This window comes from Numenius arquata, chromosome 6 (genome assembly GCF_964106895.1).
Source record: "Numenius arquata chromosome 6, bNumArq3.hap1.1, whole genome shotgun sequence".
Classification (NCBI taxonomy): Eukaryota; Metazoa; Chordata; class Aves; order Charadriiformes; family Scolopacidae; genus Numenius; species Numenius arquata.
The window spans coordinates 3519188-3663366 of record NC_133581.1 but is presented as its reverse complement, the minus strand read 5'-3'; the positions used below and the strand labels follow the sequence as shown (position 1 = coordinate 3663366).

The window sequence follows — 144179 nt, the reverse complement described above, 5'->3', positions numbered from 1 at the left end:
TGAAAACTAAATCAAGGCTTAAAATTATCACTGAATAGCTTTCCATTGAAAGATAAAAGTACTTTCATAATGAGGACAAAATTAGTAATAACTAGTAATGTGACAAAGTGTCACATTACTCGGAATGTATTAACTCAGAGGCATTAAGAGCCCAAATCTCTCACTGCTGCACACAATTATGACGGAGTTTTTAATAAAAAGACTCTTTTCTGTTTGGATTTAGATCAGTACTTTGTTCAGTGATTCTTGGTATTTCGTGCACCATAATATCTCTGGAAAGAAGGAAGATCCTTGTCTCTCTGAGAGCTCAAAGCAAGTGACTGAAATAAGAAAACAGTTGTAATATCTCAATACAGCATTGTTATTATGGCAATTTATTTCAAAACATGACTTCAAGAACCACAAAGGCCTCATCATGTTCTCTAACTGTGCCCCTTGCCTGGCTGTCTGCCTCACCTTCATCTGCATCAAATAATGTGTGATATTTTACCAGAAGATATTTAGAAAAATGAATTAACACACCCACAGAACAGAAACAAAATCTTTCCCATATATTCTGAGAAGTTTTTGCACACTGGCAATCAGTTAAGAAGTCTTTTTCTAGTTTTAACTGCTAACAGCAATTTGGAATCTAGGACTGGTTACTGGATGGTAGATGTGTATTTATACCTACCACTGGCAAGTTGAACAGAAACAAAGGTCATAACTTTATTGGCACATTGGCATATAACAAAGTTTATAAGGTTTTCCTCCTCTTGAACACTTTATAATGCAACCCAATCAATTATGTGTGCCAATACCCTTCAGAAATCTGCTGTGAAGATGATCATTCAGAACATCAGAACACTAGGGCTACTGCAGTGCTTCCCCAAACTAGTGAGTTTTGACTCATGAAATTAGGTATCTTCCAGTAATTCAGAAAATAGTATGAGTGTAGGGAAGAACTGTAAAACTGGATTTGCTGTGAATTTAACTTAGTTTTGAGCCTAGATCAGATTACAGCCAATGACACCAGACGAATACATGAAGATCGTATTAGAGATTTGGCTGAGGTTACAATATAATGGTTTTGCTACTTAAAAGACACCAACATTAAACTTCTAACTAGAAAACACTCTTCCTTGGATGAGTACTCATCTCATGGGTTTGAATGCTCAAAAAGAGGGAGAGAGAATGAGTGTCTTTAGGTCTTCTTTAGGTTATGTCTAGTAAAACTAGTTGCAAAGAAAATAAACAGGGAAAACAGTTTTAACCAGAATTAGGGGGTTGGGGGCACATTTCTTACAAATATTTAGACTCTGCTTATTTTCCCCACAGGGTTAAAGAGAAAAAATATTTTCGGTTATTCCCAACAAAGAAAAAAATCCACAGCTCGCTTTGCAAAAATGAACTCAGGATGCACATTGACATTAAATCTTTGTTATATATGAAGAAGGCCATGAAAACAAAATCCCCCTGTTGGTATTTCCCTCTACCCCCTTCTTAAAATAAAGAGCATAAACTTGATCAGTCGGTACAGAGAGAAACAGGGGGGTGAGGAGAGCTGCCTGTTTTCTCTTTTCCTGCAAATATTCAGTGTAGTTTAGACTCAGCAGAGTAAAAGACAGGAAGCAACCCAGAGGAAGGTGTTTCTGCCAACCTGAAAGCCAACGTAAGAAGTGATACAGCCATATGCCTCAGCAGTAGCACAAAGCCTCATGGTTGAGCGGCATCTTTCAGGGGAACTTGCATAAAATGCGCAAAGCTCGTTAAAGCAGAGCGCAGGGAGGTCTGGTTCTTACGTGGCACTGGTTGTTACAACAGCTGGCTAAATTCAACTGCAATTGTAGTGGACAGCAGCAGTTGGGGGCCTTGCTTGTTGTCTGGCCACAAGGGACCACTACTATAACCTGTCATCACTCATCTAATGAGCTTGAAACAAGAGCAAAGACTCCTTGGCTGTACTTTGCTATCTTTAGAAGTGGTGGCATGAACCCACAACTGCTGTGTGTGGCAGGCCCAGTTGGAGCTGAGCTCTGGGTACCGATGACAGAGGGTCGGGATCAATCCGCACGCTTAATCCTAGGCTCAAGTGGGCAGGCTCAGTCGATTCCCAGTGTACAAGCACACATGTGCTTCTTCTAGTTTAAGCTTTAAAAGAACTTGTAAGCCTCTGAAGCCCTGGTATTCAAACCAGAGAAAAACATCCAGCATTTTGATTTTGGAAGCCTTTGTGTGGCCAGTTTTCTTCTTTTATTTATTAATTGCTCACTTTTATGGTGGGATAAAGCCCAAGACTAAACAAGGCATTTTTATAAACGCCATGGGTTGACCTCAGTTATGCATGGATCAACCGAGAATAAACATGTTCCAGTATCAACAACTGCATAATGATTTAAGAATATAAAGTCCTGAGCAATAAAAAACACTAAACAACATCCATAACTTCATCTCCAGTCATAGGCTTCTAAGATATCAGCTCGATTTTCGTTGCTACATTCTTTTCATCACATAATGATTGCAGTTTGGCAGTTTTGTTCAATGTCTGACTTGCTGTTTGTTCCTTTGCTGGGGTGCCTGGGTGATAAGACAGGTTTCAGGGTTACCTGAGGATTTCATAAACAGACTTCAGAATACCACTAGGGTGTTAGCTAGAAACATGGAGCCAAAGGATTTTAAGAATTTTTTTGCAGAGGAAGAGGGCAGTAATTTAAAGCAATTCCCCTGGTGAACACTCTGGGCTATGTACATTCCTGATTTTTGGATCTGACAAAACACGGGGAAAAACCTTTGAAAACCTTTTTCCCTCCCTATGATTTCAGCAGGAAGAGTTCTGCCTTTTCCTCAGTTGGCTTATACACAGAGCTGGTTTCCACGCCAACTAATGAGCCCTTTTCATTAATTGTGGACAGCTGGCTGCAAACTCCAATTAGGGCCCCATCCTTGCAACTGTGTGTGCATGTGTATTACTTTAAGCACATGAATGTGCTATGCACACACTTACAGTTAGCTGTGAGTGTACATCCTTAAAGGATGTACACTCCCTTCTGGACACAGCAGCACCTTCAGGTGCTGTGCAGGCTCCGATGGGGACCTTCACTGCCATGAAGGCCTTTCTGGCCAGGGCATGGTGTGATCTGACCTCAGGCTTGCAGAGATGGGCAGTGCGGAGGCAGGGAAAGTACTTTCCTTGGCAGAAGACAATGTTGTTGGCTTCACAAGTTCTGTGTTCACTTACCCATTTCAAACAAGCCAAGGGATGTGGCTGTAAAAACAGTAGGGTAAAAACAGCAGGGGGAAAATAACTGTGTATCATTCATATCTAAGCATATTTAGCTTCAGGCTCTCACTGAACCTTAGCATGAGTTATTACCCGCTGAATCAAGCCTTAGGCTAGTTTAATTATAGGAACATCTTATTAAAAGGGAAGGAAATGAGAAAGAAAATTAAGACAATATTCCTGGAGTACCATCTGTGTGAGTATCTGGAGCTCATTACAGGTTTCAGATCTTACAATTGGCTATCACAAATGCATCACCCCTAAGTATCTAGGAATAATCTCTAGCTCAGAAGATGTTAATTCAGATATATTCTCCAGAACTGGGGTCCAAGTACTGCAAGAGTTGATTTGGTATCTTTAAAGTAAAACTGAGTTGCAGTTGAAATTGATTTGTGCATGAATTTCAGGACTAGAAAAACTTTGCTTGGCTACATGAAGGTCTTCAGGATGAGAAGTTTTAAAACAGAGATCCTGCAGGTACATCCTGGGTGTTCATGAGCTGAAGGTGTTTTAACAAAGGCGACTGCTTAGTGAGGGCTTTACTAGTATTTCTCACCTTACACTTTTGTGCAACATGGCATTCTCTGTGAGCTTCTGTCTTCTAATCCAAAGGCAAGGGGGCTTGGGGTGGGGGAAATCTCCTCCTGGAAATATCTGATAACAGTAAATGAAAGATGGCTCAAGCACCAAATTCAGACCATGGTTTATGGTGCCAGAAAACACCAAAGTTTAAGTATACTCCTGACAAGGGAGTCAAATCCTGACAAGGATTTGGCCCGGTGTTATGAAACTAGCTCCAAAATTTGGATTCAGATTCTTGATTCTCCTAGAAAGTTCATAGATATTTGAGTCCCTAATTTCATTTCAGACCTACCTTTCTTTTTTCAGAAGTGACATGGCTGTGGTGGTGCGGTAGTAGAGAATGGTAACTGCTGCTATATCTAATGTTTTCTTTACTTCGATTCAAAGTCAGGATAAATTCTCCAACAGTTTAACCCATGGATTAAACTGAATTTTTAAGCAAATAATTTTTTAATTTTTTTCACTGACTACAAGAATGCTAATGAATACCCAGCTCTTTTGTAGAACAAGCCATTAAGTAAACGCTTAACAGTATTTCGTTTTGGATATATTGGCATTTTCATCTAAAACCGGGGAAAACTTGGGCAGAAGACAGCTAAGAATGCAGTCTCATAGTTTTTGTATATCTGAGTATTATTTACTTATGATGCTTTAGTCATGTTGCAGCGTACATATATTAAACTCCATGACTACGTGGCACTCAATGGCCATCCTTGGTGCAGCCCTCAGTTGCCCCCCCCAGTGCCTCAAAGGCAGCCGTGGGAGGGCTGTTGCCCCCTGCTATGCTTCCTCTGCTCCCGGGGCGGCTGCTCACATTCCCAAAATGAAAAGTTGAGCTGTTCCAGCCCCAGGGTGACCTCAGCTCTGGCGCAGTATTCACTAATCATCTTTGTCCATGCTGCTTGGAAGAAAATCTTGACTCATGTATGATTTTTTTTTTTTTTATTTCCAACTGTTCCCTTTTCTCCACAGCAGGATTTGTTTGGTTTTTTTCTTTTTTTTTTTTCTTATCCTTTATTTACTAGATAGGTTATAACAACACCTGCAGAGTGAAATCTTTCTTATTTCTGAGCACATCATGCGTTTCCTTTCACTGAACTGTCACTCCTCAGCTCTGAATCACCAACAAACTCTCTGATTTCCCAGTGTCATTTTGTAGCTTATGTACATCTTAATAGGAAGGTCGATGCCCTGTGGCTGCTTTTCCCTCATCAAATGCCAGGCAACAGAGAACAATACCATCAGGTAAAGGGAATTTGGGCTACTGCTTTTGGGCAGGAGAGGCAGAGGGGAGGGCAGGAAAATGCAGCTCAGCGTGCAGCGCAGTCATGCTCCAACAACATGGTTCCTTTGCGCCCACGGGCACGCACAGCTGCAACCACAGCACACAAACTTCTCTGCGTATCAGTACAGACAAAAGGCCATAGAGTAAGCTCTTCAGCATTTATCTAATAATGTCTTCATTCTTGGCCTTCACTTAGACCAGAGAAACACACTGAATCACCCCGGTTTATGACTTAGCCATCAGTGCTTTTAGAGACGAAGTAGAGATGTGAGTTTAAAGCATTGCAGATGGCACAACAAATTGAATTGGGGTTCAGCTAGAAATGACTGCAGACCACTGCAGTCCTCCTCCATTGAGATGGAGGTACAGTCAGAAAGGGTGTGGAGAGCAAAGAAATCACCTTGAAAGGAAAACGTTCACGAAGGCCAACATCAACTCTACAAAAGAAACCCACATTTCGCTGAAATATGTCGAGGCTGCCATCTGGTGACAGCAGGAAGAATCTGGGTACCAAGAATAATGCTATTGCTAATGACTGAATTCATAGTGACGACGTTTTCTGCAGACAGTAATTTTTGTGTGGGCAGTAATGATTGTACTTACATCCATCTGCTGTGAACAGAAAACAAAAGAGTTTATGGAGAAGCATTTTGACAGACTCTTACTAAAGTTTAAATAAACTAAAACAGGTATTGCAGCGGCTGGAAAGATTGTTACCACAATAACTGTTTTCTAACAAGTTTCCAGTTTTCAAATCATTAGAAAGTGAGTCTATTCCTTTATCATCTCTTTTTCTACATTTTTATGAATGTCTCTTAGAGAAAGATAATATTTATCTCATAAAAATGCCATCCGTTCAAAACTGACTTAATCTTTAGCTAGAACTGAAATGAGAAAGCTTTCTTATCTGAAATGAAGAAACAATTTACTTGAATGTTTTCGTCTGTTGTTCAAACCAACACTTCAACATAAACGTTCATTTCCTAAATTGGCCAAAAAAAAGTAAAAAAATGACACAAAAAAGGATGCAACTCAGGACTTCTTTTTTTCATCCACCACTGATTAATAAGAAATTGGGGCTGGACAGGCACAGAAAATACACTGGAATTTTCAGAGGACTGAAGCTGGAAGGGCTCACAGAATTTAAACATGAAGTGCGATAGGAATGACTTTATGTTCGTGTTGTCTTTGGCCTAGGTTTTAAATCCTGCATGCATCTGTGTGCAAACACAGTAATATATGCATCCAATTAGTGTTATAGATTAGCAAGTTAATTTTCTATGAGTACACAAAGGACATTTTGCAGATAAGAGTGACACGATTTTGCATTCACGTTAGAAATAATGAAATGTTTCTGCAGTTCATTGTATTATCTACTACAACATACACGTGTCACTTCACATTGTAATTGTAGGGGGGGTGTAAAATGTCAGTTCTGTGCTGAGAACAGAAAATCAATGGGATACAATCCCGGATTACCAATATGTGCCTTACTAACAATCACGACTATAACAGGGCTACACAGTAGGGCTCCAGGGAACAGCTGGTCAAGGTTTGACCAGCTACAGAATATTTGTGTTTGGAGCTCTGAGTCAGCTCAGAATAATGTGCCCTGCAAAACCATATTCTGATACTTGCACTTGAATGTGCATGAAAACAATCCTGTTTCTCATTCTTTGAAAGATTTTGCAGCTTCATGATAAGATTTGGGTTTGCCCTAGAATGAAACCAGATCCCAAAGAAATATTTTTAAGGTATCAACAAAGAAAGAAACCCGGAACAACTCAAGCCCAGCATCCAGTGCACTTGCTTCTCCAAATTAGGCCAAGTAGGGAACTGAAATTGAATGCTACAAATACAAACCTACCACCAGTATTCTGACCAAATAGGCTCCTGTCTTTTTAATCAGAAATTTCATCTTAGTCCTGAGAAATTTATCCTAGAGAAAGTTTCTGGTGAAAATCAAGTTTCTGCTTCACTCACAGCTGTTTTCCAAAAAGTTAACCTACAAGTTTATTTTGTTTTGCTGCCTTACTTTCTTCAGAATTATTAATTTCTTTGTATAGCATCATTCATAACCTGACTGCCCTTTAGGTTAAAGTATTTTATAAATATGATTGTGACTATGGTCATGATACTATAGAGACTAGAATGAGAAATCTGTCATAATAAGGGCAATAAAAGCACAGACTAAAAAGGTGGCCCATTCATCTCAGCATTCAGCCTATGCCTGTCCGTGGCAACCAGGAGGAAGACAGTCCAAGAAGGAGGAAAACAAAGAAATAAAGCTGTTTGGAGTAGGAGGCAGTGGAGTCAAAGAGGAAGAATCCAGTTTTTTTGTAAGCATCCCTCATTTCAAGAGAAAGATTAGAAGAAGGAGAATGAAGTAGCTTTGTAAGAGTTTTAAGGACACCACGGGAGGAAGCAAGACAGACTAAATTTTGAAAATGTAGCAAGTTTGCAGCGGGAGCTGATATCGTGGGTTCATTAGAAGTCAGAGGTGATTAGAGCTGATGCTTTGGAACAGTTTCAGCCAAATGCATTTCCATCAAAGTATGTTTTCTTAACTGGAGTCAAACATTTCATATCAGAATTAAAAAAAAAATCTAGTGAAATTTCCCAGGGAAAGTTTGGTCAGAGAGTGCGAAAAAGATGAAGAGTGAGAATGCACAGACATATTCTACTTCATTCTGGTTCAGAAGAAAAGGAGATTTGAGTCTCAAAATGTCCATGATGTTGCCTCGTGTTTCAAAAGGGAACAGGGATCAGAAAGGTGGGATTCCGAAAGGGTTTCAAGTTGAAGACAACAAGTCTTTTTTGTTTGGTATAGAAAAGACATGGAATAGTTCGAAGAGAGGAGAGCTAGGTTGAAGCAGTAGGACGGAGAGAGCTTTGTAGCACTGCTCAGGATGGTGATGGGAAGGGAAAGATGTTAGGGCAAAAGAGAAAACTGTTGAGGCAACTGCAGAGTAGAAGTTATGCACATTGAAATAGACCCAGCAGAACACTCTGTTGATTTAAAATATGCATCACCAACTAGTTCAGCAACGTGTATGGTAAAATATACATGAAAACCTCTCTGTAGTATACCCTGTTATGTGTTACTGTTTTAAGTAAAGCTGTTAAAATCCTAGTTTTTCAAGCAAAAGAAGGACAACGGGAACAAACAGATACCGAATTAAGAAGAATAAAGTGTTTTGACTATTCTTGCATTTTTCTCTCATCACCCTGTACTTATTTTGATGAGCTGTCAGGGTTCATCAAAATATTCTTGAAGCCCATATGCAGGCTTGATGCCCACTTGTGCAGATGGGAGTTGTGACAGCACAGTACTGCGATTCTGTACTACTCTGCTGCGCTTTGAGTGGCAGGAGAGGAGTGAGTTTTCCCCAGTTATATGTCATCTTCCACTTCAGAAATAATGAGAAGTTGCCCCAAGTCTTCTGGAGGCAGAGGGTCTGCTTCCTTATCAGATGACTTTAGGCCCAGATTCTCCAAATATTTTTGCCTCTATCTCATCCAGATCGCTCTGAAGAAAAATGTCTGCTCGTGACAAGTTGGCAAGACAAAATAAAGAGCATAAATTTGTTTGGATACTAACACACTCTTGCTCCCCATATTTGACTTATGAGCTCTCTTCTTAAGTTACCAGTGCCTGAGGCTGCTCCAGGAAATACTAAAGGAGAATTTTGGTCTTAGCAAAGACAAATTATGTGATTGGAATTATCAATATTTCCCAGTGAGCACTCTGAGAAAAATGACTGGAATACTGTTTCAATATTATGAAACTACCGAAATATGTTCCTTTTATTTAGTTTATTTCACATTCTGGCTATTTAAGGATCTCAGTATTAAACTAAAGAGTCCCAGTTGGTAAGTTCCATTTTCTTGAATGAGATTACCTCCATATCTACAGCTGAATACGTGCTTACTTGTCTTCCAGGGTGATTAAGGCAGTCAGAGGCTGCAACAGGTAAACCTTTCATACATATGAAAACCTTGATATATCTAAAAGAGAAACCTGAAGTGTGAATTAAAGACCTGGGAAAGGAAAAATGTGTAGCTTGAGACAGACATTTTATTTTAAGTCATTGTATTTCCCACTTGACTTGCAGGAGAGGTTTCCCTCTTTCATGGTCTCTAATAACAACAGCTTACTCTGTTGGCTAAATGTAGATATCCAGAATTTGATTTCTGTAGAAATCCATTTCACTTATTTACTCCATCCTTTCATCGTGCTCTTTCAAGATCTGGAGTCAGGAGATAAGGCAACTCAGTTAAAAGTTAGGTTTTATTCTAAGTTAGTTATTAATCTGCTGACAAAAAAGAGTCTTATTCCAGGGTGGAGTCCCTTCTTGCAGTAATCTCAGAGTATTGACTTCAGGGCTGCTTTGTATAGGTAGGAACATCATTTAGGATGGAGTTCTTCATAGAAACAAGACTACCAATATTAAATTTTGGTGAACATTTGTTTTTACCACATTATTTTAATCCTGCCCGAAACACCATTAGTGTAGGGATAGTATTGTCTATGTGTGCTATGTAAATAAAGAAAAAAAAAAGACAAGATGAAACAAAAGAGAAAATGTCAATGAGCAGACTGGGGAATACATCTGTCAAATAACAAAGTTATGTAAAAAGCCTAATCACAGTTCAAGTTTTGTCTTAAATGTTTTATGGCCTAGGATGGTCCTGGAGGGGGGGATATCTGTAGAAATCTCCTCTGAAGAGTAAGGAACAGTTGTGTAAAAATGGAAAGGAAAAAATGAACGGAACAATTCCACTTATGACATTCAAGGACATCTCTGGAAAACACAGCTCCAAAGCTAGTCTGAGAAAAGTTGGAAAGTTGGTAGGCTCAGCAACAAGCTCCAGTGTCACTTCAAAGACAGAGATTTTGAGCTAGACTGAATGAGGAGGAAAAGTAAGGATATAAAGGGAGTGACATGAGCAAGTCCAGGCTTATGACTTTGCCAAGGATTTTGGAACAGATAAAGGGTGATAGGATAGCATCTGCCAAGAGCAGAGCTGGCCAAAATAGGTTTAATCATTACTGAGTTGTTGTTGAAATAAGTGTCTAAAACAAAAGATAAACAGAAATATAACAAAAAAAAAAATAATCTGATTATGTTTTCAAAGTATTTTCAGTCAGTAGTTTTATTAATTTTCCCATTGACAGTGTTATAAAGCTACTAATAAAGTTTGCCTTTATGGGAAACACATCCTTCAGCACTGAAACAGGCTGACAATTATTTTGACCATTGTTTTGACTGCTAATATTTTATTACTTTAAAAAAACCAAAGTAAAGCCATTTTCAAATCTGAAAACTTCAGCAAAGGATTGACATTTGAAATGACTGTGAGATTTCAAAAGACACATAGATGATTCATCGCACTTCAGAAAGGTGTCAAAGCGAAGAATCTGCCCTGGGAAGTTCAGCTACCAAGGACCTAGCTTGCCCTCTGGACGTAACTTTTTGGGCTGGTTAGACTGGGACTTTAAGGTGAAGAGGTTCCAGATATAACTTTCTCAGTTAAAGGTTTTTGGTTTCTGAGCTGCATCAGTACGGGGCTTTTAGAGACCATGAAAAGGTCAAAGACAAAAATAATGCTCAGAGTGTTGTCCTCAGTGACAGAAATGACATTGCTGTTGTTCCTAAGATTGCGATAAGAAAATAGGGAAGATATTGTGGATGACCCCATGCTTTGGAATGGGATTCCCCGGAGAATAAAGCTGGTTGAAAAACAGCGGATGCATTACTTGTAGTCACCAGCATTTTTCAGGGGTGATGACTTAGATGTTTTTCTAATAACTACACATATTTAGATACATAAATATAGAGAGGGGAAAGATGGGTCAAGAGTTGATCTTTGTGAGATTCCCCTTGATTCTTGCATCAGGAAGGAGGAAACTTTTAACAAGGAGGGAGACCAGCCAGGAGAGGGCAGAATCATAAAAGCTAAGGGGGAGAAGATTGGAGGATGAAGATGATGGTCAACAGTGCAAACCCCAGGAAAATGGGGAAGGGATTTGGATTTCCAGCTTCGTGCTCGATGAGATTCACAAAGTGCTCTAACAGAAAGGGAACAAGGCAGCATCTAGGACAGATGAGCAGGGAGGAAGTCCCAGTAGCAACTGGAGCTTGCACATCCACTCAGCTGACACATGATGCAGATTAACGGGACTTTGTCGACCTACTTTTTTAATCTTGGTAAATGTAAGACTTCAGCATAGCAGCTTTTTTTGAAACAGGATGCAATTTAAGGCAAGAATGTTCCCTCAAATGTAAATAAACATGAAACGGATGGGATGTTATGTTCTATTAACACTAATCATGGCCTTTTCTGATTGTTGAATTTTCTGAGCACCAGATTCCTGGCAGGGCTGTTCCTGCTCTCTCCCTCTTTTTCTTTTTTTAGCTCAATGAGATTGAAAACCTATGATATTTATTGTACATTGTTCAGGGAGAAATATGCTTCTTCAAGCCTTGTATATCTTCAGTGTCTTGAAGGTAATTTGAATTTTCATGACACCTATTACATGAGCCTTGCTTTTCTTTTTCAGTTGACTGATTTTATTTTATCATAAATACACATGATTGAAATGATGCCCATTCAGTCAGTGTGACTTTAGCCTGATGTATATAGTGTTATCTTTAATTTATCAGAAGTCCCACCTGACTTGAAAAACACAGGTACAAGTAGCCTGTGCCTTTCTTCAAAATGATCATTGCATTTATTTCCAGTGCCTGAGATTTTATATTTGAAAGCAGGCAGAGTGTATATGAAAAGGCAGACAGAACTCATGCATTTCAGACAACAAATTCCAGTGGAAAACAAATTTCCTTTGTCTGCTTGGACAAAGCATGAGACTGTCTCTATTTATGCAGGCAACATTTCCTCAGCTGCTGCTGTTGTGCCCTGCTCCCTCATGTTCTGACAGTTAAAAGGAGATGTCCTCTCCCTATTTAGTTGTTTAGGAAAGCATTTGCAGGTTTACGTACATTTTGGCCCTCCCTCGATACCGTTGATACCACTAAAGTGTGTTTTCAATGACTGAATTCAGTATGAACTAGGCAGGTCAAAGCCATGTGGAAATCTGTCTTTGTGATTTGAGTACCACAAGAAACAGATCGCTGGAATATTTTCTGGTTTATCTGTACGGGAATTGTTATTTATGCCCAGCCTAACACCTCATGCAGGAGTTATGAAAGTCTTTTCTCCTATGCTCACATATCTCAGCAAATGACATACAACAGTTTGAAAACACAGCTAATATTTAAATAATATGGATTAACATATAGCACAATGGAACTGGACTGAAATTCTACAACGACAATGAACCTCTTTGCTTTATGTAGCTAGACCCAAAACTCAGCATGCTGAGGTACAAGTTCTTTTTAATAGCCAGTAGATGGAGCTTGACACCTCTTGGCAAGGTTCGCACACTTCAGTATGACATGTGAATTCTTATTTGAAACAGCTAAATAACCTTCATTTCATTTCCTTTTGGCTTAATTTGTTGTTGTGAATAAGATTTGCGATGAAAAAATAATGTCAAGACATTACTTACCTGTTGAAAGGCAGATTCAGATACTAGGACTGTGTAGAAAGACAGTGGGGAAGCTTATCAATGCTATTTTAAAAGTATCTTTCCTCTGAATTGCTCTGGACTATGTATACTTTGGCATAACTTTTCAAAAAGAGTCAACAAAAGTGTTATGCCTGTGTGAAGCTGAGGGCAGTCGGACTTAGTGTGGGGCTAAAGAAGGCATGCTCTGAAAAGCTTTGGTGCTTAAGGATAGAGTTAAGCAAGGTTTTACATGCTTTAATGAATCTTGGCCTTGGTTCAACTTAATTTCTTACTGACAAACAGTAAATGCCACATCAATGTTTCTGTCTTGTGAACATAAGAAATGCAGTTCTTAGTCGCCGGATTTTAAATAAATCCTAATCAGGAAGGTTGTCTGTCCAAGGGCTGCCTGTCTCATTATCCTGTCCTCAGGGAGACTTTACAAAATTTGTATCTGCAAACTCAAACTACACTCACTCCCCTTCCAGTATTAGTAAGATATCACGTAGGGTCTTCCACCTTGATGTTACAAGTCTGGCAAACTCTTTATTTTCAGCACTATGGGTATTTTTTCCCTATTGAATAGATACTTCTTGCTGTTCTCTAGGTACATAATACTAACTTAGAAGTGTTTAGTCCTCTGGACAGCAAGAGACCAATTCACACTGGTGCGACTGGGCACTTGGGATGTCTCTTGCTCCTGAGGCTTTGCTACAACCTTCTCATGCAGGTGGCTTTTCCCACTGAGGAATTTGCAAGCAGCCTCGCTGGAAGCATCAGTTCTCCCCACACAGGCCACGGCTAAATAACCTGTAAGTTCTTTGATATGGAGATAAGCAGCTTGTGCCAAATAAATCTTTAGTAAATCAGTCTGTAAGTTATGCTGCGGGAGAAAAACGACTAGCGAAGAATGATCAAACACCTGAGAAAAACTCACAACACTAAACATTTAGAAATTGCAAATTATTAAGTAGCCTCCTTTCAGGACCTGTTTTTGAACATTCTCAGACGAAAACAACAATACCACAGGTTATCCTTTTTTCAGTTATCAAACCACAGACATTCATCTTGAATAGCATTGGCAGAGGACTTACTGCCAGACCTAGAAATCCTCAAGAAAACATACATAGGAAATTATGAGAACTGAAGGTTACTGTGGGAAGCTGTATTTCATCTTTAACTACAGCAAATGCCATTGCAATTACAGTAATAGCAACAGAAACAGAGCTGAACCAGAAAAATGACAGATGATCGGCAGTAGGAGGGGGTGTCCGCATTCAGCATGAGTCACCGTGAGTTTGCAGATAAAATGCAGTAAAATAGTTTGGCCAGGACAGTGTGAACAGACACTAGGAGAGATAAAGTCAAGTGATTCTTTGAAGGTGGTCTGATCTTTAAATATGTTGCAGATTAGAGAGGTTGTGAGAGGACTGAGGCCTTGCTGAGTAGGGGCTGGATCGTTATTCCCAACCTTTTCTCAGCATGAGGAAATGAAGGAGTCGTGTTCCTACGGATAAAGCAGCAGCGCTGCCCTGGCCCTTCTGCCAAGGCTATGCAGTCTTGCCCGCTGTCAATCATCTACAGAGATAGCACAGCGTTACGCAGGAACAATTCCGACCTCAAACAATCTGACTGCAGGAGGACACAGTCTGTCGAACTGAAAAGATTTTAAAAAATTAAATCAAGTAAACTTCTGTGAATAAGGAGAAAACAATATGAAGAAATCCCAGATACTATTAAAGCTCATTCTAGTGATCTTGCACAGGGTACTCAGCAAGTGGCATCAACGAGTGTCCTTGACACAGTTCTTTGCTTCATTTGTAAGCAACTCCACTCTTCCTCATGCCATCCTTCTCATTTGGAAAATTCATTTTGGACTAAGCTACCTCCTTTTCTCCTTTATCACTTTCCAAACTCTTCAGAGAGTTATTGCCTTCCTTGGTAAGCACACAAGAAATAATGTTAATGGTCCAGGCAAATATTCAGAAGTACGTGTTTTTTGAATAAACCAGTAAGAAATTAACGTGACTAATTGCTCATCCAGACAGCTTCAGTGACATTGGATCATGGCCTTGCTCAGAAAACACATTATCCCATTGCTGGTTTTGTTATCTTTTAATGTTTAACCATTCTCTCTATTTTCTGTTGCTCACCTACTCTGTGCTAATACATATCCTTTAATCTGGGGATGGCAAATTATATGTTCTCTGGCAATGGGATTGTTATTTCTTTTCTGAAGCAGTTAGATGTCTCCAGGCTCTGGAGCAAAAGTAAATGCTGACTACTTCTTTTGATACAGAGGAATGTTACAACATAGTCCATTACCAGTTGATTAGAGGAGCAGAAATAAACCTTGAGCATGAAGCTGTAGTTCGCTGCTCAAATGACACTAAACCTATTTATAGATACAGAGTAGGCAGAAAGTAGACGACGAACCAAAACACTAAGGAAATAATTTTCTCAGTCACTACCAGGCAATGACAGAATTATCTTACTAGTATTTAGCTTTTGATATTAGAGAGCAGAAAGTGTGTGAAGGGCTCTGGGACATCCACATCAGCCTCCCTGCGCTCCAGAGTAGGAGCACCACATTGCTCGGGGGTAAGGGAAGCAACTGTGGAAAAGCTGAATGGTCTGAGGTGGACAAACGTCTGAACAGAATGTGCGGTGTCTGCATTTCCAGGGAAGTGACTGAAATTAATGACATCCTTCATGATATTTTTAGACATTCTCTAACCCCTTACTCTGGAGGACCAAATTATGAGTATAGTAGAAATGACCATGATGGGAGAGCGCCAACAATCAAAGCTGGCAGACGCTAAAATTGGAAACATTGACACGTTGATGGGTGGTGCAAGATTCTAAAAGATTTGAAATTTTTGGATGAATGTATTGGAAGTCTGACACACTGAAGTGATAGCAAATTATTTTATTTACTGGCTCCATTCAAATGATACAATTGCATAAAATATTATCCTTGAAGCAGACAAGAGGCCCAATTCTCCTACAGTCACAGACTTGTAGTATAGAAATGATACAAAAATGGATGGGTTTATACCAAAAATGAATTTAAACAGATAATATTTTGCACAAAAAATTACATTTAAGCCTCAGACTGACTGGGATTTGCAGTGAATTGTTATCAAATGCTTTATCAGGAGAGGTCATGAGACAAAGAAGAGGTTATGGTATCACACAACTCTGAGCCAGTTTTCTGGGAATATTAAAGAAGGATTAAACAGCAAGAAAATCTGTCATTTGAATACCGACATGTTTAAGGTCACCTGACATAAACTTCTGTTTTCCATGAAGTAAAGCACATCTGGCCAGGAAGGCCAACGGAATCCTGGGCTGCATAGGGAAGAGTGTGGCTAGTAGGTCGAGGGAAGTCATTCTCCCCCTCTACTCTGCACTGGTGAGGCCACGACTGGAGTATTGCACCCAGTTCTGGGCTCCCCAATTCAAGAGGGATAGGGAACTACTGGAAAGAGTCCAGCGAAGGGCAACAAAGATGATTAAGGGATTGGAGCATCTCCCTTATGAAGAAAGGCTAAGAGAGCTGGGACTCTTTAGTCTGGAGAAGAGAAGGCTGAGGGGATACCTTATTAATGCCTAAAAGTATCTCAAGGGTGGGTTGAAGGAGGAGGGAGCCAGACTCTTTTCAGTGGTTGCCAGTGACAGGACGAGGGGCAACGGGCACAAGTTGGAACATAAGAGGTTCCACTCAAATATGAGAAAGAATTTCTTCACGGTGAGGGTGACAGAGCCCTGGAACAGGCTGCCCAGGGAGGTTGTGGAGTCCCCTTCTTTGGAGATTTTCAAGACCCGCCTGGATGCAGTCCTGAGTAGCATTCTCTAAGCAATCCTGCTTCAGCAGGGGAGTTGGACTAGATGATCTATATGGTCCCTTCCAACTCTAAAAAAAATTCAGTGAAATTCAGTGAAATTATTACATATTGCCAGAGCCTTGGTGGAGGCTGCCAGGACATCCCACAGGCTGTAAATGCTGCATATAACTAAGAGATCTTTAATTATGAAGATAAAACTGACTGACTGTGCTCTAGCTCTGTAGGCTACATGCTGCTTCACACCCTGAGTGTTGATCATTGAAAAGGGGAGAAAAAATTCAACCATTCCCTGTTGTCTTACTCTCTGACCAGTGATAAGTTGTCCAGCTTAAACAAAGATCTTTCTTTGGAGACTCTGACTCCAGGACTTCAACGCTGTGTGGTCCTGCATTGATTTGAGGAACTCTTCACTTCAGCCAGGCTAAGGTCCTTGAAGAAGAGAAAAACGAGGCAATCACCTGCAGCTGAGGGATCATTCCCAAGCTGACATCTGCAGACGGTAACTGTCCTCCTTGCTGCTGGAAAACATACGGCTCCTTTCTACAATGCAGTTTTTCTGGGTTTTTGCTAAGGAGAGAGTTTTGCGTGTCAGCTAAGACAACATCGCAGGCCGAATGGGGTTTCCTAGTTGTTGAAAGTGTTACAATAAGAGCTTCAGTGAGACTACTCAAGAAATTGGCTTCTTTTCCTCTGAAATCACATAAAACTCACTTTTTGAAAGGTATAATGTGAGATAGGTAATTTACAATCTTTGACTCTTCAGGGTTTATGTAGACTTAAATGACAACATCATGCAGCCTGGCCACAGCATCAATTTTGCACAGCTAAATTAAAGGCTAGGAGTCAGCCTTTCTCAGGAATTCTTAGTTGCTACAAGGCATCAAAAACCTTTTGAAACATCAGCCAGGGTCTACTGGGGGAAAAGTGAAGAGAGAAGGGGGAAGGGATCAGATTATTTATTTGAAGAAAACAAATTACTTAATTGAAAGAAAGAGGTTTAGTTCTGGAAGGACTGAAAATGTGTTAAGGACCATTATAAAACTGAACAGGAAACTCAAGTGAGAAGAGCACAAGCAGAATGAAGGCAGAAAATTAAGGCCAGACTGGGAATTCAAACTCTGAGATTTCACCGAGGTAGTAAACACAGGAGTAATTTGCCAAGTAAGGTCATTAAAGAAAAAAGACTTTGAAGACTTGTGGAGAAGACAGAGGTTCTTTAATTGAGGGAGTGGATTTAAGGATTTAGTGGCACAGCAGGAACACGGAGAGGAGATAAACGTAAAAGGTTTGTTGGACTCAGCACGCTTTTCCTGTTCAGCAGTGCGTGCGTCTCTTTAACTCCTGTCGCTGATTTGTTGTTCTAAACATAGACAAGTAAAGGCCAGGGGAGGACAATTCAGTCAGGTATGGGAACCGCAGCCAAATGAGCTGAAATTTAGAGAAAAGAACGAGTTGCATCAGAGAGGAATTTGAACTGATTTGTCATTTTGCTGGAGTTGGATAGCGCTCTCTCCAGATTAAGCGATAAGCGTATAAAAAAATGCCAATGGTTACAACCTGTCCCAGTCTGGTGAGTTTCTTTCTAAGACTGGGGGACAGGGAAGGAGGTCTATTTTCTCCTTCCTTTGGCAGTTCCTAAAAATGTTTATGCAGCTTTTATTGAGTGATTCAAATGGGTTACAGACAGGGTGAGAGATACTCAGGCAGATAATTGCATTCTTCATAAACTCGTTATTTGAAAGTTAGGGGGAGGTGGAAGGCAGATAACAGCAATGGCTGTCCCATAACAGACAGGAGAGGAAAAGGGCAGTGAGTATGTGGTGGAATTTGTCAGAATAAACCCTGTAAGCCCGTTCTACAGGAACATGCTGAGTAGTTATTTAGCATCAAGAACAAAGCATTGAAGACCATCCCAGCACCTGTTTGTCCCGCAAGGGAAGGCAAAGAGTCCAAGAGGTGTAAATCCTGTGGGGCAGCCAAGAGCGGCACAAAAAGTGGAGGGGGAGCTGCTGAACCAGTCAGTCGGGACTTGCTGGGATTTTAGAAGTATCACAAGCTTTGAACTCTGCAGATTCCTAAAGGTGGCAAACTCAAAAGGATCATGCCATGGTGATCATGTTGAACTATGACACACTGTGGAAACAGAGATGTAAGTAAAGGGGAAAAGAGAGAAAGGTAACTGAGGACGTTTCTTCTTTTTTTTTTTTTTAAGGAAAACACTTGTATGCAGTGGTTTCCTAGTGAAAGGGAAACTTGGAGGGTCTAGACTTTACCCACACTACCTAAGAAGGCAATCAATGTTGTCTCAAAACTATAAATTCAACCTGTTTCAGTTATTATCAGTCACTTCACAGTGACTGCTGCACTAGAGAACAATAATCTCTAAGCAAGCCATGAAGAGTCAGCCATTTCCATACAGCTTGTGGCGATGAATAACTTTTGTTCAAATTGTTTTCCACTTCACAGAATTTTTTTTTTTTCCCCACAGAGAAAACAATCATATCATATCATCATATCATATCATATCATATCATATCATATCATATCATATCTTTCCCCACAGAGAAAATAATAATCATAGGGAGATCAATCATGGTATCCCTACAAGTCTTATTTCTTTTGCTTTCTTGCCTGGACCCCAGACCAGTGCCAATTTTTCAGTTTCTACTTTTTCTATTTCATTCTTTTTGAGAAGTAGCTACAACTTGCAGTGCTGGTCACCTTGAGCCATATCTGAGTGTTTCCCTATGACCTCTTTTGCACTGGTCCTGTTATCTGTTCTTCAGCCATCTAATTGTTTTGTGTAGATGAAGCTGTAAAAGTGCAAATATTCCGCAAGATACCAAATTGCAAACCCTCGTGGATTGGAAACTCAGGACAGCAGGCCGGGAGTTGCATTAGGCTGCTCCTTTTCCATGTTAAAACTGTACTATCAAGACTTAGTAAATAAGACTGGAAGCTCTCTCCTCTCCCCTCCAGTTTATTGGTGAGATCTGCCATGTGGAGCTGCCTTTTCCCAGATCTCCTTCCCATCTACTTTCTCACCCATCCCTAATACTATGGTAAGAGTTATCAAAATTTCTTGCTGTTCTCAGTGTCTTATTCATATTCCTACTTGGATTTCTCAGCCCTCACAAATCAATTTTAAATCTCTGTCTCTGCCTCAACGGACCAATAAATCTACTATTTCATGCATTCTGGCTCTCATTTCTTCTCATGAGCTTTCTTGCTATTTTCACTCCATTTTATACTTCCCATCAAACCTGTTCCCACTCTGTTCTCCTTTTTGTCAACGTGCCTTTTTCCCCGTTTTCCCTCTGTATTGTCTGCTCATTAAAAAAATATAAATTCCTCCTTATAAGACACTTCTTCCAATAAAGCTTTCAATGATAATCCCACCCAAATGCCTTAGTCAAAGCCCATTGAAGACTGTGGGAAGACTTTGGTGGACTTTGCATCAGGCACTACACGTGGTAGTCCCTGTGGCTGCCTTGCATTGTACTCTGCAGGATAGACTTCAAGAAGATTTAGTGAATCCAACTTAGTTTGCTTCCTGGAAACTAAATTTTTGGTATGTTTAAAGTACACCAGCTATTTTATTCAATGTAACTGGATGTATTTGTAAATTTAATCTGAAAAGGAATAAATCTTGGATAATCTTCAAACCCAGAGATTGTCTAAATAAGGAAAGGATTGAAAAGAAAGGAAAACACCAGGAAAGTAATGGATTGAGAGCTTCCTGGAGACAAGAAGCAGGTATAGCCAAATGCTGGAGTCGAGGATTATTTAAAATTCCTTTGACCAGTGTACTTCTTTGTGAAATGGATCAAATACTGTTTCTATTAGATGACAGGGGTTCATTTCCTTTCCTTAGATAAACACTTTAAGGTGCCAGACTCCTCTGTGAGATGATAAATGACTTCCTAGACGTCATCATAAAGGAAGTTGTTCCTTATAACTGTTCTAAATCTGTTACATATCAAATTTCCTGTGCATGGCTGCCACTCTGCAATGCTTTCCAAACTGTATTTCACAAATTCTCAGTGTGTCTTGTAACATCAAGACACTCACTTTCCAGCTCCATCTTTGGCATTGTTCTCAAAACACAGGAGGTCATGGATTGGATTTGTAAGTTAGTATTACACATCCTGCCTTACCTTGAATTACAAAAAATACACAATTTGGATGAGCGATATATGAATTTATAATTACAGATGGGACTGTTCTGTTTCAGTTCAGCTTGGTGAAGCTGAGAACAGCTGAAATCTGCTTATTTCAGTGATAGGAAATTCAAGAAGAGGGTTACTGCCCTCTGTGTTTTGGAAAATTTGGATTGTGGTTTGTATGTCATACTGGAAATAACAATAGAATCTGAGATTCTGCTTGTACTCATGTACTTTCAGATCGCCTGATAGGGCAGTAAATATCATGCCAGGCCTTTTGGGTCTTCACCCATTTCCTTTGCAAATAAATTGTTAAAATAAGGCACTCTCTCTTTTTATGGCACTTGACATTTGAGAAATGTTCATTGTCAGAGCGTTTGTTGCAGTCTAATTAGTCTACATGTTATCAAATTCATTTCTTCATTAGCTTAATAGAAAGTTGCAGAGTCATAGAAAAGTGGAGAAATTTTTGCAGGGTCACAGACTTCTTCCTTGGGTGGTAATTGCATAAACAGAAGGCAAAATACCTGATGTCTTTCTCTGTGGTTTTTCATCACCAGCTATTTTTCAGGTCGAGAGGCATGTGTCTCTGAGAAAAGCTATTTTTAATTAAGTATTTTTTATGAATTCCCAGTCTTGAGATACATGAGGGACATTTGCTTCCTTTGAGCTCCAGCCTGGTTTTTGCTGGCACTGAAGCTGTATGCCTGACAATGCTCTTCGGTGTTCCGTGGGATGAGTTGCAGGTGGGCTTCAGGAGTCTTTAATTCCCTTCACCAAAAACTACTTTAAGAACACTTTCGTCAAGCATTTCCATGTGACCTTCTCTTTCATCTAGCAAATTATGCCAGTTTTCATACAGTTCTGCCCTTGGTCTGATTCTGTAATACCATCATTAATCAACACACATTTTTAGAACAGCTTTCTGGATTGATGTGTTCACATACAGTTAATTCAAACCACTGAGAGATAAGCGTGTAGTAACCTGAGGCACAGGAGCAATCCCATCAAAGGCAGAAACTGTAATTACTTGATTTGCGTACATGTTGGGAGAACGCTGCAGAGAAGCATGGCTGGAACAGAAAAAAATGTGTGTGGGATGGATAAAGGACTGGTGAAAAAACACGAGTCCTTGACATACATATTTGTATTATTACTTTTGTTTCAGATTTAAAGCTTTTTGGGAATGGCCACTGTACTGCTTTGCCTTTCAGTGACAAATCTGAAAGTTTTAGAAAATAATAGCTTAAGTTATTCCATGCTGATGTTTATTAAGCAACCTTTCAAACACTAAATATATTAAAGCCCAATCTGGTTTGGCCAGGAAAAATTGAGCAAAGTAAAATGTGAATTAGCACCAGAAAAAATCTAGCAATAATGTGATCTACTGCGGGCTATTACAAAGTCATTAAACCGGAGGGCTGAAAATCACCACTCTCTGAATTAAAATAGTACTATCCAAGCACTTTTTTTTTTGCACTGTAGAGATCATATTATTTTAATGTAAGACATCTAGTTTGGATATATACGGGTATTCAATGTAGCTATGTTTAGATTCTGCAGCATTTTAAAGTGCACTCAGAAGCTGCTCTTCAAATTCTAGAGTGATTGGCCTCATTTCCAAAGGCAATGAATAGAGAAGAAGTAATAAGGAAAGCCATATTTAAGCTTCTTGTATTGCTGTACCTGGCAGCACTGGGAGTCATACCTTTCTTTTCTTTTACTTCCTTTCACTTGGGACTGCACTCCAAAATTTCAAAAGCTGACAGGTATATGACCTTATTCAAAAAAAAAAAGAGGAATGCAGCCTTTTTGCCAATGATATTGTTCTGATGTTGGGCACGGTGCTGGGCAATGGGATCGCGGAATGTTTGATCTCAGCAGGGGTTGTGCGGCCACAGCTCTGGCCTGTAAGACACAAGCAGGAGTGTCCTTCCCAGCAATGTCAGTGGGGAAGCAAGAGCCCCTACATTATCTCCAGCTCAGTACAGGTGAAACCACCTCCTGCACTTTTATAAACCATCCAGCTTGAGAAAAAGATGCATTTATTTTCTGCATATATTATTTCACTAAAGGCAACACCACAGAGGAAAAGACAAATGTATGATTTGTATTCTGAGAAGTGTTATCAACCTTTTCATCTACTAGTGAACTCATTTTGATAAGTAAATTGCAAGGAGATCCTATATAAATACTAACCTGTCTATTACCAGAATAAGCTTTTTAGTTTTTTCAGTGACTTCAGTTTCCTCAGCAGAAGAAAGAAATTTATTGCCACAGTTATGCCCAGTTCATGTAGAAAATGATCAGCTTCAAGAGAGATATCTTTAGTGGGAATTCAATTCCCTGGAAAAATTCATAGGCTCGGTTTGTGTGGACTGTTTATGACACTAACTTAGCAAAGTAGTCCCTTCAAATCCATAATTTTGTTAGAGAGAATAAAATACCCATGGCTCAACAGCAGATGATACAACTAGGGGGGACAGCATTTTCTAGTGAGTTTGTGATTTCTTTGTCCCCGTGATGTCTCTGTCTTAGTCTCTAACACACTGCCAGGACATTCCCAGTGCTCTCCCTCCTCAGCTGGCTGCAGGGGGGCAGGACACACAGGTATTAAGTACAAGTTCTGAAATCAGATGACTGTGGCACTGCATTTTCTTTTTTTTTTTTTTAAAAAAGAAGCTATTTTAGATGCAATACGGATATCTGACCTGAGCATAGTGGTATCTGTCAGACTACAGGGAAAGCCTAAACCATTGCTTCAATCATTTGGATAGACTGGTAGCTATAAGACCCACTTTCTTGGGGAATCATCACCCAGATTATCAAAATCAGAAGACAATTCCAGTGACGTGCAATATTTGTAATGATTTTACCGTAGCTAACAATTATTTCCAGCATTTATTTATTTTCCTTAATCTTTCAGCCTTCACTGATATGATTAGTATTGATCTTGAAATCTTGTCACCCTTTAGCTTTTACCAGTGAAAAATTCTTTTTTATTCTTTTCTTCCTACTTTACCTCCAACCAGTCTTTCAGCGAGTCCCTGAGAAGATTCTACTTCCCACTCTCCAGCTTAGTGGGGCTAAGCTCTGTTTTGGCTCTGGCTTTGTTCTGGATACCACAGACATCCTCAACATCAATTTGTTGTCCTTATTTTTCACATCACTTACAAAGCCAAAATCTGTCAAGGTATCCGAGATTTGGCATCAGAATGGGATGACTGATACTGGCCCTCTATTTCTCCATTATCACACTGAACTGCCAATATTTTACCATTGTCTTTTCTTTTATATTTAGATTACAAGCAGCCTATCAGAGGCAAGCTTTCAGGACTGTGTGACACAACACTCTGGGGTAGAAAAGTGACTTCTTACCACTGCAGCTTCCAATAAGGGAGAGTATTAGATGAGTACATGGTCTTACACCGTAATATGCCCAGGGTTCCAAATTATTTACTGTTATTTGCATGTTTATAACATCTAGCAGCCCCCATCAAAGATTCCTCTAGTGACGAATCATAGCCCAGGGCTGAGTACAGAAAATGCAAAAAGCGCCTTTCCCCAAGAAGCTGTGAAAGAAAACTATCCCTGATGAGACCTCGCTTGTGAGACTGGATGTATTCCAGCACAGGGGAGACCTTTGAATCTAAGATGTGTATAAACAGAAGTACACAAATCCAGTAGCAATACAGACCTTAAAAAACGTCAGGACATTGTCTTTGCAAGAATAGTTGGAGAGCAGGACAGTTTATCATGGCTGTCCTGCCTAATATGGGAAGCAACGAGCACCAGCAGCACTTGGTAGGAGGCAACACGACTTGCTGGAGCCTTGGTTTGTGTGATAGAGCACCACGTATGCTGACACCCATGGGGCTAACTGAGGGACTGCCTCTTAAAGCATCCAATCTGATAGAGCTTGTTTGCAAATATATTCAATTTTCAGTGTGGGAGATATTGTCTCTTATTTGTGATAGTGAAGACTCCCCTGGAATTAAGAAGCACCACCGTGTCTGCCCTGAAAGGCATCAGGGTATCTCTCAATGCCTTGAGAGGAATTAAATATAAATATCTGCTGACATGTCTGCTGCCATGAGAAATCCAACCAGGCTTGTGCCTTCAGTTCTTTTGTGCCCCGAAAGAAAATCTTCCTCAGCCTTAAGCAACACATTTATGCAGTACCAAACAGGATGTAAAAAACCGTAACACTTAGAAGTAAGAATAGTTTCTACATTTTTAGCTGACTTTATTATTAATTGACAGATCTCCTGTACTGTAAAATGTATCAAAGACTTGCCATTTGAAAAATGTTGTAGATAATGAGTGAATACTAGCAGTAATTGTACCTTGTTATGTTTGGGAAAACTCAAAAACAACTGAAAGAAGAGCCAAGAAAACTGAGAAATCACTACCAGAATTGATTTAAAGATGTGATAAGGCATATATAAAACTCTCTGCTTGCAACTGGAAGACACCTCTCATGGTTTTGATTTGTTGCCAAAAGGAGTAAAAGATACAACTAAGGAAATGCAAAAGCAATGAAGAATGTAATTTATCTTTTTCACAATCATTTTCCTGAAATAAAACATCTCGTGAAATACAGAAGTACCAGGTTCAAAGTAAAAAGAAACTCGTACATTGACTTGAATATTACTGCATGGATAAAGAATGGGAAATGATTTTTCCATACATGTTATGGTTATAAATTACTTAATGTAAAATAGTTTGATTAAAATCATACAGTGAAAAGTAAAAATGGTTACAAAATTTGAACACCAGGGACTAAAACCCAAGAACATTAACAAAAATTGATTTATTTATTTCCGCATGGCAGAGATGAATGACCCCTGGAATTCTAGCTGCACTTCCTGCCTGTTCAGCTTCACTGTTTTCAATGTTCACAATTAGGTTTATTAAAAAAAACCCCAACCCCCAAAACTTTTTGCTTATCCAGGTGGGATTGTCCTATCCCAGTTTTGTGGAGAGTGCCCTTTTGATAGAACATTCTTTGTATTCTGTATGTTCTTTAACTCATTTCCCCCAAACAGAGAAGAAATCATAGCACTCTGGGAAATAATTTTGTGATATTAATTATCTGCCACATGAAAACTCATGAATGGTATGTTTTTATGCATCTCCTTTTGTTTCTTCTTGCACCAGGCACTAGAATCTCACAGTAGGGCCTGTCACTCTGCCAGGAAAAGCAGTTATAACATTTTTAGCTCGTTTTCTAGTTTGGTGCCACTGTGATTGTTTTCCTTTATTTTCACTCTGGCTTATGCACTGTTGGAACATGATTTGGTGTGTAATGGTTACTGTACATATGTACACACACAGCTGTCATTTTCACAAACACAAGCAGAAATCTGGACTTCCAATTGTTGGTCACCTTGGCTTGACTGCTACAGTGGCCTGATGTCTACGTCTGTTACTGGAATATAATACAATGTCAGGCTATCAGGATGGTAGACCAGCTGTCTTCAGGCTGGCTTGACAATACTCCTGAAGACATTTTCCAGGTCTTCTTTCCATAAGAATAGAATTTAGAAGCACGGGTATTGGTAAATTAAATTATCCTTTGCAGCAAAATGAGTTCAAAATGTTTTTTGAAGCCTCTGAGCTAAGCCCAGAGTAAGGGCTGCAAGAAGAAGACAAGAGTGTCTCAGGTGTATTTCTCTTGACTAATAAGGAACACAAGTGTGCCCAGGACTAGGTTAGTGCTGATTGAAAGCAGCTGGGCTATCGGGTAGTAGTGTGCTCTAAGTGTGGCAGACGCTTGCCAGGGAACTGAGCCTAGACTGTGACATCTCCAGGCCAAGAAGATTTGAAAAGCCCAGGGTCCATACCCAGAAGCTCAGTGCATGCTCATGGGAGGAAGCTTTAAAGGGCTATTTGTTTGTCATATGTGGAAAAAACATTAGTGTACTTCTGTGTACACTTCCAGATACTTTAAAAGAAATTTGAAGGTGTGAAGTTCAGGAACGTTCATTATTTGACTTGTTCAAGTCCTTACCTAAAATTTCCATACAAAATGCATTTCTAGCAATTGCATCAAATGTTGCATCTGTCTGAAAGACTATTAAATATTAATATTGGGAAAAGGCAGGCTATTCTCTCTTCTTCCTCTTCTAAAGTCCTTCTTTGATTTACTGCTTTCTGTAGTCCCGAATGTAAATAGTGTCACAGCAAATAAGTGTTTAGTGTCTATGAAGTTTATTCTATTGGTCTATTTAAGTTCTTAAGTCTAAGTTATAATGCATATAAATTAGTGGCAGTGAGTGTTGTTTAATTATCTGGAAGCCTTGTCATTGACAAAGTGACCTGTGCTGGCTTTCTTGCCAGGAAGAATTGAAGTTGTTATGCTAAACTCTGGACAACTTGATGTAAATACTTACCCACCCAATAAAGAGGTGCTAAAGCTAATTCAGCCTCAGGATGTTAACTCCTGGGGATCACACAAGTTCCCATAGGAAGCCAACTTCATGTTACACAGGGAAACTTCAGATCTCGCTACAGTAAATGAACAGTTGCTCTAACGAGGTGATGATAAGGAGAATTTGGACTTGATCATAAGCAGGCCTGAGAAAAATTATATACACACAGAGAGGGATCCACCTCTCTGTCTGTGCTGCCATATGGTGCCCATCACTGTGTGCTGTCTGACGGGGTGGGGTTTTTCAGTTCTGAGTGTGAAGGTCTATGCAAAGACATAGATCTCGATGCCTACAGTCATCGAGTGTCATCTGACGTGCTCTAAAGTATCCTGCCTGGCCTCCACCTGGAGCTCCAGGAGCATCCTGTATGTCTTCTAGCATGTGAATATCTTAGCTAGGCTGGGGTGGGTCAAATGGGATGAGACACGGGGTCTGTGAGCAACTGAATCAAGCCTTTATCCCGAGTAAGTGGGAATGATAAATGTCTGCCCAAGGTCTGTAGTTCTGGTCATGGTTTCTGTCAAAATCAAGGTAGCAAATAGTTGGTGATTTTTGATTTAGAAGTTTATTTCTGTATTCCTCCTGCGAGTGGCAAACTGACGGAGTATTTGATGAGATGAGTGATTTGTAGTACCCCCTTTTTCTTCCAACACATGGTTAGGGTTTGCTGCTTGGGACACTATCAGATTCACTGGTTTCACATTGCTGCCAGAGGGCTCAAACAGTTCTCCTCTGGATGTCCATCACTCGTGAGCACTGGAGTAACCACGCTGTCTCCCAAAACGAGATAGCCAGTGCTTGAGCAGCAAACTTTTGGGTAGGAAAGGACTCCATGGCCTGTAAACAGTAGGACGTCTATTTCTGGGCTCCCCGCCCACCCATCCTGACCCTGGAGTGATGAGACTTTGCCCTTTGAAGCTGCCTGAGGCCAGTTCCCGGGCTCTGCACCGCGGCACACAGCTGTCAAGCACTTGCAGACCCGTGAGCTGCTGGATAAGGTTCTTTGAACTTACACACCATGCGCTTGACTCCCAGGCCCCCCATCTGCATCGTCCCGGGCAGCTCTGCTCCCTTCGAGGCAGAAGCCCTGCAAGGGGGGTCGTCTATGTCCCTCAGGGAAGGGGACAGCTGCTGCATTTGGTTTCCATCTGTTACTTGGCCCCTCTGGTCAGTGAACTCCACTGAGATGTGACTGTTAAGCATGGCCTTTCCAAAAATGTTTTCCCGCAAATATAGTGTAAAAGATTCCTAATTGCTCCATGTTGTTGCCCCACTGCCACCTCCAAGTGCAGGTTTCACACTCCTGAACATCATATGAAGAATAAGAGGTCCCCAGGGCTTGTCAGGACTGGAGTTTCTGAAGAGATGTGGTAGGAGCAGCAGCATGTCTCATGTGACGTGGCCTTCTAGAGTGTTTTGGAAAGCTTTAGCGCACTACACGGTGTGGGTTGCCCAGACTGAGTGTTGGGGTACCCTCAGAAAGGCTGCAGAGCCCCACATGGCCAGGTCCGACCCCAGCTGACTCCCCTGGGGACTCTCAGGACATCCCACGGGCAAGACAGAACAGAGTCAAAGGCTTACACCTCCATAGCTGCCACTGGGAAAAGCACAAGAGGACAGCGGAGAAGTAACCCTTAAAGTCAGTGAGCAGGGACTGCTGGTGGTGTAAATCACTGTAGAAAACAAAAAGGGTGCAATGAGAGTATCAGCAGCTCTGGGTAGGCAGGTGTGCTGCAGATTGTGCTGCCATCGGTGCTCCCACATGGGATCTCGGGGCCACAGGATAACTCAGGCTGGAGGGGACCCCAGGAGGCCCCCCATCCAAGCTCCTGCTCAAAACAGGGTCAAGCTATGAGGTTGGACCTGGTTGCTCAGGGCTTTATCCAGCTGAGTCTCAAAAACCTCCCTGGGCAACATGTTCACCTTCACTTCCACCTATTATCATCCATGTTAGACAGATTAAAGCCAGTGTGGATACATCTGTCTATGCTGAACTCGCACCTTCCTTTAGAAGCACAGGCTTGTCCTGAAAGCTCTCATTTTTTCCAATAAAGAAACTGGGGAACAGAGAAATCTGTTTTTCCTCCAATAAATTGGAAAATTTATCTATGTATTTGCAATCTGCTGCAAATCAAGCACCAACATTGTCAAGAATATAAGGGAAAGGATATTTTCTTTTCTCTTTGGGCAGAAAATGTACACAGAATTAAGGGAAATCTGATGAGCTTAAATTGTTTCAAACTTCTTCCAAGAGTGGAATATCCTACTTTCCGATTTAATCTCCCTAAAACAGTAATATTTGCAGAGAATTATACCAAGTCCTTTTCTAGGATTTTTGTTAGAAGCCAGTAGTATCCTGAAAAAGAAATGACCTGACAATGAATATGTATACACATATTTGGAATGCCAGGAACTGCTTTGCATATAGTTAAAAACACTCAGACAGAAAGGTTACTGACTCCGTATACACCAGCACTGCCACTTGCTGATCATACAAAGCAGAAGTGTCTGAATTTCAGATAAATACAACAACAAATAACAAGAAAGGAGCAGGGACAGATTTTCAGCCTATGTTACAAAAATATATCAGTGCTATTCTTGATTTGTTTTTTGCTTGTCCTAAAGTGAAAGTGGAAAATGAGGAACGTACTCAATAGAAATTTGCTTTTAGGGGTTAATTTTTCTCCTTGATTCTTCACGACGTGAAATGCACTTTCACGAAACATCAAAATCATAAATTGACATAACCAGAGACAAGGTAATTTATATCTCCAGAGAATCTGGCTCCACATGTCTCAGATCAGAGCTTCCACTCTGTGACTCTCTCTCTCCCTTTTCCCTTGCTGTTATCTCCCTTGCTGTCTCTTGTCGGCTGGAGAAGGGAAACCAATGGCTCCGACCACCCACAGTGCGTGCTTTGCAGCTGGAAAACGTAGGTGCCAGGAACCAAAATGCTTTTTCTCCAGCAGTGGCATCTCTTGTGGCTGGTCCTTTGGTTGGCATTAGGAACCAGGTCTGATGGCAGCCAGGAAATCTCTTTTAAAATGCAGAAGGATAACATCCTCGCAATGTTCCCCTCCATCCGAGTGTTTCCCCTGGGGAATTTGCTACTCTCTTGTATGTACAAAAAGAGGATCTTATCGGGGGGCAGGGGGGCATGTTCTATGTTCAAGGCCCTAATGACTCGGATTGAGCATTCTCAGCACTTTATGGGAAAACAGCCATGGCCCACCTTGGCTTTTATGGGAGAAGAGGAATGTGAATCAAAAATTAAATTCACATAACTTTGTGGGTGGCCTTCTCTGCTATGCGGAATATCTTTGTGTATGCTCATGTCTGCCATGACTTTGAGAAAAGAGCCCTTTACTTGTATAGCAACAAACTCTTAAGTCAGAGTGTTTACGTTCCTAAGTACTATATCATATTTCCCGACTAAGTTAATGAAACAAATTAAGCAAAACTCCACACAGATTCCAGTATTCACAGAAAACTTTGCACTTCCTACAGATCCTGCTTGCAGCGGTAGCTAAGCATGCTGAGCTTTATTTGCCATTTGCTAAAAATCATAAACTGACTTGCCTTCTCTTGACTTCTGTATCTCAAGGAAAGAAGGATTAGGTTATAACACTCTCTAAATTATATCCCACTTCTTTGAATTCTTCAAAAGTTACAGTTTTCAAAGTGACCTAGTGGACCGGTCAGCTTCACGGGGACCTGACATATGTTTAAGTTTAAGAAAATGATTGATGACAGGGTACTTTGAACATGTTTTCCTGACTTGGGTCATTAAGCAAATCAATAATTAAATTCATTCGTCGAGAATGCTGTGAAAGCATAAATATATAAATGCTTGCTATGCTGGATTCTTAGTGTGATGTTCTCCAAAGAGATATCATCAGGTCTTAGAAATACCCTGTTTATAGGCAGTGAAATGTGTACAGGAGAGCTCGTTCACAATAAATGGGGCGGCATTTCTTCATTTATGTTGTATTTTTCTGATCAGTTTTGAAACACAAGAAAAAGTACCCAAATCTGCACCTAAAGAAAAGTGTTTTCACAAAATACAAGTGGATCCTTAAATTTCAAACTGGTTTTGCATACCCATTTAATGCAGTTTTAAACTGGTTGCATATTCCCTTTCAGTGGCGAGGCACCATGGAACAGATTTCAGCATACATATGAACAAATGTTATTTAGGAGATAATTATACATTTACCTAATTATCCTTTTACAGCAAATAGCTTCTTCAGGAAGAGGTCTCAGGAAGTTCCTCACCCATGAAGTCCCATTGACTGTAATGGAATGGGTTGACCCCAGAGTGTAAAGGCAGTTGAGAAATCAGCCTTTTACTATTATATTTCTTTAGTTGTTCATTTAAGAGTTTCACAGTCATACAAATTTTCTACAGAATAGCAAATTTCAAAATTAAATCTGTATATAAATTAAGAATATGCAATAAATTGTATACCTATGCTACGAGTAATATGCTATGTTATTCTTAAATAAATCCTTAAATGAATCAGGTTTTGCATAAATTGAAATTTGAATATTTGGATATTAAAATAATGTTTTATTCCCTGTCAGCAAAATGGTGGTGCCAGCTTTATGCTGATATTTTATTTTTTTATATATTCATGACATAATGTACTTCCTAAAATTTGAACTTTGCCACATTGCTAGTCTTCTTCTAACCTCTCTATTCTTTCTCTAACAAAAAATTATAATATTGCTGAAAATGTATTGAAAACACTGATGAATATATAATGACAGGAAATATCATGTCTTCTGAAAATTTTCCTCCAAATTCACCCTGCATCTAACATAAAAAGAAACAATCAGATTCTAAACTATGCATAGTTTTAAGGGCTTACTCTTAGCATCCATTTTTAGAAATACAGAACAATTCCTCCAGCTTTTTAAATAGCTGAGACTTAATGTGCCATAAAAACATACTGTAAATATTTCTGTTGCTGTAATGGTGTCTCAGTTACCGCAAAGAGTTGCTAGGATATTATCTGTGTCAGGAAGTTTGTTGTGCCTTCATAAAGGAAAACCAACAGTCATTTTGATACATTATGCAAATAATATCCTGTTTTCTCAACAGATTCCTTTGGAGCAATCAAGAAAAACTCCCAGCCTCTGAGCAGTGATTGCTGGATTCTACTGCTGGTATTCGTGCAAGTAACACTTTCATTTTTTTTCTGCAATGATTACAGTCGTACATAAACCTATGCTTAATTGAACTTAGTGCTAGAGATCATATTGCAAACATACCTATAGAAAGCGTTTTCCAATACAGAAACAGGAAAAACGTTTAAAATGTTATAAATAAATCACAGTTGTCATCAAAAAAATATTTAGAAAAGACACTGTTAAGCCGACATCTGTTTAACTGCTGGTTATCAAGTATGACATATTTGATAGAGATGACAACACACAGTGAAGTGCTGAAGTTAATAATTGCAAAGGGGAAACATGGTTGCAAAACTTTTGCTGACCCCTATGTATATGACATCTTAAAAGAACCTGTGATAGAATTTAACAAAATTAGAGTACTTATAATAAAAAGAGGAAGTTGTTTTCCCTTTAAGGCACATAATTTCTCTTGATGTGTCTTTGAAGTTCCCAAGGTTTTTTTTTTTTACGAGATCTGCAGCAAATCACTTCAGTCTAGCTTAACTCTAGGCAAGCCACAACTTTGCTGGGCTGCGTTTGAGCTCTGAAGAGTGACAAGCAGAGAGTGAATTTTCTATAAACAGAAAGCAAAGTTCCTTGAACTTACTGCCTTAGAATCCAAGGAGGTCATTACAGAAAGTTAAAAAAACTACCAATATTAGCGGTGAAATGTTCACCTGGAAATACTAGCAATATCGAAAGGCCTATATTGTCTTTTGGCATGTTCTCATATATATAAGATAAAAACTAATTGGGGGCTTTGCTACTCATTTAGGTGATATTCTAAACAATCCCTTTAATTCCTCACTCATTTCTCTTCATTAATCTGTTCTTTGTTTACAACTGTTTGAATAAGGACTGAATGAAAGTTAACTAAAAGCCGCCAAATTATGGCTATTGTCCCTTGCTACTGAAGGCAGCTGTTAGTCTTTGATTAAATGTATATGATGTAAAGTGTGGCCCAAACTTTAACCGAATGAACTTAATTTTTGTGGAGCTCAGCAAGGCTTTTTAAGTTTGTTTGTGTTAATTGTTTGCGTGCCTGTGCATTGCTTGGTGTCGGCGAAGGCTCTAAGTAGCACAAGAACATTTAGTGCGGTGTTTCTGACCCAGCTGGGTGAGGAAATGTCAATATGTGGGGAAGGTCTCATGAGATTTGCAGTGTGAATTCCAGGGAAAAGTTATTTGAACAAGTATGAAGTGAATGATGCTAAATCTATTTAAGTTTGACTCATTACTAATGTGTTTTTGATGACAATTTTTGTATAGAATCAGAAAAATGGGAAGGATGAAAGAAACTATTTTTCTGAGATAATCAAACTGGAGCCTGTGGTAAATCTGGTTTTATCCAGCACTGGAGTTGAGTTTGAGCAATAGCACACTGGGCTCATTATATTTGTTCTTTATACCAAGGGAATTATGAAGAGGAATTAGACATCTTCATAGGGTTTTAGTGGCATACTTTTTTTTTTTTAAATCATGCAACAGTAAGCTAGGAAAAAATTCGTGACCCTATATCCAAATATATGTCCTAAATGCTTTCCAGTTTTATGTCGGGTGTAGAAAATTATTCCCATGTGTTGGTATTATATGCCTAATATTGATTAGTGAATCAGAATTACTTGTGGTTTAAAGCTACTGCACAGGACATGCTTCAGAAATGAAAGGAGAACATTGCAAAAGAGTTGGGATGTTCTGCCCATTCTTGGAAAACCAACTTCTCCTTGGCTTTAAGAAAACCCATGGCAAGTCCGGAAGAAAACAGCACCAGGCCTTGATGGGGTTTTGAAACTTGATCAAATAGGGATGAAGTTTGTGCCAAGCTGAGCTGCGGACAGTGCATCAAGTAGGTACAAGAGCACCTTCTCCCCGTAACACATGCTCCTTATCTCTTGAAACTTTTATCTGTTCATCTGCTGCTTGCTTGCTTCATCACAATATCAGTTCCCAGCTGCTGACGGGACTGGTGCCACCACCCTGCGTGTCCTCCCGTGGGGCTGAGGCCAAGGCTGGGTGCACCCGGGGTATCCCGATCACTGGGAGCCGCTCCATAGCACAGCCAACGTCCTTCTGTATCACAAGAGACCTTCCAGCAGCTCCACTTGTCGGAGTGACCTAGGAGGTGTTGTTAAAATAAAGTTAAGGATGAAAAAGAGGTTAATTATTATTTCATCAAAGCAAAACCACTTTAAAAGAATATTTAGGCTGGGAATTTGTGAGCACCTGGAAGTGCCAGGATTTGGTCTGACAAAGGCAGGAGCGCTCAGACATGCATGTGTGTGGGTAGCTGCGTGCAGCACACATTCAATAAGTTAATCTGATTCAATAAACTAGTTCAGCCTATAGAGAGCTTTGAAAAGGCAGAGTTTACTGGCTTTTCACTTTTAAAAAGATAAGCATTTCCCTTAAATTTGCATTATTCTATTACCATCCACATTACAGGAGCCATTCTGAAAGATATTTCAGAATACTTACAAATAACACTTATTAAATACAATTTGAACTGTGATCGTGCCTAGAGGCAGCCCAAAATAAAAAATAAGTTTTACAGAAATGCTGGCAACTTAGGGCAAATATTTTATGCTTAAAAGAACACTACCTATAGCAGAAAGATAAGCTGGATGTATTCTTTTCAGAATTGAAGTTGTTTTACATATTTCAAGAATGAGTAACATATTGCATGCATGAGTTTAGCATGTATATCACTAGAACCACAGCAGACAGTGGGGTGATATTGGTGCATATTATTATCGATATATAGACAGAGAGAGCCGAGACATGGTATATACCTTGCTTTATAAATAACCATGTCATGAAGTGAGTCCAGATCCTTCTGGCTCCTGTTTCTGCTGTTGAATACTTCTCAACCAGCCACCTGGTTATTAGTGCCATACCAGCTTTAATGCTCAGTTTTCAGAAAGTCTTTCCAAGGACTATTGGCTTAAAACAGTTCCCAGCAAAACTCCTGATGCAACTCGGCAAAGGGAAACCTTTGGAGTATTTAATAAGCTAGCTGAATCTTTTCCAATAAACTTAGCCATAGGCATGTTTCTTTCCCAGTTTAATTTCTTTAATATACTCCTCCTTACTTTTTCTTCAGCTTCTCATCAAATCATCACATGAAGTTTAGAGGAAGGTAATATGAAGTGGTTTTTAAGATTTCATACTTGGCAATGATTGAACTAAGGTCCGTGTATTTCACTTTGTGATATGAGAGATATCCACTCGTCTTCTAGATCAGTTACAATGCAGCTACTAAGCTGGTCCTACTCCCAAGTGGTCATGACCTGTCTTTTATTTAAGGGAAAAACTCCTCATCATCTTCAATGAACTATGATTAACATAAATATAAGTGCATTTCAGCTGTTTACCATTTATCTGCTCTCAACAATTACTACATACCAGCTTCCAGCCCTGTTTACCCAATATTCTTCTTCTACCAATATGGCTCAGTGCCTTTATTTTGGTTTAAAATGTGTGAAGTTTTGGTCCTGCTGAAGCAGAGAGTAAACCCCCCCCATTTCTCTAATGGGTTGAAACAGATGTTCCAGTTTCTGGTGGTACCAATTCCCATTCAAATAAAAAATGCAGCTCAGACATCTGCTGAGGGGTAGAAGGACCTGACTGAACCTTTTTGTAGCAGAAGATGTGTTGATCCTTTCTGAAAACAATCTGACCAGCTGAAAGAGGGCATATTTACTTCACGACACGAGAAATGTTCTATTTATTCTCCTAGAAATTTTCTTCCATTGTAATAGCAGACTGCATTTTTTTAAGAAAAACCCGAGAATTTTTTAGTTTCCTATTGAACGTGAAGTTGGCTGCAGTTCACAGTAGCATGGCAGAAGATAAGGTAAAGATCTAGTGTGAAGAAAGGATGCTAGGCTGGGTTTAAGGACAACTGTCTAAAAATACAGATTTCTTTTTTTACTATCTACATTTTGGAACAGTTATTTACTGTAAAGAGTGAAAATGATAATGCAGAACTGTTTGTATGTAAAATAAGTAAAACAAATGTCCCTTTCTGCCAGCACATATGCTCCAAGCGTCATGTCTTGCAGACTCTCAGAGGAGAAGTTACTTGGCACCTCTAGTTAGTAACTCAAATGCTCACTGAAAGAAAAGGAGTTGAATTTGCCCCAGTACATTTATCCCTGATGTGACTCAGCTGAAATCTGTAGACTCTCACCAAAGACGTCTGTAGCCTCTGTTTATGCCTTTTACTTTAGTGCATTAGTCCTCTGAGGAGTGCAAATCCACTTGGAGAGCAAAGAGTGTTACCGAATACTTTGTTTGTTTTGGTACAGTGTCTGCAGCATAGTGAGAAGGACTGCAGCTCATCATCAGATTAAAAAATTTCCAAAACACAGTTATATTCAATCTTTTTAAATTAAGTAGATACACATTCTCATTTCCTTAGGGAAACGCACTTAAAAGGAGGTCTCTCTGCAGTGGGAAGAGAAGGGTAATTTCTAAGGCACAGTAAATGCTGACAAGAGGGAACAATAACTGCCGCCTAAGCTTCAAACTTAATTTTTTTGTATAGCAGTTTGCTATTAGATTTGTTGAACCCAAGTTCTGCTTATGAGTAATAGGATTGACTGTGGGGAAAACACTTCTGTATTTATGGGATGATTTATAAAAAGACACAACACCAACATTTCCCTCTGCCTATATTGGTATGCCTATACCAATGGTGGTGCCAACTTTAAGACTGAACAAGGACTTAAATACAGGAATTCATACTCGGGCAACAGTTCTGATAACACTGATATAGTTTAAATTCAGTAAGGAATTCAGATTTGTAATTTTATCTGTAATTCATGTAAAGTGAAAATCTGAGCTGTGTAAAGTTCCAATAGCAAAATACAAAAACAGATTAAGCTTACCTAGATTTACATTTTCTCACTATCTAAAGAGCCAAGCTTACCAGAAAGTTTAAAAGAGTTGATGAACCTCACACATAACCTGAATTTGGTTTTGAATTCTACAGTTGATTTGTCTTCCGGGCTTGGAAAAAAGTATGAATCATTGTCGTATATATGGCAGCTCTTTAACACTGGGCAAAACTTGGTCTGAATCAGTAGATGTAGGATGGTCTTAGGGTAGAGACATTGCCTGAGGTCCCGTTGTACTAGATGCTGTTTGTAGGTAAGCATGTTTTGTTAGATGTCCATGCACTACAGAATTTAAAATACAAGCAGGCAAGACACAGAAAGGAAGTCAAACTACTTATTTTACAGATAGGGAATGGAAGCTCAGGGAAAGACCTTTTTAAATTCACGTAGGAACTCTGTGTTGGACCTGAGAAGCGACCTGCGTTTTATTGAGTCCTGGTCCAAAGCACCTAGTAGTCCCCCAACTCCTTATATTTTTTAAATTAATAATAGTTTTATTGAAATGTGGTAATGATAATGCTCAAATATGATTAGCATTTCTAAGAAGGTACAATCTAAGCAGACCAAGAATAGAGAAAGATACAGGCACTGAGAGATACCAAAGGTCATACATTACATGAATAACAGAAATTGAGGCCTCTGAGTACTACTCTGGTCCCCTGTTTCCTGCAACTTTTGCTGTGCTTTTAGGATTCCTTTGAGAATCAAGACATGGAAACTCCCATGGATGAGCACTTTGAGACAAGCATAAGAATCTGGAGTAGTCTGTGTACAAAAAGGGCCAGGTTTCTTACAGTTTCATTCTAAATAGTGATCATATTTTATAACTGCTTCATATAAATTCAATAACTTTAATTCAGACCTAATTATACTGTAATCGTCCTTCATATGCACTGTTTCCTGCAACCTAGGTGTTTTCAAAGCACAGCACATCTTATGTTGATAGAACTTATGAAAACAAATAAGCAATATTTTAATGCCCTTGGTTAAAGGTTTTGCAATTAGTCAGTTCAGCTTATAACTTGCCTTGAATTTAGAAATGCTCCTGGACTCCCACATATCAACTGCTGTGAATAACATACAAAACCATCTTTGGGTAGAGTGATGCAGGAAGTCTTCCCTGGTGTGGGGGAGCTCTCTACAGTGAGGGTAAAATTCACCTACATAGACAGTAAATTGCATGTCATTCCAGCTCCTGATGATTTAAAATCATCAAGTCCAACCATTAATCTAGTGCTGCCAAGTAACCACTAAACCATGTCCCTCAGCACTACATCTGCAGGTCTTTTAAACACCTCCGGGGATGGTGACTCAACTACTTCCCTGGGCAGCCTGTTCCAATGTTTGACAACACTTTCAGTGAAGAAATTTTTCCTAATATCCAAACTAAACCTCTCCTGGTGCAACTTGAGGCCTTTTCCTCTTGTCCTAATGCTTGTTACTTGGGAGAAGAGATCGACTCCCACCTCTTTCAGGTAGTTGTAGAGAGCGACAAGGTCTCGCCTGGAGTATAAAACATGCACCAGTGTACACTCTTGTCCTGCTGGGAAGATGTATTTCTACACACTTCATAGATCAGAGTCTATGATGTGCTGAATCCCACTATTGCCACTGACTCACACTCCCAGGCAGAAGCTCTCCAGAAGGAAAATGAGAAAGAAGAGACCTCAGAAGGAAATGTCAGGGTAGTCATTTTCTCATAGGACTCTTTTTGGCAGCTGGAGATAGTGACTCTGTAATAACATGTTGAAGTTTTGAAGGGGGATTCCTCCAGAACGGAAATGTCCTTAGAAGGACCATTTCCCTAACTGTATTCAGGCCTGTGGGAAACTGTTACCCTATGACGAGTTCTTCTAATAGGATTTATATTTATTCTTAAATTAGGTTTTATTTTCGGCAACTCCCCCGCTGTGACTTGACATCCCAGAAACAAGACCCTTCAGATTCTCAGAAGCCAAAGACACCGCTGACAAACCTTATTCAGAATCCTCTTTGTTAGCCCTACTCACTTGATAACATTTTCTTGCCATTCAGCTATTCCCTTCTCTACTAATTCTGGAATGGCTGTTGTGTATATTAAAAATTTAAGACCATCTTGCTGGAGATATATAATCCAAATCAAGAGAAGCAAAGAAAAAGCTATCTGCTTAACCTGATTACATTTCTATTTTACAAGGTTTGGATTTTGCATAACGAGACTTAAAGACAGGTGCTGAGTAAATGCTTTGTTGGAAAACAGCCCCGATTTGTGGATTTAATTCTGAGCGTACATTGTGAGTTTTGAGTTACCTTAGTTTTGTGTCTAGAAGATTTTATTCACTCCACTAGATTTCAATTGTCATTTTCCTCAGCTACATGACTGTAACGGCTCATATTGGATTAGACTGATAATAGGCTTTTTTCCTTCCTCTGCAGACCTTGCAATCTCAGTCTGAGATCTAAGAATGTGACTGGATTCATTTCTAATTATGCGCCCCCATGAGAAACAACAGATTTGCCAGTTTGCCCAGTGCCTTCAGTAATATTTCTTAATCTCATTAACACCTGGAACTCTATTAATGTGAAGTGTACTCACATAATAGACCATTCTGCTGATTATGTGCAATGTAGGGACAGATTCTAGATCAATATTTCAGTTTTACTGGTTGTTCAGATTTGGCAGTAACAATGAATGGTAAAATCTGCTTCTAATAGATGAAGAGCGATTACACACACACAGAGCGAGAAGCTGACACTTTTCCAGACATTCAAAGCAGAAGCACAATTTAATATTTTGTTCTGTACTTCCCCTATAAGTCTTCCAGTTTTCGCGCACGGGTGAGAATTTGGTGACTCCTCGTGTTACATTTCCCATCGGACTCTCTCTGCATACACTATCAGCTATTGGAAAAGTTGGCAAATGGACAGCAATTCAGGGGATTTTTTAAATGATGAAGTGAAATCCTCTCCCATGCAAGGGACAGACCGGGTTAGACACGGCTTTATGCCTTCTTTGAGGATCAAGTAGGAATAAGAGAGAGCTACTTTGCCAGCCCTCTGCCGAGTGAGGAGAAACACACCAGTGAGATGCTCCGTAAATGGTGTGTCCCAGTGAGAAAGCCAGAGATTGCAAGAGCCTTGGATACGCAATTTGGATTGAATCTTACCATGAAATGGGCACAAATCCTAGAGGAAAATACACCTACCCTTCAGGTTTTGCACCTGAATTCAAATATTCCTACTGTTCTTTGTGTTATAGTCTATCAAGGCTGGGACTACCTCCTGTACTACACATCATCACATCAAATAATTGCATTTTGGTGACCATTATTTTCAGAAACAAAACTGAAAAATATTTCTGAAATGAAATGAAATCCCTCTTTAGTGCTCGCATTAAGTTCAGAGGTTAGAGTTCAAATTTATACTACTAGGTAATCTGAGGTTTATGTTACAGATGTGTTTTCTCATGCCTGTAAGTAGGCAAGAACAATTAAAGCAAGTGAAAATCATTGAACTCCCTTTGTTATTGTAATTGAACTTGGAAAAAACAATGCTGAATTTAAAATTTTCAAAAAGGTAAAGAGTATTTCTAGTTCACTTTTTAGGCTGTTGCTATTTTTCATAACAATCTTGAACTACTTGCCTGGTAGTAACACAGACACTTACAGAGCCAGATAATGTCAAGTATTAACAGTCTCTTGGCAAACTTGATCCTACACCCAAAACAGCAAAATACCTACAAGTCTGAAGGGAAGAGAGAGGCTTTTGCTTGGTCTGAGCGTGCCAGAAGGGCGGTTCTCCATACGGTCTTTGGCATCATCCCAGATCATCTGTGAAGGGGGGAAGAAAGGGAGTAAAGCTCAGAGGGCAGTGCCTCAGTGCAGGGGTCTGAAGACCGTGAATTTTCTCCTTTCACGATGCATTCATACATGCAACCCCCCCAGTTTGTGCTGTAAAACTCCAGTGACTCTCATGCTGGTGGATTTTTACAGTACCTCAAATGCTGTGATGAGCAAAGTCTTACTAGGTAAATTCTCTCTCCTCTGTCTTCCACAATCGCTTCTTTTACTCCACTTTCACATTTAAAACATTTATGATATGTTCACATAGAGATAGTTATACTTTTTTGCAATTTAATACCTCTAGAAACCGGACCTGCCACCCAACACATGGGCAAGCATTGACATGTGTCTTGTGAGACCAACTTCTTCCTCTTGAATAAATGCCATTAACGTGTTGGGAAGTTATATGGTGATTCATGTCTGAGTGCTGTAGAGCAGGACAGAGATTTTAAATGCTACATCTATGTTTAGGCATAGATTGCAAGAGATAACTAACCTGGAAAATGGGATGCAGAGCGATGTGAGAATTCTTACACAGCCTAGACTTCCAGTCACTGAATATTGCGTAATCCAAGATAAACAGAAATCTTGGTTATTAAGCTTAAAAAACCTCAGGATGGAATGCTTGTTGAACATAATACTGTCTAATTTCTACTTTGTCAGCTGTAAAATTCATCTCCTCATTAAAAAAAAAAAAAGTCAAATAAACCAAAGTTTATGAAATGTATGTTTGCATTTAAAACTGTTTTGCTGTTCCTTTTCAGATGACTTTGGAGACATGGCCTGTGTTATAATACCACTTCCATTAAACATTGGAAGCTCAACTTTTTTGCAAAAAAATTCACACAAACATTCTGCTCTTAATCCAAACAGAGGGGTTATGAACTGAACCTTCAAACAGAAACTTTCAATATTTGGCTTCTCAGCTCAGTAGCACCAATATGGTATGCCAACTATCAGGCACCGTAATTAATAATTGTTGTAAAAAAAAAAGGTCTTCAAGGCAGAATACCCATTGCATATAGCTTGTCTGCTTTTTTAACCAAATAAGGTAATAGGGCATTTCACTGTTTATAATAGCAACATGAAATACGATGTTTCAAACTGTTAAAGAAAACACATTTAAACTTTTCCTGCCCATTTCCAAGTTTCTTCAACTTCTAAAAAAAAAAGAAAAACACAACCAACTGGCTATGATTCTCTGGCAGATTTATAGAAAGCTCCATTTTTCACTTTTCAAAACACTTTAACAAAGCTTCAGAGATGAACAACATATCACCCAAGTTCTGGCATTTATGCAAGGACTGTACACACAGTTCAGAAAGAGTAAACATGCAAAAATCAATTCCAGAGTATGACAGAAAGCGGAACTAATTAAAGACACCCAAGCAAAAGAAATCATTTTCTAAGACAAACATGTCAATATTTATCACATAAATAAAGTTGGTGCTGTACTGAGTCTGGTGGTATTTATAAGTACACATCTGGCACAATAACTTTTTGGTAATTATAAAATGAATGCTAATAAAATATGTATAAATACTTAAGCCCTACACTAGATGACTCTCAAACTACTGCTTTAGCCTCTTATCAAAACTTAAACATTATATTGTCTGACATCATCCTGAAGTTCTTTAATAACCAAACATGTGTTACAATTCCCACTTACCATCGTAACTTTATTGACTTAACCAGAGTTGCTTTTGATTCCACCAGTGGAGACAGATTCAGACCACGTAGTCCTCATTAAACATCTTTCTTTCCTACATTTTTCTTACACCGCAAGTTTCTTACGTTTTTCTCGCAGAGCTACCTTGGGCTCTCCCAGCTCTGATGCCAGTCCTACCCAGTGCTGATCACCCCTTCATCTTGCTGGAGGTTTTCCTGGCACCAGACCCAGGCCAAAGCAGATAAAACACAGCCTCAGGATTTTATTCCCTGCTACGAGTTTGCATTATGTTCTGAACAGAAAATTTAAGCCAATGGGTTTTCACTCTCCAAAAACAAGGACAATGAAGCAAGTTTAGGATGAAAGGGTGTCTTCCTCAATCCTGACAAAAATCACAAGAGGTATTATATTTTTTAAAGCTTTGCAATGCTGAAGGTGATGCTGGTGTAGTTCTGCCACATCAGGTTTTTCTCATCAGGTGAGTGTTTGATGTTCAACAAGAGCAAAGCTCCGCACCCTCAGAATGCTAAAACTACCACTGGCACCTCCCTTTTTTCACAGCCAGGTTCTTTTAAGGCAAGGAGTACATGTTTATTACTACTTCGTTGTGCTCCTAGCGTGGTGTGCCACTGAAACAGAGCCACTTGGAGAGAAGGCGACTATTGCCTCTGTCACTGGAAATGGATTTCTGTGCAGCGGTGCCAAATACAGAGGGTGGGGAGGAGGGATGAATGTAAAGATGTGTAAGAGTTGCGTGAGCTCTGTGCATTTCTGCATTCAGGTTAGTTATCTTTTTCTGATTCCCTGGTGTATTTTATTATCTATTATTAATTTTTTATTCCCTGTATCTGAGATTTCTAACTGCTTTAGAGTTTTGCACGTATCAAATGCATTCAGGAAACACTGATTCCTGTTAAATTACAGCTCTAGGGCCCATGAATAAAATTCAACTTTGCAGATCAAAGTTCCTGTTCTCATCAGTACAAATTCAGTATGCAAAACAAAGGGGAACTCTGCAGCAAACCCACACAGCACAGATAAGAAAAAGCCGTCTGACTGGAAAGCTTTACTTTTGCGTTTGAGTTTTTTGGGTTTGGAAAGGTTAAGGTACTTTGCTTTCGTAGCATTATCTTTATCATGTCAAGAGCCTCTTTCCATTTTTTCAGTTGTTTTGGGTTGGAGATTTAAATATAACAGTAAGAAAACCAGGTTGTATTCATCATTCGACTTTATTTCTACTTGGTTGGTTAGTAAGAGAATTTCCTGTCTGCAGGAAAATTCCATGCTTTGGAAAGAACACTTTATTTCAGGTTGATGGAAACATTATATGCCATAGTTGACATAGTGAATGAAATAGAGTTCAGGAAGTTTGTATTGCTGCCTGAAATGAAATTTTTTCAGACTTGACATCCATGATGTTAGAAGTTTCAGTATTCAAAATGGGGCATTTTCTAACTTTTCTATGACTGATTCCAATTCAGGCTCTAGTGCCACACTCAGCAGCATGATTATTTGGGATGTTCTAAGTAGCCCTCAGCTCTTTTCCCCCTTTCAGAGCTGCTTCCTGCTCTGGACCATCATGAATGTGTGTCCTCTCATGTTGTGAAATGGTTTGAGGAACTGATTCAACTGATTTCTTCCCCTGGCTCCCGCCCCCCATTGACCTAAGTTACCCGAGTAGTTTCTCATGTGCTTGCAGAGCCAGAGCGCAGGGGGAGGAGTGAGTGCAGCAATAAAAGGCCCAGCACATATAGGAAGAGGGATGGATTAAGCCAGTGTTGCCACCAAAATTTATCCACGTGGAACCATCACCACTGTGTAATTTCATTATCATGTATAGACTACCTTCCTTCCCTAAAACAATGTATCCAAATCCCCAAGGATTTGATTCATATGTCTGAGGAAGATATATTAAGTACCGCGCATGGATGAGAAACAGATGTTTTATGTGAATGTTAAAAATCCCAGGACAGTTTTTGCAATGATAGAGATTGCTCTGGTGTCCTTGGCGAACTTCCCTGGTGTTGTCACTTGTGTTGTATATTGTTTGGATACACTGCAGAGATGGATGCTGCAGTCATGTTTAATGTAAGACACCTATCAAAGGCATCCCAGAAGTCTAGGGCACACATGTAAAATATCTGTAGATAAAAGAGGGAAAGGACGTAAATGAAAGGAAGGCAAAAAGAATAAAATGTATTTATCTTAGGAAAAAAGGGGAGGTAAACATGAAAACAACTGTAGCAATAATGACTCATGAAAAGGAAGCACAGCACGAGGATGTCAGTGAGTATTGATTACTGAAGCCCTGAACAACAGCGTCAGGTGGTGATGTTCAGTTGGCAATTGTAGTGAACAAACCAACTGTCAACTGTCCCAGCAGCATACGACAGGAACAGTTCTGCTTAAAGTGATGTTGTGCATCTCAGCACAAGCAAAACTTGAGCTTTTCCAAGTAGAGGAATGAACATTGTTACTAGCGAAAACACCAAAAAAATGCCTCTATCATAAACACAGTTGGAGACATGGCATAATGGAAGCAAAACCACTAGTATTTTGGGAAATAAGTAAAAAGAAAGGGAGAAAAATTTGGCTTCGGGAACAGTTAAACACTCCTAAACTGACCTGCTCCTCTCCTCTCCTCATCTTCATCCCATCAACTATTTAAGATTAAGCGAACTGAAGAAGAAGCCCCTCTCGCACACCCACAAACTTTATCAAGCCAGACTTCCCTGATTTCAAGGGCTGGTAAGTGCAGCTGGGAGCCACTGTTGCTAAGGTTGGATAAAGCCAGGCTTCGGTCTCAAGTTTGCAGGAGCCATGGTCTTTTTTTTTTCTGAGTAACTGGGTCTGTTGTCAGTAATGTACAAGGTAAACATTTACACATGGGAACTAAAGCACAGACAATTTAGCTGACTCATATTCACAAGCAAGGTTCTTAATGGTGTGAAAAGGATTCACATCTCTTGACTCCCTCTTCTGTGTTTTATCCACAAAACTATTTTTAAGTCACATGATACTTCTGAGTTTATGATGAATTTAAAGAATACATTACATCTTCAACACATAGACATTTACAAAGCCAAAAGAGCTTTCTCAATCTGGAAACCATTAATTAGCATGAAATAACCTACATGAAATAGGAAACAATATTTGCGTGGCTACAAGCAATTATATTTTCATGTCTACAAACTGGAGGGCACCTTAGCAAAGAAACTTAACAGCTGTGATTACGTGGCAGTCAAGGTTATACTTACATGCAATTAATGCAGAGGGACTTCTAAACCCTGAAGTTTATGCAGAGCAGTGCAGTGCCCTCCTCCTGGTCTCCCCAACCTCCCCAGAGACCCTCTGACTTCTGTTCTGCACAACCACCTCTATCTCTGTTCTGGGACAGATACAATGATATTAGAGGTTACCCCATCTGCATGTTTCATGATTTGAAATCCACTAATAAATCCTTCTTAAATGTGGTAGACAGCTGAACACAACAGTGAACAGGCAGTTCGTAACCTGTATAAACACAGAGAATGGGAAAAGCTATTCTGTGCAGGTCCAAACATGGTAAATTATCAGGAAAATCTTAACAGTGAGATCTGTGTCACTGTAGAACCATTTTCCCAAGCAGAATAATAGAAGCTTGAAACTTTCATACTTGGATCATCATCATATGAATGGTATAATTGTCCTGCGTATGGTATGACTGCATTGCTAACCCATTTTAACTCTATACAGGCTTGTGCAGGGCTTAGTTGTGATTTTAAATGAGTGAAAATAGTTTAGCACTTGCAAAAAACATATTTCCTCCTTGTGATTGTTATTTGTTGACTTAAGGATCCCACCTCAATGAGCTCTCAGTTAGGGAGTCTGCTTTGAGACCTCAAGTTCACCTGGAAAGTGTTAATTCCTTTAAAAACTAGTTCTAATGTTTATTTAGGCTGGGAAAAGGGAAGGGCTAGACAGATAATTACCTTGGGAATTAGAAGAACATAAAAAATCCAGGAAGAATGAGAGTGCACCTAAGAAAGCAGGAAACACCTAGGGAGGAAACCTTCAGTGTCTGAAGTCAAAGAAGAGAAAAATGGGAAAGTTAGAAAGAAAAGTTCTCTGTCAAAACCATTCACTGAAGTCACAAAAGTGACTTGCTTTCATTCATTGCATGAAAAGATCCCTGTTGCTTCAAGTTTAGCTATCTTCTATGAACAACAGTGGGAAAATGAATAACAACAGATCTTTCACATGCGTAACCTCACAACCTGACACCAGATCTTGCAATGGGACTAGAAAAGCACAGCAGAAATTCAGCAGTGGGAAAGGTGAGCAAGCAGAGCTTGGGTTGCCCTTCTGTCATCCCACAGCTCTGCTCTCAGGATTTACATGGTGTTGGGTCTCGTGCTCCCCCTCTGCACTGGGGCAAATTCCACTCTGTGTGTGCAGTTGCCCTTATTTCAATAGACAGCATCATGCTACATTAAGAATTTTCCTACCTTACTTTATATTTCAAGAATTCCTCTTTATTCAGCTTCAGTATGGAGATACAAAGAAATCAAAAAGGGACTGGAAATCTGAGCAACACAAATATCACTGATATTTCTATGTTAAAAAAAAAAAAAAGCTAATGGTCCTTTGGCTCAAATTTGCATTTTGGAGGGTATTTGGTATTTTTTTACTTAGAAGTTGGATTCTCTCTTTATAAAACCAAGAAAACAGGATTCCACGTTTCTAGAGAACCATTTGCAGTTGGAAATAATCCCAATTCTACTATATAATCCAATTTGTAGTAAAAGAAACGAGGCAGCATAATAAGCACATGCCAGGGATTACTTTTCCAGTCATGTCATGATGAAAGAATGATAAAGCCTTGCATTGCTTTCCTTTATTTTCAAAATCCATCTCTCTTGAGAAGACTATCAAGAGTTCTAACGGGTTTTTTCTGATTTACTGTACATGAACAGTTTCTATCTTGCTCCACTAGTTTGTTGGTGCCCCCTTGTGTTTAAAAGGATGTGATAAAGATCAATTGCGTCTATGAGTTTTTTAAGACACAAGATTCATGGAAAACTCAAATAGCTATACCTGATAAAGGCATGAAAATTAGGGCAGAGGAAAAAACAGTTTTAAAATATTTTTTAAGAACAGAAAACAGATTTTTAGCTTGTAATTTTTCTGCATTGTTTTTACATATTTCCAGATGTTACCAAAACCACTGATAAATTAAAGGTTTATAGTAAGTGTATTTTTTAAACTATTGTTGTGGTTTTAGTTGAGATAGAGTTAACTTTTTTACAAGCAGCTGATATAGTGCTGTTTTGGATTTGGGATGAGAAATACTGTTGATAGCACCCTGGTGTTTTCGGTTGTTGCTAAGCACTCAAGGCCTTTTCTGCTCCTCACACCACCCCGCCAGTGAGCAGGCTGGGGGGACACGACAAGTTGGGAGGGGACACAGCCAGGACAGCTGACCCCAACTGACCCAAGGGATATTCCATGCCATACTACATCATGTTTGGTATATAAAGCTGGGGGAAGAAGAAGGGGGGGATGTTTGGAGTTATGACATCTATCTTTCCAAGTTACACATGCTGGGGCTCTGCTTTCCTGGAGATGGCTGAACACCTGCCTGATGATGGGAAACAGGGAATGAATTCCTTATTTTGCTTTGCTTGCATGCGTGGCTTTTGCTTTACCTATTAAACTGTCTTTATCTCAACCCACAAGTTTTTTCTCACTTTTACTCTTCCACTTATCTCCCCCATTGCAACCAGGGGAAATGAGCAAGTGGCTGTGTGGTCCTATTTGCCAGCTAGAACTAAACCACCACAAGTATTTAAGCAAATATTCAAAAAGAATGAGATGTCTTCCCTTTATGCTATTCAGGTTTATTATTCCCATGCATATAATCAATCATTAAATAATACTCTTTATTATCTGATTCCTCTGAAAGGAATCTGAAGCCTTGTTTTCAGGTACCATTATTTTAAGGTGTGTGGGTTGTTGGGTGTGCAGGTTATACATGTGAAAAAGGAGTTGGAGCAGAATCAGCCATCGGAAGGTCTCTTACTGTGTCACTGATCCCTCTTCAGACCTTGTGCCAAGTACATCACTTCATAGCCATCGATATCCTCATCTTCAGTATATGTGTTGGCATCTTCCCACAGGAATTCAACCTGCTGTTCAGATAAAAGAACTGAATATAAGTCTTTTGGTTTTAATTTATCATTGGAATAGCTGATAAAATAGGTCAAAGAAAAAAAAAGTTAGGTATGTGGTAAATAATGTCCAGAGCTCCCCCTTATTCTTGTGCAGCAACGCAGAATGGGAAAAAAACACAGGGTTTTCAGTCCTAGAATGAACACAGATGGATTTGGATCAGTGGGCATGTTGCCAAGCACATATTTTGCTGTGGTCCTGGTTAATGGCAGCAAATTGCATCCATCACATCTCTTGTGACTTAGGAGAATAGGACAAAGCATGTCAGCAACCCAGCAGCTGAAAAAGAACTGCTAGACTATGGCATCAAGTTAGGAGAAGAACAGGGACCAGACACGGGTTGGGTGGGTGGCAACCATCCCAGCATAATACAAGAATCCAGCAAATTTTAAGAGCTCTTGAAGGTCCTATGTTTTTAAAGGGAATATTAATGAGAAGAATATGAATCACCAGAAATTTCTGTGAATGTATCTATTTTCCACTTTGATCTTCATAAACAATACACACAGAACTTCCTAAAACCTCTCAAATTCCGTTCTCATCTGTGGTCAGCAAGAGGCTGCTGCGATTCCAGTTCTCCTGAAAGACAGTTCACCTCTGAAAGAAAACTCCTTAAACCGGTACATCTTGGGTCACAGTCCTGACATCAGTAGTAGTGAGACACCCTTTCTTCTTTTCTTGCAGATAGGTATCTCTTTGACAGTCACGAGGGTGAGCTACAAAAAAATTCTCAAATGACAGATTAACTCCCAAGTGGTGCAATTAAAGAGATTTATTAAGTTTAGGTGGAGAAGTTGACATTAAAGCTGAAGAAATGGCCTGGATGTCACATCTACCCTGACACGCAGCAACAGCTAATCGAAGAAGTTCCACCTTGGCTTAGTCACAGTGAATAAGATGCCACGAGTTTACAAGCGTTTTTTACCAAACATTTTTGTCCCTTCTTGTCTCGTCACTCAGCCTAACCTGCAGTTATAGGCTTTTGCATCACCTTGGTTTTGTCATCGCTTCCTGCTTTGCCTGACTTCCCACCCTGATTTACACCCGTGGTGCTTTGAGGAAAGTAGAGGCCTGGGCTGTGGCAACACACGGGACCCAGTGTCAGGCACTTGCTTTTAAAACACCAGCGTGCGCTATGTGCTGCAAGTGATGCATTTTACTGGTGCGTTTGTGTACGATTACAACTGACATGGCTTCGTTACTCTTAATTACCCAGCTGGATATAGACAGGCAAGTTATATTGACAGATACACTGCTGGAAAGCATGTGCTGTTCAATCTGACCAGGTAACAATCACTGCTGCATTATTTTATTTATATAGATTCGAAGCACAATGTAAAAAAAAATAATCTATATTCTTTCTTGGATCCATTTGATATTCAAAAACATGTACATGAGGATAGAACCGTATCTAATTCCCAAGACCAGCACTCATCTATTGCAGGTGATGCTCTGTCTTGCTAAGATGTGCGTACCCTGTCCCGGATGGATGATTGCATATTAAAACATTCTTCTTCAAAATTTTCGGTATTTCTTTCTTTCAATACCTGTCCTGCAGAAACACAGAGGTTTGACGCCAGAAAAGTGAACACAACTGTTTTTTCAACCAGCTTGTCATCCTCAAAGTTTCTCAGGCAGGTCCTTGGATATTCGTGTTTTGGAAAATATTGGTGAATCTCTCGAACTTGGTATTGACTCACAGCCCTGGGCTGGATTCTCAGTTCATTGTTCCCTGTTTCCAGGGAGCCTTCACAAAGGCCCCGACTGAATTCATGATTCATGTGTTTAAACCACAAATACCTTGGAGATAAGTTGTGGACACTAAAATAGATAATTTAACCAGTTTTAAAAACCAAAAAAAAACCCAACACCAAAAAACTAGCAAACACCTGTTACCAGCAATTCTAACTGAATATATGAAAGTATAGAATTTAAACCTACAATTCAGTGATAGTCGTCACTGCTAATGTCTCATGTTCATGGAAAGACCTTATAATATTTGTATGTTACCTGGGAGATAATTGCTGTACGTAGACCATCGAGACTTGCACTGTAGTAATTAAATTCCAAAAAAAGCAGACATATGATCATGTGCAATATTACCCAAATATTAGCGCAAGTTCTCTGCTGTTATACTGCAGTCTGGTACTATTGTAACTTCAGATCTTCGCTCATTTACACAAGTCCTAACTTCCCAACTTTTGTGAAGTGTTGTTGTAAAATAAAGGTCTTAAATTGTCAGCTCCCACTGCACAAAATGCACTTGTGACAGGATCGCGTACACCAGAGATGGCAGCAGCCTGGACAGGGTTAATGGAGGCCTCAGCATCTTCCCAGCTGTGGCCACGCTGCCAACTGGAAACACCTGAGTAGAGAGGGGTGCCCCACCACCCGCCCTGCAGGGAGATGGGAGAGGTGGGAAGGGAGGGACCCCCTGGGCAATCACCAGGGAATAAAAAGGCTTTTGGCTTCTTCATTTGTGGCATTTGGGCTGGATGTGGGAAATGGAGGTCAGTCTGGGCTACTGGCTGTCTGGGAGGTGGGCTGGCATGGTTTGGGACTGTAGGTGTGTTTTCTGTTGTCCTGGGGAGAGGGACAGGTGGCCACATAGCAGGGTTAGAAGCACCAACAGATCCTTCTGGAAGCGCTACCAGATCTCGGAGCTTTTCAGAGTCTAATCTCTAGTGGATATCAAATCTTGAGCTGTTTTAGTGGCATATCTGCTGGTGACTAATGAGGATATGAAAGTATTCAGTTGCTGGCATATGAAAATCACTGCTGCTTATGGCAAAACTCCCATTGCTGTTAATGAAGTGTTAAAAACTTGTCTCTTAGTGGGCTGCCAGTCTGTGGAGGATGCTAATTCTGCCGTCTCTCTGCCCTGTAGATGTCTTGTAGATGACTGTAGCGCATAGGCTACATTCTTCCAGTATCCAAGCCACTTAAAGGGTATTAGTTTGAATCATTGCTAGTGCCTCTTTGTATCTTATAAGAAAAGACTTTGCTGCTTCCTTTATAAACGGTGCAATAATTGGAGGTTCAAAAAAGAAGTTACAGTGAACACCTAGGCTAAATGTGTGTCGTGGGAGATCCTGGTTCCTATAAATGTGAAGAGTGGCAAGTCAAGTCACAGGTAAATAATTCACCCTCTTTTCCTCTGTATGATTCAAGTGGTAGTAAAGCTATAGGAGTCACTTCTGAAAAGCAATTTGCTTTTTTTTAAACTTCATATTGCTTAAGAGCAAAGATCCAGAGGCAGGTCCCAGCACGCAGCTGCAGTTTGCACACGGAAGCACTGTGGGCTGATTTCTGCTTTGGACTGTGAACCACAAAATAAAAAGAAAAACAAAGATAAGTGAAAACTCTTCTTATTTCTCCTATCCTGGTTACCTGAATTTTCAGTTCAAGAAGATGATTGACAGCTGATCCTTACTGTTAGCCACACAGATCAAAGAGAAGGGAATAGACACTTTCCTGTCTAATGGAAATGGCCATGGACCAATGGATTTGCCCTATGGCAAGAAGGGATTGAGATTAGGAAAAAATTCTCTAAATGCAAGGATAATTTTAAGCGCAGCACCGGTTTGCCATCATCAGTTTCAAGCTTCTGGAGGAATCCCATGAGTCGGGAAAACTCAGACCAGCAGTAGCTTGGGTCCAGTTAAATCTGCTTTGGGATAGAGAGGGGGATTGGATCCAAAGACAGAGGGTTAAAAAGAAAAACAACTGGAGTGGGCTCAGTTTCACTCCCCCACCCCTCTGGCCAGCGCAGCTGAGCTAGCCAAGGCTGTCAGAATTTCCTTCCATCAGTAGCAAGGGGAGAATCGGAGACCAACTGTGACTCACATGGTCTGAGTCAAATCTCCTCTCTTGCCATTCCTGTGAATACAGTTTACAGCATCTTCTAATTTAATTTCAAAGTCCTGGCTGGGCTCTTGGGTGGTGTTAACTTCCAACTGTAAATTGCGGAGGGAAGAAGTGGGAGGTTCCTCTAACTTTTGTAAAATGACACTTGGAAACTTCAGCAGCGTTAATGGGAAAACCCTGCACATATCCATAGTGGCTAAAAGTAACCAGTGAAAGCATTTCATGGGGACATGAGAAAGGGAGTAGTTTTCACATACACAGAAGCAGGGGAATTGTCTTCTAATTTTTTTTTCTGCTCTTATGCAGAACTTCATTTTTCACTTCTCTTAAATTGTCTAAACTTGTGAAAATCAGTCATCCTAAATACTTATTTTTGATTTAGGGAGTGTGTGATGATCTCCAACCTGCTTCTGCCATTGGCACAGCCAAAGACCTGTGAAGTAGTGGATGTTTTTCACTATAGACATTGTTTGATTCAGCCCTTAAACTGCCTTCAGCTTTGAGCATGTATTTGGGCATACTAGACATTACTAGTTACAAACAGTAACATTTTTCTCACTCAACTTTGGCAAAACATTAAATCCTCCCCCCCCCCAAAAAAAAATAATAAAAAGCAGAGACTGTTCACAGAGGGAATATTTAACATAAGCACATACAGGAGCACTTGCAAGATTGGGGCACTGCTGAAATAATGTTTTTAGCAGTATCTGCTCAATAATTCCAACACAGAACTACATTTGACCTAAATGAGTTCATAACAACTAAAATATTCTGTGCTTTAGGTACATGAGCTCTATACAAATGCTAAGAGTTCCACAGCCAAAAGACTTGCCACACGCTGAGGTCCATCTAGCCCAGGACCCAGTGTCTGTCAGTGGGAAGCGGGAAGGAAAGGAGATAAGAAACAGAACATCCTTCCCCACAAATGCCTTTCCAAAAACCAGAGGCTTAAGAGCTTACTGAGCTGAAAATTATAGCCAGACTACTTTCTACAGTAGACACCACTGGAACTATTTTTCATAAGTGTTTCTCCTCCCTTTTTAAAAAAAGCTCTGCTTCTTACTTCACTTGTATAGCCTGAAAATGTAACGATGCTCTGTACCTATGGTTTTGTCATATTTACTATTATATAATAATTTACATAATAATCCTATGGTTTCAGTATATTATGTGGGGAAAAAATCTCTTCCTGTTTATCTTAATCGTGTCACCTGCTGATTTTTCCGGGTATGCCCTAATTTTATATTGTGACTTATCGTTCCCTGTTTATCTTTCCCCCATTGCCTGTGATTTTCGGGCTCTCTGGAACCTGATTCTCTCCCTCGCATACAACATAGCCATTAACTGTTTTTTTTGGCGTGTGCATCAACAGCAGCCAGGGAGAGCGTTGCGTGTGGTGCCGACGGCGAGGAGGCAGGGGCTACGTCGCTGTCACCGCCACGGCGAGGGCTTTTTTCACCATCATGTGATTGTGTTCATGCTGTTTCGGGTGGCTGCCAGGGATATGGGCTCTTATCTCCGGATGCCCCAGCCAAAAGGAGAGCTGGAGTGTATCCCTGCCTTCACTGCGTGCCCCTCAAAAGTGTAAAAGACTTCATAAAAATAGTTCAGAGAGGGGGTTGGTGGGCTGGTTGGTTTCTTTTGCCAATTGGGATGGTGGGACCTGTGTTATGCGCAGGCATTTCCCCAGAGCATGAGCACCCTGAACACCCAGAGTTTTTGCTCGGCTCCAAATCGCAGGAGCCGAGAACTGCATTATTATTGTTATAAAGGTACACAATACATTTTGCAGGAACAGACTATAAATATTTTGGGCAAGTGCACTTACTATAGGTGCGGATGCCAAGCAGCACTGTCTCCTTCCTAAATTGTTAAGAAAGCATTTTTGTTTTATTGCCTAGACTGTAGATTCTCTGTCCCTTTACCATTCTTCTCACAAGTATGTGTTGAGATGGCACACTGGGTTTATCACACGCTAAGGAAGAAAACTGTAGCTGGAGTCTCTGCTTCCTATCAGCTCAACAGCCTATTTTAGCTCATGGGGCTCTTGAAAAGACAAATCATATTTCCTCTGCTCTCGTGCGCGGTCAGAGTCTGAGCAGCCCCACTGCTCAGCTCTGTCACTTCAGGTGCAAGAGTGGTCCAGCCTTTGATGTGAGTCTAATTACAAAGTCTGTACGTGCACAGGGAGGAGCCCGGGGAATATTGACAGGTAAATGAAATAGTGTGCGGAAGCGGTACAGAGTGATGGAGGTCAGGCATCTCTGTCCAGATGCATGATTTTCCCATTATCTTTATAGCTCTTTCCAACAACGGGTTCCTCCAAAGCAGCTGAGGGATCTGCTAGAGCCCATCCAGGGGACTGGGAAGGAAACTTCTCCTCCTGCCTGTCAGTACTACCAGGTGGAGCACAGCTTCCACAGCACACTGGGATTTTTCCATTTCCACTCAAATCTGGGCCATGTCAGCCCAGAACCTTCTAAAATAATACTAGGCAATTAATGTATTTAATTTTCAGGACACTTTAAAAATAAATAATTGCCCATTAACACTTAAACACCTGGAATGAGGCAGCAATATTAGCTTTATTTTTATTTTTTTCCAGGCAAGGGGCTGGAATACAAGCTTAATTTTTTTAAATTCTTCTTATCAGACTAAAACTTCCTAAAAGCTTGTTACCAAATGATGTCACTGATCAGCTGGCCTGCCTCTGCCTGGGCTTTAAGTAGAGAATTACCTGCAGAAGAGGTAGCCCTTTGATGCTGTGCCTGCCCTATACGTGCATAAGTCTGGGCTGCGTTCCCGCCCCAGCTGTAGTCAGCAGTTGCTCACGGAGCTTGTGGTCATTACGAGATAGGATACTGGAATCTGGCATTATTTCCAGATTTCTTTGTGTTTCACATTCGTAAAACAAATATATATGTTGGTCTTGTGCCCACATTTGGTTCTGTCGCAAATCTCCATCCAAAATAAATTAATTTCAGGCAAAGGAAAAAGAGCATGCTCCCAAGTGCCTTTGATCTCCGGTTAAGTAAGCCAGGGAGCGAGGCTTCAGTTCAACACAACCTACTTGCCCGCTCTTCTGCTAATAATAAACTAAGTAATGGACATTTTCAAAAACAGTTGAAATCCATGCTATTTCAAAAAAGCACAAAAGTTAAAAAGGAGTAAAAACATACAAAATGTAGTCTAAAAGCATCCCGACTCAGCTTCAAAGCCTCTAGAGATGATAATCCATGAAGGAAAAGTCCATATGCAAAAATTCCCTTGTTTATATATTTATCTCAATGTGTTTTCTATCCCTTTTGTCAAACTTCCAACCAACCCAAGAAAGATGCTGTTACAGTTTTAAAAATACAGTCGCAGAGAGTTATCTGAGCCGTAACCCGCTATTTTTTTGATAACAAAGGAGAGTTGAGAGTGGAATTAGGACTGTGATCTTAGCGGGAGCAGTGTCCTCTCACTGTCGTGCGTCGGGGAACCCAGTGATACCCCCCCAAAGGTGCTGGGTACCCTGTTTTCTGAGCAAGGGGAGAGGAGGTTGCTCGGCCCCACAGGCCAACTGGTTGTGGCTCCATACAGCTTCATGGTAACCCAAGGGTGAGTACCACCAGCAAGGTGCCACTCAGGGATGTCCCTTTTGTGGGTGGGAGGGAACCGAGAAGGGTCTGGGTGCAGCAGCAGCGCGAGGAGCCCCCGTAGAGCGATTGTGGGGTACTTGGGGGCTGCCTGCCAGAAGTCGGGAAGCCTGCTGAGCCTGTTTCCTTCTGGCAGGGCCCTTGCACGTATTTGAACACATTTTTTGAGGGTTAAGCGCTTGTCTCAGATTAAAAAAAAAAAAGAGAGAAAGCAGTCAGAGAACAGCACAGATGAATCTGTGTCAGTTTTGCCAAAGTGGGTTTCTGCAGCACAGCACGGGATCAGGCAGCAGGTTTGGAGAAGACCAGGGAATCCCTGTGGGGCACTGGAGAGAGGTTTAAGTCTGTGGAGATGAATAAGCCTGGAATCCTGTTCAAAATCCTGTGCAAATACTGCAGCCACCCAGGTGGAGGTGTAAAAAGCAACTGGCAGCTATTTTACACCTCACCCTTTAAAAAAAAAAAAAAAAAAAGGAAAAAAAAAGTAATTAAAAGGTAACCCAGTGGTATTCTGTGAGTTTATTGGTGTGTGCTGTGATATTCAGAGCATCCCTCCTGGACCAGAGCTGGGGAGGGGAAGGCAGGTGGCAATAGAAACGGGGCTCTGGCTGGCTGGGTGTGGATGGAGGTAAATGTGTCACAGGTGGGGCAGTGGGAAAGGGGGGGGAAGCTGGGCTGGGGAGGGCTCCAGCCTGTAACTCGGGCAAAGGGAGAGTTCACTTTGGAGAAGACCAAGATGTGCTTTTCCTTTTTTTCCTTTTTTTTTTTTTTGTTTGTTTGTTTTGTTTTTCCCCCTTCTATTAAACTGAAAGGTGTGGGAGCTTTTAACATCCAAAAAAAAAAAAAAAACCCACAAAAAAAAACAGGAAAAGGAGCGGGGAAACAGTTAAATGGGCTTCATTTCAGGGACTGCAGGGGGCTCAGCTCTAGCGAAGCCCGGCAGCGGTGCCCTCCCTGCCCAAGCCGCTCCGCGGCCGCCCCCGCCGCCGTCCCGCGGGCGCGCAGGGCGCGCTGACCTTTCGCGGACGCGCTTCTCCCCCCCACCCCCGCCCCGCTCCCTTTCCCTTCCCTTCCCTTCCCCGGCAGCTGCCGCCGTCGTTCCGGCGCCCAAGGTCAGGTCAGCCCCCGCCGCCGCAGGTAGGCGCGGAGCTCCGCGCAACGTCCGCGGGGGCGGCGGGCGGGCGGGCGGGGAAGAGAGCGGCGGAGCCGGCGGCGTCACTCGGAGGGCCGGCTCCCCGCGGAGGGCCGCGCTCCCGGCGGGCCGGGCCGCCGCCCGGCGCCCGTATTTAAAGTCTGGCCGGGGGGCGGCGGGGAGCTGCGCGGTGCCGCTCGCTGGATGAACGCGCCCTCCCCCAAAAACCACGACGGGGCGGAGGGGGGGGGGGGGGGGGGCTGAGGGGGGGAAAGGGAGGAGGAAGAGGAGGGATCCTGGCAAGTTCAGTTTGGTACCAAGCGGGAGCTGGGCTGCGGCGCTCGGATAGGAGATGGATAAGGATGAGATCCACCTGCGCAGGCTGCCGACCGCAGCGCCCTGGGGACCGCGTAAGTCTTGGGAAGGTGCGGGGATGGGGGGGGGGGTGCGCTCCTTGCCGGCTGGGAAACCGGCTCCGCGGGCGCCCGCTCGCCTCGGCCCCCCGCCCCGAGTGCCCCGATAAGGGATTTATTATTAGCGTTTCATCGCCTATTTTTAAAAATCCAGGAATAATCTCCGCGAAGTAGCAGGGAAATAAAGTAGCCGTCTCCCGTCTTCCTCCTCCCGCCGCCGAAAACGTAAAATAGCGTAAAGTCCTCTTTACCTACATTAATATAGTAATTAAAAGCTCATCTAACCCCGGGGAAGCCAATCTAATGATGAAAAATTGCTGGAGTACAAAGCATATGGGATAAATCCTTGAGTTGATGATTGCTGTTAATTCACACTCTGCCGCGGAAGACGAGAAAAAAAAAAAAAAAAAAAAAAGGTCTTAGGAAATGAAATGGGTCTGTCTCAGGTTGTCAGTAATGTTTTTACAGGACTGGCTAAATCATGTATCTTTGTATCATTAACTAATGTGTGCAGCAAAGTAAATTATATATATTGGAAGGGGAAAATACATTCCTTGGCTGAGAAGTTACAGAATGTTTAGAGCCAAAGAGCAGATCGTTTAAATGGTAGGGGGTGGGAATTTCCTTGGCTTCCCTCTAGAAATAAATCACAGCTCGGTGTCTGTGTGCATGCATGTACACCCACGTATGCATTTCTATAAAATCTTCACGCGCACACACACTCTGTATATAAAACCTTCCCGCACACGCGTTGGGACACGGATTTTAGAAGCGCTATTTACTGAACGCATTTTTCTACCAGTTTAGAGACAATAAAACTAGAACCGAGATGCTAACCAGGAACGTACTGGAACACACTTGATTATCCAGCTGAATTGTATACAAATGAAGTAAATTTAGCATGGCACCATTTATAAATTCCATGCTTTACAATCAAAATTCCAAATCTAACTGTTTGCAGCTAAGAATAGCACGGGGAGCCCTTTTCTTTACTCCCTCTTTTTGGATTCCCATGAAAACCGTTATCCTAGAGTCTACTCATTAAATGGCCAAATATTTCACTGGAGTTCAGCCCATTTCTTTTAGAAATGCCATCAAACCTTCGACTAGCCAGAGCGCTCAGAATGAAAAGAAAACTATTTCTTTAATTTGACCCAAAAAAAAACCCCAGCTAGGCTTTATATCTAAATCCATTGGGGACGGGGTTTCTGTGTGCCACTGATTGTCTCACGTTAACTTATTCATTAAAATAAGAAGGAGCTCAAACTTTTAAAAACTGAAATGGGAAGCGAATAAAGCATGGGAAGCTGGAGTGTTATCGCAGTGCATTAAGAGAGATACCGGTAAGAGGACTAAACGATAAAAAGGCACTAGAAAGCTCCACCATTACTCATGGGGCAGGTGGCAATTTATCGTGAGGTAATCGCAGTGATAGGGTGAGAGTCCTGAGAAATTGTTTGAGTGGCTCTTTATCTTTGAGAAACTTTACATAGTATTTCACAGTGACATTCGCTATTTAATTTACTGAATCACCCATTAGCAGCGTGGACGCTGTGTACCAGCTTCATTAATGAGTTCAAGAAGCAGTTCTGTTCTCGGAAGCGCGTGTTTGTATTGCTATTGATAACCTATCCCAAAGAGCTTCTTTGTAAAAGCTGTTTATAAGGTGAAACTAATGTCTAATCCTGTCTAATTACATAGCGGATCCGTGTATGGCGGTGCAAATCCCACACAGTTCTGTGATAACTTTTGTGTTGTTGCTGGAGAGATGTGGAGAACCATCCTTGATGTTTTTACATGGTCTTTATGCTCAAAAACCCCTCCTGCAGACAGCTAAGGAAATTTGCTTGTTACAAGGAGTTAGGGAAGACTCGGAGTCAGTGAGAGGATGGTAGAAGACAGGAAAATGAAGGGGAATCTGTACTGCCCTGAGCTCCGGGTAAATACTATCAGTTACCTACAACCAAAGTACTATTTTACTTTTTGCAAGCATTGAAAAAAGCGACCTGGGTACATTATTTTTGGCTCTTTCAGTGGCATGAAGGGACAGGTGTCCTCAGCTACATCTGTGCCCTAAGGACCCAGACATCGCAGCTGATGGCTGCCAGCTTATTCTATGCCAACTCCTTCCTTATGGTCTGGGGTAACGAGTGCACATAACGAAGAAGGAGCGAGGGTCAGAATGGGGTGGGCTCTGGGGAAAGGTACTGGTGTGTTGGCTTCTGAAAGGACTACAGTGATATCCTATCACTTCAGAGAGAGCCTCAGAGGCACCGGGACAAGTGCTCAGGACCAGGCAACAGGATTAGGAATCAAGTTTTATTCCCTACATTTCAGCAATCAAAAATTCCCTGAGCAAACATCTGACCCCTTTAAAAACCATGAGAGTGTTTTGTCACCGACTTAAGTGTCATCAAGACTATCACCACAGAAAATGAAATGTTTTCCCCTTTTCCTCGGGAAGATGTTATTCAAGCTGGAGCTGGGACTTCCAGCTTGGCTCTGTAGGTTTCTCATCTGTATTACCCGGCTTCCCATGGTAGCACTGCAGCTATTTGCATTAACAGTGAAAACGATGAAGCATATTAAGCTAATAATTAATCAGAGGTGACAAGGGACTAATAACCATATTGATTTAATTAGGACTTCTTTTCCAGCTCTGTAACTTGCAGTCATGCACATCATTAACTTAATATTTTAATTTGTAGTAATAACTTATTAATTTTGGGGGATGAGCACATACAGAGCCGAAGCAGCAGCTCTGGCTGTGGGCTGGACTGCAGGTCTGTGCCTCGGACCACCGAATCGCTGCGGGAAATGTGCCTTGTCCTCTACGAGACTGAGAACGGGCAGGGCAATTTCTCAGTCGCTGGGAGCTCTTACGGAGCGTTGGGGTGGTGGGAAATGGGGTGTAGCGGAGCCAGATGTGGTGGATGCGCTGGTAAGGTCCCTGTAGCTCCACAGATACAGGCTGCGGTTATACGGGTATGACATGAAATATGGGGTAAAAGTAGCATGCCAAAACAGAAGGCAGGAGAGTAACCCTGGGAAGTAGCAGTATTTATTGGCATCAGGAAGGGAAAAATGTCCCTTTTGACTTTAATTACACCCTTTGGATTCTGGCGATTTTGAGAAAAGGAAATGCTTGGGGACGCGCTGTGGTTGGAAAATAAGTCCCTCTTTAAATTAGGATCACTTTGGGGAAAAGGAAGAAAGGAAGGGACTGTAACAGGCATGACGAACTTCAGGACTTTACTGTGTGAAAGGCTGACGAGTGCTAAGTTTGCTCATCTTCTCCTCTGTTTTAGTGGGGATACTTAGCATTCGCTGGGCCATGCTTGGCATCTTATGCAGCTGGGTCCTCAGGAAGCCACCCTCCAATACACTCCCGAGCAGAGACTTCTCCAGGAGGCAAAGGAAGGGAGAAGCTGTTCACACTGAGAGCATCACGCTAAATATACAGCTGTATCACGCTGTACAGCAAGGGTTGTGACTTTTTGGGAAAGAGCTCACGTTAGCCTCAACATGGAGCATCCTGCTCTGTATTATCAATGTTCTGGTAAATCTTTGCACTGTGCCATCGAAAGGCTGAACCCTCTGCTGTATCTTCATTTGCTGCAGAGGGCGGTCAGCACAGGGAGGAGATCTGTGCAAGCCATAAGCACTGAGCAGCCTCCAGAGGAGCGCCTGTCCGATCCTTGGCATTGTCCTTCAGCAAGATGATGGGGAGTTTGAAGTACTGAAGCTCTCAAACATCCATTTCATTTAGAGTTGTTGGGCCACTGTGTAGGTGAATCCTTAGACTGATGAGCTCCATGAACGGAAGCCACGGCTTCTTTTCTTTTTTCTTTTCTTGCAAGTGTTTTCAGGGATTCTGAAAAAGTACTTCTGCACACATCCTCGTATTTTTATTATAGAAGCCAAGTTAGCGATAGTGGCATGAAATAGTTCTGCTTACCTTCAGAGACTACCAAAGTGATTTAACTGGGGACAACGTGTGCCGGTATGGGAATATTCACCTTCCCGACCTCCCCCGTGTTTGCTGCCAAACTTGAGATTATGGGAGGACTCGCAGTTGTGCTGTAGGCGCGAACCCCAAGAGGGGTTTTACAAATGACAAATTTTCAGGGGTTGGCAGCCTACGTGCTTGTTGGGACCCTATCACCGTGTTATTTTCAGTGGTGCTAAGTCACCTTGTGCCAGCTGTTAGATCTGAGTAACGTAACGGAGTGATGTGAGTGACGGCGCACGGCTTTCTTCCGGTACTTTGAAGAGCAGTAAAGATGGTGGTGTCTCCATTGTCGTTCCAAGGTAATTTATGGCGAATACAGGCCTTTTAGAGACAACCGCAATGGCTGTCTTTCTTGGGAGGCTCTGGATGCGCAGGAAGCAAAGCTCCTCGTGCTGGGCTGCATTAGTCACCGCCGCTGCTTCGCAGGCTAGCCCACATACCCTCAAGGGAAATAGATTTTTATTTATTTGCTTTAGCCTTTGATTTGTATCCCTCATCCCTCTATTTCTGAAAGTAGTACTACATCCCGGTGGGAGGGCCAGCCCTTCTCCCTGCCCCCTAACCTCCCTCTATCCTTCAGCCTTTATCTGCCGACAGCTGACCCGTGTCCCTGCGTACATCCTCGCTTCTCATTTGTTCTGTCTCTTTGTGTGGCGCCGCCTGCTCTGCCCTTTCAGCTGGCTTTGATGCTTCCAGTGCCTTGTCCCCAGAGCGGCGTTGCCTCTCCTCTGCGGCTGGCCCACATGCCAGTGTTTTCTCTCTTCTTCAGGCTCCCACAGTTCACATCTTTGAACTTTCTACTGGCAGTCTGTCCTTCCAGCCATTACGGAAACTATTTCCAGATTTCAACTGATAAAAAGAATAGTAGTAACGCTAGACCCGGTGCCGTTCCTCTTTAGTATCTTTGCCTGCTTACCTTATCTGCATATCTGATTTATTCTTGGCAGCTCTGTATCTGTGCTAGGACCTGGATGTACATTCTCATTCCTATGAGTGGTGTATTAATAATATATATAATCACTGAAATGTCCTTTCAGACCACAGCTCTGAAAAACAGGACTCTTTTTTTTTTTCTTTTCAAACTGACACAAACACCTATGACTTTTGCACATGACTAAGTGTTCCAAGGGAGTTTTAAAATCTGAAATCTGTTGTGAAAAGGCTAAGTGGTTTGCAGGCATTAACTGCTGGTTTTATATCTTATAAATTATTTAACTTCTATCATGACATCAGTGATTATAAGTTATGTATTCCTGGCTCCCAGTCCTGCTGTCTTACCTCTCCCTCTATTTGTATCCTGCGTAGCGAGAAACTTGATGAGTATGTACTAGAATGAGAAAAAACTTTGTTTTCTAAACACATAGCAAATATTTGTTGCCTTTTGTACATCTCCATTGACGTCAGCTGATGTCCTGCTTGCGGAACAAACTTGGAATATGCAGTAGGGATCTGTGTGTTGATAAGTAAGGTTCAGTAAGAAAAATGTTGTCGAGGGAGAGAGAAACACATTTCACAGCACTCAGTTAGTAAAAAAGGGAAAAGGTTGGCAACTAAATTCCATTTCCAGTGCAGATTCAGAACATTTCTAAAAAGTGAACAGGAAAAGTGAGCAGATACTGACTGCAGTGACATCATAGAGGTAAAAGTAAGGAATGCAGAGTCCTCTGAATGCATGTTGAAGCTCTTCTTTTTAACGTGATATTGTGGGAGCTTTATAATTGTTCTTAAGAAGCAGAACAAGAGTCAAGGTGGAAGTTTGATGTCTAAGCATCACTCAAAGTTTTAGGGTTTTACTGCTTTGAAGTAAGAAAAGTGGCAGAAACGTGTCCAGCGCAGCATTAACAGTCAAAAAAAAACCTATTCTGTATTTATGTCTGATCATTTGTGCTATAGCATCTTGGCTGACGATGTACCGCAAGATATGTCAATGAATGTGCTTTGCGATTCTCCCCAGATTTTGGCAGGCAAAGATGCAAAATACGGTATGACCTTATGCTTGTGGTATGATTGCCCAGAAGAAATCTACTGCAGACTGCAGAAGATGGAAGCTTTTATGCAAATACCATTAAATTCATCTCAGTATGTTGCAGCATTATTGTCCTGAAAAGATTTTCTACTGATGGATGCATTGTATTTTGGCAACCCAGCAAGAGGAGGAAAAAGAAGAGATGTGTGGGCGGACTGCGTTTGCTGCTGTGTTTCTGGGAGTTGAGCATCCAGCTCCATATTAAATCCCCGATTTGTTTTTGGTTAGCGTTGGCATGGTCTGTTTATACGGAGAAGGTGATCTAGACCTTGAGACCTTTTCTCTTGTGTTTAACCTGGTATGGACACTGTTGATGGGAGGTGTGTGTAGAAAGTTTGGGATGTACCAGTTTGTGCCACGATGTATCCTACAGGAGGTACCAGCTGTAGGACCACTGAATTTCTACCCTTCTACTCCACTCTGGTGAGACTCCACCTGGTGTACTGTGTCCAGCTCTGGAGATCTCAGCACAGGAAGGATATGGACCTGTTGGAGCTGGTCCAGAGGAGGCCAAGAAGATGCTCAGAGGGCTGGAGCCCTCTGCTGTGAGCACAGGCTGAGAGAGTTGGGGTTGTTGAGCCTGGAGAAGAGAAGGCTCTGGGGAGACCTTAGAGTCCCTTCCAGTCCCTAAAGGGGGCTACAGGAGAGATGGGGAGGGACTCTTGATCAGGGAGGGGAGCAATAGGATGAGGAGTAATGGTTTTAAACTGAAAGAGGGGAAATTTAGATTAGATATCAGGAAGACATTCTTTGCTGTGAGGGTGGTGAGACACTGGAACAGGTTGCCTGGAGAAGTTGTGGCTGCCCCCATCCCTGGAGATGTTCAAGGCCAGGTTGGACAGGGCTTCGGGCAACCTGGTCTGGTGGGAGGTGTCTCTGCCCGTGGCAGGGGGGTTGGAACTTGATGATCTTTAAGGTCCCTTCCAACCCAAACCATTCTAAGGTTCTATGAAAGGATAAGACTAAGCAGACCATGTCAAAGCAGCCGTAGCATGTGCGGTGAAAGCACCCTTTTCCTGAGGTTTGCTAGTGGAAACTACTACATGATTGTCTGTATCCTGTGCTGCTGGCACGGAGTCTGAGACTGGTCTAAAGAAGGAAAATGGTTCTCTGTGTGTAGTCTGAATGTTGGTATGTGGTCAGCAAACCTCATCCAGATGCTTGCATCTTGCTGCATGCTTTTGAATGTTGTTTTTCTGATGAATGGCAAGAACAGGTTTCTAAAAATAAATTAATGGTTTTCCCTTTTTACTTCCTGTGACTTAATATACTTTATTTATCTGTATAGCTACTAGTCATTGTCATTCTTCAGCTCACAAGAGTATAAACAGAAATGAGCCTGAGTCACACAGTAAGGATGTGGAGCCAGACTTTTTCCAGTTTTTTAGCCAGGTGTGGGAGTTGCAGCCGGGGGCTCATGGAGGCAAAGGGCTGGCTCCAGGGTTCTGCCTCAGGGGTCTCACAGGTGAAAGAGGTAGCACGGAGGTGAAAGGCTGCCTGTCACCAACGCTTTCTGCGTTGTCTTTCAAGGTGGTGAGACCTTGCAGGTCTGTGCAAAGAGTTAAAAAATAAATAAATGAGTGTTTTTTTAAGACCCACATGAAATTCCAGGTAATTATTGCAGAATCACAGAATGATACGGGGTTGGAAGGGGCCTCTGGAGGTCATTTAGACCAATCCCCTGCCAAAGCAGGTCCACCCACAGCAGGTTGCACAGGAACATATCCAGGCGGGTTTTGAATGTCTCCAGAGATGGAGACTCCACCACCTCTCTGGGCAGCCTCTTCCAGGGCTCTGCCACCCTCAAAGTGAAGAAGTTCCTCTTCATGTTTAGATGGAACTTCCTATGGTCAAGTTTGTGCCCATTACCTCTTGTCCTGATTTATTGTTACCTTATTCCTCTCACACTACTCCTAAGGTTGGCCAGGCCAACATCCAAAGCAACAGTTACTTTCATTTAATCAGCTCAAGCAACATCCTTTAAGAAATTTAGCCTCCTAGGGTGTATGGTCAGTTAACCATGCTGCTGATAGCGTGCCCCAAACCAACCATAAACTTGAATCAAACAGATCTGGAAATAAATTAGTGTTATTGGGATTTTTAGGAAATGGTCTCCTTTCTGTGGTGATTGCCTACTAAAATGTAAGGCTGCTCTTTACAACATAACATGCTATAATTTTGTTTACTCATTAGAAACGTGAAGTATTTGACCTAAAACATGCCAAGCATCATTTCTCTTCCCAGAACGTATCTTGGGGGTACCTCTCTTTGTTGCTAAGCAGCACATCTGTATGTTAAATTAGAAAAACACCTTGTAAGGTATACAGGGCAATAGGAATTTGCGCTGCCTGGAGCTCTGTGTATCCACACACCTGCGTATACAGGTATGGCTAATAGGAATGACTGTGTCCTGTGGGAGAAGCGGACTTGCTAACAAACAGAATAGTGCAGAGTGAGTGTCAACATATTCCAGGTTTTTTATAGGCATGTCTGATTGTACAGAGGCATGAATTGAGTAATCCTTCACCTTCATTTCAAATGATTAAATGCATTCAGTTCAGCTCTACTAAAAGCCTGCACAGTATATTGGGATATGTCATTTGACCTTCTATGTAGTGGAAGATAATGTAAGATTTCCCCCTCTACAGACTATCCATATATCTTTTCTGATCTTGCCAGGACATATATTTTACATGTTTTTCACGTGCACCGTGTTTGGTTTGCTTCTTATGGGTAGCTTTGCTTCCTTCCCTTCTTTCTCTTCTCATTAGTAAGTTTAGCTTCACCCTCAGCCGTTCTTACTGGTGAAAGCGACTGCTTCTCTGAGAACTGCTCTGTAGGGTATTGCAGAAGTTTTCTGTGCTTCACTTCTAAATGTCGAGTTAATTTAAAGGAATCAAAGCTTCAAAAAACAATAACCTTCTCCCTGGATCCATGTTTGCAGTTCCTGTGAGTTAAATGAAAGTATTCTATAAGTAGACAGGGACAGTGTTTCATAGTCCAGAATATACTCTTGTCAGAGGTTTCAGGGGATATGGGTATCAGCACTGTACTAGTGGGGTTGTGTATGCAGGCTCCATCAATTTGTCTGGGAACAGTCTCCTAGGCTTTAGTGTTGACATCGACAGGAACATAGATTTGAAATGCTACTTCATCTTTACAATTGCCATCAATAATCCATTTGGCAGATAGCTGAGGCCAGCTAAAAGGCACGAGACAGCAGCCTAAGGTACGTTGCGAGGACATACTTCAGCTAACAGCGGCAACTATTGCTGTGCTACAGATTTGTATTTCAAATTCAATTGCTTGGTAGAAATATTTTACTCCGTGTGCCCTGAGATGTAAGATGATGTTTGGGCTCTTGGAACAGGAAGAGATCCTGTTTCTGAAGAATCGTACTGCAGGACATGCAGGAGATCCTCCTTTAGCTCACGTGGTAGGAAGCCAAGCTGAGAGGCAAAGGCTGAAAACAGAAATCCTGTCCTAGACCTTTTGTACATGCTTTAGTATTTCTTTTAAAGTATTTCTTTACCCACTGATCTTAAAGGACTTGATAAACTTCAGTGAGCCTTTGGGAGAGCCCATCAACTGCTTTTGCATCGCATTCATTTGCTGTTGCAGAACTTCTGTTATATGGCAAGAATGGATATGTTGAATTTATGGGTTTGACAGGTAACAGAAAACAAGAAGTGTCATTTCAGTTCACCTGAAATGGATTCAACTGAGAGAAGTTGATACTTGTCCAGGGTACGACCGTGTGCGTCGTGTAGATGAGAGTGGAAGAAGGAGAGCGGCGTGTATCTGTCCCAAATTAAACAGGGTAAAATTGTTCTAGGTGCTCCTGGGTTAAGAATTGAGTTGAGACTATCAGGCTGTGCTTATTCACTCTGCTGTTTACTTTGCAGGGGACTGCTGAGCGTTATCACGCTGGAAAATCTGGCCTAAATGAAATAGCGTATGTTTTACAATTGCAGCTGATCATTTCCATTTGAGAATTAATCTGGTCTCTCAAACAGGCTCTGAGTAATGACAGGTCATCGACTGCAAGAGAAATTGTGCTTGCCCATACCATTCTTACACTGCTGTAATGGCTTGTCTTGTGTGCGTTACGATAAAGTATTTTTAATTGATCTTAACCATTTAAATCTATCTGGCCATATAACTGAGTAGTGGGATAATAAAAACCAAAGACCGTATACTAATTACCAAAGGAAGAGCAGAAACAGGTTTGGGTTTAGATTTTAAACATTCTGTTACATACCAGAGGCATATGATACATCAAATCTAAGCGTTTTAAAGCTAATAGTTTCTAAATGGCAGATGAATTAATTTAATTTTTAAACTTTCTCCTTGCAGCATTTTGCTAACAAGCTTTCAGTTAGAAGAGCCAGATTTTGTTTCCAAAACAAGATCTTTGTTGTCTTGATAATATAAATTAATGAAGGCTTTCCCTTTTCTCTTTCTCTTCAGTATATTTTCTCAAAATAGCTCATCGGGGCTGTGTCCTGCAATTTGCTGTGCCCTCTGGCCCTCATCCAGTAAAGCACTTAAGCATACAAATAGCCCTGGTTTTGGTGGGAAGTGGGCAACTGAGCCCAAGACCCTCCTGCGTGTCCTGACGGCTACCGTGCCTCGGTGTTTTCAAGGGAACCCTGGAACACGCTTCCCAACCTGCACAGTGTTTTTTCTCCACCAAACATCAACAATATTTCCCAGTACAGTCCTGATCCCTGATTTATGCGTCCATTTAAGGCGTTTTAAGGACTATTTAGTTGCAGTGGAGGATTTTTACGTTTCACGTGGCTTCTCACAAACCTCCACTCTGGAATTCAGCAGAGATTTTGCTATCCATCTTAATTTTGGAAGTGAAGCACATGTCTAATGGTAATTGAGGATTTCGGCATCTCACCAGTCACGGCACTAAATCTTTAAAGTAAAATCCAGTCAAAGCAGTTCCTGGGAGCCTGCGATTGATTTCAGTCCAGCAATTACTCTGTATTGACTGACTCGAGCACATTGTCCGTCAGCAGCAGGAGTTGCCTACAGAGACTTGGTTGCGGGAAGCTTTCATGTTTTGCAGGTGGCAAATAAAATGAGGGACCTGAGCAAACATATTTCAGCCTCAGTTAAATCTCATGCACTGGGTAAAGGGTGTGTATGTGCTGTCATTTAATAATACAAATAGGAAAATAAAGATTTCTCATAACTGGAGCTAATTTCAGCTTTTACCCTTTCCCAAGCTTGATACCGTTGCTCTTTCTGTTTCTTTGCATCACATCCTCTTTGCAGCTGCTTTTTTTTTTTTAACTCTTTTTCAAAATTTATTTTTAAAATGAGAAAAGAGGATATTACAGAAACAGAGACCGAACTGGGTAGGGAAAGTGTTTCAGCTCTCCACAGGCAGGAAATCTGAGCTCCTCTGGAACCTGAATGAGTCTTGGAGCAGCCTCGTTATTTTTATATATTTATTTCCCTCTTTGGCTGTTCTGCCTGCTTTTCCCACGTTATCATCAAAGTGGCCCCAGAAGGGACAGTTGTGAAACAGAAACTATCTGTGAGTAAAGGAACAAACCAGACTTTTTGTTAAGCTACAGATGCCTTGGGTTTAGCAAAACCAAACAGCTTTAATTGCTGCAAGTATTTGCAAATGTTGCAAATTGCTCCCTTCTAAATGTCTTTTAATATTGGGGGGAGAGGGGGACATGGGGAAAGGCAAGAAGAGATGTCACTGGCAGCCCCACCTCATTGAAATTTGGGTTGAGCCAGTAGACTGGTGGTTTCTCCCTCTTCCTACTCCCTGCCCTGAAAGGAGATAGGTTTGCAGCAGTGAAGCTAAAGGGAAAAATAGTTTCTTCCCCTGGTTCACATGAACTGCTTTGAACTGGAACAGATGTGGATGTACAGAACTATCTGCTTACAGCAACTGTTCCATTTATAACCGTGGGGTTTCTATTCAGGTCTCTTTATCATTTTAACTTATTTTCTGTTTCCACATCCTTTTCCACAATAAAATATTCTTAACTAAATGGGTTTTCAGCTCACATCCGAAACCTTTGCAAGTACTGTTCCTTGTATGAATTTACAATGCCAGTATTATTGTTCAGGAACTTTTTCTTAATAATGATGGCCAGTGGAGGCAAGGTCAAGTCTGAGTTTCTGGTATTTGTAAGATGGGGTTCAGAATTTCGGTTTGTTACCAAATTAGGGCAGAATCCGGAGTCTGATGTAATGGCGATAAAATCTCACCAAAGGTGTTTGTAATATCTAACTATGCAATGGCATTTCTCTTAATTTTCTGCTTTGTTGAACTGTATTCAAATTTGGTGTACAAAAGAAGTTTGTGTGCAACCCAGACCAAAATTGTTCCAGTGAGTACAGATAAGAGATTCAAATTCAACCACAAAAATTCGGACAACAGTGTTGTTTTTGTTCTGTTTTTCACGAACTCCTGCTTGAGAGTAAGTTCATTCACTGTTTGATTTGATTAAGTGCTCAATAATTAATTCCCCTAATGCTCTGCTAAGTAAGAAGGTGAGCCCTGCGGTTCCCGTTGGCCAAGACACCGGTATGTGTCCTGAGATGAAGGAAAAATGCACGTAGTCACAGATGAAATCATTAGTGGTGTTGGGTTAAAACCAATCATTTATGTTCTCTAGTTCTCTGCTCACTTGAGCGGACCATGTGGCCTTTATTACAAAATTAGGAATTCATTTTTTAAGAGTTACTTCAGTTTCTCTGTTCCCTAATTTTCTATGGAAACAGTCAGTTGTTTGTATATTGGAGACTGTACGTGTCAAGTTCTTTGTTTTAGTTCATTGCTTTCGGCCTTGACACGGAAAACAAAAATTTCATCAAAGTTGTAGAGGCAGATAGGATTTTAATCTAAACCATATTAAAAGTTGAAACTGTTTCTTAGGGCTTAGCCATGAAGTACCTCCTGTGCTGCCTTCGGGATGGCAGAGATTTTTCTTTGTAATTGGAAGCCGTTTTTCTCTTCTGGTTGACTCAATACCAACTCTAACACTGGATAATGCAGTCCTGTGGAGCGATGTTGTGTTGGTGTTGGGATACTCTGAGGAACAGTCTAGGAAGGCAGGGTGTCCCGGTACCCCAGGCTATGGATTCGTCACAGCGTTGGGTAAGAACCTTCACTTGGCTCAAGTTGCATTAAGCGAAATGAAAATAAAAGTAGGTTTTCGCAGTATGGAAAAGAGAGTTTCAAATGTTCCCCGACAACAAATAGATAAAGAAACAAAGGGAAATTCTGTGCGTAAGCTGCTTCTACTGAGGTTAAACAGATAAGATCTCTCCATCTGTCAAGCTGATACCGTGTAGACAGGTTTCTGACACACAACTTGCACTTGCTTAGGCTCACTTAAACTCTTGAAACTCTTGTGTAATTGCACTCCCAGGGTGCACCTTTCAGTGTGAAGCGTTTCTCTTGCTCTTTTCTCCTTCCCATTATCCATACACTTTCTATTTGAATAGCTGCAGCTCACTTTAAATGAAAATTAAACCAACCAAATAAAGTTTCTTCTAAGGGAAAAATACAGATATTCAACTGCAAATATTTTTGTAATCTCTTGGAAAGTTTTGGGTTGTACTGTGTGTTGCCACCACATAGAACACCCTTTCCACATTACCCCCATGACAGAACTTTTCTCCTGAACTCTTCCAGTGTCCTTGCACTACCCTTCTGCAGCTTTAATAAGAATTAAAATTTCATGGGAATGCACCCAGTCCACAACCACATCAAAGCTGTGGTTGAAGTCCAGTTTTCAAACAACTCCCAAGGTTGGTCAAGTCTGGTTTTTCAGTTTTGATTTGATACGTTATACCGAAACCCTACTTGCAACACTCAGCAAAGGCTGGAGAGCAGACACCAAGTTCCCAAAAGCTAATTGCTGTCTGGACTGAGGCAACATCTCGTTTATCCATTCCTGTAACTTGTCCACATGAGTTGTTTTATCCTGTCTTTCACCAAAGCACCATGCAATTTGTCTGGTTTTAATACTGAGCAGTAGTAATTTCTTAATGTGAGGAATGTGCAGTGAAGGAAAATCCGTTTACAGTTCTTTGATAGATCAGTTCCATTTTTGTTCGTGTTTGCCAGTTTTATTGACTTTATTTTTAAGGAAAAATAATTATGTGGAGTCTGGTTTTAGTCGAGGACTTTTCTGTTTTATGTGAGGAACAAAGACCTGTCTCATCAGAAGAGTAAAATTAGGTGGGGAAAAAAGTGTTCTTTCCCTTCAATAAATAAATCAAGTGCTTCCACTGTACAAGAATATACAGCAATGTAACACGTGTGGGCACTAAGGATAAGCAGACACATCAACAGAGGGAAATCTCTGACAAGTTTTAGGTATGTCTCTTGGACATGGGATGTATCTTAGTAGACAGTCTGTCACTTTTATTCCCTAATAACTTTTGACAAGAGACAGATAATACTGCAGAGTTTATTTTAAGGTAGATTGTTTAATTTTGTGTCTGTTCTCTTTCTTTCTTCTTCTTCTTTTTTTTTTTTTTTTCTGGATACTTTCCCTTTTTCATACCAAAAAAAAAATAGTGCCCCAGCTATTTGTTAAGTTTGGGGATTTGGGGTAAGTAGCTAGTTATATTTGGGAAGGAAGCTGCAGAGAGCAGCTGGATGCTGTTGGAGTGTCAGTTCCTTGGCTGTGGGAGGGGTGTCCCCTTCTCCCATCCCACATGTTGCACCCCTGGAGCCGGGTTGGGAGCTTGGGGGCTACAGGGTCTCCATCTGCAGGAAGAGATGATGCTCCCAAGCTGTCCCTGAGGTTTGTGTGGAAGAATACAGTTTTTTTTCCTTTCTTTTTTTCTCCTCTTCTTCTTTCTGGATGCATGCTGCTCGCAGCCAAGCACTTGGGAGTGTTGGAATACTCCTGCGCAGAGCGGTGCTGGTGGAGGTCAGTCCCAGCCCTCGGGTCCCTGCAAGCCCCAAACCTTCCCTGCCATGACTGAGCAGGCTCCCAAACCATATGGTTGTTCAACGGCGGATCAGCTTTCTAAAAAAGTAGATTATCTGAACAGTGCTTGTGACCAAAAGGAGATTTAAACGTGAGGGTCTCCAAAAGAGAAACCGCTTGTTAACCGGTGCCTGAGCACGCCTGATGCAGGCAGCTGGTGCTTTGCTGCCTCTCTGCTTCCAGCTACGCTCTCACAGCACCGAATACGTCCCGAGGCTGAGGCGCTGAGTGCCCTTGTCTCCCATCGCTTCCCACGGTCGGAGGGCACCGGGGAGGAGCAGTGAGTCACAGGCAGAGCCAGGCAGCTGTGCTTCTGGGGCTGGCTCATTGGGATCGAGGATTCGGGACCAGAAGAAACACAAGAGTCCTCTTGGGACTGACGTGGGAGCATAAGGGCTGTCCTGAGAGAGGCTGCACCTGGGAGGAAGGGGATTTTTTTTCTTAAAGCTCTTGAAAGTGGGTAAATTTGGGTGATGATCTGTTTTTTCTAGCTTCCCACCGTGCACAGGCTGATTTGTTACACATCTGTGGCACGATCGATAGATGAGGCATTGGAATATTTACTCACCAAATTTGAAGGAGACAGAAATTCACCGTGGGAAACCGGCGTGTTCCTGCAGGCTGGAACTCCCCCAAGCCACAGTCTGCTGCCAGGCAGGTCCCACAGCCTCCTTCAAGAAGGGGGCGAGAAATCTTAGCCCAAGCAGAAAGAGGGTAATTTGCCCCTGAAGAGTTTTCTTTCAGGCTCAAAACATCTGAGTTCCAGGTTGGTTGGTAAAGTGTTGTCGTTTCTGTAAAACCTGTCAAAGCCCTCCTTGAATCCAATAAGCTCCTTGGATCAGTTCATGTCTTGTAGTGAGAGTTTGCCAAAGTTCGGGTGAGAAAGTGTTTCACTTTGTGTTTTCTGTATTTTAGCGATGTTTTACAGCGGCGGGAGTGTGCAGCATAGGATCAAGGAACTCTTTGTTAAAAGAAAAAAAAAAGAGGAAAAGATCTGTCTTGCCTCACTGAATTTATACAGTAAAATTATGATCTTGGGCCGTGAGAGTTATAAACGTAGCATTTCTGATCCCTCGCATCAATAAAGTGTTTGGCTTTCCATTGTCTGTGGTTTTAGAAGCAGGGATCTTAACAGCAATACCAGCTTTAGCTCATCAGAGCCACATGGACAACCCCTACGGATCAGCCTCCTCGTCATCTTGAGGAAATTTTGCTCTGTTCCCACTGTTCTCTTGCTTAAACACTCGATCAATCATTTATGAGTCTGCTACATGCAGCCTTCACCTTTCCTTGGACTTGGTAGCGCTATGTCTTTCCGCCCTAATTTACGTAATAGCGTTACAGCTTAAAACGATGATCCTGTCATCCCTTACTTGATGCATGTAAAACTTAAACCCGATCCAAAAGTCCAGATAAAAGTAGACAGATGGGTGTGTACATGGATGTCTAAAACCTGCTGCTATATTAAACCTTTCCGAGGGCACTGAAGGGAAGTTTCATCTTTTAAACTTTTTTTGTAATGCTTCATGAGGGAATAACTTGTGGACTGTTAGATTTTCTCTTTCTGGAGGAGGGGCAACCATCAAGTACAAGTCTGTCTGGAGTAAGGGAAACTGATAGCCACCAAAGTATGTGTTACAGTTTGAAAATGTCTGTGAGAGGCTGTCACTGAGAGGAGGCCAAAAAGGGAGCCTGAAAGAAAAATCAGAAAGGGGGTAGAATGTTATTAAAGCTATAATTATAATCATAGGAGGCACTCTGCTATAATTTCTTTTCTTTAAAACTGCCGTGGGAGCAGGGCTTGCTTGCTGCCTGGGAGTTTGCAGCATGGGACCCAGGAACCTTTTAGTTAGGGAAAAAGGGAAGGTGCACGTTGTCTCGCCAGATTTATACTTTCAAATAATGAATTTGGACCATAAGAGTTATGAACTGTAGGATTTCTAAGCTCTCGTATTAGTGTTTTCCCACTCGTCGTAACTCAGCTGCAGCAGACAGGTAATTGATTGAAAGAAATATGGGCTGCCACTTCGCTGGAAAATGTTTTGACTCCTGACTGGTTCTGAAATGTGGAATCCCTGGTCTGCTCCCAGTGTCGCTTAGTGTGTGGACATGGTCCATCATCCAGCATGTAAATGAGAATGTTTTGGAAAGGGCTTTAGAAAAGTATTTCCACCTCTGTTTTCCTTGGTACCAGCTGCTATTGCACCCTGAAAATAAAACGAGAGCCGATTCCTTTGCCTCTTAAGGAAAAGGCACGTTAAACCGATGTTCATAGTGGTACGTGTTCAAATTTCATACACTGCTTGTTTGGGTGGGTTCAGAAACATTGCGTTAGAAGATGAGCACCAAAGCTTCATGGGGGTCAAGGGGTGGGCTCCGGCATAAATAAGTCGTGTAGGTACCGGGAAGGACCCACCTCGCCGGTGACGGCTGTGGTCTGCGTCCCTGTCACCTGGGGCGAGAGGGTGCCCGTCTTGGTGGCCGTGCTGATGGCTCAGCGGGCAGGAGCGGCAGCGGGTTTGCAACGCTTACTCCATGTAATTAAACACTGCGGCGGTGCCAGTGGGCAGCAGCTGCTTTGAAAATAACATGATGGAAACGTGTGGGGACATTTTGGTGGCAGTAAGCCCACGCATACTTGCAACTGAGAGCGCCCTGTCTCCCCTTTGATGCCCCACTCCGTGCCCTCGTTTCGAATGTCCTTAAGGTTGGCTGCGTTAATGAGAGACGCTGGTTAATTTGCTTAACTTTGCAAAGCTGTAGTTCAGGGGGCATGTATATAACTTCAGGCACGTGCATAGCCCCATTCAAAAGACTGGGTCTGCTCATGTGTTACGCTCGTCCCTGGAGCTGTTAGTCTCTGCTCAGCAATGTAATTAAAACGCTCTTGGCCACAGGCGAGTGAGACAAGCTCTTCTCCGTGCTCCGAAGTGTTTAAATTTAATGGCAAATTTCATAAACAGTCCAGTAGGCGCTGGCACGTGTTGTTCATGAAGGGTAATCCTGACAGCACACGCCGTTTTGCAGTTTATATATAGGGTGTTTTAAAAATTTATCTTTACGTTAATTTTTTGTGGAGCTTATGGACATGTTCCAGTTGTGCTCTCTGTGCCCCCAGCTGGGGCTTTCATAGGAATTTTGAACTTGAGAATACAGGAAATACAGATGGGAAATGTGGGGGAAAATAATTTTGTGTTGTTAATACCATCTTCAGAATTTTCGTGGTGTATTGAAGATTATTTTGTGGGGTTTTTTTGACACCGGAGGCCATCAAAGTCCCATCATGATAGTGAGAAATTCCACTTTCTGTGGCTTGGCTGCAGAGAGTGAAAATGAGGTGTGTCACATGGACGTTATTTGTTGTGTAAATGGAGGAATTGATGACTGTTGCTGTTGGATTATTATTTTTTTTCTCTCTGTGATGGCTTTTGTGTTCACTTATTTCATTCTGTTGTGGTCTTAAAAGAACTTAAGATGTCATTTTAGTTTTGTCTCAAGTGCCTTTCCTGGTGAAGGGTGTTATAGAAAAATATTTTACTGCTATATGGGAGTACAAGAAAAAATGGTGTGTTTAGAGAACCTTAAGTGACTCCAAATTTCTGTCCTTCGTGTTGTTATTCCTCATCCTTGTCACTACTGGAACACTGACGATTTTGGAAATACCTTTTCAACTTGGTCCTGCAAGTTAGTCAGGGACGAACCAGACCTATCTAGCCTGAGAGATCTTCACTTGGCATCAGCAACAGAAATGGCCTGTTTAAATATGTACAAGTTTGTGTTTTCCTCAATCGGGACTGATGTGCGTTGCCCTTAGAGTTATACTTAACTTATTTTCAGTTTCTTTATAAAGAAGGCCTTTGTAGTCAAGTGGTCAGAGCAGGACCTAGCAGTGTGACCCGGGTTGTACCCACGACTCAAATTGCACCGAGTCAACATAATTCTTGGCCAATCCGGGCTGCTAACTGAATTACTAAGAATTACTTCAGTAAAATCTTGCATTTGGATTTAGCTTATGTGAAGGAGAAGTGGTTTCAAAGCTGTTTGAACAGGGGAGTTTTATCTGGAGAGAGTTGTTTTGGTTTGTTTTTTTTTAAAAGTCCATGTTTGTGTTCTGCTCCACCATGTATTTATTTTAAAATCTACTTGTGCATCAACACATTCTCAATCTGAAATGTAGATCTCCGACTGAGATGTTTTAAATGTTTGAACTGAATCCAGTTTTAAAGTACCACAGTTATCTAAGAAGTACATCAAAGTTTCCTTCAGTGTTCATTTCTCAGTATTATCTGTTCTGGAGCGCTGATTGTTTTTCAGTATAATTAGTGTATGTGTTACCGTAAGTTCTCTTTCTGATCTTAACATCGGATGTGCTCTCGTGTTTACAGAGAAGAATCTTATGCAGTATCTATAAAGCTAAGTTTTACCAAATCAAAAACAAACTTTTGCCCTGATTCCACAATTTCAGATATCAGATCTGTGTACTATCCGGTCCCTCGAAAGTACTTGTTTGGTTTCCTTTGAGTTACAGGCACACAGAGTTTGCGTTTCTATCCAATTCCTCACAGCACCCAAATGAGTTAATGGTAGCTCTATTCCTCTATGCCACCTTTAGGCTGGCCGTGGCAGGACAGTGGATCATCAATCTAAAATAAAGCCTGCTGATGCTAAATTGGCCCACCAAAAATTTCTCGAAACTTGAACCAATGAAGTGAGTGTATTTACCCTTCAGCGCTTTGTGTTATGTGACTGCGGAGTTTTGGATCTGGTGCTGGAAGCCTTAAATCTTACGTTGTTAAATTAGACTTGTTGTTGCTTATCTTTCTGGAAAAAGGATGTGCTCCCATGGCTTGGGATGAGAACCAGACAAATGCAAAATACTCCATCTGGGTAAGAATAATTAGCTGGTTAAATAGCGGTTCCTCAGAAAAGGGTCTAGGAGTCATAAACTAAACATAAATCCACAATATCTTATGTTGCAGGGAACATGGTGGCGTATGCGATAGATCATGTAGGAATTCTGCTCGGGGCTGGAAAAGCCTGACCTGGAGTACTTTATCCAGTTTCAGGCATTTTTTTTTTTTTTGTAAGAAAAGTCTGTATCATACAGCCTGAAGCCGAAAGGAGAGCAGCAAAAATGAGAAGAAATCCAAGAAAATATGTCTTAGAAGAAAGTAGTGGAAGAGAGGCATTTGGCCAACGGGCTTTGCAAACTTCTGTTTGGGTCTCTGGGTAGAATTGTTGTTTGGGGTGGAATATTTATTATCCTTGTTCCTCTTCTGAGGTGCCTCGTGTTAATGCTGAAATTTGTTTGTAACGCAGAGGGGAAAGTCCATGTTACAGGAAGGGAAAGGAAACAGTGGGAAACCCTCTGTGCGCGCGTGGCCTCCGTGCCAGCTGCTTTCAGGAACTCCTGGGTCATCATGTCCAAATCTTTGCTATTTCGGGCAACCACATCACAGAATCCCATTCATAAATTTCTCGAGTACCATTATAAAAATAGTTTGATTTTTTTATTTATTTATTTATTTTATTTTTTGCCTCCATTGCTCTGATATGAACTTCGTGCCTCCGATCCAGAGCCTCATCTCTAATGATCATCTTTGAGTGTTTTAAAATTAATGTAGTCACACGTGCACTTTATTTGTTCTTCATTGCCCTTTGGTTTCTTGACCACCAACTTGGCGTAATGAAGGGGTAGTTTTCTAGCTTAAAATACTCAAGTTCTTTCACTGTCTTCTAGAAGGACAAGCTTCTCCCTCCATCACTGCCACCACTCCCTCAGTAATCTTGCATCTGTTTAAATTTGAGTTCACGTTTCTGAAATAGGGGGTGATGTGTGCTGCAGGCAATATCCCAGAGAAGTGCTGCTGTTGCTCTTTCATCTTTACTGGAAGTACCTTGCTTGATATACCCTAAATTGTCATTTACCTTTTTCTGAGCTATGTCTCACAAAGGGATAGTTGTACTGTGATCAGCTGGCATATATGGAAGGAGTCCTGAAGCATCCTGCAATGCCAGACAGAACTACCATGTGATGCCCTTGGAGAAGATTAGGAACAGCCTGTGTTTGAGCAGAAATCACGTTCCACTGTACTGAGAGCCCTGGTGGGCTTGGAAAGGAATTACAGTCATAGGAAAGATATTTTTGTGGGTGTTCCCTGAAATCAAGAAGTCCCGTTGCTTTTGGGCACAGGGTGGACAGGCAGTGGGCGTGCAGTTTGATCATAAGGTGTTAGCTGCAAGTTGGTTTGAAGCTGTTTTCTTCTGTTCTGCTCTGAGAGTGCCTCTGTTACCAGTCGTGACTAGAAGTTCCCAACAGAACGTGTCTCCCAAGAACAAGGTGAAGGCAGCCGTGAGAGCTGAGGAGTGTTGCATTAGTGTTTGTTACAACCTCATGAGGGGTCTCGGGCAATCCAGCAGCTTGAAGTTGTTACCAATTTCTGCTGGATTTACAAGGAAGAAGAGGTTAACAAGGTTGTCCCTAAAATGACACATGGGAGAGGAGCTGATGCACCAGGTGAGGTTTTCTAGAGATTGAGCAAGAAAAATTTCAGCTGTTTTTTGGAGGTGAGGTTCGTGAGGTGGTAGTATAGACTCAGAAGATTCCCAGCTAATCACCCTGCTAATTCAGTAGAGGGAATCACACATACTCATTGTGGACAGCGAGTACAGTTTCTGTGAGGAGGTGTTTTATACAGGAGTTTAGGTGAGAGATCGGATTTAGAAAATGGAAGAAATGTGTGGTCAGGTGTGGCTTACCCCATTGCGTGTGGCTCTATTTCACATACTCTGAAAAGTTTGAGAAATTTATTGTCATTGGGACCTGAGCAGAAACAGGGTTGTCTTTGGTACCTACAAAGTAAGAAGAAGGCAGAACTCTCAGTAAATGGTAAAACCAATAAGTAGCCTTCCACAAACCAGAAGAAAGAGACTCCAGCTCAAGGGCAGAACAGACCTTGTGCCAGTGGTGGGGATATTGATGGATTTTAGGATTGCAGAAGCCTGGCATCCCAGATTAAACTGCCAGCCACTGCACCCGTGAGGACTGCGACCCATGAGGGTGCAACCAATGGACCTCGTTTCGTTCCCGATGATGAAGCAAGGAGGCTTCGTTCAGAAGGGCAGAGTTCTAAAAGGTCATTGCTGGGTGGAAATTTTTATCTGCTGAACTGAATCAATATTTTGCGATTTGTAAATCTTACACCTGTATGATATGCCCCGGTGACGTTGGTGGAATAATGGAAGGTAAATGGTTGTCTGCACAAGAAGATCCCTTTTCCCTCCCCTCTTTTTTTTTCCTAAGGCATAGGTTTCCTAAGGCATAGCAGCAGCACAGCCAGTCACTTTGGTTCTGCTGCTACTAAGCATTTCCATATTTAAACAGTACTCCAGATTGTTTACTGAAGTGGTTAAGCGATACGCCATCCAAACCTCTGGGAATCGCACCATAAATTTCCCAAATAAATAGGCATAAGGAGAAAAGCCAAATAGGGTACAAGTGCTAAAAAGCTTCAAGATTAGCAAGATGTGTCCCTTTCTGTCAAACCAGCAAGTAATAATTTTGCTATGAAAAGTAGCATTTCAGATACAGATTTTTCTACAATTGGCTTATTTTGGTGCTTGGCTTCTTAAATCTTGTTTAAAAGGTCACAGGCTGAGTCCCTTCTAAAGCCTGAGGGCTGATTAGCAAGCGGAAAGATTAGCAGAGAAAGCACTTGATATTTTCTTGTCCGGGGAGATCCCGATAGGGCGCTGTGGGAATTGTTACAAAGGCTGGAGTAGGTGCGATGAAGCATTTTTTTTTTTCCACTGGAACATCATGTTCAGAGGGTGACAACATCGGTCTGTAGATGTTTTCTCCTGTGAGAACTGGCACTCCAAAAGGTTTGGGCTGGGTCAAGTCATTGTTGTGGTTTCGGCCGAATTTACCAAAACCGGACCGACAGATGGCCCTCCCCTCCCCTTCTTCCCCCCAAAAGAGGAGAGAGGAGGAGAAAGAGATAAGGAGATTCAGAAGTTTAGAATGAACTAAACTACTTTAATGAAGAATTAATATTAAAATAAAAATAAAGAAGAAAATAATGAAATAGGTACAATATATACAAAACCGTATCAAGCTCCCAGGATGACAGTCACGTCACCGGCAGGCACTGGGGAAGTCCCAGACTGGACTCAGCGATGGATGGGAACTGGATTCCAGCTCTGGAGTCAGGAACACACGGATCGGGATCAAAGGCAGATGAACAGACAGAGTCCTCTCTGGACGTTGGCCATCGCAGGAAGGGGCTGACCCTTTGATCCCTCAGCTTTTATACTGAGCGTGGGGCAGATGGGATGGAATACCCCAGTTGGGTTTGGGTCACCTCTCCTGTCCACTCCTCCCCACAGATGTGGCCCCTCTACGCTTTTTCCGTTTCCGACCCTCTAAGGGGGCAAATAAGGAAATTGGCTGCCCTTGGTTGTTATGGCAATAAGTATAAGCAAGGGCCTCCCTGCTCACCATCCCTTGGCACGGAGCACAAACATTGGGCTTATCATTCTGAGAACGAGCAGTTTTCTCCACAATATGCCGTTAATTTCAGAGAGTTAGAGGAGGCCTAGCTAGGATGTAAAGTTACAGAACAGAAAATTGGTTCAGTTTTACTTCAAACCGGGACAGTCATACTTATGTTTATACTCACTCCAATTTTCAGTACCATTAGAGCATCCAGCCTTCCACAAAATACCATTTTGTGATGTACTATTGTGGGGCGTGAATCAATAAGACTTTCTGTGTTCCCTGAAGTCTCCTTGAAGCATCTTTTTGGGCTGCTTTGTCTGGAGCTGTGCTGTGGTGGCATTCAGTGTCCTTCCTGCCTTCGGTCACGAGGGCTTCACGGGCAAGAACCAGCCCCCAGGTAGGAAAGGAATAAGGAAAATAAACTGTTGGATCTGAGTTATGAATACTTCCTGAAGGAATATAGTTAGAGATTAAATTATCAGGAAAGAAGTCTTAGTTTCATATAAACAAAAATCAAGCTTGTGTTAAAATTAGGTGAGGAAAATAAATAGATTCAGAAACATTACATGTGCTGTAGTGTTGAAATATTTTTTTGTGGAGGTACATGTAGTTATTGATAGAGGTTGCAGTCACTATCCACTGTTGGGGGCACTAATACCTTTATGTATGTATTGGTGGTGTACAAAATGTCTATACTCCACTCTGCTTTCTTCACCGCTGCTGGAGGAGCTGCTTGGAAGCTGTTCCTCAGGAAGGAGATTTGACATAGCTTTCCCTAACCAAGACCCCCGCCAGTTTGCACACACACCCCCAGTATATGGCCTCTTACAGGCTATAAAGCCAGGGAAGTGGATTGCACGCACATTTTATCCCAAGCATATCTGCCGCTGCTACCTCTGTGGCTCCCATATTGGTAAGAAGCACACTTACATCTCTTGGAAGGTCACCTTGTTTTTCTTGAGGTTTTTATCACGCAAAGGAGGTGAACGGGATCACACGTGTGTGTTCTCTCGGGGGTTGGCTGCGGGCGATGCCCTCGTGCTGTTGGGCCAGGTGAGGTGCCTGCCCCTCTGTGCGTCTTTACCAAGCAGCTACTGGAAGGGTGCCTTGGTCTTGAGTTGGGCTGGAGAGTGACAGTATAAAAGTAAAAATGTACCCCCTTGGGAATTTCTTTACAACCACTGCAACTGGTTCAAATACTTTAAATATCGTACGTCTCTCAAATAATGCACTGTGCAATAGCTGATCCAGCCTTACGACACCTGCTCCAGCGTAACCACTGTTGCTCTATCACATCACAGAGTATCTCCGATACAGAGCCAGTCATAATAAAATATAGCAACAGCTTTGGGTTCCAGACATCCAAAAGGATAGCAAAGCAAATGGTTCAAGGACGTTACGAGTGAGCTATCTCCATTAGATTTGAAATCAGTCAGAATTGCGCCACCTTTATTTATATTTACCTATTTGCCCTCTATTCCTTTAAATACCAGTGTTGACGTCATTACCATGGTCAGGGAGAATAAGTTTTCTTTCTCTTAATCAGCAGTAAATTTATTGCAGGTTTAAAAGAAATCGTTTCAAGGTAATTTCTGAAGATCTTGAATATTTAAAAAAAAAAAAAATTAAAAATATAGCGACTATTCATGAGACTAGAAGCCAAGCTGGCAAGAATGCATCATGTGTTTTGTAAACTGGTCGAACTTACCAACCAACACAGAGTATGTGTTATTACAAAGCGATAAAGTTTGCAAATAGCAGTTTACAATATATTTTGAAAAAGTTCATGGAATAACAGATATACTAAAGGACAGTATCCAAAGAAATTACTTTACTAAATATTTTGGTAAAACAAGAATTTTTTTTCATGCGGAGTATTGTTTTTCTAAATGTTTCAGTGCTTGAAGATAAGCAATATATTAAAGTTTAATTCCATTTTATTCCATTGTTTAGTTTTTTTTTCACTGAACTGATAAATGTTTACCAGATAAATGAACAGAACATTTTCCTTTTTCAAAAAAAAAAAAAAGACAGCAAGTGAAATATTATTCTGCTAACCAAAACAACAAAACACAATAAAACCTTGTCTTAAGCTTATAAACTTAATCACACTTTAGAGGAAAATAAATTCCTCTCCTAAATTCTAGGATGAAACCTTGGCCCTCTATAAATAACAAGGTTACAACATCTTCAATGTCTTTCTCAGGAAATATGAAAACAAATAATGTTTTCTCTCTTTCTCTCTGTCTGCATTGATGTCAAATGCTTGCTCTTGGCAGGAGTTGCTGTTTCCTTTCTTACCCAGAGTCTCTTCAGGCAGACCATCACCGAACACGAGGGTGTGATGCATTTTCATGGTTGTATTTCACTAAAATCTCTTCACTGAAGGCCTGTGATGGCTAAAATACATTTTGACCAACGAAGCTGGTGAAGGGCCTGGAAAACAAATCATATGAAGAGCGGTTGAAGGAGCTGGGACTGTTTAGTATGAGGAAGAGGAGGCTGAGGGGAGACCTCATCACTCTCTACAACTACTTGAAAGGACACTGTAGAGAGGTTGGTGCTGGTCTCTTCACACAGGTAATTAATGACAACAAGAAGGAATGGCTTCAAGCTCCAGCAGGGTAGGTTTAGACTGAACATTAGGAAAGAATTTTTCACAGAAAGAGTGGTCGGGCATTGGAACAGGCTGCCCAGGGAGGTGGTTGAGTCACCATCCCTGGATGTGTTTAAGAGACGTTTAGATGTGGTGTTGGGGGATATGGTATAGGGAAGAACTTTGTAGTGTAGGGTAGATGGTTGGACTCGATGATCCCAAGGGTCTCTTCCAACCTGGACGATTCTATGATTCTATGAAATTTGTCGGTGCCTCCTTGCTCTCTCGTGAGGAGCAGTTGAGTGCTAGCTGCGGACACGACTGCTTTCAGGCAGAAATCTGCTGCTTTTGGTGTGGATCCTGAGCTCCTTTTGGAAAAGTACTGCTGCGGAAGTAACAGGAGCAAGTTAGGAATGAAACCTGGAAATATGGATGGAGATTTTGACCCAGTTGCCTTTGACCGCCTGGAGCACCCACAGAGCCCTCCATGCTCTGCTGCTTTCCATTTTACTGCCGACAGCAATTCCGTGGCAATTTCCTCTTCTTTGGTACTAGATGTGGATTGACCAGTGCGCCTTCGGATAATCGAGCTTTTTTAGTCAGTCTGTCCCCTGTTAACAAAACCTACAGGGCAGCAGTTCACGCTTAGACTGGGTCCTGACTCCTCCTTTGATATGAAGATGTACCAGATAGATAGTAAAAAAGCTCACTAAGGAACAGACGTGGTGAGCCTGGGCTCGACGCTGCTGTCGTTATCACCTTCCCTGCTGAGGGACAAACTGCAAAGAATGTGTATCTCTGCTCAAACATTTCAAGTGTGCCTTTCATCTGGGGGTCTTGAAATGCCTTACCGAGGCACTGGCCCAATCCTTCCTCTTGCCGGCACTGAAGAGAGGCTGGCTTTGCTCACAGATTAGTTTTCTGCTCTAAGAATTTTGCCACCCAAGATGGGACCACCAGGAATCCTAAGCAGGAGTATCTTATTTTCCTATAGCATGTGTTGCTTGCACCTTCTGGCACAGGGCATCTTCCCGCAGCATCCGCTTCTTTGTGGCAGCCAGGTCTCAGCTCTTCCTTAACGACGAGGAGGAGACCGCCTGGTTGTATAGTCACTTCTTAGGTCTTCTCCCTCTGATAATGCCTCAATTTAATTCACAAGGACTGGCTAACACAGGGAACGGCATTCTCATGGATAGACAAGAGTTAATAGAGCTTTTCTCCTTCACTGATTTGCATTCACTTGCTGAGGGAGAGAGAGGTTGTTTCAATGCCAGTGAAACTGTCTATTGGCATACAGCAGTGTTGCTCCTCACCCAAGTGAAAACTGCTGGGGTATGATGAAAACCTGCTAGAACCAAGCTTTTGCTCAGGGCGGGATTTTGGTTTTATTTCCTGAAGTAGCACAGAGTTAGAGGCTGCACTGGGCACCATGGATGGATATCGCCTACCACCTTCTCACTATCAGATCAAGCTCCACCTGCTTGGGCACTCCCAAACAACATATAGAAGGTGGAGCTCTGGCAGGCAAAACCCCACCCGTGGTGACTGGCTCTTTCAGCCCAAACCTGGAAGAGGTGCAGTTACTGAACGAGGTGACTGTCGTCAAAAATATCTTTTATCAGATTAGCAGAACTTTCCAGGGCATCCATGCCTACGTCTATGCGGTCTGAATGCCCTTGTGACTCCGATGTATGGAAATTTCAACACGAGTGCAAATGTTTCAAGATTAGGACTTTAAATGGGAAACCTCTTGGATCAAGAGCAGCTTTGCCAGTCAGTACATGCTGTGGCCTCAGCCTGGGTTGCAGTCTGTAACTGATATTTTAACAGTAAAACTGATAATTTTTGCATCCTCATTTTCCTGTGTTTGGTGTAAGGAGCTATTTGTAATAGCCTGCTAAAGGAGAATATGTTTTAAATGTATTTAGATATCTTTAGCAGCTGCTGTGAGAGTTTAGGTATACATTGTCCCAATACATACCAATTCTCTCCCCATAATCTCTTTTTTTAGTATTTTTTTTTCCCTTCATCTTACTGCTCCCGTTGGTTAAAAACTCTCTTCCGTCGGAACATACAAACAAAAATAATGTGCACCATAACCCCTCAAAACATAACTAATGGAATTCATAGAGCAGGGATTCAGTGTATCTTCCATATCTAGTCCATCCTCTTGTCCTCAGGATGTGTATAAATCAGGATATGACATTGCAGAGTGCGTTCAAGAAATTCATCAGAGGGTGTTTTGGAAGTCAGCAGTAACTCATGTAGGAAAGAGGATTACAGCCTGTAGTCACGATGCATTTCAGTGAACCCCTCCAGTGCTTCTGCCCTCATTAAAACTAACATAAAATGCAAAATAAAAGAAGTTGCAAGAATTATTCTGTATGTGTAGCAAAGTAACTAGGAGCAGAACTTCGCTTGTTTTGTCTATTTTGCTGTGAAGTGCTATCAAATTACAGAAATAATCGGTAAAACTGGAGTTAAGAGTTTGCAAAAAACAATCTGGAGTGGACTTGAGCCTGGCTTTAGTGCTGCTTTTTGTGGAATAGCAACAGAAGCAAATTTGAAATATTTTTCCAGTGTCTGGTAGAAAAAGAGGGCTTGATTGAAGTATATTAGGAATACGTCTGAGAACAGACTTACTTAATAGACCATTAAATTGTTGTTAGTTGTGGGGAAAAAAAGTGCAATTTGTCTTGGGGAGCTTTGTGTGGTTTTATGAAATGTGGGATTTTCCAGGGTCTAAATAAACAGGTAGCCTGAGTCCTGTTATGGTAGAATTTATATTTACCGGACCTTCATGTGCTGTTGAAAATGTCATTTCAACCAAAATGTTCATTCTACTATCATTACAGCTTATAGGTAATTTGCTCTTCATTTTTAGATTTCCCATTTCACAAGGGTTCTGTCAGATTAGATGTGTTCGAGCCTCGGGCTACATACTGCGAAGACAGTAAATTAATCTTTAAAAAACAAAAATAGAAGGGCAGAAATAGAAATGATGTCATAGTTGTGTGTCCTTCTACCCTTCTTTTAACATGTTGTTGATAATAATAGATCAATAACTTTAAAGCTGTAGACAGCCTTCCAGGAAAGCTGCAGCCCGGCTCTGGAGACCCATCGCTGATATGTCAGTACTGAGAAATACAGCTAAGTGAGCTGATGTTTCAAATAATCCCTCCAGGAGCTGCATTTTCTCCCCCCACGTGACAGGAGTTGGTTTTCAGATTCCCAAATACTGGACACAAAGTCTCTGAATGGGCTCTTGCCATACAGTGTGATATGAAGCGCTGATGAAGTTGTCGGTGTCAGCTGTATTAAGGTTGTCCTGCTTTAAAAGTATTTCTATTCTGTAAAGGAAACTGTCCTTGGAATCCAAGTTTTATTTCACTGTTCAATCTTTTTTTTTTTTTTAATGGATTGGATCATAACCTCCTGTTTGCTTCCTTACGGTAGTACCCTGGGCAGAACTAGGCTATGGCCAAGTTTTAAAATAAACGCAAAAGCGAAGGAGATGGGTGAGTTCCAGGGTGTCCTACTTAGCGTGGTGCGAGAGGACATCAAAGGGGCAGGGAGTCACCTCTACAGGCGGGTGGACAGGAGGTGCCAACATCTCTGAAAGCGTTAATCTTGCCCCAGGGGGAGGTCAGTTGCCTTTTACAGCAGCCCTTTGCCCGCCAGGCTGGTCCATGGTATTAGTGCAACCTCCTGCATCTCCAGATGAAGGCAGCGAGAGGCAACATCTGGCTGGGATGAGGCCAGGGACGATTTAAATCAGATGATCGCAGATGTGGATCTAATCAGTGCTTAACTTCTGGACTTTGAACAGGACAAAAGTTCAGGACATGGACGAGCGCTCCTTGGAGAGCACTGCGGTTCCTGACCGGGCTGTTGGTCTCGGGCCAGTGCCTCGTAAACAGGTGTCAGCGTCCCAAAAAAGAACTCCCCTCGTTGCCAGCAGTGGGTATCCTCGCTGGCCGTCCCACGGCAGAGCTCCACAGGCCAGGAGGAATGACCCATAGGGCAGGAATGAGACACGCTGGTGGGGTGGCACCAGCTGAGGCTTCCTTGACATTTGCCTTGCCTTATTTCTCCCAAGGACGAAGCAGGGATTTCGGGCTCCAAATCTAACAGTCTTTTAATACATCAGTAGGGGAAAAAAAAAATCCCAAACAAATAGGAGGAGAAGGTGATAGGTGAGTCACTTGGGAGAATTATTATTTTTTTTCCTCTTAGCCCAAGGATTAACCTATAGCTTTGAATTTGGAAGATATAAGGAGGAAAGAAATGGGTAAGAACGTGCTGAAGGAGGATTCTGCTGCTAGGGGGCAATATATCGTAAGCAAAACCACACTGAGGCGTTTTTCTCTCTGTATCTATCAAAGTTTTTTTACAAGAACCCCAATCCAAAAAACATCCGACATACTGCATGCACTAGCATTTCTTCCGCAGAAAGGGCATAGTATAAACAAAATAGACAACCTATATTTATACGTATATGTGTGTGTATTTTTTTTTTTTTTTTTACAAAAATATATATATGCATGTGTGTATGAATTCCTTAATATGCTTGGTCCCTATCACAGTAGGGTCATTACCAGTTCTGGGACCTCCAAACAGTGCTTTTACTTGATAATTCATGTGAAACGTATGTCTTCAGTTTCAGGAATTGAATTAATTCGGAAGCTTTTGTGAAGAACTGGTGTTGTGCCTCCTTTAAAACGATTCACTCAGGGAACTTTCCCTGTGTGATTCTTAATTTTTCATTCTGAATTCTATCACAATTTATATAAGGCAAAAAGATAAGCATGTGGACATTTAAAAGTCTTAAATCACATGGTCTTGTAGTCGTCTTTGTTGAGAACAACTGGGAGAGCTGACTCAGATGTCTTTACGACTTTTTTGTTCTAGCCACTTTCTTCAACATACTCCCTAAAAAAGAAAACAAGGGGAGATAAGAGAAGCTAGCTTCAGCAAAGTTATTGGTTTCAGGTTAAGCAGTGAAATAGTTGTTCGTTTGTTTATATATACTCATGCTGACTTGATGATGCTTATTTTAGAGCTGGCATGGGATGTTCCTGTAAAGTCTGCATTGTGTGAATGCAATTTTCCATTTATTTTAATGAATTTTTTTCCCCCTGAGAACATTGAGTGGTTATGCGTGATTATGAATATAATATTAATAAGCTATTTGATAGAGTCTGAGGCTAGTAATGGAGAAAATACACCCATTTCCAGAGGAGATTTTCAGTTCTGGTTCACCTGGTCTCCAAAGTCCGATGAAGAAGCATTGTCTAAATGAGTAAAGGCTATAGCATAACGTGCCAAGTTTCTGTGATGGAAAAGTTATTGTTAATTAATTAACGTTAATTTTTGCAACGAGAGTTTGAGGACTTTTACAGCTGCAACTGACGTTTGAACAAAGGAGCAGATGTTTGCAAGCTTGAGGGGTTTTTTATTAATTTAATGTTGTTTCCCATGTTGTTCAGAGTGAGAGATTCATTGGAGAGTCAGGGGGAGAAGTAACAGGAGCAAAGACACGGGACATGGACAGACCCTCCTTACTGTTGTAATGCACTTGTCTCTTCTGATCTTTTCATGCACCAGTTTCTATCCTTGTGCTTGCATTTCTCTGATTAATAGAAGTTTGTCTACTTCAGATGAGTATAGAGCTTGCTTATTTTGTACTGGAATCGGCACAGAGCTCATTGTACCTGATGCATCCTATAGAGAAATCATTTCAGAATGGCTAAGATATCTCTAACTTCACGGCAGTTCTCAAGGTCATTGCAGCATCTCCGCGCTCTGAATTGCAGCTGGTGGCTCAGTGTAACCCACAACATCCCAGGATCTCTGGGAAAACTCCCGCAGAGAGCAGAAAGGTAGCTTGAGAGCTGCTGCAAATGTCTTTTTTCTGTGTCTTTTTTTCTTGCTTTCCCATGTTACCTCACTCCTAACGAAAAAGGGACAGCTGTTAAGATATGTGTATGGTCACGTACCCTATGGAGCAGTTCCTAAACACAGGTGCTGCCTCAAAGCCTGTCATTATGTGTACAGGGTGATTAACAGCAAATACAGGAATTACCTGGCAGTGCCTGAGCAAAGGAAGGTAGAAAATCTGTACACATCTGGTGCTCACCAAATACTCAAATACTTTTTCTAACCTAGTTCAAGGATGGGATTAAAATTGGTATCAAGTGCTTTTCAGCATTCTGCACTCTTACCAGAATGTGGATGTTTTGAGACAGGCAAGGAATACTTTAAAGTATATCATTATGTATTGTATACTTGGCAGGGTGTTCTGTCATTTGTAGCAAATATTGGGAAATATGCTGGAGATACAGCTCTGAGGAAAAAAACCTGGGAATCTTGGTGGACAACAGGATGACCATGAGCCAGCAATGTGCCCTTGTGGCCAAGGAGGCCAATGGCATCCTGGGGTGCATCAAAAAGAGCATGACCAGCAGGTGGAGGGAGGTCATCCTCCCCCTCTACTCTGCCCTGGTGAGACCCCATCTGGAGTACTGGGTCCAGTTCTGGGCTCCCCAGTTCAAGAAGGACAGGGAACTGCTGGAAAGGGAAAACAGAGGGCTACAAAGATAATTAGGGGCCTGGAGCATCTCTCTTATGAGGAAAGGCTGAGGGACTTGGGTCTTTTTAGTCTGGAGAAGAGAAGACTGAGGGGGGATCTGATCAGTGCCTATAAATACTTAAAGGGAAGGTGTCAGGAGGATGGGGCCAGTCTTTTTTCAGTGGTGCCCAGGGACAGGACAAGAAGTAATGGGCAAAAATTTGAACATAAGAAGTTCCATCTAAACATGAGGAGGAACTTCTCTACTTTGAGGGTGGTAGAACATTGGAACAGGCTGCCCGGAGAGGTGGTGGAGTCTCCGTCTCTGGAGACATTCAAAACCCGCCTGGACACGCTCCTGTGCAACCTGCTCTGAGTGGACCTGTTTTGGCAGGTGGGTTGGATTAGATGATCTCCAGAGGTCCCTTCCAACCCCATATCATTTTGTGATTCTGTGAAATGACAAAATAATATGTAATAAAGTGTAAAAGGAGCAGCAAGTGGGTCTGAGGCTATGTTCCAGGAATATTAGGAACTTCTGCTGTCTCGAAATCCATAGGTTCCTAAACAACATTAGCTGTGGATATGGAGGAGAAAGGACTGATTGGTCATATGGCTGTGTTGAAATACATTGAGCACTTCTTGAAGTCTTTGTTTTAGTGTTTTCCGGTTAGTAAATAGAAGAGAGTGGGTTGGTCAATGTTAGAAGGCAGCAAAGCTAGCAATTTTCACAATACCCTTCTCTTTCAGCTCCCAACAAAGTGATTAAGCTGTGACTGAAGCTGAATTAGGACATTAATGTGCTTTGTGCTCTTCATATTACATCTGCTCTCTTGCCGTAAATAATTCTGAATGTGAATTTATTTTGAGATTAAATTATTGTCCTTGTTTAGTATGATTAACTCAAAATAGAGATTCGTGTTTTTAAGTCTGTAAAATACCCTATTCCATATAAAAAGATGCTTTGCATTCTGCAACAGAATGCTTTGACCTCTGCCAAATCAGCGTTAAGTGAAGTAGTTATAATCCCTGTGCGTTCGTAATTACTAAAGTGGTTTGGATGGCTTTACTTAGTATTAAATCCTGACATCATCTTTAAGTACAGAAATCAAACTTGTTGTAATTAAGATTGTATCAATAAAGTTCTCACATTTCACATCGTTTCCAGTAGTCCTAATAAACCAAAATCATATGATTCATTGCCTACCTTAAGTATTTGTTCTTTCCGATATTGCCAGGCTACTGATGTGTAAACAGAAATGTAAATATGTGCCTGCGGATGGGTGATTGTTTGGGCTTGCACAATAGCACTGAATCATTTCAGCAGGTTGCTCTGTACCGGGGACTTAACAAATGCTGCTCAGAAGTGCAGCTGTGGAGCACGGGGAGCTCATTTGGACTCAATGAAGCTTGTGATTTTCTGCTCTAAACATATTGCATCCTAATTTCAATTTTGAAACTAGCACTGAAAAGTTCACAGGTTTGTTATGAGTTACACAAAATATTCAGATGCATAGGCAGTAAAAAGTTATTCTCTTCTAATAACCCCTGTAATCTGTTGAAGTAACTAGGCTTTATTTGGTACATGTGTGAAAGGAGGAAAGAGAGGACTTTCACAGCACTTAAGCTATTGTTTTTAGAAAGTTGTTTCAGGCATTCTTCCTTTATGCAAAGGTGATGGTGTTAATAAGCACTGCAGTTCCTAGGAAAGCAGGCAGCTTGCATTGGACAGCTTGGGACAGCAAACATCCCAGATACAGGGAACTGAAATGAATATCCACAAACTTGAGGTGTTTGCGAGTTCCAGAGAAGCATGAGTACCAATTCCAGAGAAGCATGACTTCTTCTGCTCATACTAATAATGTTTATCTTACTCTGATAGACTCAAGAAATGTGCCAAGGCTTTGGCCACACCTTCCTTCTCTGCTGCTGCAGGTTGTTGTCCATGAGAACTTTTGTGTGTCACCGTGAAGAACCTGGATTGCAGGTTCATGCGGTGCCCTCCCAACATTAAGGTTGGGTCAGGTTGCTTGGCACCATGTGTGGTCAAACTCTGACCACCTTCAGGGGTGGATGGAGTTTTGCAGCTTCGCTGGGCCCTTTCCCCATCACGTCATCACCCTCGTTGCTCAGGTTTGTCAATGTCCTGCTTGTTTTGGGGAGCCACAACTGGGCACAGCACTCTAGCTGTAGTCTGGCAATGGCAAATAATGGAGAAAATCACTTCCCTAGACTTGCTGTCTTTGCTTTCTTACTAACAGAGTCCAGAATGCAGCTATCCTTCACCACTCAAGGTGATCATTCACTTCGAACCTGTCCACCAGGACCCTTGGGTCCTTTTCCGCAGGGCTACTTTCTGTCTGGTCCACTCCAAGTTTGTGCTTGTGCTTGAGACTGGTCTGTCCAATGTATGACTTCATACTTGACTTTGTTAAGTTTCATGAGGCTGCTCTCAGCCCATTTTTCCAGCCTGTGGGGACTTGAAGTATCACCCTGACCCTCCAGCTTATCAACCGTGCTCTTCAGTTTCACGTCATCTGCAAACTTGTTGGGGAATGAGATTTTTCCCTGTCTCTTCCTTCCACATCATCCCTGAAGTTCCACCAAATCCAGATGGGTAGTTCTGTGAAGAGAAGGAACATGCTCTTAGGCTAAGACATAGCTAATTAAAATGTGGTATCTGTCCTCACCTTATCATAAGCTTGGTGGCAGCTTTAGGTAGGAGGGAAGTACTTTTCCTAATGGGCTAATTCTCTGCGATTTCTGTGCTATCTGCTGCTATCTGCTCCAGACACAGTGCTGAGCCAGTTGCAGCAACAGGCTGTTGTAATATAGCTGCTATTAAAGCACACTCCTCTGCATGTTTTTGTTGTTTGTTTTGTTGGGGAGAGTTAATTTAGTACCCATTCAAGGCTAAATTCTAAAATTCTTGCTTTATCTTCAGTCTTTGGACAAGCAAATTCTGGTCCTGTGTGCTTTAAAGAAGGGTGTAATGCTGCAGTATTTTATTTCAATGTCAAAATGAATCAAATCTTGGAAGACTTCGCCTTCTATTGCTGGCGTAAATGCACATATGCGAACACCAGTTTGCATTTTATCAGTTTTATCAGTTATCTGTTTGCTCAGTTTGTAGTGAAATTTTGACATGAAATCCTTTAGCCCATCTATATACTTAAGTAATAAGTGGAAACAGTATGGGTTGAGAGGGAGGAAACCTCTGACTACTTAAATAAGAATGGTTCAGTATATCCTATGCAGTACATAGATACTTGAGGGGAAACTCACTACTTCAATTTTCAGCATGGACGAGTGGTTATTGAAGGAGAATATGCCTACTGAAAAAGGGGAAAACACCATGACGTCTGTCGTCACCAGCTAATTCTTGGACTATTTTTTCTTTTTTTCCCCTTTTTTTCCTTCTCTTAATCATTCTATAAGACCATACAGTAAAAGCATCCTGAGACAGCGCAGAGAAGAAGTTCTCTGAGCGCTACTCCTCTGGAGGAGGAGACCTAGGTGGGGCTGAAGAAGGCTGCAGGAAAGCTGAGAAGGGAGGCACGGGGAAGGGGTGGGAGCCCTGCAAAAGGGCTTGTTGGCAGAAGAAGGCAGGAACAGGATACGTTTCAGCTTGGGTGGCTCTGGGAGGAGCAAGTGTTGGGATTAAAGTGTCTTGATGAAATTGTTCCTTTTCTTTTCAGACTCAGACAGTGAGTTTCATGGGGTGGATTTTCTGCCAGAGGATCTCAGCGAGGCTCCGGAGGAGACAGGAATGAGGGTGAACAAGAAATACTCCTGTCTACCTGCTGAGGAGAAAGGGATTCACATTATCAACATCCGAGCTATTGAGGATATAGGCTATGACCAGCATGAGAGTACAGTGAGTAAAGGACTTGCCTGATGTGTCATAACTGGCATTCTGTGCTTTAGCCTGTAGCTTATTTCTCATTCTTTCCATTCCCAGGATGCTCCGAAATCCTCTCCCTCTCTTTTTCAGAAGTGCTGAGGAGGATTGCCACCAGGCACAGTACACGCTGATTTAGTGGGGCTTATTCTTTGATGTGAAGAAGGGAAGCCAGGGATCCTTATTTAACCTGTAGCGTAAGAAGGAGTCGGCTATTCTCAGAGTAATCAATCTGGCAGACTTCAAATCTCTTTGCCCATATAGAGTAAAACAAAAAAAAATGTCTAAAATTTTGTGTGAAAGCTATTGTTAATGTATGTAACGTTAAACTAATAGTCCGTAGCACACAACAGAGGTTGGATTTCCAGTGTCATTAATTGTGCCTTAGTTAAATTCTTTAACACCAACTTTAAAGAAAGTTAGTAATATGATACCCAGCAGGATTAGGAGTTGGTTATGTCATAAATACACAAAAAGGAGCTTATTCAGGTGAAAAAACTAAGGTGGAGCAGGCTATATAACAGATCTCGCTGGGGGAAGATGTACCAGGAAAAGAAATACTTGATTCATTGTGCTTGTGCTTAATTAGGATGGAGCATGGAGGAATAATTCTGTCAGAGTGCAAACATCCCTCCTGCTGGGGTAAAACTGAAATATCTTTTCTGTGTCTTATTTGCAACCAAAGGGACATGAGCCTCACACAGTCTCAGTCAACGCAGCTCCCTCTCTATTTCAGCATAGCAGCACTGCGAGAAAGGATGTAGCCTATGAGTGCCACATTCTAACGTGGTACTGATCTCACCATTTCTTTCTTTAAAACAAGACCAAGAGGCTTCTTCGAGTCTTCTGGCTGCGTCCCTTTCACAGTAGGATGTAGCTATTCTCATGTATTAAGAAATTATTGAGGCTTTAGTATCCACAGTGCAGCACCTTCTCCTGAATTGTCAGTGAGTCCCCACAAGGGTCAGCTTTTCAACAGGAAAGTTCAAAAAAATGGGAAGAAGCTCTCATTCAGTTTCTGTGGTGTCACCTGTCCCCTTCCCGGTAGCAGCGGCTCAAAGAAACAGAGAAACTAGGGATTTTCAGTGCCACTTTTCTCATCCCCCACCCAAGGTGTGCTCCAGGAGAAGAGGGGCTGTGGCCAGGAGGTTCTGATCTCTCCTGAGCTCCCCAACCAGGCAGAGACATCTGGCACGTTCTGCTCTCATCTTCAAGAACCATCTTCAGTCCTGCCCGTTTCCTTTATTTATTAGGCTCTGGAACAGAGCAACTAATTGCTGTCCCTCATAAAGTCAGCCCAACGAGGGTAGGAAGTGGTTGGGGTCTGTGTCTTTTGCCTGTTTTACCTCCATGCACTTAGCGGAACATCTATCGGTTCAGCCCAATTTTTCAGAAATTGAAGTTTAATTAATTAATAAGATCAACACATCTTTAAAATTACACGCAATTAGTTATCTTAAAAGAAATCTCAGTGTTCCTGTATCTTGTTTACAACAACTGTTTACTTTGAAGAGGCATTAGATCCTGAAAATCCACTTAGTTGCTATTTCTTAATATTTTGTTTCTATAGAAATCTGCAGAACTGAGTTGCCTGCCACAAGCAGACTGTCAGCTTGCTTTTAAGAGAATGTTCTGCATTCACAGGTGCATGCCATGAAGCATGAAGCCATCAGGAAGTAATAGTTATTAATGGTCTTCTATATTGTAGTTATGCTTAAGAACTAAGTAGGAATATCTAGATAGGACACGAACATGAGCAGCCTCTGCCCTGAAGAATGTGTTATTGTCGTGGCTAAATAAGACACACATGGAGCAGGGGAAAGAGGGAATAGGGCAAGGAGTGAACTCCATGGTGGCAGCAAATATATTATTTTATGATATGTGTATGTATTTGGAGCATAATACATAAGAGAAGCTGATAGCAAGGGCAAGCATGGAGCAAAGGGACTGCAAGGGACTGAGGAGATGGGGACCTGCAGCCAAGCTGGCCCTGGGCAGATGTGGTCAAGTCAGACTTTGGAAGGAATTAATGTTGAGGGATCCCACCTCGGCAGACACATCCTGCCTGGCATCTTGGGCTTCTTGCTGTGTGTTACCGCTCTGCGCTCATCTGATTACACTTAGCTAATTACTTCTTCAGTGTGCTTCCTCCTCTCTCCAAACCCAGGAAGATGGGATTTGCTGCTTGAATTTGTTTTCCGAGTAAAAAACTCAAGGAGGAAAGAAGGGAAGAACAGACTGTCCCTTAAAGGGACATTTATTGATTTATAGTTATGGTAGGGAGGGACCTTCCCTCCCCAAAGCAATATTCAGAAAAGCATGCAAATATGTGTAACATTGGGTGGGTTTCAGTGAAGTTTTGGCTGTATTGGTCATGATATTCTGTATAGTAAGCTCAGAGGCTGCGCTTTACATCTGAGGTTTAAAAATCGGATTGTTGTAGAAACAACTGTTTGCAAATAACTTACATTCACGGTTTTATGTATGAAACAAGCAGAAGGTGTACACATCCCGAACTGGTTTTTGACCTGAATGATTTGCAACTGATGGTCAATTGCTATCATTTGGAGCACAAGTCCTTTTCCTCACGTGGAGGCTTTACAGTCTTCTGTAAAATTAAAAGCCAGAAAATGTCCCTCATCCCTGAAAAGCCACTTCCGTGATTAGTATTTTTTAAAATCAAATGCAAGTTACTAGTGAATTTTCATTTTTTTTAAACGGTCTGTGCATCTCCAAGAGTAGAATTGAGGATCATGCATGACTCAGAAAGTGGAAATGACTAATTGTTAGTACTTTTTTATGTTTCTAGAGTTGCCCTGTGCAGTTTTCAGATAAACGTTTGGAAATGGAATTGTGTTATAAGTCTTGTGTTTCTTGTATCTTGTGACACTTACGCAGCATTAATTCAAGCTGGGAGTAAAGCCCTTGCCACCACCAGATTGCAAAGCGACACAGGTTTTATAAGTGGGGGAAAAAAAAGTGATGAACTCCGTAAGCAGTGAACCCACTTCCCTGGCTGCGGTCCATCGGCATTTTTGGCCGCGCTTCCCGACCAGCTGGCTCCCTTCAGTCTGTATCTAAGATGATCTCTTTCTCAGATGATACAAACTTGCAACCATAGATAAGAGAAGTGAGAAATGTTTGCACATGATATTAATCTATTTGTCAGAATTGAAACGCAGATGTCTTGGGTGGAAAAGGACAGATGATCTTAGTAGTGATTAACCCCCAAAGGAGAAAACCAAATCCACCAAGTAGCTGATTTATGAACTAGTGTGCTGGTAATTAGATTAAATCCCAGCTATTTTAGCTATTTATTTCTGGCCAATAAAATCCCAGCTGTCGATCAGTAAAATTGCAAGTGTTAACTTGCAAAATTGTTTTGAGTAAGTAGCATGGGGGGGCTCCTCCCGTACGCTTGCCGTTTGAAGATAGGTCACAGTGTGCTCCAGGCAAGAAGGAGTCCTTGACACAAGGATATGGTCTGCCTGGTGTTGGCGTTATGTACTCATTCTTCTTCTCCTCTCTCCTTCTCTCCACACCCCCATTCCCTGCTTCCAGTTGTTAAATTCCCTATCCAAAAATCCAGATGCTGACTGCAAATATGGACTCTACTTCAGAGATGGCAAGAGAAAAGTTGACTACATCCTAGTTTATCATTACAAGAAGTCCTCAGCAGGGAAGACACTCACCAGGAGGGTTCATTACAATGATTCAAGTGCCCGAAGCACCAAGCAGGACCAGCCGCTTCCAGGGAAAGGAGTGCAGCTGGAAATGAGGGAAAGCGAACCTCACGTGGATTATCACGAAGACGACAAGAGGTTTCGCCGGGAGGAGTACGAAGGGAATCTCGTGGAGGCTGGTCTGGAACTGGAACGCGATGAGGATGTAAGGAGCCATTTCAAACGGTTAAAGATAAGGAGGATAACTGATGGTTGAATCCTGGGAGATGTTGAGCCGTTCCTGTGAACCTGACTCTGATCAAGGTTACACAAGCTCAGCTCTTCCAGAATTTGATTTCAGTTCTTGCAGGGCCATCCTCGCCCTCTGATTTAATTTGCTTCGCAGGAATGGGCCACGGTGTTGTTAATGCCCCAACGAGGTGAAGTTTCTTACTTTTCTTGGCAAGGACTTGTGGCACATCCACTATTGCAACATGGCTTGTTGGTGTTTTGCCGTATCTAGAAGGGAGGCTTAGATTGCTCTCAACACTAATCCCAGTTTCGTGGGTTTACAGTCTGCTGTGGTTTGGATCCACTGGTAATTCCAGTTCTGATGAAAAATACCCGATACAGACAGTGACATTGTTATACCTTAGTATAGACTTCAAGAGAATTAAATTTGTTCAGCAGGTTCTGGTATGTGCTCTAGCTTGGGCACGTGGGTCTGTATTACAGTTTGCTCTTTCCATTCTTAGATATGAACAGTACAGCTTGTAACGCCTTTCACCTGTACCCTGAAAACAGTATATTCTATTAAAAGACCATTAGACAATATGAAAAAATGATGTGTGTGAAGTACTGCCAGTGTGTGATTAGTCGAAATAGCCACAGCCGGATTAATTTCAAAGAAAGCTGTTACAATTAACTGATCCAACCAATATGCCTGAAAGTCCTGTGAGAGAGGGTAAACATTTATGCTGGTTTTATTTACAGGATCTAAAAGCTGAGATTAAGCATCTAGACCTGTGATCAGAGTGTTAAAAAATAAATCTGCCATCTGTTATTCACAAATTACAGGCATATATAATGGGGTATATATTTTGCATGATAAAATGCAAGAAAACCTTTCACTTCTCTGTCCCCCAGGTGAAAATAAGAATTGCTTTCCGTTCGGCTTGCAAGTTGTTGTAGTAAACTGGAAGCGGGCCTGTGCCAAGGCAGAGATATTTAAATCCTTTGCGAGATGGGAGGTCCCCAACTATGACATGTAATACGATTTCAAATGATGCAGAAGGGCTCAGGGTTCAAGCCAGGGCACCGTAAAAGAGGGAGAACCCTGTTCTTTTAGTCCAAGATACCAAACCAGATGAGGAACGTAGAGAGATGAAAGCAAACCGCAGGGATTTACATCAGCTTCCAGATCCAGCACATCAATGCAGGGAAGGGAAACTTGTAATCATTTGGGCTGGAAAAGCACACCACAAAGTCTCATTGGAGACCTTACTAATCGCAAAAAAGGAGCAAAGGTTTCTTAAATAGATGATGTTTACTAAGTCACTTAAACGCTCTTCAGTGAAGTAAATTCGAAGGTGCTTGGGAAGGCTGGCAGTTACCCATGTCCTCCTGAGTAGCCGGTTTCTAGAAAGCCAGTGCAGAATCTCTCTGCCTGAAGGCTAGTTATTGTAGCGACTGTCCATGTTTGTAGAGTAGCAAGATTAGAAAGATTCGTTAAAGTTTCTTCCTCTTCTGTTTTCTGAATGCCTGCTAGTTTGATATCGTTTGTCCAATGGCTTTGAAGTGATAACTCCCATGGGAGTCAACAGGGGTGTACGTGGGAGAGCCAGAAGGAAGCCCCCAAGTCCAGCCATCTAGAACAGAGCTTGGAGATCTGCTGGGATCCAAGCAACTACTAATATTATCGTTAACATTTAACTTTTTTTTCTTTTCTTTTCTTTTTTAATTCTTCCCACCAGTTTCCTAATTAAAATGTGTAGGTACGCACATCTGTATCTGAGGCTGCTTCTTTCTTACTGCAGTTCTGGTCCTTTGAGATACTGAGGCAGCGGGGACTCTCTCAGCTCCATTAATTACAAAGCACTCAGGAAATCATGCCATTTGGCTGGTTGCCTATGCTTCACATTTAACTGGCTTACCCTCTACTTGTGTCCGTAGTCATTAGCTTTTATTTCCCAAACAATTTTTCTCTGTTTAACCCTGTGGTAATTGTTCTGGAAGACAATAGCATTTTTCAGTCACATTTTGTAGCAGCTCAGCACGGAGAGGTGTTCAGTGATTGTCCTGTTGTTAGAAACTGGCTGTCTCAAATGAGATTTAGAGTGTTGGTGGTAATAGACTGTTCCTTAAAGATGTGTGAAACACAAGGAGAAAAATACTGAGTTTCCTCTCATCAGTAACCTTTGCTCTTGCTTTTTTTTAAGACTAAAATCCACGGAGTTGGATTTGTAAAAATACACGCACCGTGGAATGTATTGTGTCGAGAGGCAGAATTTCTTAAGCTCAAGATGCCTACAAAAAAGGTGAGTCCTGATCTTTTTTTTCCTCTAGAAGGCATGATTTAAACATATGTTCGTCTCTCAGCACCTTACAAAGGTAGACTTTTCTTCCCACGAGCATTTTTAAAGTAGTTAATTAATCTGTACAGAAAATGAGAGTCACAAACTTGCTTGCTTGGGACAGCAGAAAGAAAGAATAACTGGAAGGAGGAATGGAAGTCAAGAATTCCTGGCTGCTACCGCTGTCTGTACGGGATGCGAGTGATTTCAGACAACGCCTCATCCTCTCAGCAGATTTTAAAAGAGGTCGCAATTGATGAGGAAATTTATGTGTGTGTTTTGGAGGGGTTTTCTCGCCTGAAGTGTTAGACTGCTGAAAATGAACATCAGAGGAACAATTTGTGTGCATTAGTCTCGCTGGGTTTAGCGACTATTCATATACATCGTTAGTCATGTTTGCAGGGGTTGGGACTCCACTACCACAAAATAAATTACCTTTCAGAATACTTGACATATCATTAAAGAAATGACAGTATATTTTCATCATGAGCTAAATTCTAAGTCATCCATGATAGATAGCTACCTGTTCAGTGAGCATAGCTTAGAGATGGATTAATATTTAAACACATACTAAGTGCATGTCCCAGACTGCGGAGGGAAGTCTATAATGGAACAAGAGACAGTCTCAAGGCCCAGCATCACTTATTACAACACTGAAACCACGCTTTTGGTTTGGATTTCTTATTAATCCCCATTATTGCCTCACTTATCACCAATTCTAAGCAGAAACACAATGAGATCAAAAAAGTCTGTTGTGATCCTGCGGTTAAAGCTGCTTTACCACAAAAGAAAAGTCAGGGTGGGCGTTTTGTGATGGGGTTTTTTGGTGTGAAAGAGGCCACTTAAGCTTGCAGGCATTGCCAGGAGAAGCGGTGTGCCTGAGAACATCTTTAGACCCCTAAAGCCTTATTTCCAGCATCTTCCTATGGTGGGATCCCTGCCCTGGATCTGCACGTAGTTTTTGTGGCTCAGAGAGAGAAGCCTGTAATCCTCTTTTGTGACCTGCTGACACAATTCCTGCATTTAGTGCTACAGAACTGCAATAGACTATTTGAGATATTTTGGTTCCTTTATATGGAAGAGGGGGAACTTCAGAAACCTGCACAGTATTCCCAGGAAAGCCCCCTGGGAGAGGAGACCACTCCTGTTGTTTTGCACAGGGGCTCTGTAGCTCCTTCTTTTCTTTGTCCCATTGCACCAAGAAAATAGTAAATGCCAGAGGAGCGGGTGTCTCGGGAGTCAGTGCCAAGAATATCTCTGTTGAACATCCGAGCCTGATTATTTGGAATCATGGGTCGTGTTTTGGCTCAGAGGAAAAACAATAGGCTTCCTCTGCTTCCTTGTTTTGACTTTCCCATCCATCTATGTCTTTCTGAATGTTTCCAAGAAGGTAAGCTGTACTGCTCGATAGCTCGTTGTGATGTATTTATTTAATTGATGCCTTATTCCTTACAGTTCACTCCCACTTACGCATAAGCAAAAAGCAATAAAGTCTTACTGTTTTTCTCTTTGCCCACTCAGATGTATCAGATCAATCAGACCCACGGTCTTCTGAAAAAGATTAACTCTGTAATTCAAAAAATAACAGAGCCCATCCAGCCCAAAGTAGCGGAACACAAACCTCAGACGGTGAAGCGCCTCTCCTACCCCTTCTCCAGAGAGAAACAGCACCTGTAAGTGAAAGCTTTCTGTAAATGTTTGTGTCAACAGGTCCCAGCCTTTCTGATAAGGCAAGAAAAGGTGAAAGGGAAAAGGAATGCCAAATATTCTTTAGGGAAAGAATATTTCCATTTTGCAGTAAATTTACTTTCTTCTTTTTTTTTTTTTCCTCACTGTAGAGGAACGAGGCTTTACACCCCTCTGTGAAATCTCTGTGCTGCTGTTGGGGTATATAACACCTATCTATAGCCATACACATCAACTGTTAGACTGCCAAACACGATTTATCATGTGGTTTACAACAGTCTCCTTTCCATGTAAAATAAAACGAGCAGTAAGATTTGTAGCCAGAGATGCAGGTTGATAAATTTCAGAATAATTTCATTCACCTGGTATGGGCAGCTCACACATGTGCTGCCAACCAGCCCACGTCCTTGGAAGTGCTATGAAGTCAGTGATGGCTTTGCCATGGATTGCAGATCCGTAAGAATAGCTGTAAACGTGGGCGTAGGAAAAAATCAGAAGGTGGGGCCCCGCCAGAGTTTTGACTGCCCTGGATTGCTTTGCTGCTGCTCTTCCTTGGCCAGCATCCCAGCGGAGAAGCTTTGAAGACTATGTTTATGTATGTGCCAGCTGGAACAGATAACAGTCCTAGGGCAGGATTTCTTCACTATACATACGGGGTTTTTGGTTTTTAATGAAGGGATGCAGAAGACCAATGGAGATGTGTATTTTAGTTGGGCCAGTCAACGTATGTGACATTGGAGATGTTATTGGACTTGCAAGTCCTATTACCTGTAGGATGTTCCTACGGTGACGGAGGCTGGTGGCTCAGAGAAAGCCCAAAAGATGCTCCTCAGCTCAGGCCCGGATGTGCCTTACACTGTTTGTGGTGGTGACTTTTTTCAGTGAGACCACCCGTGTCTTTGCTGAATAAGGGAGGCAAGAGTGGCCTCACAGGGGTTCAGGTACAGACAAAAGGTAAAGATTATTAGGAGAAATTTAAGGCCAGCAGTGGTCGGGAATTCAACTTAAATGAGCATCAACAGTCTCTTTTGTGCAGAAAAACCTATAAATATATAAAACAAATAACATCATACGTGAAACGTATAAGCAGCCTCTTTGAAATAGGAGAGTTGTGATAGACTTCATTTTTAACGAGGTTTCTGCAAGCTATTCTTTAATGTTAGCTATGAGAGATCCCCGGGAGAAATGAAAATATTGAAGGGGTCAACAAGAGCAGGAAATTACTGGCTTTTTTTTTTTCAACCTAATGGGCTTCCTTCTAATCTTTTAACAGGTTTGATTTGTCTGACAGAGATTCCTTCTTTGACAGCAAAACAAGAAGCACTATAGTAAGTACTGTATATAAATAATTTATGGTGGGTAGTGCCTTAGTCATGGTGTTAATAACCCCTTTGCCAGCTTTAGTACAAAGCCTGTTGCAAGTTTTCCTTTCTTAACCAAACACCAGGGATTGCCTGTGACATCAGTTATTGATTATAAATTATAAATAAAGCATTTCCAGCTTTAGCTTAAGTGATGAATAGTCTTTGATGCTAGCAGGTGGCTGCCTTTTGGAAAATAATTCGGATCTTCTTTCTAGTTCACAGTTAATCTGGGACGTAGTTTCTTAGGTGACATATCACCAGAAAGGAATAGATTTAGATTCTCCCACTAGTTCTGCTGCCAGCTACCTGCAGCCCCTGTGACTCATTTACCTTGTCATATCTATACATTGCTCTTTTTATAAAATGCTGGGAAATCTCCTAAGACAAATTCCAGTGAAACAGCCCAGTGTTTACAGAGAATATTGTTTATAGTTTTGGGGAGCCATTCTTCAGAATGGTCTTAAAAGTGTTGAGGTTTATGATTTTTATTTAACATTCTTTAACATTATTTATGATTTTTATTTAACAATAAAGTTCACATGAAGCAAATGCAACAAGGACAGAAACTTGCATCTTGTCATTTTTTTTGTGCCTCTATTAGCCCCTATTGTGTTAGCGAGTGTGATGTACACATACACAGCCCTGGGACTGGGCTGAGCCATTCCTGCCTTCGCGTTGGAGGGTCTCTCTACTCCTCCAGTGCTAGCGTGGAGCTTTTCCTCTCATAATTAAACTTCTGAGATTCCCTTACGGAAGTGAAACCTAATAGAGGAACACGCTATCACAAACTACATTTGAGTACTTCCTTGTGACTTACAGGAAATAAAATAGAGTGGGGGAGAAGGTGTAGCCTCCTTTATAGCCACTGAGGGGGGAATGGAGAGCTCGTGTGACATCCAGGGCAGCTGGAAGGGACTGTGCCAGGCAGCACTTGCTGCAACACTTTTCAAAGTATAATGTGGAATCTTTGCCCCATTCCACTGCTAATCGCTGCGTTGGAATGTGACTGTGAGTGTGCTTTTATCTTATATTTAACATTAGCCTTTTGGATGCTAAGTGGTTTCAAAAAGAGCTTATATCACAATTATAGCTGTCTTTTATTGCTACAGCGGTAAGGGGAGGGAGATATCTAATTTCTCTTTCCTGCTTTGAAATTCCTGTCTGGGGACCCCAGGATGTGGTTCCCCTGTAGCCTGAAGTGCAGTGATTTGATGTGAGCGCAGGTTATCAGGGCTTAGGTGAGTTTGACCAGGGAAGGCAGATGCAGCAGCACAGAAATGGCAAAGAAAAAGACAAACACTGAATTGGTTTATTTGTGATGAAATGTTTAATTTGAGATTGGAAAAAAACCCAGAGCTTTTGTTTGTAGACTTTCTTTTGTATGTCTAGATATATAGTAAAAAAACCTTGTAAGTACAATAAACTTAAGGGAGCAAATGAAGAGTTAAAATTCATGGACAACAGGTTGTCTGAGGAAGGTGGCAAGACCAAATGGCACCGTAGGGCAAGACTAACCAAAAAAATGGACTGAAACCAAAGGAGTTCATAGCAGAGGCTGGGAGGAAGAGGAGGAATGGGGTTTTTTTAATTACTCAAGGAACACTAGGCATATAACAATAATGCAAGTTGTGTGTTGCTTTGTTTGAAATCCCCGTAAACCACCTGGTAGTAAAAGATATATTGAATGTTTCCCAGCATTATTTTCTCCTGGTTGCATTTCTCTTTGTATTCTTGTTTCTTAAAGTTCTCTCCTGCCTTTGTCATGCGTGTTTTTAAACGACAGTGCAAATATTGACCCTTCTGCCTACTGCAAAATGAACAGGAATCTAGTCAATCCCTGTGAGTCTTTGATGAATAGAAGCTAAGCCAAAGACCTCTTACTTATTAAAAAAAAACCAAACTAACACCATTATATAAACGGAAATCATTCTGTGACAGCCCTTTAGCTCACTGGAGTTAGAAGACAACACGAGGCAGGTGAGCTGCAGGGCTTGCCTCGTATGCCCTCGCTCTCTTCCCTCCATGAATTGGGCAAGCGCTGGCTGCGTTAGTGCAGGGATTAATTAGCGAGCATCCCCAGGAAACCACATCCCAGCCAGGCCAGGCGACGGGCAGCAGGTGCCTTTGCCCGTGGTTTTCCTCCGAGCTCTTGCCTTGCCTCCGAGCGTCTCCGCACAGGACGAAACCTTAACCGCTCGGGCGGTGCGCTGAGACGTGCAAAGGTTATTTGGCAATAAATACAACACATCGTAAAATAAATACATCTGTTTTGCCACTGAGGTTGTGCAAGCTCAGAAATTTTAAGGTCAGCCCGCGTTAGTGCAGTTTCTGGTGAGCGGCTGCGTGCTGCGTACACGTTATGAGCCTGAAGCGCTGCCGAAGTCCTGGCGTTGAAGCCAGCTCTGCGCCATTGGGGGCGAGAGAAGAGCTGGCCCAGCACAACGCTTGGTCCGGGTAAAAAAGGGCTTCTCATCTTTGATCGACGTCTGACATGAGCAAAAATAGCATTTCTGCTGTACAAATGCTTAAATGTAAGCCTGTTTCCCCCGATCAATTATTTCAGTAGCTGGCTATTTAAGCTTTCCTCTCTTATACGCATAACTCGGCATGGAAATCTTTAAGCCCTGCTCTCCTGAATACCATGACTTTTATTAAAGAATGATGATTTCATCGACATCTTGGTTTTGCCAATATTTGCCAATATTTGAGCTTGGTTTTGCCAATGTACAAATATTTGCCAATTTGTACACAAAAAAGATTGTGCTTTTCCCTGGCAGTATCTGAAGTAACCCCTTCCTTTCTTTTATTTTACTTCTGTAGGTTTATGAAATATTGAAAAGAACGACGTGTACCAAAGCAAAATATAGCATGGGTAAGGACCTTTATTTAGCTTTAAGATTGATATCGTTTTCAGGTATTGAAAATAATTGCAGAGTTGTTGGCTGCAGAGTTTAGGTTTTTCCCCTGCTCTCTGATTTGATGTGAGCGGATATAATTGTTTTATGTGGAAATTTAATTTAATTAATGTAGCTGTTTGGAATTTTTTCAAACATGAATTTATAGATTCGACTCTAAATTAAATGGTAAGTGAGCATATAGCCCCTGCAGATGTTAGATGCTTTGCAGCAGGACTGGATGTGATACAAACCAGTGGGTAATACATGCTCTGCGTCGGTTCAGTTTTACTCTCACTGAAGTGGATGAGGGTATTACCATGAATTCCAATAACTGCAGTGAAAGTCTGCATGGGCTTGGCCCATTCCTTTTAAGTACTAACCTCACATTTTTATGGTGGGATGGCTTTTCGATGACTCGAGTGGAATGGTCCTAACCGATGACTGCCCGAAACGCTGTCCTAAATGGAACTGAGATTAAAGGCCAAGGACTAAGGCACACACTGAAAGCTGGGCCCTCTCTTAGCCCTCAAAACAGTTATTGCAAGTCAGCGGGTGTGAAGTTCGTGCTGCCACGGCCAGTGGTTTTAGGATTTCAGCCTTCGGGCTCAGCCTCCAAGAACTAAATTCATAATACAGGTAAACATGAATTGCAAATCAGGTCACCTTAAAGCTTTGTTGGCAGCTTTTCCTGTTCAGTTGTTACATACTTTATTTATACGTATCATGATATATAGGTATATACTTGACTGTGGGACCAAAGTTAACAAACAGTTAATGGTAAACCAAAAATATAAAGCAGAAGGCTACTTTCCCTCATATCCAAGCTTCTTAACAAACAGCCAGTAAAAACAAATTTCTGTGAGAAAAGTGCATGAACATGGGAGAAAATGTTTGATAATTGTTGGAATCTGTTACAGCATTTATTTGCCTACAAGCAGTTAAATAAAACAATGGGAACTTGAATTACAGGTAGTTCTGTTCAATATTGACCCATCAGCTGCTTAGAAATACATCGAATAATAGAAGAATTATTATGCCAGAAATGATTTCCAAAAGTCCAACAGACTTTTCTGTTGAAGTAACAACATACAATGTACAATTGTTGAGTTCTTATATACACTAAATTTTGGTGTTCAGCCAGTATTAACAGAAGCACTGTTTCCCTGTAGCATGGGAAATCTAAATTAATCTGTGACTTTCAGGACCCTTTTCGAGTCTGGTGCTGGATCATTTTCATTGGAAATTACGTATTTGCACTCTTGAAAGTGGAAGGTCATACAGCTCAGTTTGAATTCTTGCCTTGGAGTTGGTTACTCACTTGATTTGTTATTTTTCCTTTCTTTCTATTTTTTTTTTTATTTTTTTTTTTTTTTGTCCAGAAATGGGAAACGCATTAGAGATTAGTTGAATAGGGCAGAGGCTAAAGGAAAGTAAAGTGTTAGGATTCCTGGATCGTTCTTCTACCTGAAACTGGCAAGGTCACACAGTATGCCTAATAAAAATGTCATTAGACCAAGTTGTCCGTGGGTATACTCAGCATAACTCAATCGGGTCCTTTGTGTTCCAGCCCTGGAACGCTGGGTTACAACCCAGCAAAGGTTGCAAATAAATCTGAGCAAACACAGATAATGCTGCAACATTTCTGCCCAGCAGGAAAAAGGCGGTTGCCCAGTGAACACTGCAGTCTTTGTTATTTATTTTGCAAATTCGTGAAAATGTGTCTTCACTGTTAAATACTGCTATGCAGAGGGGTACTATGCAGCTCTTCGGTCGGTCGCACAGCCCTAGAAAAACAATTTATCTGCTCACTAGTTGTTTCTGCCAGAAGCGTGGAAACATTTGAAGACAATTCATAGTACTGTATAATCTTAAATTGGACTTTGAAAATTAATGATACTGCGGGATACTGAGCACTCTTGGAGCAGTTCCTCCAGCAGGTGACTAGTATCTCGAAAACGTTAAATAAACTTGAAAAATTCTCATTTCAATGTCTCGGTGAACCTACAGTGAGCTGTTTCCTGGTTCATCATCGCTGTTCCTTCAAATCCAGTCGCACACTCTTTTCTTAGAAATGAACTGATGGGGAACACGGAGCAGACTGTAGCACATCATTTTTCTTTTCTTTTTCCAAGTCCTTTTAAATTCTCCACGATGCAAGTGGCCAGATTTTTTAATTATTATTATTATTGGCATTAATCAACTTAACCTTGCACAAAGACTTAGCTCTGATTCAGCACCCAAGGCTGGTTCGTTGAATCCCCAAATGTGTCTTCACGGATAACGCGACACCTTCAGACGTGGGTAGTGCTCCATAATTGGAAGTATCTCTATTCATGCCAGCAGCTGCAGCAAGAACATTAGAGAAGTAATGTGCTATAGCCCTTAAAGGTCCACGTCCAGCCGAATGACCTTTGGGAATGGTGCAGCGAGCTGCAGTGTGGAGGAGCCCCTCGCTGTTGTGCTCCTCCAAACTTAGATGTTGACTCTTCCCCAACCACCCTCGCCTCCCGTACTCTGTCCCCAAGTGAAGGAGCGACACCACATCTGGGAAGGCAGGACTCCTCAGAGTGCCTTGTGCCGCATACATTTTGTAGATGAAGCATTAATTGCTTTCAGCCTCATGCATGTCACTAATAAACGGATGTGTAAACAGGGAAAGGAGAGGGAAGAAAGAAGGAAACTACCCTTTTAAATAAAAGACGAAAATGTGGTAAATATGGTAAGTATTACGCCAAGGTCTTCGCAAAGGCTTTCCCTACAATTTTCTCTAATCAATCTGAAATCTGAATTCAAAACTTTGTGTGGATGATGCGTGCGTATGCCTGTTCCCGTATGCCATCAATTCCAGCCATATTCTTCTCGTGATCGAGCCTTCTGCTACACACTCTCAAATCTGCAGGCTTGCCCTTAAATCAAACTGACTTTTCAGAAAATGTAATTTATTTTAATGACTAATTTCAAGTCATTGGCTTCTAATTCTTGATTCTCAAATATATATGACTTCCTCTTGCTCTCTGCAGTTTTCCATTTCATAAAATGAGTCATGTTTAATAACCTATATGATTAAAAATGAAACTACATGGAAAGGAATGAGATGGCAGAAAAATCATTATCTGACCAAATGGGTATTATTTTGAGGGAAATCTCCAGGAAGGATGATAAAGTGAGGCTGTCTAACCTCGAAATTGTAAATAACTATTATGTCTTTATTTTTCAAGGGATCACCAGTCTGCTTGCCAATGGAGTTTACAGTGCTGCATATCCTTTGCATGATGTAAGTGATCTTACAATATATTTTACACATCTACTATTTGACACCAAGAAATCCTTAATGTGTTACGTATTAATGGCATCATCCCAAACACCAGTGTTTTGGATCCTGACTTCCTGCTCGCTTGTATCATGACTGCAGGAACTTCAGCAGGTTGTTTCCATTGCTCTGCTCGCTTTTAATGAATTCCCTGTCTCTGTTCTACCTTTGGTGATTGTGAGTGTTTGAACATAATGTTAGAAGAGTTGTGTCGGTGGCTTAGCAAACAAAACGCTTCTGTTAGTTTCCAACCTTCTGCTCCCGGGGTTCCTGGCATGAGTTCTAGAAAACATATTTATTCCTGGGGCACCGAGCGGCTGGTTCCCTCATCCACATCCCTGGCATCCCCCTGGCAAGTGCGGAGATGTCACTGGCTGTGTGTTTATGCCATTGGTTGCCACCGGAGGAAAAACATAAGTGAGAGTTTTGCAATTATGTATTTCATAGGACATTTCATGGACGTGACTGCAGACCTTCTTACTGATGAAATCTGCTTTTGAGCAGTTTGATAAGGTGTCAGAGTGTGTTCATCAAGAGGATTAGAGAGAGGTGGGGAATTTTGGTGGGGCTCATACCCGACCTGGGGATCCCCATCCTGCCAGAGGTGCACAGCTGTGGGATGCTGATGACATTTTAACTTAGAGGTTCAAGGTACAACTCGAACTGACAAGCACACACTCTGAGCTAGACCCTCACAGACAGGCTTGACAGACGTCAAGGGGACGTGGCAGTCATGCCACGTTCTGGCTGTGTGAGCGCACCAGGGCTGTCGAGCCCGTTGCCAGTTTTCCGGCGTGGGATGTGGAGGTGAAGTGTGTCTTCCTAGTTTTCTGCTCCCCTCACTCTCACTTGTTTTACATAGGACCACAATGTTTTATCTCGCTGTAACTGAGACCAGAACGGCCTCTTTATCTGCCTGATGTTTATCATAAATGTCAGGCGCTCTTAAATTACAGCAATATCGCTTAGAAATTCAGAAAGGTTAAATAAACTTCTCTGCATGTACTTGTCTCACGTCCTTAGACAGCTACTGATACTCTTTTGTATATAAGTTATTTATTGTCTTAGTTTACTCCTTTATCGTATTTAAAAATAGCTCCAAATTAAAACCTCGAATCTAATCAGCACTGAGTGTTGGGAGAGTCTGGATAGGGATCAGCTCTCTCAGCTGGTCTCTTCTGTTTCAAGTGGACTGAGCTGAACCCCAAATACCATGGCAATACCGCATCCTTTCCCTTGACATTTTTAGGCCACCTTTATCACTTATTCATTCCTTTTTCCCCCAGTGACAGACATTATTACTCTTTCTTAATGTGCCTGACGACAGAAGACAAAGTGTGCTATGACAAATGAACTCCTAAAGTACAGCATTATTTTACAGATTGCTTTTTCTGGTTTTGATGCATTAAGTGAGTGGGATACATGGGTATGCAAGATGCATAGCAGCTCTGGGCGCGACTCACTGAATGATGCAGATTTTCTTCTTTTTTTAAAGGGTGACTATGAAGGTGAAAACGTTGAACCTAATGACAGAAAAGTAAGTTGATATAAAGGAGGTTTAACATATTCAGAAGAGTCTCAGCCTGAGTCGTCACCTGTTGGAATCTGGACGTTTCCCAAGATTTCACAGAAAATACCACAAAAAAGGCACTAAATGCCAAGCAGGAAAAGTACAGAAGTACTTTCCAGTGCTTAAGTTTGCCCGAACGTGGAACACAGTATGGATATGTATAAATTACCAAGCTTGATAACAATCTATTTCTGGCCATGTTGGTAAGAGCAGCATTCACATATAACTCCTCCTAAAGTTCAGATGGTGTAATTTCAGGCCAGCTCTGATGAAAATATGCTCACTCATATTCTGGTACCCGTATCTGACATAAATCCTGCTTCGCTCGAGGGCGAGCTCCGGTCTCAGCACTGCAACCTCTGCTGAACTAATGTGCTGCTGGTCTGGAGCGTGAGGAGCAGAACTGGGTGGGGGGGAAGAGAGAGGCAGCTGAAAGCACAAGCCTAGAAGTTACTGGGAAAGATAAAGATTGAATATTTATCAGAAATGAGACATTCTCAGCAAAGCTTTAATGTGCGCTCTTCAGCTACAAACTGTCCTGTGGATGTATACTGATGCATTGCATTGACCACAGTCAGTGGTTTAAATGGTGTTTTTATTGCCTGTATACCAAAAGGCATCTATTCATTGTAGTAAAGTGGGTACAAATTGTTCTAAGGAAGTACTTTTCATAAGAAAATGCAAATTCTTCACCCTTTGCAGAAATGTTGATTTCTTAATTCAGAGCGCACTTCCTACCTGCTCCCCATCACACTTCTCTAACAGAAGATAGGCTGCTTCTCCATGTATCAGACAAAAACTGAAACAGAGAGGTTACAACCAGTTCTCTCAGGAGGAGCCACTAAATTTGGGTGCATATGATGTTGGACTTTCAGGCTTGAAACTTTGCCTTTCCAGTTTGTTTCATGGCCACGTCTCCAACGAGACGCTGTGGACCAGCGTGGGCTCAGGTTGTAGAAAAAGCAGATCTAAAACCCTCCAAGTTGGTCATATAAAAATGGGTAGCCAAAGGTAAATGTCTGCTGGGCCTTTAAGTGCAAGTGGCTCATCAAAAGGCAATGGCTGTTATTTCTCCCCCTCTATTGATTGGTGTTAAAAATACCACATACCTGTCATTTCATTATTAAGCAACACGTTGCTCAACCAAAAATAGGATGAAAGTCCATGTTTTCTCAAAGTGTCTGAATTATCGTCTTTATTCCTAACTTTTCAAACCTCACAAATTCACTCATTTCACAAGTTCACTGTGTGTTTGGAAATGTTTACCTTGGCTTTTGACTTGCAGTTCCCTCAAATAATCTTTTGGTGTGTTTTGGCATGTCGCTTCTGGTTTCTTGAAGCTTTCTTTAATCTAATCCAGTGCTGGGCCAGGCTCGTGCCTTTTTTAACAACAAAATTAGAGATTTGAGGCATAGAAATGAAGTAAATATTTAGGACTAGTGCGCTGATCTCCTCTAATCGTGTCTTTGAAGCTGTGCTTTGAATATCAGGCTGAGAAATGTCAGGATAAATGAGATAATTCGTTTGTACTTTAGCTGCAAATTTGGTTTGAAGTGCTATGCAAAACTGAAACAGGCACTCATGCAAAATGTCCTTAGTTTAGTATTTTCCTGATATGCTTGGCCCGCTTAGATCACAGAAAAGGAATCTGATTTCCAGCACAAACTTAGCTTGTGAAAATGAAGTAAAAAAATAATAAAAGGAAGGGTCTTACTCCACATGGATGTTGAGGTGACCAGAGTCATTAGTTGTTTCCCAGATATAGGCAGCTGCCCTTAAACTTTTGGAAATGTGGTTGAAATAAACCTAAGGCAGAATAAAAATAAAAATTGCAAGTGTTACTGTTTAATAAAGGCCTGCCTTGAGGATTCCGGTTTTGCTACTACTATTGTAAGGAAACTAACAAAGATTAATGATTTGGGGTATCAGAGGGCAAAATCTACGGTCCGCTTATTTCTGTAAAAGTAAAGAAGTTGTATTTTTTTGCATTACTGGAACTGTTTGCATGAGGAGTACGGCAGCTCAGCTTGGAAAGTTTGTGTTAATGATTTGGCAGGAGAATTGCAAAACTGCTCTAGAAAGGCTGTTCTCGCTGTATGATTTCTCTGCAATAAAACGGGAGCAGTAGGAACGGGTACGGGCAGCAACAGGAATGCCCCTCTGCCCATCCCTGCTCCGCTGCCTTTCGCTGGAGAAACGTGGGAGGCTGACACATGCCAAGTTTCTCATGATAAAAGAGCCAACAGATTTAAGCAATAACATCCTGTTTGGTCTGTTTTTCTATGAACAAGATTAATAACGTTGCCCTCCCTGCTATGATAACTGGTTTAGGTCTCGGTTCCCCGTTGCAGTTTCTTCCATGGCTGAGCTGGTTGTGCAGCCCCCACACACCGAGGGAGGTTTGTGTAACCGAGCCCTGACATTTTCTGCCTCTTTTTTACCCAATGTTCGATGAAAAGAAATACCTCGGTAATAATCAGTTCATGCTCTTACGTTTGAGGCAAAAGGAAAAAGATTATGTTGTTGCCAGATGAATTAATGAAAACAGGAGCGACCATCAAGGCATCTCCTTGAAATATCAGTTGTTGGTCCAAGAACATCCTGCTACCAGGTTCCTGTCACTGGGTTGAAGCAGGGGGAGAAGCAGAAAAGGGAGACCTGATTGACAAGAAGATGCAAAGCTTCTCTTCCCCTTGTCCCACCGAGGAGGTGGTGGGTGGGTGGCCGACGAGCACAGTTCGTTTTCTCCGGTATTTTGTACATGCAAACTAATTTCTTGTTCACTCTGTTGGCTGAACTGGATGAAGAAAATAATCGGATCTGAGAAGCGCTATTTATACATTTTACAAAGTAAAGGATAAGTTGAAGGTCTCAGAGGAACCTATTTTTGTGAGGGATTCAATTTTATCAATCAGTAATGGGGATCATTGTTTTCCTTGGCCCCTATCCTAACCAAAAAGATAAGTGGAAATTATCATGTTCTTTTCGTTTAAAACTGAAAAACTCTTAAACACAGCCTTCAAGGCACCTTTGTACAGCTCTTCCTGATGGATCCCAAATATTAGTATAGTGAAGACAAACTAGTTTATTCTACTTTTTTTCTGTCTTGTAATTCAAAGCATATTCATCTTTCACATCCAGTCTGCTAAATACCTCCTACAGATCATAAAATCAGGACTACTCTCCCCGTCCCTGCTATCGTTATCCATCAGTCCCATGGCTGAAGAGCCTTTTAATGTACTAGAATTCATCACTGTATCATAGCATGCCAAATCATCAAATTTGTTTTTAATACTTAATGCAGACTGCGTGTGTTGGCAGATTATGGGTTGAAACCACGAAGCAGTGAAGGCAGATCCACAGCGTGAGCTCTGGGTTTTGCTGGGACCGAAGGAGAAAACTCTTGTGTACACGGTACTTTAGCTTTTGCCTTGCCTTTCTGTTTTACAGCTCCTGTGTGAGGAGTGGGCGAGCTACGGAGTCTTCTACAAATATCAGCCAATTGACCTGGTGAGGTGAGAGTTTAGCCCTTAACGTCATTTTTCCACGCTGAAGCTGTGCACAGCACGAGAGAGTTGGGGTTGTTCAGCCTGGAGAAGAGAAGGCTCTGGGGAGACCTTAGAGCCCCTTCCAGTCCCTAAAGGGGGCTACAGGAGAGATGGGGAGAGACTCTTGATCAGGGAGTGGAGTGATAGGACGAGGGGTAACAGTTTTAAACTGAAAGAGGGGAGATTTAGATTAGGTATCAGGAAGAAATTTTTTCCTGCAAGGGTGGTGAGACGCTGGCCCAGGTTGCCCAGAGAAGCTGTGGCTGCCCCATCCCTGGAGGGGTTCAAGGCCAGGGTGGACTGGGCTTGGAGCAACCTGGTTTAGAGGGAGGTGTCCCTGCCCATGGCAGGGGGTTGGAACTCGATGATCTTTAAGGTCCGTTCCAGCTCTAACCATTCTATGATGCTCATGCTGGTGTCCCTGTGCAGATGCTGCCCTCGGTGCCACCCCGGGAGACCCCAGAGAATGGGAAGGTCACTGGCAGAAAAACAATTTTCTATGGGTTTAGAAACACGCTGATGTGTCCCAACTAGTGTGAAAGCTTGCAGGGAACATATTTTTAATTAATTTTGTTTGCTCATGGTGAGAGCTGAGACTCTCTGAAGAAAATTAGATGCTTCTTTAAGAAGATTTGTTCACAGAAGGTCCAAAGATACCAATTTATGCGGCAGAAACACAGGGAAAAGAAAGACTAGTTGGACTGACTTGCTTTCACGGTGCCTGTGTCTCTGGATTAACTCCAAGCATCGTGAGAAGTAGAGTCCTCTGAGAAGAAAAAAATTCCCACAGGTCATCAGATCTTACTTTCTCCATGCTTAATCCAGCTGCGATTCATAATTTTAGCCCTGTAATATTTTAAGAAATAGGAAACATTTCTCATTTCTTTTTTTTAATGTGTTTCAGAAAATACTTCGGAGAGAAGATTGGACTATATTTTGCCTGGCTGGGAGTTTATACACAAATGCTTATTCCAGCTTCAATTGTAGGGATTATTGTTTTCCTATATGGCTGTGCGACTGTGGATGAGAATATACCCAGGTAAAATAAATAAAAAAAATAGATTTGTTTGTGGTCCCACTGATTTCTGCTTCCAGTAAGCAGTGGATCCCTACCAAGGGCTGAGAGTGGGCAGCGAAACTGCAGCACGTTTTAAAATCGTTAGCATTTATTGTTAATATTTCTTGTGGAGTTTGCATTGATGTACTAAAAATAATTCTTGGCCGGTTGCTCAGGTGTTTGTTTTGTTGGGTTTTTTCCTAACTCAGATCATTATGTCAAACAAAACCAACAAATATGCTGCTAATGATAGGTTTTAGTGCTTCCCATCATAAAATGCTGAGGAGGGCATTGTGAGACATTAAGATGAATCAAGAACATTCAAGCCTAAAATAAGCAATTGTGGTGGGATTAGCAAAATCTTGATGCCCTACTATTTTTAATTTTTTAATGTTTTGTATTATAATATTTTAAAGCCCTGTGATTTTGCGTTCTTTACCCTGCATGCATCATCAGCTGTAGATGAAAATTACATCCTTTGTACAAGCAGCATGAGCACTGAGTAACAAAGCAGATAATGGGTATCAAAAAATAGATGTATTTTCTTTGTTCATTAAGAGCGCTTTGTACTGCTTCCAACAGTTGAAGAAAGTCAAAGGGAATGTCACTGTTGCTATTTCACAGATGGAGTGCAGAGAAGTTAAATTTGTTGAACTCCCTTCTCTTGATGCTCAGCACTTCCCTTGTACCTTATCTAGTGCTGTAGTTAGTATCTCAAAACAAGACTGATTTTTAATTTTTTTGTGTGTGTTTTACTTCAAGATTCTATAGTAAATAGAGCGCTATGCCTCTCATAATGCTCTCTCTTATTCCCTGGAATAGAAGTAGGGTTGGGGATGGAGGGAGACAGCAGCCCATGCAATGGTGTAGGTCATGGACGGAGCTGCTCGGTGGACCAGAGCTGGGAAGGACTGGGAGGGTAGTACCTGACGGTCCTACAGACCAGAAACAGATGCTGTGCAGAGGAGAGAAGATCATCAGAACGCAGAAAGTGGAGCCATACTGACCATGCTTTTTCCATATCTTGTTGTTTCATTGCAGTATGGAAATGTGTGACCAGAGAAACAATATCACCATGTGTCCCTTATGTGACAGAACATGCAGCTACTGGAAGATGAGCTCTGCTTGTGCGACTGCTCGCGCAAGTCATCTGTTTGATAACCCTGCAACTGTCTTCTTCTCGGTCTTCATGGCTCTCTGGGGTAAGAAGATACATGCTTTCATGTTAAGTTTTTAATTATTTAAAATACAACAGGAAGAAACAGAAGAGATAAAGCAGTGTATTTATACTCAGGCAGTTAATTATATAAAGAACTTCTCTTTGGTTTTTTTTTTTTCTTTCCCATAAAACTGTCACTCCCAAATTTATATTCTGGACTGAAGGCTAAAATTCAAAAAGTTGCTCAAGATGAATATCTAATGAAATTGTTAAGCATCTGTCATAAAACTGCTGCATGGTATGTCAAAATTTCATTAACGGGATTGCACAGCTTGCCAAAAAGAAAAAAATAAAAAAAAAATCTATTTGCAGAGCCAGCTTCCACTTTAGAACATTACAGGAGAAATGTATTAATGTACTCTGGGGTTGAGGGGAGGGCTCCGCAGGGAAGTGTAATGGCCTTTAGCGTCTCAGGACAAACCAAGATTGATTCTTGAGTGTGCTCTGAGCTGCAATTAAGTTTAGCAGCGAGCAGACATCATGCATGTAGACCATGAAGCCGGAGCAATGGCATTACAGATATTTTTTCTGATGCTGGCTGTCTGTGTACTTTGAGCACGTCACTTAACCTTTTTTGGCACGTCTGCAGAACTTGGTTAAAAATGTTAACCCTCTCATGAAATCTTGATGAGAGTGTCTTCAGGAATGGCTATAGAGGGCTTTTCTTCTCCCTACTGGAGGAAGGATGGGGACCTCCTTGCTTGGCCACCCACCTGCTTGGGCACCCCAGCACTGGAGGAGAGGAGCCTCCCGTCAGTCCTCACTGAGAGCCAGGAGGGCTTGTTAAGATAAATGAGTCCAAACCCTGTGTTTGTAATGGGCAGCTCAACACAGAAGGGCTACAGAGAATCAGGAAATGTGCGTTACTCCCCCCAGCTTTGAATTTCGATAGCCACATACGCCCAGCATCAGTCACAGCAGCACAAGATGACGTTTGCCTCTCCTGTACACCTTGTTGTGAGTTAGCAAATAACCTGTTTAGGATTGTATTTAATCCTAAAACCATAGCTTTTATTTGTTCTAGTACATAGGGAGCCATTTTTATATTACCATTCGTCTGAACTGATTTCAGTACAATTCAACGTGATTCAATTTAGAGCAGTGCCCTTTCGACCAAGGTCTCCATTTGAGATGACTATGTTTTAGATACAATGCTAAGAGCTCATTATCCTTACGGAAAAGGACAAGGACGGTCCTGCAGAGGGATTTTGGGAACAGTGAGGAGTCAGGAGCGCTGCTGGTTTGGAAGGGAAGCTGGGAAGTGTGGGGAGGTTGAACTCCACCAGCTTCATGGCAGAGAGGAGGGATCACTGCCTTGCATCTTGCCATGTAGCATATAGGGAGAAATGTGATATACCCCAAAGCAGGATGCAGGGTCAGAGACTTTATAAATAGTCTGATTCTGTCATGTGGAGAGCCAAGTATCGGTTTCCTTCTCCCTCATTTACCATTATTGTGAAGCCCGTGTGGATCTCAGCACATAATGCTCTGTTGTCTGAAGTAACGCTGTTTGCCTCCCTTTCCTTACAAAACAGCTATGGGGCCCTCCATTTTTTTACCTTCTTGGGCAAAGTAAAGCCGATTGGCAGAAGCCAGTTTCTGTGCTCTGTACAAAATCAGACTTAATAGCTGAGAGAGTTTTGGAGTGGGATGTGAAATTCCTCAAGTTCTTCAGGGTCAATGTAAAATTTTATTGTGGTACAATACCATATAAAATAAACGTTGTTTCAAAAAGGTCTTTGTGAGTTGGGAAAATCAGAGCTTTTTCTATATTGGTTTGAATTTGTGGTACTGAAAATTTCATTTCTAAAGGATTTGTTAAAACAATTTTTTAAAAAATGAAACAAGCACTTTATTTTTTAAGGAAATAACATCAGCCAAAATTGGCTGATGCCTGCAGGTGTAGGCACACGTATAGTCTCCAGTGCCATTTGTGAGCACCTCTGCATGTAATGAGGAGTTTTATTAGGTTCAGGTACAGTTGAAGAGTTGAGGCAGACCCAAGTCCAGGGCATCCTTAGCATAGAAAGAAAATTAGCCCAAGTTCAGGGGTACTATGGTGAGCAACCGTTTGGCCAGGCTTTCTCTGTGTGGTGGCGGTATTGTAACACCCCGGAGAACACTCACACAAGCGTTAAAACAGCTTTAGCACCGGACTGAGCCCTGGTCAGAAGTTCAGCCTTAACCATGGACCGTGGCCCAGCGCTGTTTGGTATCAAATGGCTTTAAAAATGTCAGAGAATCCAGATAAGATCATCTGGACAGTAACCTTTTGAAATTTTTAAGCTCCACTTACGGGCCCAGATGAAATACGAAAATGCAGGTAGGCTTGGCAGAGCGGCCGTGCATCGCCACCTGGCACTTTCACCGGGGGCTTTTGAAACGAGCTGGCTGCCTTTCAGACACAGTCTTTTCATGTGGCATTGTTGTAAGTCAGTGCCATGGGCAGATTCCGAGTAGCTCTGAGAAACGACGTCTCTTTCGTTTTCCGTATTTCTGGCTGTCCGTGGAAGCTGCAGACCCTGGCACAGGAACTGTCAGTGGCAGGGAGAGGGGAGGCAATTCCAGGACCATGACACAGGCCCTCTTACCGTACAGCTGTGGCCATCCCGATTTACAGGAAGCCTATGGCTTGTAAAGGGGCTTAGTTTTAAATTTTGCATGTGAGGATTTCACTTGGAAGACGAATGAATGCCATGACCCTCGCCTGGTTCCAGTCATGAGGGTGTCCTTTCCTCTCTATTCAGCTTTCTTACCCTCTCCCTGCCTCTGGTTTTTCTGGATGTGAATGTTTCTGAGCACATCTGTTAATACTCACTGCAGGAAGCTCCCCTGGGAGCACCATTTCTTGGTAGACTTGCCTCTTTCATAACCACTTATTTATTATACAGCACTTGTGTATTCCCAGCATCTAAATATGTCCTCTGAGAACTTGCTCAGTCTCAGAGGCAGATAGACTGATATAGACTGGGATCATTCGTTGGGACTCAAGAGCTGCTTTAACGAGGTTTCTTTTCTGTAAGTCCTCTCCATCAAAAAGAAAATAGCAGCGTTTTTAATCATAAAAACCCTTAAACGTTTCCTCTTTACCAGCCTGCCCACCTGCAGCCCTCACACTGGCTTGAGTATTTGGGTTTGGGTGTGATGATTAGAGCTAACCGTAATATTATGACCACTAAATGGATGTCATTATAACAATATAAAAATGCTTTATCTTGACATCTTTGAGGGAATAACTATACCAACAGTACAAGGCTTGTTAAACCATTCATATTTTGTGTAGATAATACACAGGCTTTCTTGGATTTACGGATGGAATTATATGCAGATGAAGACCAACAATATCATTACTCACACATACAAATATTTAAATAAGTTGAGGTGTCTGACTTCCATAGACCCCTTAAGAAATTGTAGGAATCTTTCTACATGAAGCTGTGTAGGTAACAAATGCCTTTTTTTTTAGCATATAGATAAAAAGTTGGGCTCCTACCACATCAGTATTTCCTAGATAGATGCTACTGTTCAATAAAATAAAATAAAAAATAAACAAAAAAATAAACAAAAATGAAATTTACCTGGCCCAATGTATGATACGATATTGTACCTGCTGGGACCTTGTGAAGGCAAGAGCCTGCAGGTGGTGCGGAGCACACCCAGCGTGCCTCCTAAAACAAATCCCAAAGGCTGATGTGATTTTTTGGGGGGGTAAAATGTCAAAATAATGGTTAAACTGTTGTTTCAGCTGCCACCTTTATGGAACACTGGAAGAGAAAACAGATGCGTCTCAACTACAGGTGGGACCTGACTGGGTTTGAAGAGGAGGAGGTTTGTCCCTTCAGTTCTGACTCTTTGGCTTCTACCGTGGCGTTACCGATAGCTCCTTGCCCCAAGCCGATAGACCTTGCCCCATGGGGAACTGCTCTTGGGGCGGTTCCGTCATTTAGAAGAGAGGAAAATCTCTGTACATGAACTATTTGAGGTTTTTATAGCAAGGATATGACTAGTACGTCTTGTTGCCATAGAAACGTAATTGTATAGCCACAATATCTATTTTTTTTTTCTGAAGTGTGTAGTCGGGTCACACCTAGCAGCGTAGGCATGGAATATACAGCTCAGACCTTGCTCCTGGGCTGATGTCAAGGTGCTAACAGCCGAGGGCCTCATTCGTCTCCCACTGCTGTGAATCAGAAATGAATGTATTGAAGTTGATAAAGTTACAGCACTGTAAAAATGCACTGAAAAATTCCTATTAACTTTTAACGATGCAGAATCAAGCCCTGACTTGGAAAATAACTAAGAAAATATTGCCAGATGTGGGCTTTGGGCATTGGGAGGGACATAAATGTGGAGGTGTATTTTTTTTTTTTTTTCACTTGCTAAAAAAAAAATAAATATCGCTAGCCAGGTTTATACTAAATATAGTCATTATACTAAATGTGCTAAAGAGCGTGAAGGGGAAAAGGGCTGAATCTGTATGAAAAAATGGTCTTAAAAATCAATGAAGTTTTAGACGAAAAGGAGATAAAATCCTCAGCCAGCTGAGAAGCTGTATCCCACCTTTCTGTTTTCAATTTTGTTGCTTTGCAAAAAAGGGAAAACACCTTCCTAGACCATAAGGCAGTCTCAGCCCCAGCTTCAGGGGTGGCATTGGCATACAGGTCCCTTCCATTTTCCCATCGTATGTGTCGAGCCGTGCTGCGAAAACCCCGCTGTTGGGATCTGAGCAAGCTTTGTTTGCTGGCCGGCTGGCTTGTTTTTTTTTTTTTACTGTTGTTATTATTAAAAGAAGTATGACCGCCCTTGTCACATCTCTAGATGTTCTAAATAGATACGCAACAAATATTGCTCACGTGAAACACAAACCTCACTGACCCTGGGTTTAACACTATGCAGCTTGTTGAGCCTGGCACGGTTATTGTTCCCCTCACCCCCAATTCGGCTTGAATTATCTCCTCTTAATATGTTTATCTCCTCCATAATATATTTAGGTGCACCGTGCCAGCAGCCTCTGTGCCATGCTCTTTGCTAGATCATACCTGTTTCACTGGGAGGGAATATAGGGATTTCTTTCCTGGATACTATACTGCTCTTTTATTTTTGGTAACTTGTTGTTAGCATACATGAAAGCAGAAAGGATTAACTGTATCTTTCCGACGTCGATCCCCTTCATATCTGAGTTGAGAGCCCTACACAGCTAAAGCAGCAGCTGTTAATACAGTGTAGTTTATTCTTTTGTTTTGCATTGTCAATGCTAGATAAGACAGTCATGAGTTTAGCAAAGAATTTACGCCCCTCCTGTTTCTGATTTGGGTGAAACTTAAGCTAGCGTCATGTTGAAGAGTCAGGGTTCCAAGCGATGTACTAAACCCCAGAGTGTCTCATCTTCTGGTGTTTTTAGGGATACCTACTTCATACAGTGCTTACAGTAATGTTAATAAATGTTATAGAACGAGTAGACTGTTTTTCTCTGGTAGTGTCTAGCCATCCACTGTACCTATGTTTGTTTCATGTAATTTTTAAATTATATAAATCCATTAATATAAATCCAATATGATCTGCAACAGTTCAGTAATCAAATTTTTGTTTTTTGTTTTTTGTTTTTTTTTCTTGTTTTTCGTGTTTTTTTCTGGTTTCCTGAAGGAGGCAGTCAAGGTTTGGAAAATACTTTTTTTTTAATTGCTCCTACCTTTTTTATTACATGTCTACTGATGAATGCCATCTTTTGACCTCCACCTCTTCTTTTTCAAGCATCAGATTTTCTTTAGATCTCCCACTGATTGCTTTGCCTTTACACCCTCCCCCTCTCCACTTGTTCAGACTTTTTTCCACTCCGTTCCGTTTCCCATCCGATGCGTAATTGTGAATTCTGACTCTTTTGTGAATGCGTAATTATGGTGAATTCTGAATCCCCGAATCTTTCTGAATCTTTTGGCTGTCTCTTACTTCTGAGGTTTCCTTCCCCCTCTCCTTCAATGCATATGGGTAATCGGTGGATGCTGTCCAAGACAGGATTAGGGGAAGACCCCAACTGACAATTTTCTGGGATCCCAAAGCCAGTATTTTGTGTACTGACAGCAGATAACTCTTTCAGCTGAGGATTGCTGAAATGACAGTTAATGACATGCCAAATTTAATTTTTATCAAAAAGATGGGTAATTAAAATCCAAGCATAATGCCACTTGGTACGAACCATGCTATCTGCAGCTTGTACTGTATACTCATATATTAAATTTAATCTACATAGCATTGCATGTGGCTGGCTGATAGTGAGTGAAGATCATTCTGCAGCTGCTGCTGTAGAACTGTGAATGATAACGGGATTTAACATCTTTTTAAATTACAGTTGACTATCAGTTGGCATAAATGACAGACAGAGTGAATTAGAATTCAGTTAGAAAACTTGGAAATGATCAGGAAATTGACCTGCAAACGGTTCATATGTAGCTGATACAGAAAATAAATAACTTTGCTTTTTATTAAATATGACTTATTTCACAGGATCATCCAAGAGCGGAATATGAAGCTAAAGTTTTAGAAAAATCACTGAGAAAAGAACACAAACATAAAGAGGTATGGTAAAAATATCCGTTTGTTTGACTCCTAAAAAAACTTTGAAAAAGAAGGTTGTTAAAGCAGGCACTGACCCAAGACTGAGAAATAGGTAAAAAACAGATTCACTGCACATTGCGTTTAAATTCCAGATGCCTTCAGTTGTAGAATACCTGGGATACTTGGTGTATCCAGTGCACAAGACCTGATTAAGTCTAGAAATGTCTTTAATAATTAGATAGAGTGGGGCTTAGGGGAGCTAATTGAGGCCAATTGAAGGGGTGCTCCCGTTAGGCTAACGAATCAAGTTTGAGAAAACTGTACCAAAATATCTTTTTCTGGGCTAATATAAGTACCTAAAGCCTCTCAGGAGAGGTTCTCTGTCTTGCTAGGCTTTTTTTGTAAACAAAAATATTACTAGAGCATTAATGAAGAGTACTAACACCAATTTCCTTGCCGAATTCCAGCTTTGATAATAACTTTCTGCCTTTTTAAAAACGTAACTTCCATTTTATTCCACTGAATAAGGTAGCGCTCACTTCTGCTTTTAACTCGCTCTTTACATCGCCGTGAGAAAGGTGCTGCCAGTCATCCCAGGGGCAGGTTCATCTCGCCAGCGGACGATGCCATCCCTCTGAGCAGCTCCCCTGCCCTTTCGCTGAAGGCTGTAATTCCTTTCCTATTACTGTCTGTCAGCAGCAGACCCAGTGGAAAAGCTCCTTTTCTCCCTCACGTACTGGTTTCCACCCTACCAGAGGTTGTTCCCCCTTAACTGCAAGAACTCAGCCATTTGTGTGACCGGGTTTTTAAGCAGAGAAGTAAATACTCTGGCATAAACAAAATCTACCAGCAGAAATTCCTTTTTTCTGTCTGTTGCCCATGGCACAGTAGCATGTAACCATGCCCTAAGTTGGGATCTTATGAAAACCCTATGAAAGTAAAACTTCAATAACCATGTTAACATGAAATATGCTTTAAGAGACAGCATATGTAGATTGGACTGGCGTTAAACTGAATTTGTCTGATTTTTGTCATGTGCTTATACTTGAGTACCGTTGGGACCCTCTTAAAAGATGCCACAAAGCTGATGGGGGTACATCCCCATTCATAGGATGTCCCCATCTATAGGATGCAGGGTGTGAGCAGTTCAACATCGTCTGCTTTACTTGCAGGGCTGCTTTAAAATCCCTTCCAGAAGAAAAAGAATGCAGGTTTCTGCCCTCTTGTCGGCTGGATAAACAATGTTGGAATACAGACTCTCTTGTATTCTGCTAAAAACCTGCAGCTCACTGTAATCCTGGATATATTTAGGCATTCAGATCTTAAATGTGAAAGACTGTTGGGTAATTGGACAATTAATGACTGGTGGTCTCCTAACCAGGCTATTTATAACTTTTTGGGCTGTGTTCAATTTGGATGTTACTAATTTGGGAAACGTGAGAAAAGGAGTTTTTCTGAAGGACTCAGTAATTATTTTTCATTGGGATCTAGAGTGTTAAAGTTCAAATTCAACAGTTGTAAGACAACTTGGAAATCTTCTTAAAGGAAAAATATCTAATGCTAAACCGGGAATTGCTAATATTTTTTCAAGAGAAGCCCAATTAAAAAAAAATTTAAAGGAAAAACTTTTTGGACATTCTTTATCATAAAAGATTCCTTTTATCATAAAGGAAAAAGAAGGGTACAATCCTCAATTAAAAAGAGAATATAATGTCCTTTGCAGGATTGTTTGATCTACCCCAGGATTTGGGGCAAGAGTTTGCCTTTTGTTGTTATGATTTACTGACCTAAAGCTGAAACATAAAGCCTTAAGCAAACTAATAGAGCATTCACTTGTGCCTAAACTGCTATGAACCCTGAGTCAGTAGAGAGAATAAAGATTAATTGACCCGTGCTTTGTAATGCTATATTGCCCCATCCTTTTTTTTTGTTTCCTTTGACTGCCATCAGAAGCATCGGTATTTTCCAGAAGAGACAGCAAACAAATGGAGACAAAGAGTTAAGACAGTCATGGCTGGGGTGAAATTGATTCTTTTTATTCAAACTTATGAAGAAACTCAAATTATGAGTAATTATGGAAGACACAAATCAATTTGTTTTTGGCTGTTGAACCTTTGTTTAATATTCACATTCAGTTCTGGGTTTCTTCCCTTTCCTCCCCTTGTTTCTTCAGCACTCTGTGGGACACTGTTTCTATGCGTTGGGAATGGCACTGCATGGCTAATCTTAGATTTACCATCCTGGACTGACATTACGTTTTGCAGTGGAGCATGGGCTGCGTGTTGAAAGAGTTGCTTGCACTTCCCTGAGACAACGTGCATGTAATAAAAATAGAATTTGAGTAATATTTTTATGTTCATGATAACGTGTGCGTCATCTTCCATAATGTTCCTTTTGTTGTTTATTTTCTGGTGTTTAGAAACAATTCCCGGCATCAAAGTTCATGAAAGATTCTAGATGAGCAATACTGTTCTGAATGAAATTTTCATACCCAAATTCAGGCAGTGGCTGCTTGGCTGGATTTAAGGGTGTCTTATAACAGCCCCACGCAGCATTACAGACTTGGGGAAGAGCGGCTGGAGCTGCCCGGTGGAAAAGGACCTGGGAGTGTTGGTCAACAGCCAGCGGAGTATGAGCCAGTAGTGTGCCCAGGTGGCCAAGAAGGCCAACAGCATCCTGGCCTGTATCAGGAACAGTGTGGCCAGCAGGACTAGGGAAGTGATAGTCCCCCTGTACTCGGCACTGGTGAGGCCCCACCTTGAGTCATGTGTCCAGTTTTGGGCCCCTCACTACAAGAAAGACATTGAGGTGCTGGAGTGTGTCCAGACAATGGCAATGAAGCTGGTGAGGGCTGTGGAGCACAAGTCTTATGAGGAGCGGCTGAGGGAGCTGGGGGTGTTCAGCCTGGAGAAAAGGAGGCTGAGGGGAGACCTTCTCGCTCTCTACAACGACATGAAAGGGGCTGTAGAGAGCTGGGGGTCGGTCTCTTCCCCAAGTAGCAAGCGATAGGACAAGAGGAAGTGGCTTCAGGTTGCGCCAGGGGAGGTTTAGGATGGATATTAGAAAAAATTTCTTCACAGAAAGGGTTATCAGGCATTGGAACAGGCTGCCCGTGGAAGCGGTTGAGTTGCCATCCCTGGAGGTATTTGAAAGACATGTAGACATGGTGCTGAGGGACATGGTTTAGTGGTGGGTTTGTCAGTGTTAGGTTAATGGTTGGACTCGATGATCTTAAAGGTCCCTTCCAACCTAGATGATTCTTATTCTATGATAAAGAGTTATTAAACGTGCATTTTAACTCCTATTGGCGTGGTCCATTGAAGACCATGTGGATAGTCAGGTAGTTAAAAATCACTCACGTTGAAGGAATTTCAAGTCTTACCACACACCAAACCAAGATTTTCCCTGTCAACTGTGAGTTCAACTTGGAATTACTCAGTAGCACACTTAGTCTGTATTTCAGGGCAACCAGTTGTGCAACTACAAAGCTGAAAATATAACTGGGAGGGAGAGGGGAAGAAGGAGAATTTTTCTAGGGAAAGCAGAAGAAAATATTTAAGAGTAGGAGAGATCTTACTTCATGGTTTATGACAGCCTATTTGCATGTTTCCTTCAAAAAGTATACAGAAAAATCTGCTTTATTTATACTCGCAGCGCAGGCGCTTGACCAATTTGAACCTAGATACGGAGTAAACAGTTTGCCTGTGTGGAATTGTAACTGTAAACACTGTGTCTTTGCGTCTTCTAACTGGTTGTGTATTTGCTAGCCCTTTTTTCCCCTCTCTGTTTTTGTCACGTGCAAAATCACACACTCTGTCTTTATTAAATGTACCCTTTTTTCCCTCCCGAATTTTAGACAGATAAAGAAAAGCTGACGTGGAAGGATCGTTTTCCAGCCTATTTAACCAATTTTGTTGGTATCATCTTCATGGTAAGCATCACCCAGCAAAACCTGAAATTGATGTTACCGAGTCATTGTATAGAACAGAAGTGATTGATGGAAATGTGAGTGAAACCCTGACAGACTTTATCAGATTGACATGGTTCGCAATGGCTTTTCCCCAGTGAAAAAATTCAAGCATTTTATTGTGTAATAATTTAAAATCTTTTCAAGAGCTTGAATTTCTACTTTCCCATCTCTTTCGAAAGAGTAAAAAAATAAGCATACCTAAATAGGGTAGGGGAAAAATGTGGGCATGGAAATGGAAATTACCACCACCATTGATGGGATGAAACGTAAAATGTAAAGAGAGTCCCCTCAGAAAATAGTCAGGAAGTAGAGAACGGCCTCATTTCTATACCACACTTTTTTGAAAGAAATGATGTGGCCAGTTGCAATCCTGATTGCAAGGATTTTAATCAGTCAAATTTGGGGTTATACCATATAACAGGAGAATTGCAAACAGAGCGTTTAATTCAAGAAAACGGTAAAATAATGATGAGAACAGCCTTTTTCCATGTGCTGATAAAGCATCAGCACTTAAAAAAAATTTTGAAAGAAATAATAATAATTCAAGACATGGAACAGATTGGCAGGTGGGTAAAAAAGTGTAAGCCCTTTCCAACAGTAGAATACACCAGACTAGCTCAAGTTCATTTTTGGAGGGGGATACAAATTCTGGTTTGGGATTGTTTGTTTTAATATTTGTGTTTTCAGAGAATGGAAGTCCGGCAAATCTAATCTTCTCAGATGATGAATCAGTGCCTTATAAGAATCACGTTTTAAATTCTTCCTCTATTTAAGCAATAAAAAATTGAGTAAGATTTTGTGCACCTTTACGTTGCCAGGAAATGCATTGATTTAATCAGGTTTAATTTCAGTTTGGGATTATGACAGCATAGTGAGCCTGAGTAGGGTATTTGAAGGCTTCTGTACAGACTTAAACTGAAATATTCCTCTATGCTTCAACCCTGGCTTTCTTTTAGAATACAGCAAATATCATGTATATATGCTGTTGCTGTTAGGGCTGAAAGGAAACCCACTAATACTTTTAATATAAGCAAGTAGGTTACATTTAGGTGCCTTTAAAAAAATAACCTTTTGCATGTGATTATGGCATCACTGTATCAATTTTTTCATGTGATGATCACATTACTAGCAAAAGAGGATCTTTTCCCGTGGTTCATCAAAGTTATTGGGATGCTTAATGCAGAATTGGGTGGAACTGAGATATGGCCTAGAGATCCCATTTTTAAGGTCATTTCCAAGTCCCCCGCAAAGTATTTATCGTTAAATCTTTCCTAAGAGGCTGCGCTTTTCTTACCTGCAGGTTGGGCTGACGTTCGCGATAGTGTTTGGAGTCATCATATACAGGATCTCGACTGCAGCGGCGCTGGCAATCAGTTCAACCCCCTCGGGCCGGTCCAGCGTTAGGGTCACCGTCACTGCCACCGCAGTCATTATCAATTTGGTCGTCATCATCATCCTGGATGAAGTATACGGCTGCATCGCAAGGTGGCTAACTCAGATCGGTAGGTTTAAATCCTCAACTGATATTTGCTAGGGCGATTTTAAATGAGAGGACGCAAATGACTGGCTTTCGTGATTAACTTCAAAGTGGTGAGCAAACCCAGGACATTCAAATGCGTGGCTAAAATTCTAACCAGCTACTTACAAATATCAAAGCGTGCATGGATTCAGCTTTATTTTTGAAGTTTTTCTTTCAGCAGTGGTAGTGGTAGTAATCAGTAATCCAGTTATGGGCAATGGGGATAGGATACAGCAGAAATTCCTCTACCTAATCTTGAACTTCACTCTTTCATATCACGCTATTACTATTTTCATTTTCTGCCTTTTTTTATTTGGTGAAAGACATGTCAAGAAATGCAAAATTGTGAGTGCAGAAAACATCGTAGAAGAAAAATTTTTGAATCCTTTCCAAAAAGCATCAGTGACAAAAGGTCAGAAATCTTTTCAGACAAGTTCTTGTCCGTCTGCAAACCATTGTCACAGAGGTCAGCCAGATGTGGAATGAAAATGGAATTACTGTTGTAACACATCTGAATGGTGGGATCCTCAGGAGATTGACCACTGATCTCAGCAAGGCCATGTTGCTTTAATATATATATATTTTGCTATAAATATATAACTCTTTGTTTAAAAGGTGGCTGATGTTTTCCGAAGTCCACATTTATAAGATCTTGAAATGTTGCAGGTAGGATAATGCCTTAACGTTTCTTATCTGTGTCACATTGGTTCCAGAGGTGCCCAAAACTGACAAGAATTTTGAAGAGCGGCTGATTTTTAAGGCTTTCTTGCTGAAATTTGTCAATGCCTACACACCCATTTTCTACGTCGCTTTCTTCAAAGGCCGGTGAGTAATGCCAAAGCCTGTCCAGGGTTTCAGCTTGTTGCTTATGAGACAGCTGTAGATGAACCTAAGTCCTTAGCTGGATGGTACAGTAAAGTAGTTTAAAAAATCCTCAGCATTCACCCCAAAACTCTGCAGCCTCATGGGATAAAGCAGGGACCTGCTGTATCAAAGTTGTTAAAGCCATTTTGTTAAGATACGTTCAGATACAATCCCCCATCAGGCGATTTACCATTGGCTCTTTACCACTCATAACTTTACATCATAGCAAGTATCATCTCTCTTCTTGCAAACAGCATGAAAGCACAAGGCTAAAATAAATAATCCATCCCTGTGGCAAATTCTGGCTAACGCAACGGAAATGAGGATTACCTTAGAGGATTTCTTCTGAGATGTGCCTATAATATTGTAGGACACACGACTGCAGTTTTACTGAGTCGTTTACTCAGTAAACAGGACTTACTCTTTAAAACAAAACCAAAGTTAATTATTCCCATTCGCTTTTTCAGGGCTAAACATTAGGTGGTCCCACTCAAAGGCATAGAGTTCGACATAAATGACTTTAGGAATCAAATATAAAAAGTATAAAATACATACGAAGTTTATAATTCTAACTGTTGTGCCCTAGATTTGTTGGACGTCCAGGAGACTACGTCTACATTTTCCATTCTTTCCGAATGGAAGAGGTAATCGCATTTTACCCTGTCTGTGATCTTGGCGGGTGGGAGCACCGTCTGCCCCTGCGACGGGGACACACCAAGTGTTCTGACTGACGTTTCCTCTGTCCCCTAACAGTGTGCTCCCGGCGGTTGCCTCATGGAGTTGTGTATCCAGCTCAGCATTATCATGTTGGGCAAGCAGCTGATTCAGAACAACTTATTTGAGATTGGCATCCCGTAAGAAGCGACTTTTTATTTTTATTTTTTTTTAAACACGTGTTTTTTACGATGTGTGCATTTCAGTGTGCATCCACTGCCCCTCGACGTGAACGTGGTTCATTGGCCACCTGCAACATTTTTGCAGCATCCAGCAATGCAGATGTCTTTGAAAAGTGTTAGGCAATCTATTGCTTTCCTACTTGTTAGCAAGAGGTGCAATATAATTACAGATAATTAATACACATAATATAATTACTTTTTATCAGGGGATGTAGTGATAGGATGAGGGGTAATGGTTTTAAATTGAAAAAGGGGAGATTTAGATTAGATGCAAGAAATTCTTTCCTGTGAGGGTGGTGAGACCCTGGCCCAGGTTGCCCAGGGAAGCTGTGGCTGCCCCATCCCTGGAGGGGTTCAAGGCCAGGCTGGATGGGGCTTGGAGCAACCTGGTCTGGTGGGAGGTGTCCCTGCCCATGGCAGGGGGTTGGAACTCGATGATTTTTAAGGTCCCTTCCAACTCTAACCATTCTATGATTCTGTATGATTCTATGATAATTCAATTATAACCGCATTTCAGAACCTGTATATGCTGATCCCTGCTACTTTTAGCGTATTGTGGCTCTTGCACAGTTTTTATGAAAATAGGTATGGAAATAGCATAGCATAGGTATGGAAATGGCTTAGTTAATGTAAAGGAACTGAAAAATGGGCACTGTGACCAGAATGGCATGCTAACAGAATCATTTCCATCTCCCCCAGAAAAATGAAGAAATTTATACGATACATGAAATTAAAGCGTCGGCGTTCTTTAGACCATGAAGAGCACATGAAGAAAAAGCAGCGTTACGAAGTGGACTATAACCTGGAGCCTTTCGCTGGACTTACCCCTGAATATATGGAAATGAGTGAGTGAGGTGGAAAGAAGGCATTTTAAACCATAATTATTCTGACTAATTGGGATGGAGAGCTGAGGTTTTTGAAATGTAGATTCAATGGACAGTAGATATGAGGCATAAATTAATTATTAAATTGTATAGTCGCAGACTGCAGCATGTTTCAGCCACTGGCTGCTTCAGGGACAAACTGTGCTCTCTGCTGTTCATGAGCCCTTACTTTAGCACTATATTTTAGATATTTTCTTTCATGCCACATAATGTATCACTGTCAAGTTTCAAATGCAAACGATTAAGAGGCGTAAACTTGACATTGTGAGGCTTGTGTTATCATCAGTCGCACCCTACGTTGGAAATAAGTTACTTAATTCAGAATTGATAATTTCCACTGCGGGTTCTCACACCAGATTGTTTCTGTTCTCTGGAATATGGACTAAATCTTCTGAGAGAGGTACTTGTAGACCAGCTTGTACTTGACAGATGACATAAAAATTTTTTTTCAAGTAATGTATCGAGTGAGTGATAAGGAAATGAAGCACTGGATATCACTCTACGTTGCTGTGGCTGTACAACTACATTTCTTTTCCTGCTTCCAGTCTCAGAAAGGCTGAGAACTGCTCAACATAAGGCTGTTTGCTACAGTATCAGACATTCCTGAAGGATCTCTCTTAAAAGAGCAACTGTATTTAGTATTTTAAGGAATGACGAGGCAAAAGTAGTGGTAAAGGATAATGAAGTATACTTATACACAAAATTAGCATGCCCAGTAAATGCAGACACAAATTAGAATATCTGATGACCTTGATGTTCAGAGTAATTGAAACAGATTGAAATTTAATGGTACAAACTATGAGGTCATGCTGTCAGTTCCTAAAAGTAAGAAAAGATGCAGTTACTGAGATCAGCATTTGGAAGGAACAGAGGGAAAGATGGGCCTCTAACCGTACCACGATGAGTATGACATCACTGTGATGACCTCGTCAAACAAAATCAAACATGATCCCAGGTTGTAGGAAGCAAGTTATTCCCAGAAAAGGCGGAGAGTCAGTTGTGTCCTTTTCAAAGCCCGTAAGTTTCTATACTTCAGAAGAGAAAGCTTCCACTGAGATTAGTGAGGGCTAAAATCCTGGCAAGTTTCTGTAGAGCTGACACAGTCGCTGCCATAGTCTCACTCCTTCCGATCACTGCTGTGCCAGCCTCCCCCACGGCAAAACTGTGTTAGGAGCGTCCCCATCCTTCTGGTTACTTTGCCGTGCCTTTTGCAGGAGGGGCAACTGGCCTTCAATGCCCAAATGAAGCAGCGGTCAGGCAAACCGTGCCTGAGGCAGAAAATGTTGATTTAGTCTCCCACCACGTGTCGTCTTAGAATCCGGGGGGACAGCACTGTCGTGGTGATGCACGTGTTCGATAAATACTGACCGCAGCCATTGAAATGCTTTCTTTTTCTTTTCAGTTATCCAGTTTGGGTTTGTAACTTTGTTCGTGGCATCCTTCCCGCTGGCGCCGTTGTTTGCTTTGTTGAACAACATCATTGAAATCCGTCTCGATGCAAAAAAATTCGTTACTGAGCTGAGGAGACCGGTAGCAGTCAGAGCAAAGGATATAGGTAAGTGCACGTTGCTATTGTTATCCCTGTTTGTTTGTTCCCAGATTGATGGCAGGATATTGTTATGCTGAGTTAGTTTCATTAACAGGAAGGTATTTATAGGAAAATTCAAAACATTAGACTGTGGCTTAACTGTGAACTGTCATAACTTATCGAGCCTTTACTTTTAAAATAGGAAGACCGGCGCTTTAAATTCAGATAAATATTTTATTAAGTAAACAGTATCACTTTTCAAATCAAAATGATCAATACAATAGTGAAGTATCTCTCACGGTTCTGCACATCAACAGTTCTTCCTGGCAATGCAGTTTTCTTGCAGAAGCAAAAATTTCTGCATTTAATAACTGAGGACTGGGCTGGAGAAATACACCTGGGAATGAGAGGAGACTCCAAAGTCTGTGGGTAGATGTATCCCTCTGTCCCTACTCAGCATGAATGTCGGAAGGGTGAAGCTTGAGAGCTGCAGTGGATCTAGCTGGAACTGGGCACTGTGGTTGTACGGCGACAGCAGAGCGGTCTCCCCTTACTGCGGGGGGCTGACAGCTATGGGCATGTGCCATGAGGACCCTGCTTCTCCCAGATGTTGGTTATTACATGTAAAAAGGTCATTAAAATAGTTGTTCATATTACAGAGCCAGTCAGCAGGGTCATTCTGGTATTGTGCAAGCAGAGTTTCTCCTTGGGCTCATCCTTGTGGCCCAGGATCATCCTAGAGATGAAGAACACATCGTGTTTTGCCATGTAAAAGGCAGTAAAAGCAGTAGCCTTTACCATGACACTGCTTTTGGGGTGTTTTGTGGCTGGTTCATGTGGTGCTGCAGGCTAAGGTTGCTGGTGGAGATGTTATGGTGAGCAGTGTTGGGTTTTTTTGTTGTGTTTTGGGGTTTGGGAGTTTGTTTTTGAGGGGATGTTAATTGCAATTTATTGCAGTTCAGTCCCGCTCTTGTGGGTGAAAGAACCTCACTTCTTTCAGAGACATCCCAAAGTCAGAGACTGAAAGATGGCCACAGACAAAGCAGATGAGGTTTTAGGGCAGCATCAGCAGAATCAGGAAAGGAGAAGGTCCCACCTGCTAACGGCGGTGGGTACCACTGGCAGCAAACAGAGGTCTATCTCTGCTTCCACTGATACTGTGTACCTGTTCCTGAAGTTCAGTTCTGTACTCTGCCCAGGCCTTGGTTAGTTACAAAGGATTCAGCCAGGCTGGAGGACTCTTCCAGGGATGTCACCCTGCATAAAGCTCCTACATCTTCCTTCCTTTTCAGCCCCAGAGTAGGAGAGTGGCTCACCAGGGCTGTAACCACGCAGATCTGGTAGCAGCCCTGGATTTTTCCATCAAGACTTCAATTAAGGAGACATTTCCAAGCTGTCACTAATGACCAGGAGACCGTTAGAGAGGCCTGGCCAAGGGTGCACGATCACGTACTCTAAACCAGCACATTATGTAGACTTCAGAGAAGCCCTTCCATGGGGAATGGGATCTGGAGATGGGGAAGGCGCAGACCTGTGGGACTTCATGCATCATCCTCAGACTAAATCCAGAGGGGTTGAACCTAAGTCACTATGGGGCGGGTTGGATTTACGTTTTGTATGCACAGAGCCCATGCTGAGGAAACCTGTATCTACATGGTTTCCAGATGCAAATGGAAAAATCCCACCGAGTGGCTCCACTGGAGCCTGGCTTTCTCAAAACTGAGGTAGGATAAATAGCGATGAGAAGGTGTAGAAACAGATTCAGGTCCTTAAAACTGTTAGACCAGTATGTTCTGCACCAGATGTGTGGAGGTCCCAGCTCCCTATCTGTGGCTTTCTCTTTTCTCCTCAAGCATTTGAGAGGTTTGAATGAAATTTCATGTTTTTTACTTTTCTACCTATGCCAGCATTCTTCTGTCTCACATTTTCCCTCCTCTTCCTCAAAGAAGCTTTTAGCTTAAAAGCTCAAAAAAAAATAGGTAGCTAAATATAGCTTCGGAAGACAGAGTTGGGCTCTCTTTGCTTAAAGGTCATTAAATTAATCTCTTAGAAGTTGTTCTTTTTTACTTAAAACATAACTCTAGTTCGGCACAGTCATAAGTACTTCTAACACTGTTAACTAAAAATGTAATTTGTCTAATTTTAATGACTGGAAAAACATTTACATGTTTGTCTCCTTCCTTAGGAATCTGGTATAATATCCTCAGAGGTATTGGAAAGCTTGCTGTCATAATAAATGTAAGTAATTCGGCATGAATAAAATTGTAATTCAATAGGCTGGCTTTTCCATTCTGCTCCATTAGTTTCCTTTCAGCCTTTCAAATCAAATGAAAGTATATGATTCGGAAAGTTTTTGTAATATTAGAGAATCATATGCAGTGTTTATTTTAAAGTTGTGATAGTAGTAGCAATAATATAAAATATTAAATAGTCGTTGCAGCTTTTTTTCCAGAATGTTTTCATAATACAGTTTTCCCCTTCAAGCAAATAAGACCACAGCTGCTTACTTTTGCTTTTTTGAAATACTACCACTAAGATGATGTATTTTTTCATTTCAGTGCCCTTTTTAGGGTCAGGTAATCATCTGGCTGGCAATTAGTTCAGTTCATCAGAGCACAGTCTTCCTCTGTTGAAAATCTGGCCTCGAACTTCGTTGCTCTCACTCAGCTCCGAAAATCCGTGAAAATATTTTTTGTTTACTTCAACAGTGAAGTTAGATTTTAGCACACCTTAATATATTCGTTTATGTACTTATCTAATATTCTATATGAATAGACAACCAAATTGATTATCCTCATTGCACCCCACCTGGGGAAAGATGAAATAAAAAGCTGAATGACAAGCTGAAAACATGTTTGCAATGTGGCAAAACAGGGGCCGTGTGGGGCTTACGGCCACGTCTCCATGGGCCCTCTGGGTTTTTTCACCATTATCCTGACTGGAAACCCCTTCGCTTTGCCCACAGGTGTCTGTTGTGCTGTGGCCAAACCATTCTTTGGGTTATTTGATATGCTGCCTTAATTTGTCTGCACCATTTCTCCTCTTTTCCTTTGGAAATAATTTCTCCTTTTTTTTTTTTTTCCCCCCTTTTCTTCGATGCAGTCTCTCTTCGTCATTATCCAGTGTTATTTTTCCCTCTTTGATCTATGTGCTATCCCTCTTTATCATAAAATAAGTAAAACATTTTGTACGGTGTTTGTTCCACATGTACATGGGATTTATGCCAGTGAGAATGTTTCGTAATAATGATAAATGAGGAAGGCTAAAGTGATGGAGAACTCGGCCGAATTGGCTGTCTTGCATTTTGGGTGTGACATTTTTAGAAAACCTTTTTAAATAACCAAATAAAATGCAATTTTTGTGACCATAAAAATAAAACTGGGCTCGGTCTGCTCATCCTTTTAGCTTGATGGAGTTAAAAGCCACATACAATTAATGGTCTTTTGCAATGCAATGACAATTTAAAAAGTCAATTCACTGTCAGAACAGAAAAGTACTTGGAAATCCATCAGTTGGACCTTATAGAACATAGCAGGGACAAGCTGTGACTGGGGCAGGGGGAAGCAGCGCCGTGTTTGGCTTTCCTCTGGTGCTGGGAGGGGGGGGTACGGCTGCTTCATTCCCTGGGGAATTCAAGTTGTTATCCAGGTAGAATCTCAGTAGTGGAACTGCTCCATCTAATATCCTGCAACTCGGAAGAGTAGGCAGTAAATGCTCCCTTGTTGTAGCACAGAATACTCCATTTTTAGGGCCCCGTGGGCTGCAGTCTCCCCCCTCGTTTTCTGAAGTTGCGCGACGTAACTGGAGTGTATTATTAACTTAACCACTGCCTGAATATTGCGTTCACTCTTTACTCTTATGGCTTAGGCATTTGTGATCTCATTCACATCCGACTTCATTCCACGCCTCGTGTACCTGTATATGTACAGTGAGAATGGCACCATGCATGGCTTCGTCAACCATACACTATCCTCTTTTAATGTCAGCGATTTTCAAGCAGGAACAGCTCCAAACGACCCCATGGATCTGGGCTACGAGGTTCAGATATGCAGGTACTCTCTTGAGCGATAACTAACTTTGATTATTTTCACAGCTGACTAAGAACGGGACAAATTTTTACATTCCCCCTTGTACTTTTAATACTTTTTTAACACCTTGGTAGCCTTCTGTATCAGATGGATCCATTGCCTTGAACGTCTTGGCTTAAATATCTATATCTTGAACGTCTTAGCTTAAGTATCTAAAGGGTGGGTTGAAGGAGGAGGGAGCCAGACTCTTTTCAGTGGTTGCCAGAGAGAGGACGAGGGGCAACGGGCACAAGCTGGAACATAGGAGGTTCCACTCAAATATGAGAAGAAACTTCTTCACTGCAAGGGTGACAGAGCCCTGGGAGAGGCTGCCCAGGGAGGTTGTGGAGTCCCCTTCTTTGGAGATTTTCAAGCCCCGCCTGGATGCAGTCCTGAGTAACATGCTCTGACATGCTCTGGGCAATCCTGCTTCGGCAGGGGAGTTGGACTAGATGATCTCTATGGTCCCTTCCAACTCTAAAAATTCAGTGAAATTCAGTGAAAATATTAAGCAACCACAACACCTGAATCTGAAGTACTGCTTATTCTGGGAAATAGAGATTAGCATTGTTATATTCAGTGTTTGTCCGTGCAAAGATTTATATTTTTATGTATTCCCTTTTTCAAGCAAAGGAGATAAATAACGATAAACAGCACAATGGTGCTTTAAGGGAACAAAACGATGTTATTGTGATGTCATGTTGTTGTATCATGTGCTACTTGATAGAATGAGTGTGACTTCACAGTACACCTCTCTTTTTATGTCCAGTTTCTTTAGCAATTCCTGATGAGAGTAATAGCATCCTTATCTGCACTAGAATTTAAGACCCACTTAAAATACCGCTGTACAGGAAATCTTCATGCCTGTAACAATTTTTGCATATTATTTTCATTTTTAAGGGAAAATCACTGTTGAGTATTTCTCCTTATGAAGCAATCTAGGTCAGTGCCTAGGTGTCCTTAGATATGCACCATCCTCAAAACAAATGGTTTAACACTTAGAATTGGGGACCAAAGCCAAATATAACACTGAAAGCACTTAGACCACAAAACAGTGGCAGTGGGGGTGAGAAGGGGAAGAGGAGAACAAGGAAGAAAGTGACATTCCAGGAAAGAAAAAAAGAGAAAGATGACTTGAATTACACAAACTGACCAGGAATAAACCACCTCCTTTATAGTCATATTATTTTTTTAATTTATATTCTTTATAAATCTGAATAGTGCAAGTTAATCTGGTGAAATGAGTGCTAAACAGAAAAATCACTCTCAGATGAAAGCAAAAAACCACCAAAATTGCGTATGTATTAGTTTTGCTTGCTTTTACTTTCTCCTGGTTTCCTACTGGTGATCTTTGGGCACAGGATAAATGAGGTTGGCAAAGATGCTTTTAGCACAGAACTTGGAGAATGGAAGTGTTAGTGACATGGTCTAATAGAAAAATGCCAGATTTATTTGCTTTGTAGCCTCTTTGTCCTTCCCATCCCATCATTTGTTCCATATTCCAGGGTTTTTTAAATCATTTGAAAATATGGAGCCCTAATTCTTTCAAAATACTGATAGGATGCTGTGGTTTAAAATTTAATGTCTTTTTCTTGGTCCCATTTCTGTTGTTGATTAGCTCATAGATTTTCTGTAAGCCACAGCTAAGGCAAAATTCTCACCTTCTCTCTATATGGCAAAATTTACCTGCGAGCTTTTGCTCATCATGAACAAGGAGAACACCACGTAGCGCAACGCACTCTATGGATGTAAGATCAGTATTTTTGTCTTTAAAATTAGTCTGAAAAATAGAAGTTGTAATTTTTTGTACCGATCTTAAAAGAAAGTAAATTATCTGAGCTGTGTACTTTACTCCACCTTTTGCACAATTGATATTATATTTGTACTAATTAGAGGGTATTAAGACTGAATACCTTTAATTTTGAGTAAAACTTGAAGGCTGTGGGAGGCTTTCAGCTGTGTCTTGTTTCTGAGAGGTTAAGACAGCGTCATGCTGTAATAGCGGACTTGCTTTTAGATGGTTTGATTCACTGTTTGACTGTTGGGTATTAATTCCTCATGGTGCTCACGGTTCTGAATGAGAGCACTGATTTACTGAGTCTTCTTTTGCAGATACAAAGATTATCGAGAACCCCCTTGGTCCGAAAACAAGTACGACATTTCAAAGGATTTCTGGGCTGTCCTAGCAGCAAGATTAGCATTTGTGATAGTTTTCCAGGTAGGTTCATACCGCGGGCACTTTTTATATGAGAAAGAAAAAGTTACATTTCTTCAGCTACATAAGGCAAGCCACTTTTGGAAATAAGTTATTAGGCCAAAGAAAATACCTCTTTCTCAGCTGTTTCATGGAAAAGCAAAAAAATTTGCCCATCCTCATTCACCCTCTCCCTCCCACCCACCCAGGCATATCCCCAGTGGAAAATTCATCCCCAGAAATTCCCTGAACTGGGTTGATGCAGAAGCAACTTCATGACCTTAGTGAGCAGCAAAGCACAAGGCTGATACTAATGAGGTCCCACCGGTTTCTCAGTAGGACCTCAACGGGTTCACTGAAGCAGCATAGATTTCATCCAAACTCATTCCTAGACTTAGTGAAGAAATGAAATTTCCAAAATTTTCCCAGCTAGAGTTTAACTTGCATCTGAACAAGAAGGCCAAAGCTTGTAATTTTTCCCTAAGTGACATTATTCGATCACAACAGTGATGCTGGTTATTGTGACACAAGTGTTTTAAGCCTGTCTTGTCTAAACAACTGGGTGCAAAGCTTCAATTCCTTTCTTTTTTTTTTTGACAAAATACGTATCTTTCTCTGAAAGACCTCCCTTTCATTGAATCGAGGTTTTTAAGTCAGAAACATCTCATTGAAATGTATTTTACTAACTTTGATCGTTTTTACCTCGTTATTTGCTTCTGCCTTTCTGATGTAAAACTTGTAAGCCTTTGATACTCAGATATCAATGACAGTATTTCCCCTGGATTTGTAAGTGGCTGTGACAGTGTTTGTGCATAAATCATAGAGGTTTTTCTGCCTGCCATTTTTCTCTACTTCTAGCATGAACAAGAAGTCGAGGTGAATTTGGCTTAGTATCAGGCTTGCGACATGATGTTGAGCCCAACTCAAATATTGTCCTTTCTTCCTAAGCACACCAAAAATAGCCCCTTCCCCTACAGTCATCCTTTCATTTGACCTTGCTGAGATTTTCTCATAATTTCATTTTCAGAACTTGGTCATGTTTATGAGTGACTTTGTTGACTGGATTATCCCAGACATTCCCAAGGACATTAGTCAGCAGATTCATAAAGAGAAAGTTCTCATGGTGGAGGTCTTCATGAGAGAAGAGCAAGGGAAACTGCAAATGCTAGAAACCTGGAAAGACAACGACAAGAAAAAAGGTGAAAACTGTAACAATCACAGTCCCAGACTCTCCAGGAGCCACAGTGGGAGCTTGTCCTCCTGCCATTCGTATCCTCTGGACGTATAGAAGAGGAGGGAGTTGCGTATGTCGGGGCATTCCACTGATTCACAAGCCATCGCGTAAAGGGCAGGACTCGATTAATGGGCAACCTGGTGCATGTTGAAGGATGTGCTGCCGTTCTGCTCCCATCTTTGTGAGAAATGCTCTTCTTACAAATATGGAGGACCACATTCTATTTCTGATAATGTTGTTTTTTCTTTTGCACAAGCAGTAATGCAGGGAATTTTTATATTTCATTGTTGGATGACACTATTGACGTTGGCGTGCATTAATAAATGCAGGTACTTAGTACGTCTTGATAGAGATATTCTCTGAGAATTTGACCATAGCCTATTAATTAACTAAATAAATAAAGGTCAATTTTAAGTAATAATAATAATAACACTACTAATTTAAAATATTTTTGGAACCCCAGTCTTGAAGGTCCGTGGGGATAATGTATATGCAAAATCAGCTTTAGAGTGTGCCCTGGTATCCCTTTTGGCGGGAGAGAGACCACGTAAAGCCTACCAGGCTGACTTGCTTCCCAGGCCAGGGTTTAGCTCTGCTGGCAGACGTCTGTGTTTGAACCTGCAGCTTCTGCTGAGCTTCAGAGTCACACTGGTGTGTGGGGCACTGGTGGCAATCTGCTGTGTACCCAAGACCTTAACCGGGACACTGCTCTCTTCAGAAACATCAGAAAAGTCAATCTGGAAAAGTGCTTTTTTTTTTTTTTTTTACCAACGAACGACTGATGTGGATGAAGCTACCTCAGTGCCCCCGGCTGCCACGGGCTGTGTTTTTGAGCAGTTCCCCAGCGGCTCCTCGCTCGTGGCCAGGCAGCAGCAGCACAATTCCGGAGATCCTTCCAGCAGGTAGATGATCACAGAGCATTTGGTTAAATGCCCTGAATTAACGAGCACACGTAGAGCTACAGTGACTCACACTGCCCTGCCTAGTACTCGGGACACTGTTGTTGTTGAGAAAATTCCCTTTTTCCCGTTGTTTTAGCACATCCCGTTCGTAGCCAGGTTTTTCTCTGTAGCCCTCCATCCTCTGCAGGAGAAAGGAGTCTGCACCCCTTTTTCACAGCCAGTGGCTCCCGCAGACTTTCTGCTGTTGAATGGCATTTCCCAGAGGCTGTGCCGGAGGAGTAAATCCAAACCATGTCCCACTTACTGTCCTCAATGGAAGCTTTGCCTGCACTGGGGCTACAGGACCAGACCTTCGGTTAGTTACAGGACTTTTCTTTTGTCTTAAAATACTCTCTCTTTTGTACAAGGAGCTTCCTTAAAGTATAACTCTAAAATCCTTACTTACGATGCCTAGCTGAATCCCATCAGTACAACTCTTTTTAAGCATAGTACATTTTAGTTTTGCTTTGTCGAACGATAAACTGCACTTCCAAATAATATTGGTGCAATTAACCTCATTTCTTTTATTGCTTTGTCTTGTCCATGGCACTTGCATTGCAAATATAAAATTGAAAAATAAAATAAAAATGAAAGATTTCTTTAAAGTCTAACTACTGTATGGTTTGTTACAAAACCAAACGTCAAAAGACTGTTTTCAAGAGAAGTTAGTTATTTCTTTTTTCCTTTTCTTTTTTCTTTGGCAAACTAATTTAAAGATTTATGCTAGAACTTAAAAAAAAATGCCATATTTAGCTTTTGATATATTTATTTGTTTTAAAGTATGTGATAAACTTGATATTTTTCTGTAGTCTGTCCAAAGAAGGTACCAGAAAAGAAATTATGTGGAAGAAAGAAAATGGTATTAACCAAATATTCTTGAAGCTTATTTAAAATATTGATCCAACCAAAGATTTTTATTAATAAAGGGCTTATATTTTGTTAACTCTCGTTTCTGTTGTATTTTGACTTGCAGGAATGTCACTATTTTTGAAATTTGTATCTTATGATAGCTTACCACTGTAGGGCCAAATCCTGCCTGGTTCATTCCCACAAGAAGCGTTACGCCTGGTAGGAAGCGTTCACCGGATCAGGCCCACTGACTGCAATAGGACTGTGAGGGGGAATAAATCAGGCAGGATCCTGTCCCTGCAGCTCGGTGAAAAAGCCTTCTTCCTCTCATTCCTTGGTAGCCCAAAAGATCCAGAAGAAAACCAAACATGAACTACCTATTGTGAAGAGAAATCTTAGGGGAACCTCCTCGAAGGGAATTTCATCTGTAAATACTGATCCAAAAGTATTCCCAGCTTAATACTGACATTCCTGTAAATGGTAGAACTGTATCCTGAACACATACTTATCAGAATTTTTCATTATTTGCTGAAATCATGACATAGTAACGGTTGCTTATACTTTCTTTTGTACAGTAAATTGTTTGAAATGGAATTTTGTATATAAAAACTGTATTACTACTTAGATAACTATAAAACTCTTTCATGGAATCATTTTTTAAGAAAAGCAAATATATACTAAATCTGTTTTAGCTCCTTTTTTTTTTTTTCTTTGAACACTTATTTGAAATAAACTTAAATATGCAAGAGTTTCTCCTGTGGGACAGGTTCTGTTCCCATCCCTCCTTGTGCTCCGAGTGTCCAACTATGAGTACTGCCAGATTTGAGAAATACAGTAATTCGTGTTAAAGTTTGCCTACAAGTGGGTCTGCGATGCCCTTTTCAGTGCTCCTCGTAGAGCAGAGGCCAGAACTGAGATTTGTTTGCGGGTATCGACTGCTTCATTTCTAGACGTCTTCCTAACAACACAGAAGGTAAATCTTGGGTTCTGGCAGCTCCAAATACCCGCTCTGAGATTAAATGAACCCCCCCTAAGATGCATCTGTCTCCGTGAGCACAAAGGGAGGTTTGGCTTCTAGCACAGGTGTAGACCGTAGACACTGAATATTAAGTGATGGATTGTATCCTGGGAGCTTGAATTTCCTTCTGACTTCAGTCTTAGGCATTTAGCAGAAGGTAAGGTGTAAGAGCTTTCACTAAGACATTTGAAGTGGGCTCGTAATGAGGACGAATGCT

The 144179-nt window shown here is 41.5% G+C and overlaps 1 protein-coding gene across 8 annotated transcripts; it reads left to right on the top strand.

Annotated features, from left to right (window-relative positions):
- The first annotated feature begins 57906 nt into the window (after positions 1-57906).
- On the top strand, positions 57907-141208 carry ANO1 (anoctamin 1). 8 transcript variants are annotated; one of them, XM_074148459.1, is made up of 27 exons: positions 57907-57964; positions 94358-94536; positions 98122-98448; positions 100661-100759; positions 102317-102468; positions 103755-103809; positions 106666-106717; positions 109396-109461; positions 109961-110016; positions 111548-111589; positions 115073-115137; positions 116075-116209; positions 117269-117429; positions 121192-121274; positions 123090-123101; positions 123948-124019; positions 127855-127929; positions 129269-129470; positions 130201-130312; positions 130938-130995; positions 131105-131205; positions 131947-132092; positions 133534-133686; positions 135845-135897; positions 137527-137711; positions 139839-139944; positions 140948-141208. In XM_074148459.1, the coding sequence occupies exons 1-27, from the start codon at positions 57907-57909 to the stop codon at positions 141206-141208; spliced, it is 3066 nt and encodes a 1021-aa protein (XP_074004560.1). The 8 variants fall into 8 exon arrangements, with proteins under 8 accessions (XP_074004560.1, XP_074004568.1, XP_074004561.1 ...); XM_074148467.1 differs by lacking the exon at positions 57907-57964 and adding an exon at positions 78825-78885; XM_074148460.1 differs by lacking the exon at positions 57907-57964 and adding an exon at positions 125949-126025 and having other exon boundaries at positions 94364-94536; positions 127854-127929.
- Positions 141209-144179: the final 2971 nt, after the last annotated feature.

Excerpts from the sequence above, each read along its gene's own strand:
- ANO1 (XM_074148467.1), top strand. The coding sequence starts at position 78,825 with ATGTGTGCTGCAGGCAATATCCCAGAGAAGTGCTGCTGTTGCTCTTTC. Across the intron at positions 78,886-94,357 it reads CTCTTTCATCTTTACTGGAA|ACTCAGACAGTGAGTTTCAT; the intron begins GTACCTTGCTTG and ends TTTTCTTTTCAG. Across the intron at positions 135,898-137,526 it reads AGCTTGCTGTCATAATAAAT|GCATTTGTGATCTCATTCAC; the intron begins GTAAGTAATTCG and ends CTTATGGCTTAG.